At 44.4% G+C, this 121,896-nt stretch overlaps 1 protein-coding gene across 4 annotated transcripts; it reads right to left on the bottom strand.

The window, feature by feature from the left end:
* Positions 1 to 10,472: 10,472 nt before the first annotated feature.
* Positions 10,473 to 67,551, bottom strand: LOC147113998 (matrin-3-like). Of its 4 annotated transcripts, none has more exons than XM_085995473.1 (16): positions 67,462 to 67,551; positions 57,612 to 58,684; positions 46,764 to 46,825; positions 42,639 to 42,677; positions 42,026 to 42,123; positions 40,402 to 40,439; positions 38,546 to 38,683; positions 38,084 to 38,215; positions 37,285 to 37,428; positions 36,404 to 36,535; positions 35,145 to 35,197; positions 33,753 to 34,167; positions 33,580 to 33,627; positions 28,636 to 29,098; positions 25,651 to 25,772; positions 10,473 to 13,253 (listed from the first exon to the last, which is right to left on the bottom strand). In XM_085995473.1, exons 2-16 carry the CDS (start codon positions 58,509 to 58,511, stop codon positions 13,167 to 13,169), a joined length of 2,871 nt encoding a protein of 956 aa, XP_085851599.1. In that variant the 5' UTR covers positions 58,512 to 58,684; positions 67,462 to 67,551; the 3' UTR covers positions 10,473 to 13,166. The 4 variants fall into 4 exon arrangements, with proteins under 4 accessions (XP_085851599.1, XP_085851600.1, XP_085851601.1 ...); XM_085995474.1 differs by having other exon boundaries at positions 33,753 to 34,164; XM_085995475.1 differs by having other exon boundaries at positions 37,285 to 37,425.
* Positions 67,552 to 121,896: the final 54,345 nt, after the last annotated feature.

Below are 121,896 nucleotides of genomic sequence, written 5' to 3'. Positions count from 1 at the left end.
GACCATCCCTACCACCCTCAGGCGAGCCAGCCCATCTGCAGACTGGGGAGACTATTTCCCTGGAGGGGAGCGGGGGGGGGGAATGCTCTGAGGAGGAACCAGCTCCAGGAACCAGCGGCCTGCAGCAACACAAAGGGGGTAGGGAAGCTCGGGGGCTGTCTCCCCGGAGGGCGAGTCAGGCCGTGAGTGCTGCTGCACAGAGCGCAGAAGAGGTGCGTGCCCTCGCAGAAATGAGCGCTCATGGCTGCAGTGGCAAGGATGCCTGAATCCTTCGAGACACTGGCAAGGAGTGTCCAAGACTTCGGCGCAGCACAGACAAGGAGTGTGCAGGACTTCGGGACAGCACTGGCAAGGAGTGCGTAGGACTTCGGGGCAGCACTGGAAAGGATTGTCCAGGGCTTCACCGAAGCACTGGCACCTGCCACACAAGTGCTGAGTGCTGCCACGCAGTCACTCGCTGGTCTCATGCAGACACAAATTGAGGCCACGCGACCACTGACTGCTACCACCCTCACTGGATCGGGTAGGATTACCCAGGGCCCTTGCAGCACCACAGCAGGCCAGCAATCTGTGGACCAGCCAATTGCTGCGCATGCTGCGGTGCTGCCCCGTCAGAGTGCCAGTGTGTCGGCCGACCAGGGAGCTGCTGTCCGCTCTCAGGATCACAGCATTCCTGATGCCACCACTGGCACGTCTCCACTGCAGCTGCCACCACCTGTAGGACAGACTGCTTCCACCCATGCAGAGTTGGAGCAGTCAGCAGCCGGGCCCTCCAGGCCCAGAGCTCGTCCAGGCCGTCCCTCAGGGGCATCTGCGCTTTCGGACAGTCAGCAGGCCTCCCCCAGCCTTGCTGCAGCCACTGGGGTCCCATTACGGAGGAGCTGCAGGGAGGGAAGGGGCCAATCTCGCAAGCGAAGCAGATCATCATCGAGGGGAAAAAAGTAGAAGGTGCTGCTGATACCTGTTATTTGTAGAAATCAAGGCCGAGGATGCTGGTCTGAATGTTAGTGATGTTTTGGACAGTCTCCCGGGTGTGCGAGTCACTTATGTGGCAGTCTGTTAGTTTTGCTTTCTGTTGCCATTGCTTTGTGATGCTGGAAGGAAGCACATTTTGTAAAATATTTACAATGGCCATGTCTGCTATTTACATTCATTTTGCCCTTCACAGGCTTTGGGGTATCAGAAAGGTTCCATTCCTGCTCTTGGAATGGCAACAAGCATTCCCTGAGAGGGGCCTAGAAGCGACTTCTGATCAGCCTCTGACGGACGGCCCTTCCAGTTTGTGCCTCCTCCTCCTCCTCTGCTGGTGCTTCAATGTCTGGTGGCATTGGCTGGGTACGTAGGATAGCGAGGTTATGCAGCATGCAACATACAACCACGAAGTGGGAGACTCGCTCAGGTGAGTACTGCAGGGCTCCTCCGGAATAGTCCTGACAGCGGAACCGCTGCTTCAGCACGCCGATTGTGTGCTCCACAATGTTCCTCGTCGCCTGATGGCTCGTATTGTAGTGTTCTTCAACAGGGGTGCTGGGCGAACGGAGCGGGGTCATCAGCCACGGGCACAGAGGATAGCCCTTATCCCCGAGAAGCCAGCCTCCTGGGTGAGCCGGGACCTCGAAAAGGTCTGCAACAGAAGTCTGGCGCAGGATGAAGGCGTCGTGGCTGCTGCCAGGGAACTGGGCATTCACTGTGAGGATTAGCTGTCGGTGGTCACAGACCAGCTGGACATTCAAGGAATGGAACCTCTTGCGGTTGCGGAACTCCTCCGCATTCAATACAGGCGCCCGCAAAGCCACGTGCGTGCAGTCAATGGCACCCTGTAGCATGGGGAACTCCGCTATTGCTGTGAAGCCCTCTGCGTGCTCCCGCTGCTTGTCTGGGGTCATTGGGAAGGAGATGTACTGCCGCCTCCTTTTAAACAGGGCATCAGTCACTTGACGGATGCAGCAATGCACCGCGAACTGCGAGATGTTGGCTATGTCCCCAGTTGGGGCCTGAAAGGAGCCGCTTGCGTAGAAGTTTAGGGCAACAGTCATCTGCACAGCCACCGACAGAGATGTCCTGCACCTTATCGGAGGCTGCAGATCTGGCTGAAGCAGGTGGCACAGCTCAGTCACCACCTCCTTTCTAAAGTGCAGCCTTCTGGTACACTGCTCCTCCGACATGTTCATGTAGGAAAACTGCTGTCGGAAAACCCTGGCAGCGTAAGGTCTCATGTGGCGACATCTGTTGGCCCTCCTCCATTTGGCTATGCCTGCCCCTCTCTCCCGGCGTCTCTGTGCCCTCGCAAGATGATTCAGCAGCAGCACGTTCCCCTCTAATGCAGCCCCCATATTAAGTGTGCAAAGAAACTTTCCCCGTTTGAAATGCTCACCAACAGCAAGGTGATGGTCAGAAGGCTGAAGTTCTTCTGCCAGCGCTGGCTCAGTGGTGAAATGGCTCTCAGTGTGCAGCTCTGTAACTCTCGCAGAAGTTGTGATCCAAAAATGGCTGCCGCTTTTATACCACAGCAGTCCCCTTTAAAGAACGCCCCCCCAGCCCAACAGCGACTGGGGAACGTTCCAGGTAAGCTGTCCTTATTAGCGCCAGGCGGAATGGAGGGAGGCGCTACTGAATTTCCAGTCCGGGGCGCCCCAAAGGCATTGCACACTGAAATGACATCATGATCTGCTTGCGCCGGTGAGCGGGCGCAACGGTTTAGCACCGGCCCTAAATACCTGCTCAATATGGGGAGAGGCGCAGGGATCGCAGCGCCCGGGCACTCGTTGGTTATTGCCCCACTTGTCAGCCTCTTTAGGCGCTAACGGGTGGCGCAAACAACCGAATTTCTACCCCTATATCTTTTTCTTTTGGGGCACATGTTTACTCTAGTTGAGTCATTGTTAAGTGATTCCTTTGTTCGTGTGTGTGTGTGTGTGTGTGTGGTCCAGTTGAGCTGAAGACTTGTGGAGCTCCTACAACTCCTGTAAGTTCACTTATGTTACATGCTTAATAAACCATTGATATTCTAACAACTCATGGTTACAGCTATTCTTTAAAGAGGTATCGACAGACTCCCACATTGCACTGTATGACAACCTTCTCGTCAGGACTCCTTAAAGTGCATCGTATGGCAACCTTCTTGCCAGGACTCCCACACTGCATTGCACGACTGCTTCTTTACCACGTCTCTTCAGTACCTTGCACCCTTGTACCGGTCAGCTCTCCCACAAATATCAGGACTCCCATTAAATAGAACCTGATTATACATAAGAAATAGGAGCAGGAGTAGGCCATTCGGCCCCTTGAGCTTCCTCCGCCATTCAATAAGATCATGGCTGATCTGCTCTTGGCCTCAACTCCACTTTTCTGCCTGTTCCCCATAACCCTCGACTCTTCTGTAGTTCAAAAATCTGTCTATCTCAGCCTTGAACATATTCAATGACTCAGTCTCCACAGCTCTCTGGGGTGGAGAATTCCAAAGATTCACACTCCTCAGAAGAAATTCCTCCTCATCTGTTTTAAATGGGCAACCCCTTATTCTGAAACTATGCCCCCTAGTTTGAGATTCTCCCATGAGGGGAAATATCCCCTCAGCATCTACCCTGTCAAGCCTCCTGAGAATCTTATGTTTCAATAAGATCACCTCTCATTCTTCTAAACTCCAATGAGTATAGGCCCAACCTTTCCGCAAAAGGCAACTCCTTCATCCCAGGAATCAACCTTGTGAACCTTCTCTGAACTGCCTCCAATGCAAGTATATCCCTCCTTAAATAAGGAGACCAAAACTGTATGCAGTACTCTAGGTGTGGTCTCACCAATGCCCTGTACAGTTGTAGCAAGACTTCCCTACTTTTATACTCCATCCCCCTTGCAATAAAGCTCAACATTCCATTTGCCTTCCTAATTACTTACTGTACCTGCATGCTAACCTTGTGTTTCATGTACAAGGACACCCAGATCCCTCTGTACCGCAGCATTCTGTCGTCTCTCTCCATTTAAATAATATTTTGCTTTTCTATTCTTCCTACCAAAGAGGATAACCTCACATTTTCCCACATTATACTCCATCTGCCAAATGTTTGCCCACTCACTTACCCTATCTATATCTCTTTGCAGACTCTCTGTCCTCCTCACAACTTGCCTTCCCACCTATCTTTGTATCGTCAGCAAATTTGGCTACAGTACACTCGGTCCCTTCATCCAAGTCATTAATATAGATTGTAAATAGTTGAGGCCCCAGCACAGATCCCTGTGGTACCCCACTAGTTACAGTTTGCCAACCTGAAAATGACCCATTTATCCCGACTTTGTTTTCTGTTAGTTAGCCAATCCTCTATCCACACTAATATATTACACCCAACCCCATGAGCTCTTATCTTGTGCAGTAACCTTTTAGGTGGCACCTTATCAAATGCCTTTTGGAAATCCAAATACAGTACATCTACTGGTTCCCCTTTATCCACCCTGCTCATTACATCCTCAAAGAACTCTAATACATTTGTCAAACACTACTTCCCTTTCATAAAACCATGTTGACTCTGCTTGATTGTATTGTGATTTTCTAAATGTCCTTAATAATGGATTCCAGCATTTTCCCAGTGATATGTTAGGCTAACTGGCCTAGTTTCCTGCTTTCTGTCTCCCTCCTTTCTTGAATTGGGGTGTTACATTTGTGGTTTTCCAATCCACTGGGACCTTTCCAGAATCGAGGGAATTTTGGAAGATTACAATTAATGCATCCACTATCTCTGCAGCCACTTCTTTGAAGACCCCCGGATGCAGGCCATGAGGTCCAGGGGGCTTATCAGCCTTTAGTTTGCCTAGTACTTTTTCTCTAGTGATGATGATGATGATGGAGTTCCTCCCTCCCTTTTGCCCCTCGATTTTCCACTATTATTGGGATGTTTTTACCATGAAGACAGATACAAAATATTTGTTCAAAGTCTCTGCCAGTTCCTCGTTTCCCATTATTAATTCCCCAGTCTCATCCTCTAAGGGACCAATGATTACTTTAGCTACCCCCTTCCTTTTTATAGACTCGTAGAAGCTCTTACTGTCTGTTTTTATATTTTTTGCTAGTTTACTCTCAATCTATTTTTGCCCTCTATTTTTTTAGTTATTCATTGCAAGTTTCTAAAAAATTTCCCAATCTTCTGGCCTACCATTAATCTTCGCAACATTGTATGTCTTTTCTTTCAATTTGATACCCTCCTTAGTTAGCCACAGATGGTTCATCCTTCTCATAGTTTATTCAGAGTTATGAAGTATCTCCTTAAAAGTTTGCCACTGCTTATCTACCGTCTTACCTTTTAATCTATTTTCCCAGTCCACTTTAGCCAACTCTGCCTTCATACCTTGGTAAATGCCTTTATTTAAGTTTAAAACACTAGTTTCAGACCCAAGTTTCTCACCCTCAAACACAATGTGAAATTCTATCATGTTATGATTACTCTTCCCTAGAGGATCTTTTACTGTGAAATCATTAATTAATCCTGTCTCATTACCCATTACCAGATCTAAAATAGCCTGTTCTGTTTGGTTCCACAACATATTGTTCTAAGAAACTGTCCTGAATACTCTATGAACTCGTCCTCAAGACTACCTTTGCCAATTTGATTTGTCCAATCTATATGAAGATTAAAATCGCCCACGATTATTGCAGTACCTTTCTTACAAGCCCCCATTATTTCTTGATTTGTACTCTGTCCTTCAGTGTAGCTACTATTAAGGGGCCTATAGACTACTCCCACCAGTGGCTTCTTTCCCTTATTTATTATCTCCACCCAAACTGATTCTATATCCTGAACTTCTGAGCCAAGATAATTTCTCACTAGTGTACTGATCTCATCCTTTATTAACATAGCTACCCCACCTCCTTCCCCTTTCTGCCTATCCTTCCAAAATGTCAAATACCCCTGAATATTCAATTCCCAGCCTTAGTCACCTTGCAACCACGTCACTGTAATGGCTATCACATCATACCCATTTATTTCTATTTGTGCTGTCAATTCATCGATCTTTATCTGAATGCACACAGCATTCGTAACAAGAGCCTTTAATTTTGACTTTTTACCATTTTCCCCTACTCTGACCCTATTTGCTGGAGCATTCTTATGCTTGTACGCTCTGGCCCTTCCCGTCACACTCTGGTTATCATTACCCCTATCGCTACTCTACACTATTACCTTGTCCTCTCTCTTTAACTTCCTAAGTTTCCCCTCACTTGAACCCTCCCACCCCCACAATTTAGTTTAAAACCCTATCTACAGCCCTAGTTATTCAATTTGCCAGGACACTGGTCCCAGCACAGTTCAAGTGAAGCCCGTCCCATTGGAACAGCACCCACCCCCCTTTTCCCCAGTGCTGGTGTCAGTACCCCATGAATCAAAACCTATTTCTCCCACATCAATCATTGAGCCACACATTCAACTCTGATCTTATTGACCCTATTCCAATTTGCTCGTGACTCAGGTAGTAATCCAGAGATTATTACCTTTGCGGTTCTGCCTTTTAATTTAGCCCCGAGCTGCTCATACTCCCTCAGCAGAACCTCTTTCTTAGTCCTACCTATGACAATGGTACATACGTGGACCATGACAACTGGATCCTTCACCTCCCACTCCAAGCTCCTCTCCAGCCCCAAGGTGATGTCCTTAACCCTGGCAGGCAACACAGCCTTCTGGACTCTCGCTCTCAGCTTGAGAGAACAGTGTCTATCCCCCTAACTATACTGTCCCCTACCACGACGACATTCCTTTTTACTCCCCCAATCTGAATGGCACCCTGTACCACGGTGCTGTGGTCAGTTTGCTCATCCTCCCTGCAGTCCCTGCTCTCTTCCACATAGGCTGCAAGAACCTCATATCTGTTGGACAAGTATAATGGCTGAGGCTCCTCCAATGCTACCTTCTGGATCCCCATACCTGCCTCACTAGTAATCACACCCTCCTGTCCCTGACCACAGACCAAATCTGAAGTATTTAACCTAAGGGGTGTGACTGCCTCCTGGAACAAAAAGTGTCCAGGTAACTTTCTCCCTCCCTGATGTATCGCAGTGTCCGAAGCTCAGTCTTCAGCTCATCAACTCGAGCCGAAGTTCCTCAAGATGCAGATGTGGTTGCTGTGGATCACACTGGGGTCTCCCCCAATTTAATCTGATAGAAAAGACAGGGTAAGGATAATCCTTTTTACCACAGCTGCCAAGGGAGTGAATGGGACAATGACACTTTAAATTACAAATATGACCACAAATTGGATATAACAGAGGCTCTCCTGCTAACATTCATGAATTATTTGGAGCAAGGCACTTCTTGCAAGATAAAATTAGCTGATATTAAGCTACAGTGTATGCCAAAATGACAAGCATGAAAAAGGGACCTGTATAAGTTTTTTTTTTAAATGTGCATTTAAATAGCACCTTTCACGACTACCGGACATCCCAAAAGCGCTTTACAGCCAATGAAGTACTTTTGAAGTGTAGTCACTGTTGTAATGTAGGAAACGCGGCAGCCAAACACAGCAAGCTCCCACAAACTGCAATGTGATAATGACCAGATAATATGTTAGTGATGTTGATTGAGGGATAAATATTGGCCAGAACTCCCCTGCTCTTCTTCAAAATAGTGCCATGGAATCTTTTGCATCCACCCGAGAGAAAGACAGCGCCTCATTGTAAAGTCTCATCCGAAAGACGGCACCTCCAACGACGCAGCACTTCCTCAGTACTGCACTGGAGTGTCAGCCTAGATGTTTGTGCTCAAGTGGCTGGAACCCACAACCTTCTGACTCAGGCAAGGGTGCTACCAACAAACCACAACTGACACTATTAAGTGGATTGTCAAAGCAGTATTAAATGGATCAGAATAGGGATGAATATAAGATAACCCACATTGGAACAGGGGACATGAAACATTGATATAATACTGCCCTACAGGAAAGGGTGAATTCTGAGCAGTCATTGGTACAATCCAGTCAATCTGAAGCTATTACAGATGAGGCTAAGCATGTGCTAGGGTGTATTTTTGACTGTGAGGTATTATGGAGTGTCCTCCTCAAATTCAGCTGCCTTCAAGTTTGTCACTAACCTCCGCCTGCTTCACGACGACATGCAAGCCGTGATCCTGACCAATGGTTCCACCACAGACCCAATTCACGTACGAACCGGGGTCAAGCAAGGCTGTCTCATCGCACCAACGCTCTTCTCAATCTTCCTTGCTGCAATGCTCCATCTCACCCTCAGTAAGCTCCCTACTGGAGTGGAGCTAATTTACAGAACAAACGGGAAACTGTTCAACTTCCGTCGCCTCCAGTCCCGATCCAAGGTCGTCCCATCCGGTCGTCGAATTACAGTATGCAGACGATGCTTGCGTCTGCGCTCACTCGGAGGTCGAACTCCAAACTATCGTAAACACCTTCACCGAAGCATACGAGAGTATGGGCCTTACACTAAACATCCGTAAGACAAAGGTCCTCTACCAACCTGCCCCTGCCACACAGTGCTGCCCGATTATCAAAATCCACAAGGCCTTGGACAACGTGGAGCACGTTCCATACCTCGGGAGCCTACTGTCAACAAGGGTAGATGTCGACGATGAAGTCCAACGCCGCCTGCAGAGTGCTAGTGCAGCCTTTGGTCGCCTGAGGAAGAGAGTGTTTGAAGACCAGGACCTCAAACCCGGCACTAAGCTCATGGTCTACAGGGCAGCAGTGATACCTACCCTGCTGTATGCCTCAGAGACATGGACCATGTACAGCAGGCACCTCAAAGCAATGGAGAGGTACCACCAACGCTGCCTCCGCAAGATCCTGCAAGTCCATTGGCAGGATAGGCGCACCGACGTCAGTGTTCTTGCTCAGGCCAACATCCCCAGCATCGAAGCTCTGACCACACTCAATCAGCTCCGATGGACGGGTCACATTGTCCGCGTGCCCGATACGAGACTCCCAAAACAAGTGCTCTACTCGGAGCTCCGGCACGGCAAGAGAGAGCCCCAGGTGGACAGAGGAAACGCTTCAAGGACACCCTCAAAGCCTCATTGAAAAAGTGCAACATCCCCACCGACACCTGGGAATCCCTGGCCCAAAACCGCACAAAGTGGAGAAGCATCCGGGAAGGCGCCGAACACCTCGAGTCTCTTCGCCGGGAGCAAGCGGAAGCCAAGCGCAAGCAGTGCATGTCAACCCAAGCACCCCACCCACCCGCCCCTTCAACCACCGTCTGCCCCACCTGTGACAGAGACTGTAGGTCCCGCATTGGACTAATCAGCCACCTGCGAGCTCATTTTTAATGTGGAAGCAAGTCATCCTCAGTGCCGAGGGACTGCCTAAGAAGGTGTATTTTAAAGGCAATAAACTAAAAATTAAAGCAACTTAACCTTATATAGATCATTAGTGAGACCACATTTGGAATATTGTGTTAATTTTTGGGAATTCTATCTCCAAAATGGTGTCGATGCACTCAAAGGTTCAACAAAGTGACCAAAATGATCACAGGAGTTGGTACTCCTAGTTGTACAAAGGCTTGCAGAACACAACTTTTCATTAGAGAAAACAAGAAACAGATATGATGCTGAAAGAAATAAATGCAAGCAGGCTATGAGGGAATACATGGAATAAAAACCCAACTAAAAGGTAGTTACTATCTCAATTAAAATCTTCAAACGCAATCATAATTGGGAATAGACATTTGCTTTGTGTAACATGAAAATGTGAAATGACCAGCGATGAATAGGTGTATTCTGGAATTTTGTTTGATTTACCTGAATTTGGGGAGAAACTTTGTAGAACTTTTCCTCAGAAGGTACAATGGAGTTGGGTATAGTCCACAATAAGCAATTATGTAAATGGAATGGCCTTTTCTTATTTCATGCTTTATTCAGGTGATGCACATATGGCTGGGCTACTCAATAAACCTTGGCTGAATTACCCACTTTTGGCACACAAGGCTCAGGCGTGGCAACAGATCCTGTAAGGTCAGTCTGCCCTAGTATTACAAATGGCACTGAGGTGAACTGTTCAGCACCCTTCTAGCCCTTCTAACACAAATGGAATATACAAGATCCTTTTTGTCATGCACCTCTTCCATAGTGAACACAGTTTTGAAGTCAACAGATACTGTGAACATCAGGATCAGAAATGAACTTGCTGATGCTCCAATCTTGAACCTCTCACTAAATATATTTATGTAGTAGGAAAGATCTCAACAAACTTTTCAGAAATCATAATGTAGCCAATTGAAATTTGACCTGATTGCAGTGAAATTATTTGTTACTGCTACAAGCTTGACCCATCAGGAAATTCAGAGGAAAACACAATATTGACAGCCTACAGGTGGTAATTTGTGAAATAAACTCAGTCACAACACAAGGGTTAACAAATCTAACCTCAAAAGTGAGCTAGTCCTGAAAAACCTACATTACACACAATTGTTTTTACTTTGATAAAGAACTTATTTTAACTTAAAGATTCCATTAAAGGCAGAGAAATTCAAGTGATCATAGAAACCTGGAGCTTTATTTGAACATAAAAGTGTTACAAAACTACTTGTTTCTACTCAAACCAAAACATAACTGCAGCTTTCACACATTGCTGCCTCTTGATTAAAGCTGCAGTGCTTGACACAATTTTCTTTGTTAAACACACTTGGCTGCATATACTGTATTCTGTTCAGACAAGACACCTTCATTAGCAAACTTAATCCCCTGGAAGCATTTATTACTCCACACCCATGCAGGATATACTTGCCAAGAAAGCACAACTCCCAGTATGTCATATATGTGTAAGGTAACTAACCAAAACATTTGTCCACATTGCAGGTTATCCACATCTAAAATAGATACTAACATTAAAACATACCACCCAAAAAAGACTTAAAATTGGTGATAGCTGCTAAAAGCAAAAGGGACAGCAAGGTACACTCACTTCAGTGACAGGATTATCAGCACACTATGCCAATGGAATCCTGGTCCGACAGTAATCTTAAGTCAATCACAAATGATTTATTAAGAACTATTTACAGCAGAATCTGTTTATATGCAGTAAGTTGGGTCAAAGAGTTGCTCACAATCACTTGTACGTAACAAGACTATAACAGAGCAAGTCAAGGACCAACTGGGCCACAATACGGAATTTTTGGGGAACTTTTCAGATCTTGCATATACAGGAAACTTTTATCCGGAGGTTGTATGTCCGGAAACCTCGATCTAACGGCAGAAATCAGCAGCCATTTTGTTAGATTTTTTTTCTTCTAGCATTTTTTTTTTATATAAAACAGTCAAGTCTCTGGAAAGCCTCTCTGAAGCTGTTGCTAAGCTACAGAGACGCTTCCAAGGTACGGGCCGACTGTTTACAAGCTGTTGCTAAGCAACAGTGTTTGTTGTCAGATACGGAGATGAAAACCTCCGTATCCTTCAACATTAGCGCTGGTCTGTCCGGAAGTTTTCATAGATCGGCATCACACCGGTCCCGTCGGTGCCGGATATCGCGAAGTTTCTTGTAAGTGGATCATTTGGTATTTTACAAAAACATTGTATTTAGATGCTTAGTACCTATATGGTCAACTAACAAAACCAATTATGCATCATCTGCAAGCAGTTTCTGAAGATGTGTGTGGGGGTGGTTGGTAGCTAATTACTGCAGGTTGGTTTGTACAGCTGGATCAAAGAACAATGTACAAGGAAGGCAAAGGTAACTTCAGGTTACTCAAGAGAAACAGATTTAAATACACAATTCCTTTTCTGCAATATTATTCCTATTTGTGTAATATTGATATAACTACATTCTAAATAACAAGTAAAAACTTCAAACTAGTTTTTAATGAAAATAAATTGTGGTGATTCTGCAGGGATTATGATTAATGTTTAATATAAAAAACTTAGTATCACTCATATTTTCTGATCATTTCTCATCTAGCCAGCATTTGTCTTTAAAGTCACAACATTAGCAGATGTCCCCATAAGTATGAAAAGTTCAATCTATCTTGGCTACTTATAATTTAGATGGTCAGAATCTTTGTCGTAACAGAAATTGCTTTAGTTACTTTTACCAGTTTTGGTAGGCTAACTTGTATTTTGTTGGAAAAGTTGAAGAGAAAAAGCCAAGTGGTGAGCTGGTCAATATGTAATACAGCCCATCAACCGCAGCACAAGTGAGGCACTGTGGGAACAAGACATAAGCAAAACTGTTCATATGCCTTTAGTGATATTTGTTTTGTATGGCTTTTATTTTAAAAATGGGCTTTTTGTTATAAAGCAGTGGTGCTATTCATATGCAGGGCTGTGGTACACAGTAGATTTTTTAAAAATTACAATATTTGATGAACACACAAAACCTGGCTGCTCATAATGTCCCCCTCCCACAAAAGAATGACAAAATCAGTTCAATAAAAAAAAAACCTAAAATGTATTTTTGGCCTTCACTTTTACCAGCTGAGCAGCTGACACTTTCAGTATTATTTGTACAATCTGTAGTTATTTCAGCATAGCCCAGCACATTACTCCACATATTTACCAAACAGCTTTTCGACCATTTTTATGGTTCACACACATGGCCAAATCAACATTCTACATCCCTTCCTTCCACTTTTCCATCCTGCTGTGGTGCAATTTTCAATAAGGACACGAGTATACTGCAACACTGAACAAGTGAACACCGTAGACATTTCCTTCTAGAAATTTCAGTTATAATGTAGTTAGTCCTAAAAAAACTTTAGACTTTAATGAAGCAACAAAATTGAACATTTGCCAAATCTTTTCAACCTATTACCATACAAAAATAATTGACGTCCACAGCTTTTGATAAAATAGCCCTACTGCATGGTACTTTTGCAAAAAAAAAACATGTTTTGGACCAAAGATCACTCAATTTAAAAAAAAAAAGGGCCCAACAATAACTGATATTTCTGACAATAACACAGAAGGCCATCAATCCCCACTGCATCAATGTTCCTAGAAATTTAAACTACTTTTCCTCCAAGAAACATTTTTCTATTTAACGATTACAATTACTGCAAACAAAAATGTGATCACTGTTGGCCTTCCATTCATGCATGTCTGTACACTGCAATATTAAGACATCCCTAAACATTGTTGGAAGGACAAAAGAAAAATAACTAAAGATATTAGCAAACTATAAGGATGGCCAGCTAGTTGGTTAGATGAGGTTATAAACTAGCAACACTGGAATCTTCATTGGTCATTCGGTTCTTCAATCTGCACTTCAGGATTTTCTTCCGTTTTAATCTTACGGTACTCTGCTTGCTTGTCCAACATTTTCTTTAAAATAAAAGAGAATTAGTGCAGCAACACCACCATGGTTCTCAACATTTAAACAACTGGGTTTAACAAGAAGACTGTAAGGAGCTAAATTTGAGAAAATAATCAAGTTCTTTAAGCATCGGTTATTCAGGTCAAGGTACAGGAAACTCTCTTTTAACCGGCACCTAAATATCCGGAAATCTCTCAACCGGCAAAATTCAGGAGTAGGTTCAGGTAGGTTTTACTATATATTAGTGGCCGTGTAACCAGGGTTCCTGCACCTGTGGCTATGCAACAGGGACTCCTGGATCTGTGGCCGTATAACCGGGGCTCCTGCACCTGTGGCCGTGTACGGGGCTTTCGTACTTTGCTAAGTATACCTCTCTGTAATCCGGACTTTTTGATCAACCGGCACCACGCCGGTCCCGGATAAAAAAAAGTTTCCTGTATAATACTTGCTTCCCCTCTAATCTCACATCCCTCTACTCCTCAGTCAAGCGGGGATCTGTGTTCATTTTTGAATGCTTCAACTGAACTCACAATCAGTGCATTGGGTGGCACTCTCTTTTCAGAAGTTAGTTCAGAGTGAAGCCATTACTCATCAAATTAAACTTAATTTTCAGTATGCAAATTGTTAAAAAAAATATACATTCCTGTTTTCCATCAGTTATGCAAAATGTTTATATATACACACATGGATTGTAAATATATTTAATGATTGTTCATTTGTGATACTTTCACCAACCGGCATGAGTAGTATTATTCAGTCACGCATTAAATATTGCTGACTAACATTTTAAGAAACTAAACTATAAAGCATCTTGAAAATATAGATTTCTTGCCTAGTAAGATTGCTGTTCTTCGAATGGAAACACGGTCCACAAACTATGAGGACAAATCCGTATTACAAACAGGGAAAATTGCAGAAGCAAGTCCCATTCAGATGGCAAAAATCAGTCTCGTTACTACCTTTCATACCATGTAATAGGTGCCAACAAACCTTCAGAGAGGTTCTTTCATTTCCCAAAAGCAAGCAAGCAGCACACAACAAAAGCACTTCAAATCATAGGGTAAAATAATTTTGGTAATATATGGAACTTGCAATTCAGTTGTGTGGTATGCTTTCCATTTGAAGACTGGGGACAGACTGGGTGCCGATCCTACCTAAATTATGGGCAAATCTGACAGAGCAGGTCCATTTTTAGAAAACGGGTGCAACAATGCTTAATAAATTATACAAGCATATGGCACCGTTAAAAATATTTTGAATTCTAAAACCTTTGAAGCAAGCCAAAGAAATGGCGGTGGCGTGTGCAGAATAAACATGAGCAATCCTGAGTGTTCACCCCCCTCCCACTGATTTACAACAGAAATTGTACTTTAGCTATTTCGCAAGCCTCCAAAAGCTAAAATTGAACTTAAGCTCAGGCCTCAAATATTGCTCTATCCTAGTTTGTGTTGTGGTATAGTCCAGCATCAATCCCTGGAGTTTACTCATCACTCTGGGCCTTTCACGAAGATTAGTGAATGGCTATGTGTTATGAATCAACATAGTTTCATACAAACTCATTTGCCCCCTAAGTTCAGGACCTAGACTACCAACCACTTGGTGCCATGATCACACAAATTTTCCACATTTCTAAATGAATCTGGAGACAATTAAGTGTAATCTCAGAGACCCTTAAATAACAGAGGGTGGAAATCCACTGATGCCACACGGGAAAAAGCTTGTTTTATGTCTGAGGTTTAAACAAAGATAAAAGGACCTGGCAGGAACAGCATCAGTTCTGTGAATCTCACCATCAAACTTTTCTCATTTAGTCCAGCTATTGCAGGTTCTCCTTACAGCCGTTAAAAAACTTCAATATGGGTAATGGGAGACTTTTCTCTAAAGTAGTCCAGGTTCCTCGTGGCTTCATGATGAAAAGGAAAGTCTTAGTGTGGTACTTAACCATACCCACTAAAGCTGTTCCAGGTTCAATCCTTTGACTGTGTGGCGTTAACTGGTCTACACTGGGCCAGTAGTGAATGGCTCATCATCCTGGGATAAGGGGCAAAAATAATTTGCTTTCCCACTTCAGACTGCTGTCGAAAGGTCGGATAGAAATACCTGTGTGGATGTTGAGCAAGTATCCAATCTTACTCAGCTGTGATATCCTGATGATTGACTAATCTAACGACACTCACTGCTTCCAGGCCGACATGATGAATGGATCACTGGATGAGGTGCCAGAAGACAACTGAAGCCCACAAATTGTAACCCTTGGAATGGGGAGAAATCAAGTATACTCAACAATTGGACCATCAAGATGAAGCTAGCTAATTGCTGGATGTTACATCTGGCTATCCAACTGAGATCCCTTGTGAGGGAATATGATTAGAGTGGAAGGACTTCCTCAGCCAGTATGTTGCAAGATGAAATGAAGGAGGGAGAACCAAAGGGGAGCTAAAAGGAAATAGGTGTGGAGAAAAACAAACCAGAAATCAAGCCCTGCAACTCAGTCAGGAAACAGAACTGGACAATCGCATGCTTGCAAAGACACTAAGTTATAGAATCAAATTCCTTCTGTGCCATTTACAAGACTGTACCCACTTTGGTGGTGCAAATAGGATTTTTTTGAATCCCTTGTACATGTGGTTAGATAGCATTGTATATTTCAATCATAGAATCATAGAATGATAGCATAGATCTGGACATTCCTGCCATCATGCCTGTGTCGGCCCTTTGGTAGAGTTATCCAATTAGTCCCACTCCCCTGCTCGTTCCCCATAGCCCTGTAAGCTTTTCCCCCCCTTCAAGTATTTATCCAATTCCCTTTTGAAAGTTACTACTGAATCTGCTTCCACCGCCCTTTCAGCCAGTGCATTCTAGATCACAACTCACTGTGCAAAAAAATGTTCCCTCATGTCACCTCTGGTTCGTTTGCCGATCACCTTAAATCCATGACCTCTGGGTACCGACCTCTCTGCCACTGGAAACAGTTTCTCCTTATTTACTCATCAAAATCGTTCATAATTTTGAACACGTCTATTAAATCTCCTCTGCTCCAAGGAGAACAACCCCAGCTTCTCCAGTCTCTTCATATAACTGAAGTCCCTCATAAGAACATAAGTAGGAGGAGCAGGCCATACAGCCCCTCGAGCCTGCCTCATTCATTATCATGGCTTATCTCCTACTTCAACTCCACTTTCATGCCCATATCCCTTGATTTCTTTAGTGTCCAAAAATCTACCAATCTCCATCTTGAATATACTCGACAACTGAGCATCCACAGCTCTGAGGTAGAGAATTCCAAAGATTCACAATGCTCTAAGTGAAGAAATTTCTCCACATCTCAGTCCTAAATGGCTGACCCCTTATCCTGAGACCCCTAGTTCTAGACTCTCCAGCCAGGGAAAACAGCCTTTCAGCATCTACCCTGTTAATCCCTCTCAGAATTTTATACATTTCAATTAGATCACCTCTCATTCTTCTAAACTCCAGAGAATATAGTCCCATTCTACTCAATCTCTCCTCATAGGACAACCCTCTCATCCCTGGTACCATTCTAGTAAATCTCTTCTGCACCCTCTCTATGGCCTTGACATCCTTCCTAAAGTGTGGTGCCCAGAATTGAACACAATGCTCCAGCTTAGTGTTTTATAAAGGTTTAACAGAACGTCTTTGCTTCTGTACACTACGCCTCTATTAATAAAGCCAAGAATCCCATATACAGGTACCGGGTTCTCCACTTGTCCTGCCACCCTCAAAGATTTATGTCTCTCTGTTCCAGCACCCCCTTTAAAATTGTACCATTGAGTTTATATAGCCTCTCCTCATTCTTTCTACCAAAATGTATCACCTCACACTTCTCTGTTAAATTTCATCTGTCATGTGTCTGTCCATTTCACCAGTCTACGTCCTCCTGAAATCTGTTATTATTCTCCTTATTGTTTACTGTGTCAGCTGTGGCTCTGTGGGTAGCACACTCGCCTCCGAGTCAGAAGGTTGTGGGTTTAAGTCCCACTCCAGGGACTTGAGCACATAAAGCTAGGCTGACACTCCAGTGCAGTGGACTGTCGGAGGTGCCGTCTTTCGGATGAGACGTTAAACCGAGGCCCCGTCTGCTCTCTCAGGTGGACGTAAAAGATCCCACGGCACTATTTCAAGAAGAGTAGGGGAGTTATCCCTGGTGTCCTGGTCAATATTTATCCCTCAACCAACATAACAAAAACAGATTATCTGGTCATTATCACATTGTTGTTTGTGGGACCTTGCTGTGTGCAAATTGGCTGCCGCGTTTCTCACACTACAACAGTGACTCCACTACAAAAGTACTTCACTGACTGTAAAGCGCTTTGAGCCAACCGGTAGTCATGAAAGGCGCTATATAAATGCAAGTCTTTCTTCTTACAGTTCTGAGTTTTGTAACATCTGCAAACTTTGAAATTATGCCCTGTATACCAAAGTCCAGGTCATTTAATACACATCAAAGAGAGTAGTGGCCCTAATACTGACTCCTGGGAAACACCACTGTATACATCCCTCCAGTCTGAAACCTCACCACTACCTCGTTTTCTGGCCCTTAGCCAATTTTGTATCCACGCTGACACTGTCCCTTTAATCCCATTGGTTTTAATTTAGCTAACAAGTCTATTATGTGGTACTCTGTCAAAAGTAGCTTTAAAAGTTCTTTTCCATATCAACCACACTGCCCTCATCAACCCTCTCCACTACTTCGTCAAAGAACTCAAACCAAGTTAGTCAAACACAATTTGCCTTTAACAAATCCATGCTGACTTTCATTTATTAGCCTATACTTTTCCAAGTTTATCCCCCTCCCCTTTTTTTGTTTAAATGTGGTGCAAACATTTTCAATCCTCCAGCACCACCTCCATGTTTAAAGGAGGATTGGAAGATTGTGGCCAGAGCCTCCGCAATTTCCACCCTTACTTCCATCAGTAACCTAGGATGCATCCCATCCGGACCAAATGACTTTTCTACTTTGAGTACTGCAACCTTTTAAGTAACTCCTCTTGATCTTTTTATCCTATCCAATTTCTCTACTACTTCCTCCTTTACCGCTACAATTTGCATCCATCTTCACCAGAGAGGAAGATGCTGCCAAGTACTCAGTTAGTACCTCAGCCATGCCATCTGCCTCCACAAGAGCTCCTTTTTGGTCCTGAACCGGCCCCACCCTTCATTTGACTACCCTTTTACTCTGTGTTTATAAAACACTTTTGAATTCCCTTTTGTTAGCTGATTAGCTATTCTCATACTTTGCCCCTCTCATTCCCTTTTTTAGATCTCCTCTAAGTTCTGTATTCAGCTTGGTTGTCCACTATGTTATGAACCTTAGATTTGTCATGAATCTCCTTTTTTGTTTCATTTTAATCTCTATAGCCTTAGTCATCCAGGGGGCTCGAGCTTTGGATGCCCTTCCTTTCCCCCTAGTGGGAATGTGTCTACTCTATACCCAAACCATCTCCTCTTTAAAGCCTCCCATTGTTCAATTACTGTTTTACCTGTCAATTTTTGATTCAAATCACCTGGGCCAGATCATTTTCAACACACTGACTTAACTGGGGGAGGGCTAAGTAGAAACATAGAAGATAGGAGCAAGAGTAGACCATTCAAGCCTGCTCCGCCATTCAATGAGATCATGGCTGATCATCCAAATTCAGTTCCCTGTCCCTGCTTTTTCCCCATATCCCTTTAGCCTTAAGAAAGATATCTAACTCCTTCTTCAACATATTTAATGATTTGGCCTCAACTGCCTTCTGTGGTAGAGAATTCCACAGGTTCACCACTCTCTGGGTGAAGAAATTCCTCATCTCAGTCCTAAATGGCTTACCCCTTATCCGTAGACTGTGACCCCTGGTTCTGCACTCACCCGCCATCAGGAACATCCTTCCTGCATCTAGTCTGTCTAGTCCTGTTAGAATTTTGTAAGTTTCAATGAGATCCCCTCTCATTCTTCTAAACTCTAGCGAATATAAGCCTAATCAACCCAATCTCTCTTCATACGTCATCCCTGCCATCCCAGGGATCAGTCTGGTGTATCTTCGCTGCACTCCCTCCATGGCAAGAACATCCTTCCTCAGATAAGGCGACCAAAACTGCACACAATACTCAAGATGTGGTCTCACCAAGGCCCTGTACAACTGCAGCAAGACATCCTTGTTCCTGTACTCAAACCCTCTCGCTATGAAGGCCAACATACCATTTGCCTTCTTAACCGCCTGCTGCACCTGCATGCTTACCTTCAGCGACTGGTGCACAAGGACACCCAGGTCTCATTGCACCTCCCCTTTTCCCAATCTATTGCCATTCAGATAATAATCTGCCTACCTGTTTTTGCCACCAAAGTGGATAACCTCACATTTATCCACATTATACTGCATCTGCCATGCATTTCCCCACTCACCCAACCTGTCCAAATCATACTAGAGTTTCTCTGCATCTTCCTCACAGCACACTCGTCCTCCTAGCTTTGTCTCATCTGCAAACTTGGAGATATTACATCTAGTCCCCTCGTCTAAATCATTAATATATAGTGAATAGCTGGGGTCCTAGCACCAATCCCTGCGGTACCCCTCTAGTCACTGCCTGCCACTCGGGGGAAAAAAACGTTTATTCCAACTCTTCAAATCAAATCAACTTTTATTGTCATTGTTAGTGCACAAGTGCAGTACAACGAAATGTAGGCTTGCGGCTCCCGAGAGTGTACCTTCTGAAAGTCCAAATACACCACATCTACTGGTTCTCCCTCATCAATTCTACCAGTTACATCCTCAAAAAATTCCAGAAGATTTGTCAAGCATGATTTACCTTTTGTAAATCCATGTTGACTCTGTCTGATCCGGTCACTGTTTTCCAAGTGCTCTGCTTTACATCTTTTATAATAGACTCTAGCATTTTCCCCACTACCGGTGTCAGGCTAACCGGTCTATAATTCCCCGTTTTCTTTCTACCACCTTTTTTAAATAGTGTGTTTACATTAGCTACCCTCCAATCCACGGGAACTGTTCCAGAGTCTATAGAATTTTGGAAGATGACCAGCAATGCATCTACTATTTCTAGGGCCACTTCCTTAAGTACCCTGGGATGTAGATGATCAGGCCCTGGGGATTTATCGGCCTTCAATCCCGTCAATTTCCCTAACACCATTTCCTTACAAATACTGATTTCATTCAGTTCCTCCCTCTCATTAGACCCTATGTTCCCCGACCTCTCTGGGAGGTTATTTGTGTCCTCCTTTGTGAAGACAGAACCAAAGTATGTATTTAATTGGTCTGCCATTTCTTTGTTCCCCATTATAAATTCCCCTGATTCTGACTGCAAGGGACCTTCGCTTGACTTCACTAATCTTTTTCGCTTCACATATCTATAGAAGCTTTAGTCAGTTTTTATGTTCCCTGAAAGCTTACTCTCATTCTCTATTTCCCCCCTCTTAATTAATCCCTTTGTCCTCCTTTGCTGAATCCTAAACTGCTCCCAATCCTCAGGTTTGCTGCTTTTTCTGGCCAATTTACATGTCTGCTCCTTGGATCTTATGCTACTCCTAATTTCCCTTGTTAGCCACAGTTGAGCCACCTTTCCTGTTTTATTTTTATGCCAGACAGGGATGAACAAATTCTGTAGTTCATCCATGCGATCTTTAAATGTTTGCCATTGCCTATCCACCGTCAACCCTTTAAGTAACATTCCCCAATCCATCCTAGCCAACTCGTGCCTCATACCATTATAGTTTCGTTTATTTAAATTCAGGACCCGAGTCAACTATGTCACTCTCCATCTTAATGAAGAATTCTATCATATTATGATCGCTCTTCCCCAAGGGACCTCGCACAACAAGATTGCTAATTAATCCTTTTTCGCATTACATAATACCCAGTCTAAGATGGCCCGATCTCTAGTTGGTTCCTCAACATATTGGTCCAGGAAACCATCCCGCATACACTCTAGGAATTCCTCCTCCACAGTATTGTTACTAATTTGGTTAGCCCAATTTATATGCAGATTAAAGTCACCCATGATAACTGCTGTGCCCTTATTGCACGCGTCTCTAATTTCCTGTTTAATGCCATCCCCAATCGCACCACTACTGTTTGGGGGTCCGTATACAACTCCCACTAACATTTTCTGCCCCATGGTATTTCGCATCTCTACCCATACAGATTCCACAAGTATTTTTACACTTGATTGTTCCTTGCCCTTTTCCATAACTATTCTGAGCATGATATTATGATCACTGTTCCCTAAATATTGCCCCACTGAAACATGCTCTATTTGCTCCACTTCATTCCCCAGAACTAGATCCAGCACGGCTTCCTTCATCGTTGGACTGGAAACACACTGATCAAGAAATTTCTCTTGTACACATTTCAGGAATTCCTCCCCCTCTTTGCACTTTACACTGTTACTATCACAGTCTATATTAAGATAATTGAAGTCCCCCATTATCACTAACCTTTTCGTTCTTGCACCTTTCTGTAATTTGCCTGCAAATTTGCTCCTCTATCTCCTTCCCACTATTTGGTGGCCTATGGTATACATCCAGTAGCATCGATTCTCTATTGTTCCTTAATTCTAACCAAATAGATTCTGTCTTTAACCCCTCAACTATCTCCCTCCAGTGCTCGAATAGTTTTTTTGATCAATACTGCCACCCGCCCCTTCTTATTTTCCTTCCCTATCTTTCCTGAATACCTTGTAGCTAGGAATATTAAATTCCCAATCCTCCCTTCTTTGAGCCAGGTCTCTGTTATTGCCACTATATCATAGTCCCATATGGAAACTTGTGCCTGCAGCTCACCAACCTTATTTACTACGCTACATACATTTACGTACATGCACTCCAAACCCATCTTAGACTGCCTTGCATATTCCCCCTATCTGATGCCTGCTAGTTCTGAACTATTCTTTACTCTAGTGCTATTTGTCTCTGCAAGTCCTCTGTGCACTTTGTTTCTCCTCTAACGTTTCATCCTGGTGCCCACACCGCCACCTTGCCAAATTAGTTTAAACCCTCCCTCACACGTGGACCTGGAAGGAGTCGGCTTCAGAGGCGGCAGTACAAATCCAGCGAATTGCAATGAACAGCAAAAAACAAGGAGTGACGTCACAAGACAGCAGGTAGGTGACTGGTGGGTGAATATTAATGTTTTTTTCCTCTAACTTAACCAGATCAACTATTTAATATAACTATAAATAATCATTTGAATAAAGACTTTAACTAAGAGAGCAAGAGAAGCGGCTGGAGATAAAGGTAGGCCCGACTTTTAAGACTATTAATCTTAATTTTATTTCTGTAAGTTAGTTAATAGTCTATTAAATAGAGGCATGGCAGGGAACCTCAGTCCCCTGCAACTCACATCTTGTGCCACGTGGGAACTCCAGGACGCTTCCAGTGTCCTGGACAACCATGTGTGCAGGAACTGTCGTCGGCTGGAGGAGCTCAAGCTCCAGGTTTCGGAGCTTGAGCAGCAGCTGGCGACACTGTGGTGCATCAGTGAGGCGGCGAGCTGTGTAGATAGCACATTACAGGAGGTGGTCACTCTGCAGCCTAAGAGTGTGCAAGCAGAGAAGGAATGGGTGACCGCCAGACAGACAAGGATGACCAAACAGGTAGTGAGATCCTGAGTGCATCTCACTCTCCAGTGTTTGAATATTGGTGAGGGCGATGGTTCCTCTGGGGAGTACAGCCAGAGGCAAGTCCACGGCACCATGTGTGGCTCAGCTGTACCGGCAAGGAGGGGGGAAAAGAGGAGGAGGAAGATCAGGAAAGGACTAGTGGTAGGGGATTCGATAGTTCAATCCAATTCAATTCAATTTTATTTGTCATATATGCAGCAAACTTGTGTACTGCACAATGAAATGTTGATTTTTACGAGTCCTCCCAACATTGGAATAAATATGGCATAGCAATGATAAAAATACTAATAGAAATGCAGTAATAATAAATAAAAATAATAAATTATACGTTCATGAGTCTTATGGCCTGGGGATAGAAGCTGTTTCGAAACCTGCTGGTACGAGACCGTATGCTTCGGTATCTCTTACCGGACGGGAGCAGGGCGAAGAGGTTGTGGCTGGGGTGGCTCGCATCTTTGATGATTCTCAGGGCCTTCCCCCGGCACCTCTCGGGGTAGATATCCTGCACAGCAGGTAGTTTAATTCCTATGGTATGTTGTGCAGCTTTCACCACCATCTGTAGAGCCTTGCGGTCTGTGGCGGTGCAGTTGCCATACCAGGTAGTGATGCAGCCGGACAGGATACTCTCGATGGTGCACTGGTAGAAGTTGGTGAGAATCTGGGGGGCCATTCCAAATTAGGGGAACAGACAGGCATTTCTGTGGCCGCAGACGTAATCCCAGGATGGTATGTTGCCTTCCTGGTGCCAGGGTCAAGGATGTCACTGAGCAACTGCAGAACATTGAGCGGGGAGGGTGAACAGCCAGAGGTCGTGGTCCATATCGGTATCAACGATATAGGTAGAAAGAGGGATGAAGTCCTGCAGGCAGATTTTAAGGAGCTAGGAAAGAGATTAAAAAGCAGAACCTCAAAAGGTAATAATCTCTGGATTACTTCCAGTGCCACGAGCTAGTGAGTATATAGAAATAGGGGGATAGAGCAGATGAATGTGTGGCTGGAGCGATGCAGGGGGGTGGGGGGAGGGCTTTAGATTCCTGGGACATTAGGACCTGGAATCTGGGGGAGGTGGGACCCGTACAGGTCGGACGAGTTGTACCTCAACAGAGCCGAAGCCAATATCCTCACGGGAGGGTTTCATAGAATTGTAGAATGGTTACAGCACAGAAGGAGGACATTCAGCCCATCAAGCTCGTGCAGGCTCTCTGCAAGAGCACTTCAGCTAGTCCCACTCCCCCGCCCTTTCCCCGCAGCCCTGCAATTTTTTTTCCTTCAGGTACTTATCCAATTCCCTTATGAAAGCCACGATTGAGTCTGCCACGATTAAGGCAACATGAGGAAAAACTTTTACGCAGCAAGTGGTTAGGATCTGGAATGCACTGCCTGAAAGGGTGGTGGAGGCAGACTCAATTATGGCTTTCAAAAGGGAATTGGGAGTGGGACTAGCTGAAGTGCTCTTGCAGCGAGCTTGCATGGGCTCAATGGGCCAAATGCCGCCCTCTGTGCTGTAACCATTCTATGATTCTATGTTTCTCACAGCACTAGTTAACCTCCCCATGAGGACATTGGTCCCAGCTCCGTTGAGGTACAACTCATGCACACTGAACAGGTCCCACCTGCTCCAAATGCCCAAGGAATCTGAAGCCCTCCCCCATGCACCATTTCTCTGCCACGCCTTACTATTATCCTACTATTTCTATACTCACTAGCGCGTGGCACTGGGAGTAATCCAGAGATTATTACCTTTGAGGTCCTGCTCTTTAATTTCCTTCCTGGCTCCTGAAACTCTGACTACAGGACCTCAACCCTTTCCCTCCCTATGTCATTTGTTCCCACATGGACCACGACTTTTGGCTGTTCCCTTCCTCCCCAACCACCCCCAAAATGTCTGCACCCTCTCAGGGAAGTCCTTTACCCTGGCACCAGGGAGGCAACACACCATGCGGGACTCATGTCGCCGGTTGCAGAAATGCGTCTATCTCTGATTTTCGAATCCCCTATGACCACTGCATTTCTACACTTCACTGTGCCCCTTGTGCAGTCTTTTACCGCATGGTGCCGAGGATATGCTATAGACTGCAATCCCCCCCCCCACCCCAAAGTGTTGTCAGCACAGAGTATTGAGAGTGCCACACTCCTGGAGGGTTCCTGTGCTGCCAGTCACTTCCCACCCTGCAGGATGGCCGTCCACTTACTATCCTCCTGAACTCTCTCTAGCTGTGGGGTGACCACCTCCTGGAACATGCGCTCCAGGAAATTCTCAGAAAATCAGATTTTTTTTTTTTTTTTTTAAATGAGCAATGACATTCTAGTGAATTTTTGACATTTAATGTATGAACGAGTTAAGAGTGAACTTATAAATGTAAGAAATATTAAGAAATGAAGCTGACAGAAGTTTATCTCAAAGGTTTTAATAGTTGTGTCTTGAGCACAGAGAGTATGCATGTGGACAGTATTAAAGAGAAGTTCATATATACATGGCTAGAGCAAGGGTTCTTACTTCCGATCATTATCTACTAACTCATGATTCAAACTACGCATGTGTGGATATCCAGTAAAGACACGATTGGGCTCAGCCGTTTTCCATGGGACAGTCTGCCGACAACTCACTTGGCCACTAAGATTCTGGACCATCGGATGGTGAATACATTGTGAATGAGTGCCAATTTCCATTGGAGAAACAGACCGAAACATTACAAACCAAGTACAAATAAGCCACAAAGCATCATTTTAAATTTAAGTATAAACTTCGGGACTCAAGAGACACCAGGAGCTTACCTTCAGTTTCTGATAATGAGGCAGGCTGCTACAATGGGTTTTCTTCGCCACTTCCTCCTTTGTGTAGAAGAGACAGCAGAGTGTGCAGTAATAGCCAGTCTTTGGAACCACGTAATCTAGTCCTACAATAAATAAAAGAGTCAACCAATAGCAGTATGCGCCAATACCACTTACTGCAACTGCAGTGCCAGTAATAAATAATCGAAGAACAACCTATAACGCCTACTTACAGGCTCTGAAATATTATGCAATTTCAAATTCCGCTAACAACTATGTTTCTAAAAAAGTTAGTAATCCTCAAATATAGCATTCCTTATTTTCCAAATGAAGCACCAGACTTCACACTCACCCACTCTCCGGACCACTGGGGGTGCAAAGACATCACAACACACTCGTACAGTTCATATAAAACATTAAAGTCTTTGGATTCCTTTTACTGCTGGTAACAATGCACTTTTGCAACTGCCTAATATTAGTTTTAATTATCAACCAGATTTTGGAGAATTCTCAGATTATTCTTTGAAACCTTTTATTTTAAAATGTTGTTTCAATATTACTGTAGCCTCCATAATCAACTGCTGCAATATATTTGTCATTTTTCCCTCTCACAAGGATATATATTTCAGCTTTAGTGCTCCCAGAATTTGCTAGGAGCTTGGGTCAGTAAATATTTGGTTCATTCTCAGGATATGGGCGTCGCTAGCAAGGCCAGCATTTATCACCCATCCCTAATTTCCTTTGAGAAGGTGGTGGTGAGTCGTCTTCTCACTGGAGTGGAGCTAATTTACAGAACGGGAAACTGTTCAACCTCCGTCGCCTCCAGTCCAGATCCAAAGTCGTTCCATCCTCTGTCATCGAATTACAGTATGCAGACGATGCTTGCGTCCGCGCTCACTCGGAAGTCGAACTCCAAACCATCGTAAACACCTTCACCGAAGCATACGAGAGCATGGGCCTTACACTAAACATCCGTAAGACAAAGGTCCTCTACCAACCTGCCCCTGCCACACAGTGCTGCCCCCCGATTATCAAAATCCACGACAAGGCCTTGGACAACGTGGACCACTTTCCATACCTTGGGAGCCTACTGTCAACAAGGGCAGACGTCGACAACGAAGTCCAACACCGCCTCCAGTGTGCCAGTGCAGCCTTCGGTCGCCTGAGGGAGAGAGTGTTTGAAGACCAGGACCTCAAACCCGGCACTAAGCTCATGGTCTACAGGGCAGCAGTGATACCTGCACTGCTGTATGCCTCAGAGACATGGACCATGTACAGCAGGCACCTCAAAGCACTGGAGAGGTACCACCAATGCTGCCTCCGCAAGATCCTGCAAATCCATTGGCAGGATAGGCGCACCGACGTCAGTGTTCTTGCTCAGGCCAACATCCCCAGCATCGAAGCTCTGACCACGCTCAATCAGCTCCGACGGACGGGTCACATTGTCCACATGCCCAATACGAGCGCTCTACTCGGAGCTCCGGCACGGCAAGAGAGCCCCAGGTGGGCAGAGGAAACGCTTCAGGGACACCCTCGAAGCCTCCTTGAAAAAGTGGAACATCCCCACCGACACCTGGGAATCCCTGGCCCAAGACCGCACAAAGTGGAGGAGAAGCATCCGGGAAGGCGCCGAACACCTCAAGTCTCTTCGCCGGGAGCAGGCAGCGCACGTTAACCCAAGCACCCCACCCACCCGCCCCTTCAACCACCGTCTGCCCCACCTGTGACAGAGACTGTAGGTCCCGCATTGGACTAATCAGTCACCTGCGAACTCATTTTTAATGTGGAAGCAAGTCATCCTCGGTTCCAAGGGACTGCCTAAAAGAGAGAGTCTTCTTCTTGAACCACTGTCGTCCATGTGGTGAAGGCACTCCCACAATTCTGTTGGGGAGCTCCAGGATTTTGACCCAATGACGATAAAGGAATGATGATATATGCCTATGTCAGGACGTGTGACATGGAGGTAATGGTGGTCCCATGCACCTGCTACCCTTCTAGGTGGTAGAGGTTGCGGGTTTGGGAGGTGTTGTCGAAGAAGCCTTGGCAAATTTATGTAGTGCATCCTGTGGATAGTACACACTGCAGCCACGGTGCGCTGGGGGGAGGGAGTAGAAGTTTAAGGTGCTGGAAGGGCTGCTGATCAAGCGGACTGCTTTCTCCTGGATGGTGTTGAGCTCCTGGAGTGTTGTTGCAGCTGCACGCATCCAGGCAAGTGGAGAGTATTCCATCACACTCTGGATTTGTACCTTGTAGGTGGTGGAGAGGCTTGGGCGAGTCAGGTGCTGAGTCACTCACTGCAGAATACCCAGCCTCTGACCTGCATTAGCAGCCACGACATTTATGTAGCTGGTCCAGTTGAGTTTCTGGTCTATCCCACCACCCCCCCCGACACCAGCCCCCGGTGTCCTGGCCAATGTTTATCCCTTAGTCAACATCACTAAAAAAACACAGATTTTCTGGTCGTTATCACATTGGTGTTTGTGGGAACCTGCTGTACGCAAACTGGCTGCCACATTTCCTACATTACAAGTGACTACACTTCAAAAGTACTGCATTGGCTGTAAAGCACTTTGGGACATCCAATGGTCGTGAAAGGCGCTATATAAATGCAGGCCTTTCTTTTCTTATAGCTACTAAATGCCAATATAGTACCTTCACCTGCAGCATTAGTTACATATACTACACTGAGACCATCAGATCAACACTTGCAAGTGGCTTCAAAATAGCTAGCACTAATTCCCAAATGAACCATCATTGATGAATGTGCTAATATATTGCAAGAGCAATGTTAGGATACATGAAGTAACTCCAGTACAATTGCATACTCAAACTGGTCTCTCATGAATTTGTTGCATGAATTACGCTTACAAAAAGTCCGTACAATGAATATGAAAATTACATATTATACATAAGCATTAAGTGTTAGAAGTCGTACTCTAACAATTCTACATTTTATAAAGAAATAACTGAAGTGTACACTTTTCCTACCTACAGGATTGTTGGGCTGATATGGTCCAAGTCGGTACTCATCTGGAGTAGGAGATCGCGAACGAGCACGCTTGCTTTCTGGTTCTACACAGGTTGAGGTAGTCTCTTCCTGCACATCACTCTTTTCATCACCATCCAGCTTATTTTCCATCATTTCATCTCCATCATTTTCTTCACCACTATCTTTTCTGTCACCTTGTTCTACTTTTTTAATTTTGATGTTCTTTCCCCTCTTTCGACCACGTTTTCTTTTAGGTTTGTCCACATCCTCATCTTTTTGTTCACTTGCGTCCTCTGATTTCTCTGTTTGAATGCTTGTATCAGCATCATTCTCCAATTTACTATTGTTTTCTGCACAAGACATCAGATCTTCTAGATCTAAGTTCCCAGCTTCTACATCACCAATCTCATCCACAGTAACAAATTCATCAATGTTTTCGGGAAAGCACTCTTCCTTCAGCTCCTATAGGAAACCAAACAATTTTATAATTAAAAGCCCAGATCTTTTTTTCAGTATGATACTGAACAAAAATATGAGTACAATTGTCAAAACCCAACCAACATACTGAAGACAGGGCTCCCATGATTTTTGCAAGCAGTTGCCTTTTGCATGACCTCTTTTTTCCAATAAAGCATAAAATTCTCACCTATGGGACACTGCATTTTTTCCCCAAACAAGGAACAAGTTTATAGAATAGTTATGGAAAAGGACACAGTACAATCAAGTGTAAAAATACTTAACTGGAGGAGGACTAACTTCAGTGAGTTGAAAAGGGATCTGGCCCAGGGGGATGGAAATCAAAAATTGGTAGGCAAAACATTAATTGAACAATGGGAGGCCTTAAAGAGGAGATGGTTTGGGTACAGAGTACACATTCCCATGAGGGAGAAAGCAATGGTATCCAAAGCTAGAGCTCCCTGGATGACTAACGATATAGAGGTTAAAATGAGGCAGAAAAAGGAGGCTTATGGCAATTGTAAGGCTCATAATATTGTACCAAGCTGAAGATAGAATGTACAGAGGAGGGAATAAGAGGGACAGAGAGAGAGTATGAGAATAGATTAGCAGCTAACATATAAGGGGATTCAAAAGTCTTTTATAAACACAAATAGTAAAAGGGTAGTCAAATGAAGATGGGGTCAATTAGGGACCAAAAAGGAACTCTTGTGGAGCCAGAGGGCATGGCTGAGGTACTAAATGAGTACTTTGCATCTGTCTTCACTGGAGAGGAAGATGCTGCCAATGTAGCAATAAAGAAGGAGGCAGTAGAGATATTAGATAGGATAAAAATAGACAAAGAGGAGGTACTTAAAAGGTTGGCAGTCCTCAAAGTAGAAAAGTCACCCAGTCCAGTTGGGATGCATCCTAGGTTACTGAGAGAAGGATGGAAATTGTATAGGCTCTGGCCACAATTTTCCAATACTCCTTGGATATGGGGTTGGTGCCAGAGCACTGGAGGATTGCAAATGTTACACATCTGTTTAAAAAAGGGGAGGGATAAACCCTGCAACTACAGGCCAGTCAGCCCAACATCTGTGCTGGGGAAATATTTAGGGACAATAATCCGGGGACAAAATCTAATTGCCATTTGGAAAAGTATGGGCTAATAAATGGAAGTCAGCACAGATTTGTTAAAGGCAAATTGTGTTTGACTAACTTGATCGAGTTCTTTGATGAAGTAACAAAGAGGGTTGATGCTGTGTATACAGGTTTTCAAAAGGCATTTGACAAAGTACCACATAATAGACTTGTTTATTATTTTTATTGCCCATCCCTAGTTGCCCTCAAGAAGGTGGTGGTGAGCCGCCTTCTTGAATCGCTGCAGTCCACATTGTGAAGGTACTCCCAACACTGCTGTTAGGTGGGGAGTTCCAGGATTTTAAGTCAGTGACAATGAAGGAACAGCGATATATTTCCAAGTCAGGATGGTGGGGAACTTGGAGGTGGTGGTGTTCCCATGCACCTGCTGCCCTTGTCCTTCTAGGTGGTAGAGGTCGCAGCGTTGGCTGTTGAAAAAGCCATGGCAAGTTTCTGCAGTGCATCTTGTAGAAAATACACACTGCAGCCATGGTGCGCCAGTGGTGGAGGGAATGAATGTTTCAGGTGGTGGATGGATGCCAATCAAGTGGGCTGCTTTATCTTGGATGGTGTTGAGCTTCTTGAGTGTTGTTGGAGCTGCACTCATCCAGGCAAGTGGAGAGTATTCAATCACGATCCTGACTTATGCCTTGTAGATGGTTGAAAGGCTTTGGGGAGTCAGGAGTTGAGTCACCCGCCACAGAATACATAGCCTCTGACCTGCTCTTGAAGCCACTGTATTTATGTGGCTGATCCAGTTAAGTTTCTGGTCAATGGTGACAGAGTCGATGATGGTAATGCCATTGAATGTCAAGGGGAGGTAGTTAGACTCTCTCTTGTTGGAAATGGTTATCCAAAATATAATGAATAGTCAGCATGGATTTCAAAAGGGAAAGTCTTGCTTGACCAACCTCATTGAATTTTTGAAAGAGGTAACAGAGGGAGTAGACAAGGGTAATGCCGTAGATGTAATTTATATAGATTTTCAAAAGGCCTTCGATAAGGTACCACATAATAGACGAATGAATAAAATCAGACCATGCGGAGTCAGGGGACAAGTAGCAGAATGGATAACTAGCTGGCTTCCAAGACAGAAAGCAGAGAGATGGGGTAAAGGGTAGCTATTCAGAGTGGCTGAAGGTGGGAAGTCGTGTTCCACAAGGATCAGTGCTGGGACCACTGTTGTTCACAATTTAGACTTTGGAATCAAAAACACCATTTCTAAATTTGCAGATGACACCAAATTTGGAGGGGGGGTGGGGGGGAAGATAGTCAATACCGAGGAGGACTGCAACAAATTACAAGACATCAATAAACTTGAAGAATGGGCATATAATTAGCAAATGAAAGTCAACACAGATAAATGTGAGGCATTACATTTCAGTAAGAAAAATAGGGAGGTCACATATTACTTGGAAAATACGAATCTAAGTGGGGTAGAAGATCAAAGGGATCTCAGAGAACAAATACACAAATCACTGGAAGTAGCGACACAGGTTAACAAGGCCATAAAAAAAGCAAACCAAGCACTAGGGTTTATTTCTAGAGGGAATGAATTGAAAAGTAGAGAAGATATGCTAAACTTGTATCGAACCTCGGTTAGACCACATTTGGAGTACTGCGTACAATTCTGGTTGTCTTATAAAAACGATATGGAGGAACTGGAAGAGGGTGCAAATAAGATTTACAAGGACGATACTAGAAATGCGAGGGTATATCGGTCAGGAAAGGATGAACAGGCTGGGTCTCAGGTTGAGGAGTGACCTAATAGAGGTCTTTAAAATTATGAAAAGTTTTGATAAGAGTTGATACTGAGAAAATGTTTCCACTTGTGGGGAAGAGCAAAACTAGAGGACATCAATACAAGATAGTCACCAAGAAATCAATTAGGGAATTCAGAAGGAACTTCTTTACCCAGAGAGTGGTGAGAATTTGGAACTCGCTACCACAGGGAGTGTTTGAAGCGAGTAGTGTAGATGTATTTAAGGGGAGGCTAGATGAGCATATGAGAGAAGGGAACAGAAGATTATGCTGACAGAGTTAGATGAGGAAAGACAGGCGGAGGCTCGAGTGGAGCATAAACACCGGCATGGACTGGTTGGGTCGAATGGCCTGTTTCTGTGCTGCATATCCTATGTAATCATTGCCTGGCACTTGTGTTAGCAAAATTAAAGCCCTTGCGATTAAAAGAACAGTGGCAGCATGGATACAAAATTGGCTAAGAGACATAAACCAGAGAGAAGTGGTGAACAGTTGTTTTTCAGACTGGAGTGAAATATATAGTGGTGTTCCCCAGGGGCCTGTATTAGGACCACTATTCTTTTTGATATGTATTAAGTGACCTGGACTTGGGTATACAGAGCATTTCAAAGTTTGCAGATGATACAAAACTCAGAAATGTAGTAAACAATGAGGAGGATAGCGAGACTTCAGGAGGATAGTGACAGACTTCAGGAGGACATCGACAGACTAGTAAAATGGATAGACACATGGCAGATGAAATTTAACCCAGAAAAGTGTGAAGTGATACTTTTTGGTAGGAAGAATGAGGAGGGGCGATATAAACTAAATGGTACAATTTTAAAGGGGTTGCAAGAACAGAGAAACCTGGGGGTGTAGGTTCACAAATCTTTGAAAGTGGCAGGACAAGTTGTGAAGGCTGTTAAAAAAGCAAATGGGATCCATGGCTTTATTAATAGAGGCATACAGGATAAAAGCAAGTTATGCGAAACCTTTATAAAACACTGGTTAGGCCTCAGCTTGAGTATTGTGTTCAATTCTGGGCACCACATTTCAGGAAGGATGTGAAGGCCTTGGGGTGGGTGCAGAGGAGATTTACTAGAATGGTACCAGGGATGAGGGACTTTCGTTGGACTGGAGAAACTGGGATCGTTCTTCTTAGAGCAGAGAAGGTTAAGAGGAGATTTGATACAGGTGTTCAAAACGTTTTGATAGAGTAAATAAGCAGAATGGCCAGTAACCAGAGGACACAGATTTAAGGTGATTGGCAAAAGAACCAGAGGTGACATGAGCAAATAAAAAACAGCCAGTTACATTTTAACATAAAAATAAGTTTGGAACACTTAATGTGCCACAGAAACCTGACAGACTTGTAGAATCCACATTTGCTGGTCACAAAAAATGATATAGTGCCAAAGCATTCTATGGAGTTATTTACAACAGCCATCTATACCGCTTTCATCATTGTAGTAAGGCACATACAGCGGGATGCAACAGAGCACTAAATTTTTCCTTCCATTCAAAACAGGGCCTCGCTAGTCACCTGATACATAGGTAAAAGGATATCACTTTTTTAAAAAAGCTTAAAACACACAGCCGCAGGACTCAAAGTTGGGAAAAAATACCTGTGATGCTGCTTGTTGGTGTCTTTTACTCCTTTGAATAATTGGTACCTGCTTAAAAAAAGCAGAATGTTTTAATTTAGGAAACACTATTCTTATTTTATTACTGCAGATCATATTTATTGCCAAACAGACAGAAATATAAGAAGGACTAAGAATCAAATCTGTGCTTTTACCGCTTCAGTTGTTTCTGATGTGTTTTGCACACTAGTTTCCATATCTGTTTTGGAATCTGGTTCTATGGAGTCAGTTCCTTCCATCTCATGCTCCGTTTCCTTCTGTAAACCTTCTTGGTCAACTTCTTCATTCTCTGATTCACCACTTCCCAGCTCTTCAACCATACCTTCTTCAGTAAGTTCTGCATCACTCTCAATGACTACAATAGCTTCTTCTTCTTCTAAAACTTCCTCTTTTTCTTCAGATTTCATTTCTGGTTCATTTTCTCCCTCGGAATTCTCTTTCCTGACTTCTTTTGAAGACGAGCTTTCAGAGGCTCTCTGCTCTCCTTTTTCTCCATCAGCTTTTGGAAGGTTCTTTGATTTGCTAGGCAGCTTTTTCTTAAAGGAAGGACTGCGGGAACGTCGCCGTCTTCTTCGAAAAGAGAAACAAAATATAAAAACAAATCTACATAATGGAATTAGAAGATCTAGTTTTGGTCAACACAGATTACAGCTTTGCTGCTGGCAACCACTGCTGACAATGTACATGCGGATATTGGACGAGTACAGAATTGGTCTTGGCTGTTATGTTCCCTGCAATTGTATACTCTGCCAAAGGTGTCACAGCACTTGTGGAACCATTAGCAGCTCCAGAAAAAAAGGAACAGGAGAAAATTGTTGAGAAAAAATTTCCAACCAGAAACCCAACAACATGACTGGCATGTCATCTACAGTTGGGACCATAACTATAACCTCAGCTTCTATATTGTTTCTCTGCCCTCCTTCTCACCGTTACAGAATCTCGATCATCAACCCAATCTGCAATCAGGTGTAAAAGACTAATCTAAAGACCAACTCAGTATTAAGAGTTTCTGCATTTCTCTGGCTCCACCCAACTCCGCCCACACAGATCAGAAATCAGGTATTCATATAAATAGGCCCAACCGTTAAATAATTTGCCTTAAGGACCTTTCAAGTAAGTTTTTATTTCTAATTTAAAATACCCATGTTTTAATATTTTATATATAAAAGTCGGTTTTCATTTTTAGCATCAGAAATGAAGGCCCAAAACAGAAGGTAAATTTGGAGAGTTTTTATTTTGAACATTAAACCTCAAGTAAGCAAGCAAGAGATTAACAAGGCACAGTTAAGCTAAATGACAACCCATAACTTTTACACAGTTCCCAAATACCATTTCTACAGGCCTGTGACATTAAGTTTGCTTGTCAAGCCATTTCTGCATGAAAATAAATCATGAATGGACTGTATTTGCAAAGTGCTTTAAGACTTGGGAACACGAGGAAAGTCCTTTCCAATCCTGGTTATTAACCCATTAAAGAAAATTGTTTTAGAAATAGTTGGCTTTAAACACAGGTCTGCAAGCTAGGCAACTATAAAAACATAATTTACCTGTCTGCTTCATCCTGTTCTTTCAACAGCTCTTGAACTTTTATGCTTGGTTTCTGAAATAATAAATCAAAGATTATATAGGGATTGTTACAAATTCTGGTCTGCCGTAGAAAACTTCGGGTTCAATGATGTTGGTCATGGCTATAAATGGATCCGATGCCCCTTATGTCCAGAGTCACATGGCCCAATATTATATGATAGCACAAGTCAGGGATGCAACAATAAGATTCTCATGTACACCTCTCCAACTTTGTCAAAGGTGGACTGAGAGAATACCAGGTAAAATGAGGCCAGATACAATTTGTTGAGCTGCTTTATTTCACATCAAGCGAATGCACAGAACTGTTATGATTGGATTAAGTTAATCCAATCAGGACCGCTTGGCTTTGTGGAATAATACAAAAATAATGAACATACAACGCCTTACTCGACTTGAAAATTAACCTTTAATTCCCTACCTGCGCTTTCCTTCTGGGCCAGGCTAAAAGCTTGCTCTCAGATTCCTGTTTGAATGTTGACTAACTTACTACATCTCTCTATATTTATCTTTTATGTTCACAGCTAGAAAGGAAGGTCTGCCAAACAACACCTGCCGACAGCTCGGGACTAAAGACTTCCAACACAATGGTTGGGAGTCTTATTGATTACCAAGATGAGCTAGCAAATTTGATTATTCAGTCTTTTGGGGAAAATTTCTTCTCGTTCTCTTTAAGGGGGGATTTAGTAGAGGCGTTCAAAAGTATGAAGAGTTTTGATAGAGAAAATAAGGAGAAACTGTGTCCACCAGCAGGGGAATCGGTAATTTAAGTAATTGGCAAACGAACCAGAGGGCAGAAAACGAGACATTTGTTTACGCAGCAAGTTATGATGATCTGGAATGCACTGTCTGAAAGGCTGGTGAAGCACATTCAATAGTAACTATCAAAAAGGTAATTGGCTATATACTTGAAAAGGAAAAAAAAAATGCAGGGAAAGAAATGGGAAATAGGACTAATTGAATAGCTCTTTTAGAGAGCCAGCACAGGCACAGTGGGTCGAATGGCCTCCTTCTGTGCTGCATGATGTTATGATATACAGTACGCAAACGACTGCATTTGTAAAGGAGACCTACTACTGAATTCTATTAAGACGTTATTCTGCACTACAAAAGTGGCCATACTGGACAGGTAATCACTTTACAGAAAAGGTCATCTGTATAAGCTGCACTGTACTATTAAAACATTAAGACAATGCTTAAAATTTAGCATGGCATTACTTACCTTCAATATAAGTGTCTTGTATTTCTGAGAAGCATCCACAGTTACTTTTCTACCACGGAATATTAAAGGTGTTTTCTTGTAGTGTTTAACCATGTCTGTCATACATTTCTTTGACTCCATTTCCAGAAATGCCTGTGGTTACAACAGTGATATAGTCATCAGGAGAAAATCCACACAAGGTTAGTCACAACCATTCACATTTTTAATATTTAAAATATGCAAATGCCAAAAAATGTTTGAAAACATTCTCTCACCCATGCCATGTTTTCCCTTCCAGATGAGCAATTACCTTCTGCACAGCATTGTTCCTACCCACCCCATGACTAACATAAGACTGGGGAACTCCTGAGGAATAGTGGTTACAAAAAAGGCTTTACTGAGAAGCAGATCTCAGTACATAAGCAAAATATTCCTTTACTGGTAATATCTTGCATAATTTGTACTATCAGGAGGTTTTTTTTGTAAAGGGAATACTACCATTTATATAGACATTAGAGTACCATAGGCAAATTTAAAATGGAATTGAACTTAAATCCACCATTAACACTTGCGGCACCCCAGAGGTGTGATGGGGAAAGACGAATGAGAAAAGAACTTAGTGCTCCGAAAGTAGGGGATCAGCAGGTGGGCAAGAGGAAAGTCCACGACAGAATAATCATATATGACTCTGGATAGAGTGGGCTTAATGGGCCAACTGCCATTTTCTCACTCTTATGCTCTTGCCTTCTTCTTTGCCGTAGTACTTTTTGCGTGTTGCACACTGCACTTAATTTAAATCCTTGAGACAAGTTACAAGTGGTATAGTAAATTTTCAAACCAGGAATTCCCAGCATACATTTGCACCCCTCACCTCCCTTAAACAAAAATACTTTTGACGGTACCTGGTGCCGGAGTCTCATCACAATGTAATTGAGCACTTTCCCAAAGTTAGTGCCAATTTTCACAATATCAGCATCTGAGTAACCAGAGGGAGGGAGGTTCTGGAGGAGTGCCACCCTACCACCAGTCCGTTCTTGTTTTTGCTTCTGGAAAGATAAAAGCCATATTAGAGACGACATACATTATAGTTTAACTGCTGAATCTTAATTAAAAAAAACATTTTTCTGGTAAGGTAATGCAAGGTAAAGTGCTCTCCAAAGTATCTTCCTTAAGATGGGTTTTTACAAAAGCTCTTATCCATTGTGGATTCTTCTAAAGAAGAAACATTTGGGCTCAGATGCAGGCCCACATACCCACTCAGTTGATATGATCGACAAGTCAGGCCTATACTAAAAGAACAGAGACTGGCATCCTTTCCCTTTGTGGTGTTTGGCTGAAAAGAACATTAATTTTCTAGGCAAGTACAGGTTAAGTTTTTTTTATTCGTTCATGGGATGTGGACGTCGCTGGCAAGGCCAGCATTTGTTGCCCATTCCTAATTACCCTCAAGGTGGTGGTGGTGAGCTGCCTTCTTAAAACACTGCAGTCCATAAGGTGAATATACTCCCATAGGACTGTTAGGGAGGGAGTTCCAGAATTTTGTCCCTGCGACGATGAGACTGGGAAAAATCAGCATAAATACACAGAAAACATTTTAAGGGCAGAACTGAATATATACCTTTTCTGTACTGATTTAAGGGTGGAGAAATTTTAGAAAAAATTCTCTGAAACATACACCAACAGATGTTCTACTTTAATTACCTTCAAATCTATCTCCTTGTATTTGTGAGACATATCCACTCGGACCCTCTTGCCATAAAGGATTGCTGGTTTCATACTGTAAAAGGCGACTGCTGTTTGTGCTTGCCCATTCGTGGCCATTTCCACAAATCCCTAAATTTTGTTTTTTTTTAAAAAAAGTCCATGACTATTACAAATAGTGTGCTACAAGTTTCAGTATCAAAATAGTCATCTGCTAAAAGTACAACCAGAAATTAAGCAATCCAAAAAAGAGAATAGCGAAACATATTGCACAAAATCAAAACTATTTAATTAATGATGAGCAAGTCAAACCTATTTGCATCTTTAAAGGTTCAGGTTTAACACATCTTTGGAAACAGTTTGGCAAGAGTCAGGTTGTTGTCACCCTCAGTTACAGCATCATTGGACTGAATCTGCTTCACTAAGTTCTCCTTACAGAAGAGCCAAATTTATTTTACTCACCTCACTCTTGGTATTTAAAAGTAAGTATTTTGTAATGATTCCAAAAGGTTGAGCAAGTTTGAGGATATCTTTCACTTTGCATTTTTCTTTAGGTAATTCTGTCATATGAAGCACTCGACCAGGTTCATCCATTGGCTTCTGAAAGGAAGGACAACATAACTGCTTATTTCAGTATACAAAATATTTCAGTGGAAAGAAAAAGGCAAAACCATTTTCCCCCTCAATTCTTAAGCTGACTAGACATGAGCAATGAAAAATATCACTGCTTTAAATTCAGTCAGCTGCAGTAGCATTTCTTTTGAAGAATTAAATGATTACAAATATAAATGAATTTAAAAATCTATTTTTTATATTAACTTTTCTTTTAAACCTTTCCATTCAAATATTGACTATTGGTGATATCAGTAGGACAAATTGGGAGAAATGACTTACACCCACAGTATGGATGAGTTAATTCAATGCATGAGAGACCAGGGCACTGCTTCCAACTCTCAAAACAGTTACCTCACACCAAGAACTCCTCCCCCCAAGCCAATTTCTTCAATGTGGCCATCATTAGCTTCCTCCATGGAGCATAGTTACCCTCAAGAAGAAAGTTTTAAGACAATAATGCCGTGAAAATGTGAATAGCCTCAAGTAGTTACCTTGCCAATAACCCATTATGAGTATTGACTTTTCCAGTCAATGAAGACCAAAATAAGAAACACTGAACGACTGTGCTTAGGGGTGGGCTTATCTAAAATGTCATCAAATGAAACATAACCAGTTTGGGCATCATCCTTGGTTCTACCGACATAAAAATCTACGGCTTAGTTAAAAGGATACTTCTTTTTCCCCTGCCAATATGCAAAGTTAATAAGGCCATAAAAAAAAACAGCAAACAAAGGGTTCATTTCTAATGGGATAGAATTGAAAAGCAGAGAAGTTATGTTAAACTTGTATAGAACCTTGGTTAGACCACACTTGGGAGTACTATATAGAGGCATTGGAGAAGGTGCCAAAAAGGTTTACTAGAATGATACCGGAACAGAGAGGTTACACCTATCAGGAAATATTAAACAGGTTGGGTCTCTCTTCTGTTTGATAGGGTTGATGTAGAGAAGATGTTTCCACTTGTGGGGGAAACCAGAACTAGGGGCCATAAATATAAGACAGTCACTAATAAATCCAATAGGCAATTCAGCAGAATTTTTTTTTAACCTAGGAGTGATTAGAATGTGGAACTCACTACCACAAGGAGTAGTTGAGGCAACTAGCATAGACGCATTTAAGGGGAAGCTAGATAAACACACGAGGGAGAAAGGAATAGAAGGATATGTTAATAGTGTTAGAAGAAGAAGATTGGGAGGAGGCTCGTGTGGCACATAAACACCAGCATGGGCTGGTTGGGCCGAATGGCCTGTTTCTGTGCAGTAAATAGCATGTAATACTACGTAACCATAGGACATGCAACTCTTTCCTTGGATTCTGGCCTCAAGTATGGCAGAAAATAGTGTGAAGGAATAAAGGAACCTCCTTACCCAGCAGATTCCCAGACTGTCTAGCAAAAGTGAAAAAACGGTTTGTATTAGTAGTCCAAGACCAGTATATGTATAATATTTTTAGCCATGCTCTGTATTGCATTGGATTCTCTCCCCACCTGTGTCTTTTTATATTAATCTTTTTCATTTTTTTAATACTTTGTTTCATTTACTTTCCTATTCTGATTTAAATTCCATTTTATGCATCATTTGATCTCTTGAATTAGAGAAACAGTTTCTCCCAACCCAGGATTAAAATAGCGGATTGAAGACCTAGAACCAGTGGAATTTTTTGACCTCTGACATTATTCATACTGTAATGAAATGAAAACTGACCATGTTTCGTTTGTTCTGCATTTGACCTTTTCTGTTGCCTGAAAAACACAAAACCCATCATGAGCTCTTAAGTTACAATTACCTCTAGATGCCGAGGCAAAAATTGTAATTTATACTTTAATGTTTTATATTTATATCCATTTCCCATCAAAAAAAATAATTTGTCTATTAACAGCTAGCACCTCCCAATTTCAAACAATTTATACAGCTCTAAATGTTCAGACATTAAAACCAGGGATTCTAATCTCAATAATTCAGCTACAAAACAGCAATGTAACATACAAGTATGCATTTATAGTTAGCAGCATTATACTAATGCACTGAGAATGAATGCCTCAAGTAGCTACCTCGCCAATAACGTTTTAAATCATGTCCTCAAGAAGTCATTATGATATACTGTCCCTATGCAAGGGATGCATAACATATGCAGGGGATTGCCGTAAATTGATAATGATCACATTTTGGTAAAGTTCAAATTTGTGTAGTGATTTTGGGAAGTGAAATGTTATCAACTAGTTCCTTTACATTTATATCCTGCATACGTGTAAATGAACATGACAAATTGAAAGCAGCAGCTTCAAGTCTTTTTAGGCAGAGCTTTATGTATCAAGACTACAAGCAACCAGGGAATCAACAATATTCCCCACCCCTGGCCAGGTCCAATGGTTCAGCTGGAGTTTTCCACAGTAACATTAGCACTTGACTCAGAATACTTGGCTGTAGAGGTTTCTGAATATATAATCTATAAACATCCAATGTTTTTTTTAAAAAGATGGCCAAACTTCTTGTACTACTTGGGGCAAAATAAGGTCCGATAAAATTATCATACTGCCTGCAAACTGCATAGGCACAGAAAATGCAAGTACCTCAATTATCCACTGTAATAAAAAAAAAGCTGCAACTGCAGTGGATAACTAAAGTTTGGCAGATAACCGAGTCTACTAGCAATTCCAACTCCTGCTGGTCTCATGGCTGCAGCCTGCCCAAAGCTAAAGTCCAGTAGTTAAGATGTGACCCAAGTTGAAGCCCAAATTCTACTGATACAGTTCTGGATGATGGCATCTTTACTGTATATTCTCATTTAATAGTGAGACGAGAAAAAAAAAATCATGTTACACAGAGTAAACTTGACAATTTCATCTAAATTAGTAAGCAGATTCTTCCAACTCTCATCCTAAAAATTGGCTGAAATATTGGATGAGCACATTACTAGACTGCCCTGATGACATTTAATGTCTACTCTATCGCATGAACAATGGTTATTTGGATAAGGAACTGGGGGCTATCAGCACCTGTGAAACTATAATGCAGCATGCCACCATCTGGAGGTAGGAGACAAGGAAAAAAGTAAAATACATGCTAACATTAATAGAAATTAAATCAGTGTTTCCCCCTCCCCAGCCATGTCTATTCATTCTGTAGTCTGGTCAGTCCAACAGAACTTATTGCCAAACTACTGTTCAGTTGCGGAAAATGGTTAATACCATGGAGGAACAAAGAAAATGTAAAAACTTCAGAATTCTGTTTTCTTCTGTAATTCCCCACTGCAAACAGTAGGATGGGCACACACACAACAATTCTGATTTGCCAATGTAATCAGCATACAAGACAATTTTATCCTGACCTCCATGAGGGTCCAGTGCATCCAGCTGTCTGATGGCTGCAAGGAGTGCAGATGCAGCATCCGGACCAAGGTTGGACTGCCGTGCAGGTGGATTGGTCCTACATGTAGCCCAAAGGAAAAGCAAACTTAGTATGCAAGTAGGTTCAATTTACTAATTACTAGTTGCAGCATATCCTTTCCTAACCAATGTGCAAGCAATGCAAATCCAACTAAAAAAGGGTAATAAAGCCCTGTGTTTATGCTGCTGAGTTTATCAAAAGCAGCAAGATCAGGGACAAAGTCGCCTGGCAGAAGCAGAACCTACATCACCCATCTAGGCCATTCTTCTGATTACCACTTCTGTTCAGTTCACACTTAAGCTTTGTTTTCATATGCTTTCAACAACTAATATATAAGCTCCATACTAACCAGCTAGTTTTGTGACACCAGACAGAATAGTGTACAAAAGCTTCTGGATTTTATTGCTGTGTTGCCTTTGGAATGAAACATACTTTAGTGGGGCAGGGAAAAAAAATTGTGGCCACTACTGCATTCTAGTACTAGTACATGGAATGAGCCCCACATAGACTTGGCCATCATTACCCACATGTCACTGAAAGCAGTTTGGATTTACCTTGTGGATGGTACATCTTCTGGAACCCATTGTGGGTAACTAGAAATAAAGATACAAGAATCTGTAAGTACATATTACGAAACAATAATTTCCCCCACCCCCCATTCATCAGCAATGATTACTGAATAAAATTCATACAAATATGAAGAGCATCCTCAATTTGTTTGGCGTTAAGAGGTTGAATTATTTGACTGTAAATTTCTGCTGTATTGGGAACAAATTCCTGTAACATTACCATTGTTGAATACCTCACCATCAACATCCTGAGAGTCACCATTGACTAGAAACTTAACTAAACCAGCTAATTACTGCAGCTACAAGAGCAGGTCAGAGGCTGGGTATTCTGCGGTGAGTGACTCACCTCCCAACTCCTCAAAGCCTTGCCACCGCATACAAGGCAAAAGTCAGGAGTGTGATGGAATACTCTCCACTTGCCTGACCAGGTGCACCTCCAACAACTCAAGAAGCTCGACACCAGCCAGAACAAAGCAGCCCACTTAATCGGCACCCCATCCACCACCTTAAACATTCACTCCCTTCACCACCGGCGCACCGTGGCTGCAGTATCTACTATCCACAGGATGTTCCGCGGCAACTTGCCAAAGTTTCTTCAACAGCACCTCCCAAAGCACCTAGAAGGACAAGGGCAGCAGGTGCATGGGAACACCAACACTTCCAAGTTCCCCTCCAAGTCACACACCATTCTGATTTGGCTACATATCACCGTTCCTCATCGGGGATAAGAAATAATAAAGGAAAGTCACTGGTGGGAGTAGTCTATAGGCCCCTTAATAGTAGCTACACTGAAGGACAGAGTGTAAATCAAGAAATAATGGGGGCTTGTAAGAAAGGTACTGCAATAATCGTAGGCGATTTTAATCTTCATATAGATTGGACAAATCAAATTGGCAAAGGTAGCCTTGAGGATGAGTTCATAGAGTGTATTCAGGACAGTTTCTTAAAAAAATACGTTGTGGAACCAAACAGGAAACAGTCTATTTTAGATCTGGTAATGGGTAATGAGACAGGATTAATTAATGATCTCATAGTAAAGGATCCTCTTGGGAAGAGTGATCATAACATGATAGAATTTCACATTGTGTTTGAGGGCAAGAAACTTGGGTCTGAAACTAGTGTTTTAAACTTAAATAAAGGCAAATACAAGGGTATGAAGACAGAGTTGGCTAAAGTGGACTGGGAAAATAGATTAAAAGGTAAGACGGTAGCAGTGGCAGACTTTTTAAGGAGAGATTTCATAACTCTCAACAAAGATATATTCCAGTGAGAAAGAAAGACTCTACGAGAAGGATGAACCATTTTTGGCTAACTAAGGAAGTTAAGGAGGGTATCAAATTAAAAGAAAAGGCATACAATGTTGCAAAAATTAGTGGTAGACCAAAAGATTGGGACATTTTTAGAAACTTGCAAAGATGACAAAAAGAGGGAGAAAATAGATTATGAGAGTAAACTAGCAAGAAATATAAAGACAGTAAAAGCTTCTACAAGTATATAAAAGGAACAGAGTAGCTAAAGTAAACATTGGTCTGGGAAATTAATAAAATGGGAAACAAGGAAATGGCAGAGACTTTGAACAAATATTTTGTCTCTGTTTTTAAGGTAGAAGACACTAAAAGCATCCCAATAATAGTGGACAATCAAGGGGCAGAAGGGAGGGAGGAACTTAAAACAATCACTATCACTAGAGAAAAAGTACTAGGCAAACTAATGGGACTAAAAGCTGACAAGTCCCCTGGACCTGATGGCCTGCATCCTAGGGTCTTAAAAGTGGCTGCAGAGATAGTGGATGCATTGGTTGTAATCTTACAAAATTCCCTAGATTCTGAAAAGGTCCCAGCGGATTGGAAAGCCGCAAATGTAACGTCCATATTCAAGAAAGGAGGGAGACAGAAAGCAGGAAACTATAGGCCAGTTAGCCGAACATCTGTCATTGGGAAAATGCTGGAATCCATTATTAAAGTAGTAGCAGGACATTTAGAAAATCATAATACAATCAAGCAGAGTCAACATGGTTTTATGAAAGGGAAATCGTGTTTGACAAATTTATTAGAGTTCTTTAGGGGATGTAAGGAGCAGGGTGAATAAAGGGGAACCAGTAGGTGCAGTGTATTTGGATTTCCAAAAGGCATTCGATAAGGTGCCACATAAAAGGTTGTTGCACAAGATAAGAGCTCATGGGGTTTGGTGTAATATATTAGCATGGATAGAGTATTGGCTAACAGAGGCTCAGGATAAATGGGTCATTTTCAGGTTGGCAAACTGTAACTAGTGGGGTGCCACAGGGATCAGTGCTGGGGCCTCAGCAAGTTACAATCTATATTAATGACTTGGATGAAGGGACCGAGTGCACTGTAGCCAAATTTGCTGACGATACAAAGATAGGTGGGAAAGCAAGTTGTGAGGAGGACACAAAGAGTCTGCAAAGGGCTATAGACAGGTTAAGTGAGTGGGCAAAAATTTGGCAGAGTATAATGTGGGAAAATGTGAGGTTATCCACTTTGGTAGGAATAGAAAAGCGAAATATTATTTAAATGGAGAGAGACTACAGAATGCTGCGGTACAGAGGGATCTGGGTGCCCTTGTACATGAAACACAAAAAGTTAGCATGCAGGTACAGCAAGTAATTAGGAAGGCAAATTGAATATTGGCCTTTATTGCAAGGGGGATGGAGTATAAAAGTAGGGAAGTCTTGCTACAACTGTACAGGGCGTTGGTGAGACCACACCTAGAGTACTGCATACAGTTTTGGTCTCCTTATTTGAGGGATATGCTCGCATTGGAGACAGTTCAGAGAAGGTTCACGAGGTTGATTCCTGGGATGAAGGGGTTGTCTTATGAGGAAAGATTGAGCAGGTTGGGCCTATACTCATTGGAGCTTAGAAGAATGAGAGGTGATCTTATTGAAACATATAAAATTCTGAGGGGGGCTTGACAGGGTAGATGCTGAGAGGATGTCTCCCCTCGTGGGGGAATCTAGAACTAGGGGGCATAGTTTCAGAATAAGGGGTGGACCATTTAAGATGGAGAGGAGGAATTTCTTCTCTCAGAGGGTTATGAATCTTTGGAATTCTCTACCCCAGAGAGCTGTGGAGGCTGAGTCATTGAATGTATGCAAGGCTGAGATAGACAGATGTTTGAACTACAGGGGAGTCAGGGTTATGGGGAACAGGCAGAAAAGTGGAGTTGAGGCCTAGATCAGATCGGCCATGACCTTATTGAATGGCGGAGCAGGCTCGAGGGGCCGAATGGCCTACCCCTATTTCTTATGTTCAAAATCCTGGAACTCCCTACTGAACAGCACTGAGAGAGTACCTTCACCACACAGACTGCAGCAGTTCAAGAAGAGAGCTCACCACCAGCACCTTCTCCAGGGCAATTAGGGATGGGCAATAAATGCTGGCCTTGCTAACGAAGGAGGGAAGATAATTTACTTCCGGACTACCCTCCTACAATAAATACTCCCCTTAAGGATAACAAGAAGGAACAGACTTGGTAAATGGCCATGTGGCGTACACTGCAAATTTTGATTTTTAAAAAGCATAAGAAAAACCAAGCACAAGGATAAAGTAAAAGATTTTAGGAAAAGAATGTAATAAATTGGTTTACTGGCTAAATGATTTGAAACAGAGGATAGTGATCAGTGGTAAATGCAGTCAGGATTTAACTGTTTTTAAGCCATCCGGTAGGCTGAGTAAACAAGAGAGCTGAAGGATAGGAACTGGTTGTCTCCCTTACAAAAAAAAAAGGACATTATTGTTTCACCTCTTGGCATCTGGGTACTTTGTAGAAAATTGTACTGCAAGCATATTCCTGTCCTCTTCAGCTTCCTATTACCAACAACTCAGTCTGGCAAGTTCTATCTCAATCTATTCAATTCATCAAATAGCAGCATTTTCAATCTCTTCTTGCATAATTAATGTATTTAAAATAGACTGAGAATAGGCTTTTCATACAAAATCAAAATGGAAAATGTCAAATATTCTTACATGACAACAGTATCAGACCAATATTACATGTACAACTCCAAGCATCCCACATAAACTTGGGATCCAACTTAAAAGCAGTGGAAGTTATTATTCTTTTGATAGTAAATTAAGAACTGCATACATTTCCAAAAGCAGCAAGCAACGCCGTTTGTGTGCTGGTTCGTTCTTATGTTGGTTCCAATCCTGCATAATAGGGAAAAAAATCACAATGGTTTTAACATAAATGTCAAATTTAAACTGTGCCGCTATTTCTGTAGTAACAGGTGCAAACCTTTTTCCAGAGCCAGTACTGTAAGAAGCAAAAAAGGTTGATTCAATACAGTAGCATTTAGAGAAGTACTGAATGGCTGCACAGCAACAATGCTGGAGGAAATCTTAACAGTTTATAAATGCCATTTAAACCTCAGAATTATGTCATAGCCAGTTATTTTATAATATACACTGTGTATGACTGTAATTTGAATATTTACCTACTGCAGGCTGCATTTCCTCATTCTGTGCCTATAGTTCAACCTCCATATACAAGTGAATTTGCCATAATCAAAATAAAGAAGGAACCACTGGGACACTGTCCTTTTAACAGTTTGGTATTACACTAGTCAGCTGTTCTTCCCTCACTTGTTTACAGGCTCACGTCCTACATACATACCCCCAAGAGTTTTGAAAGGGGAATACTAGTAGTGATGAATTTAAATAGATACTGCTCCTTGAACAGCAAACCTAGCTACATTACTCAGTGACCCAATTTATGTATCATGATGACACATGCCTGGTCCACAAACTTTGGTTTATAATCCCTAAAATTAGATACTCATGCACTAAACAAAACATATGTCACCAGGACACAGCATGGGAGGTAGAGTTTGTAACTGAAATCTACTAAATACATTTGCTGCTTTCTGGCTGATCTCTGGCAACAAATGCACCTGGAGGCCTAATTAGCAAGGTATGTGGCCAGGAAGTACCAGGTTCAAACAGAGTTTGTTGAACTTAATCAAGAGGACAGTAGGTGCATTATAATCAGTCTCTACATTCCTGACCAGACAAGGGATAAATCAGCCATTATTACTACACTCCCAATTACTATCCAGTCATCCCTGCTGGAAGTGAGCACGTGAATGTTGGGTGTGGGCATTATCAGGATCTATCTTAATAGCCTCACAGTCAAATAGCCAATTGACACTCACCATCTAGGTTCACATACCAAGAGTGGACAAAAATATCAATAGGCTGCCCAGAGTCTGTGAAGCTGTACCCAAGTCAGAAGTCAAGGCCTTCAGGAGGGATGAGACAAAAATAGCAGGGAAACAAGGGTAAAGAAAGGAGTATCTTATGAGCCTTGCATCCAACATTTTGCCTATAATGTTGACATTGCCCAGGATCAATAATGTAGTATTAACCCCAAATCTTGTCTGAAGGAATTAACATTCAAGCTGTTTGATCCAGAAACAGTCCAGCAGTAGCAAGACAATGTCCAGAAATATCTGGTATAAAATAGCAGTGAAAGGATTTATATGAATCTATACAAGGAAGTATGCTATTCCTAATAACTTCAGCACCAGCTAGACTGTCATGAATGCAACATCTCGCTTGAGAGGTGGTTTGGACGAGCTAAAAATGTAAATATGGATAGATACGAATGTGGACAAAGAGGGTTGCCACAACGGGCTAATACTTCACAAACATTCTGGGTACCACATAGGCCAAACAGAGAAGTTTGTACTTCCTCAACAATGAGTTTCGGGAATTTTCTGTAGAATGCTCATTCTGATCTGAAACATCGCATCCTTAACAACTATTGTTGTAAGGCTGGATATGCTATTTGAATCCTCATTTTTTTCCCACAATGAACTTTTTCTTCAGGATGAAGGAATATAAAACTCATATGACCATTAACGGTCAAAAACATTCTATTCTTAAAAGAAAAGTTGTAAGAGTAGAACCTTGAGTTTTCCTAGCCCAAGGGAAAATTTTCTACGGGACTTTGAGGCCAAACTTCTTTGGCTGAACTGCTCCTACAGCCCCAGGAACCATGGAGCAACCCGATTGAATACAGCAATGAACTTCCCTCATCCAACATGACTAGTTTCCTATTTTAAACAATATAAATTGCCCGTCCAGTGATTTCAGCATCAGAGATAAAATAACTGAGTTGAAGTGCCAAAGAAGCTTTCTTCCTGTGCCATTGCGGACCTCCTTGTCTAGTTCTTTTTGATCCAGTTATGAAGCCAACTGCCTTAATCTAGTTATTGGCATACCAGAGAGACAATCCAAGCCCCCTTAGAAACAATGGCACAGATTGATTTCAAGCTTTGCTACTGTTTGTTTTAAAGTCTCCTGTATCATCTGCTCCTAATAGCATCAGAAGCTTTAGCTGCGACAATAATTCGCACCACTTGTTTGTGGACAAAAGTGCCGTGGGCAAAAACACATCACCTTTTTCCAATTCTTTTACTGGGATAGCAATCCTACCCTGGACATCATATTTTCAATTTGCAGGCAGAATTTCACTGACAAATTCTCCTTCTTGAACAGAGAGACTTTATATAATTTGTCAGAACTTACTGTAAACAGATCTACATACTCTCAAGCTTTGTTTGCCTGGTAGGCAGATAGGGCCCACGGTGCATGCAAGTTGCACTATGACAGTAAGGGACAGACTCCATGCATAAGCTGGTCTTTTCCTGTCCTTCGTTTTTGAATGTTCATAATGTTTACATTGGAGATGGAGGAGCTGGAAAATTGGAGAAAGTTGCAAACCCATTTAGGAACAGGTTATTCAGCCCCTCGAGCCTATTCCATCATTCTATTTGATCATAACTGATCCATACCACCACTCCATTTACCCACCTTTGATCCATATCCCTCGATACCTTTACCTAAAAGATACCTATCAATCACAATCTTAAAAATTTGAATTGACCCAGCATCCACAGCCTTTTGGGGGACAGTGTTTCAGATCTCCACCACCCATTGTGCGAAAACATGCTTCCTCTCACTCCTGAATGGCTTGGCACAAATGTTAAGATTGTGGCCCCTTGTTCTGGATTTTCCCCACCAGAGGAAATAGTTTATCTATATCTACCCTCAAATCCTTTTATCAAAAGCTCGACAGATGAAATGTCAATCTGTGACATCACCTGTTGCCGGGTGGCCCTTAATTGGCCTGCTGAGCCCGCTTTCCTAATTTCCTTTTTAATATCACCCCTGCACTTTTTAATACTCCTCTAGGCTTTCTGCGGTATTTAGCTCTCGGTATCTGACATAAGCTTCCCTTTTTTGCCTTATCCTACTCTGTATACCCCTGGGAATGCTAAGTGAAACTTGCTAATCATAAGACTATTACGATTAACATACAAGCTGGATAAAACCATGAACATTTAATTTTTCCAAAAGAGGGGGGAAAACAGAAGTACACTTCCAAAGGAAATAGAATGGGGGTGAAGCAAGGAAGGAACAAACACACACCAAACTCTTAAAGGGGACAGTATATGAGCAATTTATTCTGTTTTTGGTGACTCACTGTTCATTTGTATGTGGAGGCTGGACAATTAATTTTACCATTTTGTGCAGTTGCATGATTTTTCTGTTATTTTCAGCATGATCAAGCATGTCATTGTGCAACGACATTTACAAAACACAATGTACTCCTTTCTGGCATCACCGAAGGTTTTCCTTGAAGCCAACTTGCAGGGTTGGTAAAGTCAACTTGACAACTAGCTGGGGCAAGGCACCCAACAGCTTTCACATGCATTTAAAAAAAAACTAAGGCCACTCATCATATTGTACCTGGCAGTGATTTGCCTTCCACTGTTTCTTTCTTAGCATTTCTGTTTGGGATTCTTTCCAATCTGTTAGAGCTTTCATTCCCCTCCCCTGCTCAATTCCTCACCAACACCAAACTGAACTTGCCCTTTTTCAAATTAATATTCATCTTTTAACATCCTAGTTGCATTTGATGAAAAGTTTAATTTTTTTCCAATAAAGCCCCAACACTTTTTAAATCCTTGCACCATGAAAGGAAAATGACATACACAGTATATATTATGTGAATAACCAGATTTCCTGCAAGCAGTGAAATAGTAACAAAAGAAATAATCACTATGCTGCACATTTGGGACATGCAACACCCTGTGTGGTGTGTTCCGGGACGAGTCTGTGGGGCAAATATTTAATGTCAAAATTAACCAAGTAGAAACGGTGAGATTTTAAAAAGCTTAGAATTAAGCCAGCTCATGAAAAAGTATTACTCACCCCAAATGCAGTGAACTTCATTCTTCAATTTAAATTTCCCCTCCATGTACGAGTATTTATCCATCTCATAGCCCACAAGGCAAATTTATTTTGCCAACCACATCATCTCATTGAGGGACTTTCCATGTTTTACAAACCATCCCAATTAAAAGTCTTCCATTGTTCTTCCAGATGATGACTGAAGATATTTCAAGCACACAGAACAGGGCTCTTAAACTAAACCACTCTCTTTGGGGAAGGGAATGGGGCAGACCCAAAACTACTACGATGTCAATTTCATGTTGAGTAAAGAACTATGCACAGGTTGTGAAAAATATATTTTCTTCCACATTTTTCCTCTCCATATATCCCATGATGATGGGTCAAATAGTGAAAATCAAAAGGGAGGGAAGAGAGAGAGGGCTTGCTTGATTAACCACAGCAGGGATTCAAATAAGCCCTGCCAAACCATATATCCTTAGTAGCTGTCAAAGTCAAACAGGAGTGGTTGAAGACAGTAGGTGGGCTACTGCACTTGATGCATTACTAATATTCTCAAATTATATTTGCTTAAAATTAAGATCAGCTCAGCTGGAATCTTTGAATCAATGTTGGTAGAAACTTGGGATGTTTGATCACTGAATTTCAGGGTTCTCTCATACATATAAAGTAGTGTGGCACACATCTATATCCTTGTACTGGGAGATTCTTGTCAATTTCTAAGGGAGTGCCACATTTTCCTTACACAGAACCATCAAGTTCTTTGTCAGTCATTTTAAAATTGTAGTACTTCAGTGATAGAGAATCCACTAGGTCTATGAAGACCACATTGATAAGCAGGAATGTGATGAAGGATAGAGAGCTGGAAGGCAATAAATGATAGAAATAAATTTAAAGCGTACATACTAGCTCCTCTTTCCAAGGAATGGGTGATTTGTGATAAAAATGGAACCTGCCGGCAAAGTATTAGGGGTGAAAAAATCTGCTTTATTGCTCCAGCCAGAGATCAAAAGGAGGCCAATTCTAGAGCATCAGGCTCGTGGCTTAAACTGATTCTGCTCAGGAAGTCCAGCAGGTTTTTCCCTCAAGTTGGAAGCATTAGCTTCAAAGCTACCAGATTTTAAAATGGCTATATAGGCTGCTTTTGCACTCAGTCACCAGCTTTAAAGTTTTTGTAGCCTGTCTTGCAAATCAACACTCGCTGATCAAGTATCATAGTTCTTTTCAAGAACAAAATGGTGATCACTTAAAAAAAATTCCTTGGCTTTTGTTTTCATTTTCCTCATCTTTTTCTCTCATGTGTTAGTTAGTGATAGCCATTCTTCTTCTGGTAATCTTTCCCCTCTTACTTTTAGTTACTCATTTTAATTGACTCCCTGTTGCTTTTACTTCATCACCTTCCCATCTTTCATACTTTCCATGTCTTTATGCTAAATGCCAAAATTCACAAACTTTACAGAAATCAGTCATGTTTAACAAAATTTATGTTCATTATACAAAACTAATTTTAGAATTAACATGGACATGCAAATCTTTACTGCACAGCTAATCTGTGTACCAGTATATATTACTGGGAAAATAGTTGCAAATAATTTTGATCACATCTGCCAACAGTTTCATTTACAGTAGGGATCAATCGTACTGCAGTGGTGCTACTCTCCAGATTGGGACTGTTTTAAAAGCAGACACCCTGAACTGGTCAGATGGCTTTAATTTCTTCACTGCTACATACCAATAGCCTCTCAGATGAGCACAACATCTGGGCATGGAAACATCAACAGAAAAACAGGCAGCTATTGCTACTGAATAGCTTGCAGCATATAGGCTGCATTCTACTAGTGGGAAGTTTGGACACCTGCTGTCTATCCCATGCAGAATTGAGTGCGTCTTTATCTTGGGGCAGTGACTTTAAGGCTTAGAAATCCAAGTATACTTTATTTTACTATGTTCTACAACTAGCTTAACTGGAAAAAATAATATTTTGCACTAAACTATTGTAAGACCAGTACAGTTTTATGTAGCATACCTGGTCGGCATCTAGTCATTAATTACTACTCTACGCATAAAAGAAAATTACATTTCTATGTCTTATCAAATCTTCCAAACATTGCAAAGCACTTCACAACCAATGAATTACTTTTCAAGTGTTGTATATAGGTAACTGCAGCAGCCATTTTGTACACAGCAAGGTCTCAAAACAAGTATGGCAAATGACCGGTTAATTTGTTTTAGTGTCTTTGGCTGAGGGAAGAAAGCTCGTCAGATCACCAGTAGAACTCTTCAAATAGTGCCATGGGAAAGTTTTACATCCACCAGAACAGAGATATGACTTTGATTTAACATTTCACCCAAAAGATGGCACCTTATGACAATGCAGCATTCCTCAATACTGCAGCGACATGAGAAACTAGATTATGTGCTCCAGTTTTGAACTGGGGCTTGAACCAACAACCTTCTGGTTTAAAGGCTAAAGTGCTACCAATGAAGCCAATCAGTATTTGTAGGGAAATGGTGTTAGGGAAATTGATGGGATTGAGGGCCGATAAATCCCCAGGGCCTGATAATCTACATCCTAGGGTACTTAAGGAAGTGGCCCTAGAAACAGTAGATGCACTGCTGTTCATCTTCCAAAACTCGATAGACTCTGGAACAGTACCCATGGATTGGCGGGTAGCTAATGTTACCCCACTGTTTAAAAATGGTGGTAGAGAGAAATTGGGGAATTACAGACATCGATAGTGGGGAAAATGCTACAGTCCATTATAAAAAGGATGTAATAGCAGAGCACTTGGAAAAAAGTGACCGGATCGGACAAAGTCAACATGGATTTACAAAAGGTAAATCGTGCTCAACTAATCTACTGGAATTTTTTGAGGATGTAACTGGTAAAATACAATAAGAGAGAACCAGTGGATGTGGTGTATTTGGACTTTCAGAAGGCTTTCGATAAGGTCCCGCATAAGAGACTAGCGTGCAAAGTTAAAGCACATGGGATTGGGGGCAAGGTATTGACTTGGATAGAGAACTGGTTGGCAGACAGAAAGCAAAGAGTTGGAATAAACAGCTCTTTTTCCGAGTGGCAGGCAGGGACTAGTGGGGTACCACAGGGATCGGTCCTCGGACCCCAGCTATTCACAATATATATTAATGATCTGGACGAGGGAACTAGATGTAATATCTCCAAGTTTGCAGATGACACAAAGCTGGGTGGGCGTGTGTGCTGTGAGGAGGATGCCGAGAAACTCCAGGATGATTTGGACAGGTTGGGAGATTGGGCAGAAGCATGGCAGATGCAATATAACGTGGATAAATGTGAGGTTATCCACTTTGGTGTCAAAAACAGGAAGGCAGATTATCTGAATGGCAATAGATTGGGAGATGGGGGAAATGCAACGAGACCTAGGTGTCCTTGTGCACCAGTCACTGAAGGTAAGCATGCAGGTGCAGCAGGCGGTTAAGAAGGCAAATGGTATGTTGGCCTTCGTAGCGAGGGTTTGAGTACAGGAACAAGGATGTCTTGTTCCAGTTGTACAGGGCCTTGGTGAGACCACACCTTGAGTATTGTGTGCAGTTTTGGTCACCTTATCTGAGGAAGGATGTTCTTGCCATGGAAGGAGTGCAGCAAAGATTCACCAGGCTGATACCTGGGATGGCAGGAATGACGTATGAGGAGAGATTGGGTCAATTGGGCTTGTACTCGCTGGAGTTTAGAAGAATGAGAGGGGATCTCATCGAAACTTATAAAATTCTAACAGGACTAGACAGACTAGATGCTGAAAGGATGTTCCCGATGGTCGGGGAGTCCAGAACCAGGGGTCACAGTCTAAGGATAAGGGGTAAGCCATTTAGGACAGAGATGAGGAAGAATTTCTTCACCCAGAGAGTGGTGAACCTGTGGAATTCTCTACCAAAGAAGGCAGTAGAGGCCAATTCATTAAATATATTCAAGAAGGAGTTGGATATATTTCTTAAGGCTAAAGGGATCAAGGGGTATGGGGAGAAGGCAGGTACTGAATTTGGATGATCAGCCATGATCTCATTGAATGGCGGAGCAGGCTCGAGGGGCCGAATGGCCTACTCCTGCTCCTATCTTCTATGTTTCTAATACAATGACCATGGCCAAACTTATCAAGGTATTCACAATCCTTAGCTAATTCAGGGACTTTTATGGGAATTTGTGATTCATATTCAAATTAAAGGTTAGTATTCAGCAGCCAACTGTTCTGCAGGTAAAGTGGAAACCCCTGCTACTAATAGGCAATGAAGGGAATAATGCCGTTAAGAATAATACTGGGAATTGGATTTAGATGGCTTCTTGCTACTTGACAAGACATATTCCTATCCAGATTTAATCCATGATCTGTATGTGTAGGCACATTCCTGAGTGCATATAGTGGAATTAGGAGGATTGGGAGGGGGGGGGGGGGGGGGAGGAAGAGTGAAAGGGGAGAAAGAGAGAAAAAGCGCAAAAGAGCAATCTCAGAATGAGCACTAGTGAAGGTATCCTCAGGTAATATCTTCCATGTGGGTCTACCAGTGGTGTGAACCTGGCTGTATGATGTTTGAATTAATTATTCCTCAAGCACAGAAGGTGAATACATCTGGATCATGCCACTTACAGGGCCGGAATGCAGCAGATCTTGAGATGAGCCTCACTGCTTCATTGTGACTAAATAGGTTTTTTGGGGGGAAAAGAGGTAGGGAAAAATTATATTCAAAACAGCTGTCTGATGGATTTAATTAATCTTGCACCTGTCTAATTCAGACCCTGAAACTTGACAGTTTTCTGTTAAGTCAATGGTTTGGTACCAGAGCCTTCTGAATACAATATTGGTATTATCTAGAGTCCAGTACCAGTATCAAGGCAGTAATGCCTATGGCGACTCCAAACCCTTTCTTGGAACTGGCAATTAAGTAGAGCTTGATCAAAAAGGTCAACCACTATGTGAGAGTAAAGATTTAGACTAGTGTATTGTCTTGTGTTTCTTGAAGGATTACTTCCCATCCCAGTGAGAATGGGGAAATAAAGCAAATTTATGCAATGACAATTTAGCATTTTCCAAATGTGGGTATAAACCATTCAATCCAAAACCAGCTTTTTTCAAACTAAGATGTGCTTTGAATTTATGGAAAATACCGATTAAGATCGATAGCAATAGGAAATACCTTCCGGTAACACATGGCGATCTGGAACCTAAGAATTGATACAAGTTTGACTTTTCATTGAGAAATTCCAAAAAAATTTAAAATACCTGAACTTCTGAACCAAACCTTCTGGTCAGTCTGAAAATGGTCACAGTGCTGATAAACTTCATTGTGGACTAGCCAGCAGGTGGTAAATTGAAAAACAACAGCATTGGCATGGGTGATACAAATGTCACAGAAAGGGAAAGTCACTTAATGGGATGATGCCATGGTCTATCAGAGGGAAAGGCCCCAAATTATCACAAGAGCTAGTAGACATATTTTGGTGAACATTTATGTAGCTATACATCAAGAATGTTTTGTATGAGCATCTGTAATATGTCCACGGGAATTTACCTGGATCAAGTGATTATTTCTAATGTTACTTTTAAGTGAAGCAGCACTTTTCAAAAACATTTCTACAGCACCCTTGGATAGCAAAAGTGCATTGGATAACAAAGCTGAAAAATTATAGGAATGTACACCTAATTAATTCTGTACTGCATATTTTTTCTTATAAATATCTATGTACTCAATAATCTATAACAGAAATGGTAAAACTTCCTGATTAAATGGGAGTCCAGTCCCTTCCAAAGGAATGTAAACCATGATTAAAATTTTCAGCTAACAAAAACACTTTTTACAACAACAAAATCAAATGTGTGCACAGTACTGTACCACTCACGTCGATAAAACTTTTCATGTACGCTAATCTTCACTGTAGAAGTTTTTTTTTTAAAGATCCCCTAATAGTATCACAGAGCCACAGCAGACTCCAGTCACCTGGTTAAGTAAGAATCCCAAACTTATGTTGGAAATAATCTTCTCTTACTGTAGCTAAGCAACTGGGTGTTGGACTGCAGAACATCAGTGCCAACATAAGCTTTTTTTATGTAATTATCTTCACTGGTAACATTTCAGAAATCTCCATTTTTAGTTAATAAGGGGAAGAGAGGACATTAGCTTAGGTTTTCCAGTTTGCTTTGTGAGAAAGTGCTGAGTGTCGAAAGGAAACCAGTCTTGTATTCACCCTCTTTTGAACATGGTCCTTTGGAGCAAGGCATTTTGCAGGTAATGAGTTGCATCATATACTGATGTTTCAGAACATTAACATGGAAAAAATTGAGACCCAAGGCCTGGTAGCTTCATGACGTATGCTCTAATTGCCAAGGTGGGATGCATAATTTCTGATGGCGAACAGTCATTTCCCCTCTTCTTTTAACTGATAAGCAATGCCAATGGGTTACAAGTACTGCACACCCCTTTGATTTCACCAAGTCCAAAATATTTTAATTTCCACCAGCAATCTGTTTATGAATTTGAGATGCATACTATAAATGACAACTGCTTTTCAATGAACTTAAATGGTTGTCAGTTGTCAATATACTGACAATAATGAGAAGATCCCGTGCAGTATTTCACGGTGCTAAGACGTTCCAAAGAGTATCTGGAACAAATTAAGACCCAAATGAGGTTTCCACAAGTCCAACAAGAGCTGTTGTTTGTCAGAATTATACTTTATAAAGCAATTTTTAAATTAGAGATCACTCACCTTCATAGAATGAACAGTTACATCACACAGCGAACACAAATGAGGGAACATTGTTGGCAAGAAACCATGGTAATCGCTTATGTTGCTCAGTGAAGGAGATCCTCGCTTTCTCTCAAAAAGGGACCTTTCTTGCCCACGGGAAGGAGAGGGCCCCATTTTTCCATAATCAGAATCATCATATTTATACATTGACTCAGACATACGCATGTCATCTCTATGAAAGTCATCACCTCTTAATTGTTCAGACTCATAGTCCTTCCTGTCATAATATCTAGAACTCGACTCTCGAGAAGAACCATGGTCATAATTGACCACTTGGTCAGCGGCAGGATCACGACCTTCAAAATTACTCCGAAAGCGCCTTTCTTCCTCCCATTCACTACGGGAGGTTCTGAAGGAACGATCTTCCCGAGGAGAACTGTCACCTCTGCTGTAATTCAAAGATGCTCCTTCGTCATTTCTTTTTCTTTTAAGTTGCATAAGAATATCTGGCAAGGATTCAGGAGTAAGTTTGTCCTCAGGATAGCGGCTCAGTTCATCCAAGTCCCTGGATGAAAGGCCAAAGGTGGCTAAAATATTACCGGCCCTGTCCGCATCAATACGTTTCTGAAGTGAAGGTTGATTACGACTACCTACATCAAACAAGGAAGGCAAACCACTGCTGGATCGAGAGGGCCCACCACCTGAAGACATTAAATGTTGATGTCCTTGTCCCACACCTTGTAGGCCCACTGCCTGACCCCGTCCAAAATTCATATAGCCACCCATTCGTGCACCCTGGTTCATTCTCCCAAGACTTGCATGGACACTTGCAGACTGGGCTGCAGGAAAGAATCCAACATTATGACTGTCTTTCTTCATACCACGGCTGTAATCCTGCTGGGCTCTACCCAATGACATTCTGGCACAAGAGAGAGTCTAGTTCAAAACTGGCAAGAGCAGGATAAAATAATTCTTCAGTGGTTAGCAGATAGCCTTTGTTGGCTCTGTAGAAAGCTGTTTCACTATCTAACTTCGTCTAACAGATGGCTGATGCGAAAAATGGCACAGATTCCTCAGAGAACTTTGCCAGGCTGAAAAGTTAAAACAAAAATGTTAGATCAAGGATCGCAAGGCCGCTAAAGGACCATGCGTCTGGATCCATCTTCAGAGTCAGAAGTCCAAAACTGGTCTGTAGAAAGACAGTTTAAACAACAAGATCGAATGCAACATTTCACAGTTGCATGCAAAATCCAATGCAGTGGGATAATTTCTTTGTACTCTATACAACCTCTTAACGAGAAACGATAAGAATCTCAAAAGGCATGTCAGTAGGAAAACATGGCCAGTGCCAACATCAAAAATGGTAACTGGCCACCAAACTGTTTCAAGTAAACAAGATCGTTCCAACCCAAGTTTATAGGATATCTAAGCCATTTTGAAGATCGCTTATAAATTTATTGTAACATTTTAGAAAAACACTTTTGTAAAATATTAAGATATTGTAACCATCCCCAGAAAGGGAAGTAATGCATGGATTGGATGCGTTGCAAGCCACTGAAAAAGAAAGAGGTTGTGTGTGTTAGAGCACTCATTTCAGACTTCAATAAAGTGAGTAATTTTTACGAAAGGACCTATAAATGATTTAATGACTCATCCTGCAAGGACATGTCTCTTGAACATATTGTTCAGTAAGTAGTCAGCAATCTAAATTAACTGGTAACAAAAAAAGTGTGCACAGAATTCAAGGTATACACAGTAGGGGAATAAAGCCAACAAGTCTTAAAACAGCAACTGGCTAGCAAGGAATAGCTGCAAGTGCTGAAATGTAACTACTGTGCATCCAACCCAAATCAGAACTGTTTGTTGGATAACTGCATTTGTGACACTGTTGATGGTCAGCACATTTTGTCTTTGTGACCAATTGCTCACCATACAAGTGAGTGTTTGCCCCATGAATTTCTTGTACCAGCTGAAAGTTTTATATGGAAATGTAACAAAAACATTACCCATCCTACAAGTTGTCTGAAATGAAAACCTTACCTCTGCAGGGGTTTTGAAGACCAAACAACACATCCTACCTTGCTGATCCATGCTCTTAAGCACCAAGTGCATATGTACCAAAAAGATGGTTGAGAAAGCAATGAGACACAACCAGCAGTGTCTATTTTTCTGGACCATTGCCAAAACATCAAAAGATCTGAATCCAGACATCAAAACTGTAAGTAACAGAGTAGTCTTTGGAACTATTCTTCAGAGCAAGGCACCTTGGTGTGATGTGGGAAATATTTGTATTAAAGTGTACATTCTTGGATGCTTTGGCACACTCTATGGTGCTAGAAAGGTTATTTAAAAAAAATTCAGGGATTAAAGTCATGGAATGTTGAAGTTCCCACAAAAATAAATTGGCTGTACTGCAAACAATAGGATCGGAATCTGCTGAACGACCTTTTCTACCAGCTGGGACAGTAGGGAACATTGGTTCCATTTGGCCTTTTAAACATGATATCACAACATGGTGGATCCCTGTTATACGCAATGTTACAATAGTCAAAAAAGCTTTATACAAGACTTACCTGCTAACAGGACCAGTTGTACCACTAGATTATCAATGAAGGAAAGTGAAATTTGATAATTTGCCTACCAAGACTGCATGTGTGACTGAAAATAGCTTTAGAACGCTTATCAAGTGCCAGTCAAGTGATTGCAATTCAGATTTATTTTTAAGTCAAGAGAAAAGCACAATCAATGGGATGGCTCTTTTCAAGTGCTCCTGGAAGTTTGATCAAGCATGTTTGGGGAAGTATAGAGCAAGATCCTCACACTGCACATCTTTTCAAGTTAAAAAGGTTATTTAATCAAAATTATATAATTTTGATTTTAAACATTAAGTTTACATAAATTATATTTCATTTTTCTAAGCAAAATTATACTCAGATGGGTTAGAAGCAAACTATTAAGAATTGAGCATCAATTTTCAGGACAAGTATTTCTATTTTATTAAAAATCTGTGAAATCCTCAGCTACAAGTAAAATGCTCTTTTGGAAAAGCTACATCATCAAAATTCCAAGAAACAGATTTCCTGAAAAGTGCAATAAAATTGCTCATGTTCCCCAATTGTAATTAAATTTAGTTCATAATTGTTTGCCTGGTAAGCACTGTACTTGTTACTTGGATGTATGCGATGAATGAGAACATTCCAGTTGTTGTGGGCACGAATGTCTCAAATAAGAGGGGATAATCCCCTTTTCATCATTAAGAACACTTTTGGGAGGGAAATGAAAGTACTTTCAATATAATTTTTTGTCACCCACAGAGTTTGTTAAAAACAAATTCTCATTTTGTTTACTGCACCTCAGGAAATGCAACTATGTTTATCGATTGCTCAGACCCTTCTGGAGACCTGTCATCACATTATTTCAGATCTCGAATCTACAAGAACGCCATTGATGTGGGGGTGAATCTATCATGTGTCTCTCCCTATGGGTAGTTACTGGTATCTAGGAGAAAGTATCGGTATCCAACACCAAATGGAATGTAAACTTCCTTTTCCACAGGAAAATATCCATTGTCCATGTTAGCAGAGCTGCTCCCCTCCAGACAGAATAAAAAAGGCAGATTTCCAGCAAGCTCCCAAAATTGTTAAAAATGGATATATTTCTTAGGTTTAAACTTATGGGCTGTTCTACACAAAAAAGCCTGCTCCCACATTACCTAGAACTAAGTAGTTGATTGGTGATTAGAACCTGGTTTTGTTCAATGCAGTACTTTTCCAATAGCTACATCTTCCAACTTGACAAGTTTACCAGAATTCTTTTGGGATACATACACATGGGTATGTAAAATGTTTATATTATATTATATCTAATAAATGTTTTGTATATGCATGAGCGAAGGGTTCCTTATGTGCTGATTGGACCAGCAATGACCAATCAGAATGCAAAACCAGCCATGACAGTTCCTACTATGTGCACCTGCAAGACACCATGTACAAAACTGGGACTGGCAACAGCCCCAGAGAAATATTCCAACCTGACTTCAGAACAGCAATGGATAACATTTGTATTCTAATCTCCAATGCAACCAAGACAAACAAAAAACTAGCAATAATTCTTCAATCCTGTCTACCACTGATCAGTCTTCACATTCCAGAACCTACAGTGCCCATGCAATATCAAGGAAGATCAACTAGGCAAGATAAACAATATATGCTCAAACAGCTGTAAAGAAAGAAAACTTACATTTATACAGGACCTATCATGGCAGACATCTTGGACACAGCAAAACCCCAATTACCAGTATCTATTTTTGGTGGTGCTGGTTGAAGAAAAAACATTTGCCAGGACACCGGAAGTCCTTGCTCTTCTTCAAATAGATGCAGGGGACCTTTAACATCCACCTGAACCACTGGAACAGGCAGATGGAGCCTCGGTTCAGTGTCTCCTCTGGAAAAACTCCCCATGCCCTGCACTGAACCATTCGCCTAGATTACATATCTAAGTCATGAGGAGGACTTGAACCCACAACTTCATTAGAGGCGAGAGTGCTACCACTGAGCCAAATTGAAACTTTCCAAAAGACCTTGTAACTCAAATGTTTTGATGCCATTTTCTCTTATCCAACTATTTCTTACTCTTTTTCCTCAACCATAGACTACCCTAACCAGCTTTAAGATCATAATCTCTCATTTTTGTTTTCTCTACATCAACATTTGTCCAGAATGCACATCACTACTCTCTATCACTAAGAAAACTGAAGTAGAGAGTTTGAAAAATCCAATGTGAACTATAACTACCAACACTTGTATCTTCTTATAACATCTCATTAGGGCTGTTGAAACAACTACTACTTAAACACACATAACCAGGGCCTAAATTGTAACTTTATTGGCCGACCTTTCGTTTGCCTCCCCCTACACCACAGGTAGGTTTTTCTTTTCAAAGGAAAACTTTAGCATCCAACTTTTGTTTTAACCCACTGCGAGTCATCATAGAGTTAGGTCACAAGAAGGATGACCATAAAATGTAAACTCAGACTGCTTGCAGAATTGCAAAGAAACCCAGAAAGTTCCCGGACCCCTTTCCAGCATACAGCCACCCACATATATTCCTGTAAGAGCAATTTCAAAAACATTGCGTCAACATTTCTCTATTTTTAGCAAACAAGCAATAAAATAACGATCTCTAAAAACTAAATGCAAACATAAAATGTAGATGAAATTATAAAATGAATCAGTGCCTAGAACTAGATTCTGCACTGTAGTTGCATCAAAAGTTGAAGCATGGAATTTCTTTAATTACAAATTTAACCTAGAATATTGTGCCATCGTAATCCATGCTCAGGTACATCACTGTCTGTGGATTATCAAGGAAACTATGGGTAAATGGATCAATGTACCAGTTACAATGCAACACACAATTCCCCAGGCTTTAGACAGACTTGTTTTCATGCCTGCTAATTTAATGTATAAAACACATGGCTTGGCCTCCGATTTTCCTTTCTAGTCAAAGGAAAGCAGATTTTTCCCACTTGGCAGTACCATTGAAGGTGGAAGGCACCAAAATCAGGAATTCCTTGTCTGGGTGGTGACGAGGTACGGAAACCCAAGTTTTTTAAGACTATTCCAAAATAAAATTGTGCTGTTTGGAGTACACATTTTAGTGTCAAGTATCATAGCAGGCTTTAACAAAAATATATAATTTTCCATAATGATGTTGGAAGTGTGAAGTGATGCATTTTGGAAAAAAGGATGGAGTGGCAATATAAACCAAATGATATAATTTTAAAGAGGGTGCAGTAACAGAGACCTGCAGGTTTTACATACACATATTTGAAGGTGACAGGACAAGTTAATAAGGCTATCAAAAAAAGCATACCATGGCTTTATAAACAGAGACAGAGTACAAAAGCAAGGAAGTTATGCTGAATGTTTATAAATCACTGGTTCAGCATCAGCTGAAGTATTGTGTCCAGTTCTGGGCACCATATTTTTGGAAGGGTGCAGAGCAGATTCACTAGAATGATACCAGGGCTAAAAGGGTAAAATTATGAAGACAGATTGCATAGACTAGGCTTGTATTCCCTTGAATATAGAAGATTAATGGGGCGCTCTAATTGAGGTAGTTAAGATGATCAAAGGAGTTGATTGCGAAACTTTTTCTACTGGGGGGGGGGGGGGGGGGCCGGGGGGGAGTCCAGAAGGGAGCATAACCTTCAAATTAGAGCTAGGCCATTCAGGGGTGATGTCAAAAAGCACTTCTTCACATCAAGGATAGCAGAAAACTGGGACCTTCTCCCCAAAATATTGTTGAGGCTAGGTCAATTGAAAATTTAGAAACTGGTAAGATTTTTGTTAGACAAGGGTATTAAGGATTACAGAACCAAGGCAGGTAGATGGGAGTTTAAATAAAGATCAGCCATGATCTAACTGAATGGAACAGGCTCAAGAAGGGCCTACTCATGTTCCTATGTTCCTTGGAGAGGGCGCAGAGGAGTATATACCAGAATGGTACCAGGGATGAGGAACTTCAGTTATGCAGAGAGACTAGAGCAGCTGGGATAGTTCTCCCTAGAGCAAAGAAGGTTAAGGGGAGATTTAAAAGAGGTGTTCAAAATTATACAGTCTTTTAATAGAGTAGATGGGGAGAATCTGTTTCCACTGGCAGGAGGGTCAGTAACCAGAGGGTACAGATTTAAGGTAATTGGGTACAGTATAACCATTACTTAAGAAAAGCTAAACTGTACTAAATGCGTCACGTGTTATTACACTACGTCACTGATCAGAATTTATATGCTGGATGCTCGACCGTGCCCAGAGGCATCACAGGTCTTTGCTGTACTCGAAACTCTGCATTCAAACTCAAAGAACAAAAAATGTGAAACCAGAAAGTAAATTTATGAATCTATTAACAAATGTCTATCCCCACCATTACAATGTAGTATAATTCTCAAGCATGAGAGAAAATGGCGGAATGAATAGAAGTGAGCAAATTTGCACTTCATGCAAGAAACCTTATGTGGAGAACTCCAAAACTTCTGAATCTCCTTCCCCATGGGCTTGGCCTATTTCTCGCTCACCCACATTAATCTCTCAGCCTCTCTTCTCTCAATAAATTTTAGTCACTTCTACACTTTGAAGTCCCGTTATAGTGCCAATGGGAGTTAAAATCAATCCTTCATTGCTAAGGTTCTCTCCAGATCTTTGTCAGCATCCCCAAAATTTCATCACTGTCCAAAATCTTCTCCTTGTATCAACCATGACCTGTTGCTCTACATGACTGTACAGTTCCTCAAATCTCTTACTCCACCTTTCCTTTCAATAAATTTCTCTACAGTTGCGCATTACCCCTGCCGTTTCAGTTCTTTATTTACCCACCTCCTCTTGATTTTAGTACTGACCAGTTCACCTTCCACTTCTGTGTACAGTGCTTATTTTTCCTGCCCCGGCAGTTCCTTTTTCTCCCCTCTCCTTTTGCCAATTTCCTCTCATCTCCGGACGATGCCGACTTGCTGGGGTGCTCTTAAGTACCTCACCCAAGTGGCAAATTATTCTTGAGAGCGCCTGGATAATAAGTTTCAACAGGTAATTTGGCTGTGGAGAGCATCACAGACAAGTTTTTTCCTCACCTAGCATTTATCTACGGTCACTCTGCAACAGGGGTTACTGAATAGCAATTAAGAGTTGAAACTTTGGCTGGTGTGCCAACTCCTTTGTCCGGGGTGATGAGGCCAATTGTGGCGTTCCAACTGATATAGGAATCATCTCACCATAGGCCAGGAATTCAAACCTAGGACCTTCTGGTCTGTCTGGCCAAATACTACACCTTCACCATTACATTATCAAGGGAAGCAACACTTTGGTTTCTTAATGCCTCATTTCTCTTTTTTAAAATCTCCTCCTGTCCCCACTCTGCTGTAGTTTTATTATCTCAACGCTCTTCCCTCATCTCATCCATCTGCTGGTTTTTACATAGAATACACAGCAAAAGCCATTCGACCCAACTAGTCTGTACTGATGTTTATACTCCCTACGACCATTTTCTATTGCCTTTTGCTTTGCTGCCTCTTTCCTATCCCGCTCCCTATCTTGTCTCTTATCCACCTCTTATCTTCATTTGCCTTGCCGCATCCTTTTTCTCACTCCCCTTCACAAAGTCAAATTATTGGCCTGGTTCGGCGGTAGAAGACAGAGTACACTATATGATAATACATATGTCCTCAAATTGGAAGGAAGTGACTATTGGTGTCCCACAAGGATCTGTGCTGGGGCCTCAACTATTTACTACATTTATTCATGGCTTAGACAACACAACAGAGTCATATATCTAAGTTTGCCGATGACACAATGATTGGTGGTACAGTAAGTAGTGTGGGCAGGAGCATAATATTACAAAGAGACATTGATAGATTAAGTGATTGGGCAAAACTGTGGCAGCTGGATTTTAACACAGGCAAGTGTGAGGTCATCCATTTTGGATCAAAAAAAGGATAGATCAAGAGTATTATTTAAATGGTGAAAAGCTAGGAACCGTGGAGGTCAGACGAGATTGTGGGGTCCATGTAAACAATCACTAAAATGTAGGAGTCAGGTACAATTTTTTTTTAAAAAGGCAAATGGAATGGTAGCCTTGATAACTAGAGTGCTAGAATATAAAAGGGGACTAAGTTTTGCTACAGTTATACAAAGCCCAGGTTAGACCACATCTGAAGTATCGTGTACAGTTCTGGGCATCACACCTTAGAAAGAATATATTGGCCTTGGAAGGAGTGCAGTGCAGATTCACCAGAATGTTACCAGGGCTCTAAAGGGTTAGATTATGAGGAGAGATTACATAAAGAAGGCTTGTGTTCCCTGGAATACAGAATGTTAAAAGGTGAATTGATGAAGGTTTTTAGGATTTTGAAAGGAATAGATAGGGTAGAGAAACTTTCTCCACTGGTGGGAAAGTCTAAGACAAGGGGACATAATAATCAAAGTCCGGCCATTCAGGAGAGAAGTTAGGAAACACTTCACACAAGGTGTGGAACTCTCTCCCACAAATGGTAGATGCAAGCTCAATTAATAATTTTAGATCTGAAATTGATAGATATTTGCTAGCCAAGGGTATAAAAAGGAGATGGAAACAAGGCAGTGGGATGGAGTTAAATACAGATCAGCCATAATCTCATGCAGTGGCAGACAGGCTCGAAGAGCTGAATGGCCTACTCGTGTTTCTATCTTCCCTCCCTCTCCAACACATCTTATTATCTCTCTACACCCTTATTTCTTAACCTCTATCCCTTCCTCATATATCCCTTATTCCTACACTAATTGCCACCTCATAACATTCCCTCCCCATCAATATGGATTACTTTCCCCTCCACTATCTTCTCTCATTGTATTTTCCCCGCTGTTGTGTCTCTCCCGTGCTGTACCCGCACTCGCACTTTCCGCTGTCGTTACTCCTCTAGTACTGCTGCAACCCCCAACCATCAGTTTCTTATTAACCCGTTCGTCTTTTTTTCAAAATTTTTTTTGGGGTACTTAAAAAAAAATATATCTGATATTCGTTATTTTCTCAGGTCCCCTAACCCCCAAAGATCCCAGTGTTATATTTTCTGCTGCGATGTATTATTTTCTCTGCGGTTTTCTGCATTTTTTTTCCGTTCACTACAAAATGGCGCCGACTCCGGCCGCGAAGATAACCAACTCCCCGTCCAGTATCAGCCATTACATGGCGGCTCCGTATTGTTTTTATATAAACATGAACCTGGCCGAAAGCGTTTCTCCCTCCCACATTTAACCCCGATGCCCGCTAGAGTCGTTCAAACTGTCCTTTCCCTTCAGTTTCTGCTCCATTTCATTTCGCCATTCTCCTCCCGCTCTCTTACCTCGAGCAGCACGTCTTTCCGAATAACGGTGTGCGCACGCGCAGCTCGCTTCGGCCTCCGCGACAAACCGTTTCGACTGAGGCGCCTGCGCTCCTCAGTCAACTCTGGGAAAACCTGCTCCAGCGCAGCACTGTGCGCATGCATTTTTCACTCACGCTGATGATGTACGACTTTGATTAAAAACAAAATACGCATGCGCCGCTCCGGTGAGCATCTCCCAGATTGCATCGCTGGCTGTGCGGCAGTTTTTCGGCCCAGATAGCTTTAATGACGTTCGCAGTTGTTGCTAGGTGTTTGTGTTGCTTTCGGAAATTGCAGGTTTCAAATTGTGAATCTTACAATTTTTAATCAAAAAGAGTTGCTGTGATTCATCTGAGAATTACATTGCCAATTCAGTATTTTTCTTTCACTTTATTTAATATGCACAGGATTTGAAAATGTAAGTGTTTTATTACCCCAACAATCAATTTATGCATAATTGGATTGGATAACCAAATTTTAATTTGATTTGCTAAGGATTATTTAAAGTTTTATTAGTTACAGTCTATTTGTTTATTTTTGACTGGTCCTATCAAAAGAGGAACAATCAATTTATTGCTGCTTTTATAGTATACTAGCTGAAGTGCCCGGCGGTGCCGAGGCTTTTTCGAGGGCATGTTGTTGTTGGAAGAGAGAGAGAGCGCGACTGTGGGGGGGGGGGGGAGAGAGAGAGAGCGCGACTGTGGGGGGGGGGGAGAGAGAGAGAGCGACTGGGGGGGGGGAGAGAGAGAGAGCGACTGGGGGGGGGGAGAGAGAGAGAGCGACTGGGGGGGGAGAGAGAGAGAGCGACTGGGGGGGGGAGAGAGAGAGAGCGACTGGGGGGGGGAGAGAGAGAGCGCGACTGGGGGGGGGGGGAGAGAGAGAGAGCGACTGGGGGGGGAGAGAGAGAGAGCGACTGGGGGGGGAGAGAGAGAGAGCGACTGGGGGGGGAGAGAGAGAGAGCGACTGGGGGGGGAGAGAGAGCGACTGGGGGGGGAGAGAGAGCGACTGGGGGGGGAGAGAGAGCGACTGGGGGGGGAGAGAGAGCGACTGGGGGGGGGAGAGAGAGCGACTGGGGGGGGGGAGAGAGAGCGACTGGGGGGGGGGAGAGAGCGACTGGGGGGGAGAGAGAGCGACTGGGGGGGGGAGAGAGAGCGACTTGGGGGGGGAGAGAGAGCGACGGGGGGGGAGAGAGAGCGACGGGGGGGGGGGAGAGAGAGCGACGGGGGGGGGAGAGAGAGCGACGGGGGGGAGAGAGAGCGACGGGGGGGGAGAGAGAGCGACGGGGGGGGGAGAGAGAGCGACGGGGGGGGGAGAGAGAGCGACGTGGGGGGGGGAGAGAGAGCGACCGGGGGGGGAGAGAGCGACTGGGGGGGGGGGAGAGAGCGACTGGGGGGGGGGGAGAGAGCGACTGGGGGGGGGGGAGAGAGCGACTGGGGGGGGAGAGAGAGCGACTGGGGGGGGAGAGAGAGCGACTTGGGGGGGGAGAGAGAGCGACGGGGGGGGGAGAGAGAGCGACGGGGGGGGGAGAGAGCGACGGGGGGGGGAGAGAGAGCGACGGGGGGGGAGAGAGCGACGGGGGGGGGAGAGAGAGCGACGGGGGGAGGGGAGAGCGAGCGACGGGGGGGGGAGAGAGAGCGACTTGGGGGGGAGAGAGAGCGACGGGGGGGGAGAGAGAGCGACGGGGGGGGGGAGAGAGAGCGACGGGGGGGGGAGAGAGAGCGACGGGGGGGAGAGAGAGCGACGGGGGGGGAGAGAGAGCGACGGGGGGGGGAGAGAGAGCGACGGGGGGGGGAGAGAGAGCGACGTGGGGGGGGGAGAGAGAGCGACCGGGGGGGGAGAGAGCGACTGGGGGGGGGGGGAGAGAGCGACTGGGGGGGGGGAGAGAGCGACTGGGGGGGGAGAGAGAGCGACTGGGGGGGGAGAGAGAGCGACTTGGGGGGGGAGAGAGAGCGACGGGGGGGGGGGAGAGAGAGCGACGGGGGGGGGAGAGAGAGCGACGGGGGGGGAGAGAGCGACGGGGGGGGAGAGAGCGACGGGGGGGGGAGAGAGAGCGACGGGGGGAGGGGAGAGCGAGCGACGGGGGGGGGGGAGAGAGAGCGACGGGGGGGGGAGAGAGAGCGACGGGGGGGAGAGAGAGCGACGGGGGGGGAGAGAGAGCGACGGGGGGGGGAGAGAGAGCGACGGGGGGGAGAGAGAGCGACGGGGGGGAGAGAGAGCGACGGGGGGGAGAGAGAGCGACGGGGGGGAGAGAGAGCGACTGGGGGGGGAGAGAGAGCGACTGGGGGGGGAGAGAGAGCGACGGGGGGGGGAGAGAGAGCGACTGGGGGGGGAGAGAGAGCGACTGGGGGGGGGAGAGAGAGCGACTGGGGGGGGGGAGAGAGTGCGACTGGGGGGGGGGAAGAGAGAGAGAGCGACTGGGGGGGAAGAGAGAGAGACTGGAGGGAAGAGAGGGCGGGTGGAGGGAAGAGAGGACGGGGGGAAGGGAGGGCGAGGGGGGGAGAGAAGGGAGGGCTTGAGGCTGAGAGACGGCCACGCCCGGTTGCCGGGGTAAACCTGCCGCCCCGCCCCGCACTCCCGAGAGCCCCGCTCTCGAAGCCGCAGCCGCCCCGCCCCGCACTCCCGAGAGCCCCGCTCTTCGAGCCCGCCCCGCACTCCCGAGAGCCCCGCTCTCCAAGCCCCAGCCGGCCCGCACTCCCGTTGCCGGGGTAACCCTTCCCGCTCACCAAGGCCGAGATCCGCACTCTCGAGAGCCCCGCCCCCCCCCCCCCCCCGCCCAAGCCGAGCGCGGAACAGAGTCTCACCTGCTCCTGCTGCGCGTGCACCCTGACCCTCGTGGCTGACGCCGTTGCCCCGGGTAGTGTAACGTGACACCGGGGGGGGGGGGGGGTGTGAGGAGCTTAGCAGCAGCCCAGTTACCTAGCTCGGGCCTGGCTGGGCAAGAAAGGCCCAGGCTTTCAGGCCTAAGAAAAAAATGGGCAAAGGTAGGAAAAAGAATGTTCAGGTTAGATAAAATATTTACAAATGAGTGATTTATTTAAAAAGAATTTAATAAATTGAATTTTATTTTGCTGGAAATACGGTGGCATAGTGGTTAGCACTGTTGCCTCACAGCGCCAGGGACCCGGGTTCGAATCCGGCCTCGGGCGACTGTCTGTGTGGAGTTTGCACATTCTCCCCGTGTTTGCGTGGGTTTCCTCCGGGTGCTCCGGTTTCCTCCCACAGTCCAAAGATGTGCGGGTTAGGTTGATTGGCTGTGATAAAAATTGACCCTTAGTGTTAGGGGGATTAAATACGTGGGGTTACGGGGATCGGGTGGGATATGTGTCGGTGCAGGCTCGATGGGCCGAAATGGCCTCTATCTGCACTGTGGGGTTTCTGTGATTCTGTGAAAAGAAAGACGCAGAAAGCAGGAAAAAGAATGGAAGCAAGATGGCGGCTACTCACCTCGGTTCAGAACGATAAGGCCCGCCCACACACGCACCGATTGGTCGACTGTCAGGTCACCAAAGCGTAGGATTGGTCAATCGTCCCGTCACTCGACCATAGGAGGGCCCGGCCGCACGCGGCAGCAAGCCGCCGTACGATTGGTCGACCTCGAGGTCACTCTATTGCTAATGAGCGGATAATGAGATGTTAATGAGCGGAATGTTAAGGTTTTTCGGATACCGCGGGCGCGATTTTAGCCCGGCCGAAACGTAAATACGCTTAAAACCGTTTTGGAAAGGTAAGCTTTCTTTCGACGTAACGCACGCGTAGGTACGCCCTGTAACTTTCGAGCGCATAGCCCGACAGACGCACACGCGATGACAGACAGACAGACAGAATGCCAGACAGAAGGACCGATTTATATATATAGATTTTTTGTTGCCATTGACCCATATGCTTTCCCCTAAAGTCAGAAGATTGTGCATTTCAGTTTCACTAAAGGACTTGAGCCCATTAACCATGCAGTGCTGAGGAACACAAAAAAACGCCAGTAGGTAAAGTAACATTACAAATGTCATGTTTGACTCAGTCACGTTAAAACGGTGAATATAACTTAAGAAATAATATTCATCAAAGAAAGACTTTGTATGTAGTGCCTTATCTGAGCAATATCTTAGACATCAATACACATACAATGAATTCATTTGAAACATAAAGAAATAAGTTGTGTAGAGAAATGTGACAGCTGTTTTGTAGAGAGCAAAACCCCACAACCAGCAAAGAGATGAATTATCAGTTGATGTGTTTTTGGTCATGTTGGTTGAAGGAGGAATGTTGGCCAGGACAATTCCCTGGTGTTTTTTTATTTATTCATTCACGGGGTGTGCTTGTGCTCATAGACCATAATGTAAGACCAGCAAATCAAGGCTTCATACCTGAACTTCACCCCAATCAGAAAATATGCCCCACTGTCCAAGTTGTGGAGCCCCTTAGCCTGTTTTGGTGCAGAAAGTTTATTGCATAGGCCAGTTCCACTGGACGTACCAAATGACAATGGCCCAGCTTGTGCGGGAACGAAAGTAACAGTCTCGGGTCAGGGGCCTTTTATAATACGAGGTTAGGACACCATATGCAGTGCTGGTTACGTATGTGTGTCATGATGACATTTTTCATACATATGCTATGCTTGCGGTTTCCTCAAAACCAATAAACCTGGGACAGGGTCACTGGCAAGGCTTGGAAGCTAAGCAGAGCCAGGCCTGGTTAGTACCTGGAGGGGTGACCATCAGGGAAGACCAGGTGCAGAAGGTCACGGAAGGAGCCCCGAGGAGGGGCGGCTGGTGAGCAAGCCCGGGCGTTGGGCTGAAGATTGTCGGACAGGAGGAATGGTGGAAATGGAATGGCGGCGCGCACAGACTTTGCTTCTCCCAGGATGGTGCTATTTACGTTTAATGTTAATGTTATTTGTACTGGACTCATGGGAGCTTGCAAGATCACATTTCGTTGTGCATTGTACAATGACAATAAAGTTGAATTATTATTATTATTATTAAATGAAGAAGAATCTTGCTCGATAGCAAAATACTGCAGATGCTGGAAATCCGAAATAACAACAGAAAATGCTGGAAAAACTCAGCAGGCCAGGCAACATCCTTGGAGAGAAAATAGAGTCAACGTTTCGGGTCAAACCCTTTGTCAAGACTGGAAAAGCACAGGAAATGAAATAGATTAAAAGGCCAGGCTGGGAGAGAACAAAAGAGAAGTGAAGAGACACCAAGAGGTATTCAAAACGAGACAAGATGGTGATGGGACTAGTGGAGACAAAAGACGGCTTTAGATTACATGGCAGCTGTCTCCCATTCTGCCAGCGCATTTCACACCTAATCTAGAGCTGTATTTTGTCTCCACCAGTAGTTAATCCGAGGCTTCAGCCTGCCTATCTGGGGGTTGGGAGGATGTAAAAAATCTCATGCCAGAATACGAGAAAGAGCAGGGATTTATCCTGGAATTCTGCCAACATTCCTTTCTCAACCAACACCACCAAAAACAGGATAACTGGTCATTCATTGAATTTGCAGTTGTGGGCTCTTGCTGTGTGAAGATCAGCTGCCATGTTTGCCAACAAATCAGAAAATATGCTCCACTGCCGAAATTGTGGAGTCCCTCAGCCTGTTTACAACAAACTACACTTGGAAAAGGAACTCCCTGTCTGAATGCGGTGCAACATCCTGAAGATGTGAAAGGTGCTCTACAAATGCAGGTTCCTTCTTATTCTCCCTCTTGTCTCTTGTTTGAACCAATTTCTGAAAAAAATTGTTCCAGTTAGAAGAGTTCAAGCCCATGTCAACTCCATGAAACATGCAGCATTTAAGTGGAAATAATTGTCATTATGCTGACATTGCAGGACTACAGGCCAGGTTACCTGCTTAAAGCACAGAATCGGAACCCACCAAGTTTTTTCAGCTCCATTCATTAGAAGGAATCGGCAGCTCTAAGTGAAATTAGCACTTCTACAAAAAAAAAATATAAAGCACTCCTGTGCAGTTGACCAGAACAATTTGAGGTTGTAATCAGAATGAGTGGGAAATTGAGCGAGAGCTTGTAGCAGGATGAAATAATAATGAGGCTGGAGCAGTGGGGGTAAGGTACAGGTAAATATTTAATTTACATAGGAAATACAGCACAGAAACAGGCCATTTGGCCCAACCAGTCCATGCCTCCTCCAGTCTTCCGTCATCCAACTATCAGCATAACCTTCTATTCCCTTCTCCCTCATATGTTTATCTAACCTCCCCTTTATCTATCTATAACTTACTTAAACTAGATCAAGTAATTCGTTAAAAACTAAAAAAAATAAGCTATGTTGAGTAAATACATAAACTTTAATTAATTAAATAAATAAAACAAAGTTATATAGGGATGGCAGTGCAGGAGGTGTGCCGCAACTGCAGCATGCGGGAGTTTGTGGAGAGCATCGCAATCCCGGATAACCACATCTGCAGTAAGTGACTTCAACTCAGAGTTGTTGAGCTGAAGTCCGAAGTGCAGACATTGTGGGACATCAGGGAGGGGGGAAAAGAGTTATCTGGACACTTTGATCGAAGAGGCAGTCACAACCCTTAGGTTAGGTAGTGGTACAGGTCTGATTAGCGGTCATGGACAGGAGGGGGTGACTGTGAGTCAGGCAGGTAAGGGGAACCCAGGTGCAATGCTGGAGGAGCCTCAGCCATTGCCCTTATCCAACAGGTACGAAGTTCTTGCAGCCGGTATGGATGAGGGCAAAGTCAGCAGGGTGGATGAGCAAACTTACCATGGCACTATGGTACAGGAGGCCATTCAAGTGGGGGGAGTGAAAAGGAACGTAATTGTGGTAGGGGACGGGGAGATAGATACTGTTCTCTGCAGCCGCGACCGGGAGTTCCGATGGTTGTGTTGCTAGGGTTAAAGACATCGCCTCGCAGTTGGAGAAGAACTTGAGTGGGAGTGGGAGGGGGAGGATCCAGTTGTCATGGTTCATGTAGGAACCAACGACATTGATAGAACTAGGAATGAGGTTCTGCTGAGAGAGTTTGAGGAGCTAGGGTCAAAATTAAAATGCAGAGCCTCACAGGTAATAATCTCTGGATTGTTACCTGAGCCATGTGCAAATTGGCATAGGGATAATCAGATTAGAAGGTTAAATGCGTGGTTGAAAGAGTGGTGTGGGAAGCAGGGGTTTAGATTCATGGGGCACTGGCACTAGTACTGGGGAAAGAGGGAACTGTTCTGTTGGGACGGGCTCCACTTAAACCGGGCTGGGCCCAGTGTCCTGCTGAATCGAATAACTGGGGCTTTTAACTAATTAAGTGGGGATGGGAGGATTCAGGAAAAGGTAAATTCAAAAGCAGCAAGAGAAATGTCAAGTCTGTAGAGCAGGGTAGTGATTTGGGTAAAAATAAGCAGAGCGGGTCAGGAAGGGACAGCTTAACAAAGATAATAGGGCATTGGTGACTAAGGTGACATCAGGGAAAAATAGAAAAAAGTTAAAGTTAAAGGCACTATATCTGAATATGCAAAGCAGTTGCAACAAAATAGATGAATTAATAGCAAAGAGAGAAATAAATAGGTTTGATCTAATAGCCGTTACGGAAAATTGGTTGCAGATTGACCAAAGTTCAGAACTAAATATTCCAGGATACTTGACTTTTAGAAGAAATAGGCAGAATGGAAAAGGGTAGCCCTGATAATAAAGGATGGGATAAAGACAATAGAGAGAAAGGATCTTAGCTCAGAAAAACAAGATGTAGAATCAGTTTGGGTGGAGCTTAGAAACAACAAGGGGCAGAAAACACTGATGAGCGTAGTTTATAGGCCCCCTAACAGTAGTTGTAGTGTTGGGCAGAGTATAAATCAGGAAATTAGACGTGCATGTAACATGGGTAATACAGTAATGGGGGACTTTAATCTTCATATAGACTGGGCAAACCAAATTTGCAGTAATAGTGCAGAGGATGAGTTCATGGAATGCATTCAATATAGTTTTCTAGATCAGTATGTCGAGGAACCAACTAGGGAACAAGTTATTTTAGATATAATATTGTGCAATGAGGCAGGGTTAATTATTAACCTTGCAGTAAAGGAGCTTCTGGGGAATAGTGATTATCATACGATAGAATTTTATATTGAGTTTGAGAGTGATTTAATCAAGTACAAAACTAGGGTCTTAAATCTGAACAAAGCAAACTAAGTAGGTTTGAGGGGTAAGTTGGCCAAGATAGATTAGAAAGCTATATTAAAAGATAGGATAGTAGATAAGCAATGACAAACATTTAAAGAAATAATTCATAATTTGCAACGAATTTACATTCCCTTAAGGAATAAAACCCCCATGGGAAAAGTGGCTAACAAGAGAAGTTAAAGATAGTATATTAGATAAAAGGAATACAAAAGCAAAATATTGCAGATGCTGGAAATCTGAAATAAAAACTGAGAATGCTGGAAATACTCAGCAGGTCAGGCAGCATCTGTGGAGAGAGAAACAGCTAATATTTCAGGTCGATGACCCTTCGTCAGAACTGGAAAAAGTTGGAGATAGAACAGGTTTTTAAGCAAGGGCAGGGAAAGGGGGGAGGGGAGGAAAGAACAAAAGGGAAGGTCTGTGATAGGATGGAAGGCAGGAGAGATTGAGACATTAAGAGATGATGCAAGGCAAATAAGGCAAGGTTAGATAAAAGGAACAGGCTCATAATGTTGCCAAAAAGAGTAATAAGCTTGAAGATTGGGAGGATTTTAGAATTCAGCAAAGGACAAAAAATTGATAGAGAGAAAATAGTATATAAGAATGAACTAGCAATTGACATAAAACAGATTGTAAAAAGCTTCTTTAGGTATGGAAAAAGGAAGAGATTAGCAAAAGTAAATGTGGGTCCCTTACAGGCAGAGACAAGAGAAAATATAATGGGAAATAAGGAAATGGCAGAGGCATTAAACAAATACTTTGCATCTGTCTTCACAGTAGAAGACACAAAAAAAATTCCAGAAATAGTGGGAAACCAAGGGTCTAGTGAGAATGAGGAACTTAAAGAAATTAGTATTAGTAAAGAAATTAGTATTAGTAAAGAAATAGTACTGGAGAAATTAATGGAACTAAAAGCTGACAAATCCACTAGACCTGATGGCCTACATCCTGGGGTTTTAAAAGAGGTGGCTACAGAGGTAGTGGATGCATTGGTTTTGATCTTCCAAATTCCCTAGATTCTAGAATGGTCCCCGTGGATTGGAAGGTAGCAAATGTAACCCTGCTGTTCAAGAAAGGGGAGAGAGAAAACAGGGAACTTTTGATCATTTAGTCTGACATCAGTGGTAGGGAAAATGTTAGAATCTATTATTAATGACGTGGTAACAGGACACTTAGAAAATCATAATATGATTGAACAGAGTCAACCTGAATTTATGAAAGGGAAATCATATTTGACAAATCTGTTAGAAATTTTTGAGGTTGTAACTAGCAGGGTAGATAAGGGGGAACCAGTGAATGTAGTGTATTTGGATTTTCAGAAAGTATTTGATAAGGTGACACACGAGCTTATTACACAAAAATAGGGCTCATGGGATTAGGAGTCATTTATTAGCATAGATTGAGGATTGGTTAATGCACAGAAAACAGAGAGTAGGAATAAACAGATCATTTTCGGGTTGGCATGCTGCAACGAATGAGGTACCGCAAGGATCAGTGCTTGAACCTCAGCTATTTACAATCTATATCAATGACTTAGATGAGGGGACCAAGTGTACTGTATCTAAGTTTGCTAACAATACAAAGCTAGGTGGGAAATTAAGTTGTGAAGACGCAAAGCGGCTGCAAAGGAATATAGCCACGTTAAGTGATTGGGCAAGAACTATAATGTGGAGAAATGTGAAATTATCCACTTTGGTCGGAAAATAGAAAAGCAGAATATTTTTTAAATGGTGAGAGACTGGGAAATGTTGGTTTTCAGAGGGACCTGGGTGTCCTTGTACATGAATCACAAAGTTATCACGCAGATACAGTAAGCAATTAGGAAAGGATTATAAAAGGATTGGAGTATAAGAGTAAAGAACTCTTACTGCAATTATATAGGGCCTTGGTGAGACCACACCTAGAGTATTGTGTTTTGGTCTCCTTACCTAAGGAAGGATATACTTGCCATAGAGGGAGTGCAATGAAGGTTCACTAGACTAATTCTTGGGATGGAGTGGGGGGGGGGGCAGGTGGCAGAATTGTCCTATGAGGAGAGATTGAGTAGACTAGGCCTATATTCTCTAGAGTTTAGAAGAATGAGGGGTGATAAAAGTCTTAAGGGGCTTGACAGGGTTAATGCGGTAGCACGGTGGCATAGTGGTTAGCACTGTTGCCTCACAGCGCCAGGGACCCGGGTTCAAATCCGGCCTCGGGTGACTGTGTGGAGTTTGCACATTCTCCCCGTGTTTGCGTGGGTTTCCTCCGGGTGCTCCGGTTTCCTCCCACAGTCCAAAGATGTGTGGGTTAGGTTGATTGGCCATGATAAAAATTGGCCCTTAGTGTTAGGGGGGATTAAATACGTGGGGTTACGGGGATAGGGCTTGGGTGGGATGGCTGTCGGTGTAGGGACCGGGTGTTAGGGTTTGGATGATCAGTCATGATTTCGTTGAATGGCGGAGCAGGCTCGAAGGGCCGAATGGCCTACTCCTGCTCCTATCTTCTATGTTTCTATGTAATGCTGAGAAAATGTTTCATCTGGCTGGGGAATCTAGAACATGGGGTCAGTCTCAGAAGAAGGGGTTGACCATTTAGGACTGGGACAAGGAGAAATTTCTTCACTCAAAGGGTTGTGAATCTTTGGAATTCTCTACCCCAGAGGGCTGCGAGTATATTGAAGACAGATATCAATAGATTTTTGGATGTGAAGGGAATCAAGGGATATGGGGAGAGTGGGGTTGAGGTAGAAAATCAGCCATGATCTTATTGAATGGCGGCAGACTCGAAGGGCCAAATGGCCTTCTGCTCCTATTTCTGAAATAAAGAATAGATTTGCCTTCCAAAGCTAGGCTTTATTAACTTTAAAATCAGCAGCATATCTTTCCACATCCAGTCCCAACTAAGCTAGAAAAGGACTGAATTTAAGGTAGCCACAACACATCATGTGATCATCAACTACCAATGAGATTACAACACATATCCCAAGGCAGTTAACAAACAACGAATCACAGTACTTTTACTAATCAAGGAATAATCACCACATTCACCCCTCCTTTTAAAATATACTCCAACCTAATAACTTTTACAATTTACAATTAATTATTTACAACTAAACTATGCACGAGAATAAAACTATTTACATAACACAATACTAAATGAACAACAACAAATAATAACATTACGCATAAGTATTAAGTATCTCTCAACTAAAACAATATACTATAATATTTCAACAATTTTTAAAACATTACTATCAATTTAAAAGTCCATTTTCAATCGGTCGACCGGATATCTTGTTTGTGTCGACCTTCTTAACCTTGGTGAAATTCCTTGCCCTCCCACGCCAGAAGGCACAGAAGTATCTTCAACAGGAAGGCTATCCATATCCCGATTCTCAACGGTTTCCGGATTAGAAATCCCATCAGAAGATGAACTAGGACGGTCATAAACATCTATCAAAGGCTGACTAATAGAAGTATGATTATCTGCAATCGGATTGGAAATATTCGTAGTATCTGTAACAGCATCCACATTATCCGAATCATGACCATTATTAATATTCTCAGAAGAGGGCTGGCCCCAACAAGGAGCCAAGTCTTTAATTGAAACAGTACTTTCTTTCCCATCTTGGAATCGAATATGAGCATATTGGGAATTTGCCTCCAACAGCTCCACCTCCTCCACCAAGGGGTCATATTTTGACAATCTAACATGACGTCGAAGCAACACAGGTCCCTGCATAGTAAGCCATGAAGGTACCGAATATCCCGTAGTAGATCTCCGCGGATAGTTAAAGAGCCTTTCATGGGGGGTCACATTAGTAGCCATTGAAAGCAATGATATAATGGAATGCAGGGCATCAGGCAGCACCATTTCCCACTGTGTATTCTTAAGGTTCCGAGATGTCAACGCCAACATAACTGCCTTCCAGATCACCTCATTGTATCGTTCACACTGTCCATTACCCTGGGGATTATACGGGGTAGTTCTACTAGTAGAAATTCCCCGACTCTGAAGGTATTCCTTCAACTGGGAAGACATAAAAGAACTTCCCTGATCCGAATGGATATACGCAGGCATCCCAAAGATGACAAAAAGTTGAGTCAAACATTTAATAACTGTAGCAGCTGATACATCTGCACAAGGAAAAGCAAAAGGGAACCTTGAAAACTCGTCCACAACAGTAAATATATATCGGTTTTGAGTAGTTGAAGGAAGAGGTCCCTTAAAATCAACACTCAAACGTTCAAAAGGAGAAGTAGCCTTTATAAGATGAGCTCGTTGAGGCTTAAAGAAATTCGGTTTACACCGAGCACAGATAGAACATGATGAAGTCATCCGCTTGACGCCTTCAACTGAAAAAGGCAAGTTCTTACTGCGTACAAAGTGTATCATCCTCGTAACCCCAGGATGACATAAAGCATTGTGAAGATTAATAAGCGTATCTCCGTGAATCACAGAACAATAAGCCCTCGACAGTGCATCAGCAGCAACATTATCCTTCCCCGGACGATAAACTATGTCAAAATGGTAACATGCCAACTCAATCCTCCATCTCATTATTTTATCATTTTTAATCTTTCCAAAATGTTTAACATCAAACATAAAGGACACAGATTTTTGATCAGTTACCAACGTAAAATGTCGCCCCGATAAATAATGTCTCCATTTACGCAATGCTTCTACTATTGCGTATGCCTCTTTTTCTATTGAGGAATGCCTTTTTTCACTATTATTCAAAGTACGTGAGAAAAAGGCCACAGGTCTTCCATTTTGGTTCAAAGTAGCCCCAATTGCAAAATCCGAAGCATCCGTCTCAATCACAAAGGGAACCTGTTCATCAATGGAATGCACAACTGCTCCTAAAATATCCTTTTTAAAATTCTCAAAACATGTCCTGGCCTCCCATGATAGAGGATATGTCGTAACCCGAATAAGAGGCCGGATCTTCTGTGAAAAATTTGCAATCCAATTAGAATAATAAGAAAACAGTCCAACAACTCGTTGCAAAGCCTTAGAATTAGTAGGACAAGGTAAATCGATCAATGGTCGCAGACGTTCTGGATCTGGTTTAATCTTATTTCCCGAAATAATATACCCCAATAGATTTACCTCAGTAGTCGAAAAGATACATTTCTCTTTGTTAAAAGTTAAACCAACTTTTTCCGCAGCTTGAAGGAATCGTTTCAAATTAGAATCATGCTCCACCCTTGATTTGCCACACACTGTGATGTCATCTAAGTATGAAAAGGTGTCAGAGAGGGAGTTATCACTTATAAAAGCATCCATTGCCCGTTGAAAACAAGCAACACCATTAGTAACACCAAATGGTATTCGGCAAAACTGATACAGCTTTCCACCAGCCTCAAAGGCCGTATATGGTTGATCCTTCTTAACAATAGGAATCTGATGATAAGCACTCTTTAAATCAATAGTGCTAAAAACTTTATACTGAGATACTTTATTGATAAGCTCATCAATCTTAGGCAAAGGGTACGCGTCTAATTGAGTATACCTATTAATAGTTTGGGAATAGTCTATCACCATTCGTTTCTTGTGTCTCTCATTAGTCGTGACAACTACCTGTGCTCGCCAAGGCGAACAACTAGGTTCAATGATTCCTTCCAATAAGAGACGTTGAACTACAGAATTAATAAATTCTCTATCCTGACTACTATATCTTCTTGACTTGGTAGCAATTGGCTTACAATCCGACATCAAATTGGAAAAAAGTGATAATGGAGGAATAGATAAAGAGGTTAATCCACAAATAGATAAAGGTGGCTTAGTCCCTCCAAATGAAAGACTAAGAGACTCGTGTAACTGAAGCATATCATGTCCAATCAAAATATCCGCACAGAGATTAGGCAAAACAGATAGGCATATATCAGTATACGTATTACCTAGAAGAACCATTTTCACAAAGCAACAACCAGCTATTTCTGAAGTAAGGGTCGTCTGAGCCATACACACCTGATACGTAACAGGCGAAATTTTCAAATGCTTCTCCTTCGCAAACTGAAGACTTATAAAACTCTCAGTACTGCCCGTATCTATAAGGGCCTTCACTTCCAACCCATTAACTTGAGCCGTAACTATAGCTTTGTTTAGGCCATGAGCAAATGCAGCAGAAATTGATGCAATAAACGCCCTATCTAAAGGCTGAATAGTCACAGAAGAGGTAGTGGAGGAAGACCCTCCCACACCAGGAGAAGGGAAGGTAATTGAACCTGATGATTTGCACACACGTGCATAATGACCTCTCTTGCTGCATTTACTACACACAGCCTCCCGAGCAGGACACTTCAGATGAGGGTGCCGGATATTCCCACAAAAATAACACTTCTGAATCCTAGAGGCAACGGCCGCCGAAGTAGAAACTGTTTCAAAATCTAGTAAACCACTCCCATTAAGTCCACATAATTCCTTTTCATCCGAAACTGCCGAAACCATAGTCGCAGGCCGATTAAAAAGAGCATAAGAATCCGAACTTCTCTGAGCCACATCCAATGTAGAAGCTTGCTCAAAAGCACTTTTAAGATCCAGAGTCTTATTTTCTAACAACCGCTGACGAATTGATCTAGACAGTAATCCATTAATAAAAGCATTCCGTACCGATTCGTCCTTATGTTCTTCAGCCGTCACAGCCTTATAATTACAGTCAACACTAAGGCACCGAAGTGCTTGTAAATAAGTATCCAAAGATTCTCCCACCTGCTGCCTACGGGCAGATAGAAGATGACGTGCAAATACCTCATTCTTTGGTTTAACAAAAATCTTTTCCAATGTAGAAATAGCCTCTTCATAAGTTTTACAGTGCAAAATATATTTATATACATCCGGGTCAATGTAGTTGATCAGCATATTCAGCTTATTTAGAGCCTCTTGATCCAACACGCCCAAAAAGTTTTTAAATGTACAATACCAATGTTTCCATTTATCATCCACTCCAGCAGAATTGGGGTCAGCCTTGAATCGTTCTGGTTGAAGATATCGCTCCATTCTAACAAAAAGTTAATAAATTGAAATAAAGAATAGATTTGCCTTCCAAAGCTAGGCTTTATTAACTTTAAAATCAGCAGCATATCTTTCCACATCCAGTCCCAACTAAGCTAGAAAAGGACTGAATTTAAGGTAGCCACAACACATCATGTGATCATCAACTACCAATGAGATTACAACACATATCCCAAGGCAGTTAACAAACAACGAATCACAGTACTTTTACTAATCAAGGAATAATCACCACATTTTCTTATGTTCTTATGATTCAGCAACAAAGCACCACAGGGACTTTCGTGCAAAGGACCTCCTCAGGCAGTGCAATCTTCAAGTATCCTTCAACACAGAATGAGAGTAGCTATTGAAAGAAGGGAAACAACACGTCACAACTAACAGCCAAAAAAGGCAGCCAGGCTGAAGAGTGACATGAATAAACTGATTTGATTTTCCTCTCCCCACCTAAAAGGTGCTAAAGATGCTGGCTCATGGTGGGGGAGGGTCCCTTAACACTGCCAGCACTCCAATGCTTCACCCAAATGGCTACTTTTCAAATGTGAGCCTGGATAGTGAATATTCTATGCCACAACTTTAAGCTTAGGAACAGGAGTATGCCATTTAGCCCCTCAAGCCTGTTCCACCATTCATTGAGATCATGGCTGATCTGCGACCTAACTCCATATACCTGCCTTTGCCCCAAATCCCTTAATACCTTTGATTAACAAAAATTTATCAATCTCAGATTTAAAATTAACAATTGATCTAGCATCAATTGCCGTTTGCGGAAGAGAGTTCCAAACCTCTACCACCCTTTGCGTGTAGAAGTGTTTCCTGATTTCACTCCTGTAAGACCTGGCTCTAATTTTTAGTCTATGCCATCTAGTCCTGGAATCCCCAACCAGCGGAAATAGTTTCTCTATCTACCCTATCTGTTCCCCTTAATATCTTGAAAACTTCGATCAAGTCACCCCTTAACCTTCTAATTCCAGGGAATACAACCCTAGTTTGTGTAATCTCTCATCGTAATTTAGCCCTTGGAGTCCAGGTATCATTCTGGTAAATCTACACTGCACTCCTTCCAAGGCCAAAATATCCTTCCTAAGGTGTGGTGGCCAGAATTGCTCATAGTAATCCAGGTGTTGTCTAACCAGGACTTTGTACAGCTGTAGCATAACTTCTGCCCCCTTGTATTCCAGTTCTCCAGATATAAAGGCGAGCATTCCATTATCCTTTTTTAAATTATTCTCTGTACCAGCTCATGATATTTTAATGATCTATGTACCTGGACCCCCCAAGTCTCTTTGGACCTCCACTGTTTATAGCTTTTCATCATTTAGAAAGTACTCTGTTCTATCCTTTTTAGATCCAAAGTGGATGACTTCACATTTGCCTACATTGGGTAAAACTGTAGCAAATGGATTTCATTCACTTAATCTATTAATATCTCTGTAATTTTATGCTTCCATCTACACTGCTGACAATGCCGCCTATCTTTGTGTCATCAGCAAACTTGGATATGTGGCTCTCTATCCCATCATCTAAGTCGTTAATAAAAACGGTGAATAGTTGAGGCCCCAACACAGATCCTTGCAGGACACCACTAGTCACATCCTGCTAAGAGTACCTGCCCATTATCCCTACTCTCTGTCTCCTGCACTCAGCCAATTTCCTAACCAGGTCAATAGTTTGCCTTCAATTCCATGAGCTCCAACTTTAGCTAACAGTCTCTTATGAGGGACTTTATCAAATGCCTTCTGGAAATCCATATAAATAACATCCATAGATATTCCCCTGTCCACTACCTTAGTTACCTCTTCAAAAAAATTCAATCAGGTTCAACGGAGGATGCAATCACAACTGCTCTACATTCTGCATTGAATCACTTAGACGGTAAAGAGACCTACATCGGAATGCTGTTCATAGACTACAGCTCAGCATTCAACACTATCATCCCCAACAAGCTGGCCACCAAACACCACACTCTTGGCCTGAACACTTCCCTTTGCAACTGGACCCTGGACTTCCTAACTAATAGGCCCCAGTCTGTCAAATTAGGTAACCACACCTCCCCCGCCCGCCCTGACCCTGAACACAGGGGCCCCACAAGGTTGTGTGCTGAGCCCCCTCCTCTACTCCCTCTTCACCCACGACTCTGTGGCTGTTCATGGTTCCAACACCATCATCAAGTTTGCGGATGATACCACGGCGGTAGGCCAGATCACCAACAACGATGAGTCAGCCTACAGGGAGGAGGTCCAGCATCTCGTGAAGTGGTGCGCCAATAACAACCTGGCCCTTAACATCAAGAAAACCAAGGAAATCATTGTGGACTTCAGGAAGTCTAAAGGCGGAAGTCACACCCCCATCCACATCCATGGGGCTGTGGTGGAAAGGGTGGACAGCTTTAAGTTCCTCAGAGTCCACATCACGGAAGACCTCTCCTGGTCCCTCAATACCTCCTCTTTGGTGAAGAAGGCCCAGCAGCGCCTATATTTCCTAAGGAGACTGAAGGGATGTAACCTGTCACCCCTGATCCTCTCTAACTTTTACCGCTGCACAATAGAGAGCATCCTGATGAACTGTATCACAGTATGGTATGGCAGCTGTAGCTCCTATGACCGGAAAGCCCTGCAGCGGGTAGTCAAAACTGCCCAACGCATTACCGGCACCCGGCTACCGACCATAGAGAACATCTACCAGAAACGTTGTTTACGGAGGTCACTGACCATCATCAAAGACCCTACCCACCCCAGCCACAGTCTGTTCGCCCCCCTGCCATCTGGGAGACGCTACAGATGCATTCGCACCCGAACGACCAGATTTGGGAACAGCTTCTTTCCCAGGGCTGTCATCCTACTGAACTCTACAAATAAACTCTAAAGCCTGCACATCTGCCAATGCACTTTATTATGTTTATGTTCATGTATTACAAGCCAAATGAAAGTTGAATGTTAAATGTCTTAATCAAAATGTACACTCTCGGGAGCCGCAAGCCTACATTTAGTTGTACTGCACTTGTGCACTAACAATGACAATAAAGTTGACTATTATTATTATTATTTAAAAAATTCAATCAGGTTCATCAGGCATGACCTACCCTTTACAAATCCATGCTGGCTCTCTCTGATCAGCTGAAAGTTTTCAAGGTGTTCAGTCACTCCATCCTTAATTATAGACTCTAGTAATTTCCCAACAGAGGTTAGGCTACAGTACAATTTTTTCTTTAAGCAAAAAAGACTTTCTTTTATATAGCGCCTTTCACGACCACTGGACATCTCAAAGCGCTTTACAGCCAATGAAGTACTTTTGGAGTGTAGTCACTGTTGTAATGTGGGAAACACGGCAGCCAATTTGCACACAGCAAACTCCCACAAACAGCAATGTGATAATGACCAGATAATCTGTTTTTGTTATGTTGGTTGAGGTATAAATATTGGCCAGGAGACCGGGGATAACTCCCCTGCTCTTCTTCGAAATAGTGCCATGGGATCTTTTTCATCTACCTGAGAGAGCAGACAGGGCCTCGGTTTAATGTCTCATCCACTGGAGCTGCGGATGGATGGGCTTTGGAGCATTCACGATGCTGAGAGGGTCGTGGATAACACGTTTAGTGAGTTGGTCACACCGCAGGTAAGGGCTGCACAGGCAGAAAGGAAATGGGTGACCATCAGGCAGAGCAGTAGAGGCAGGCAGGTAGTGCAGGAGACCCCTGTGGCCATTCCCCTCTCAAACAGGTATACCGATTTGGATACTTTTGAGGGGGATGACTTACCAGAGGAAGGCAGCAGCAGCCAACTTCCTGGCACGAGGGGTGCTTCTGCTGCTCAGGAAGGGAGGAAAAAGAGTGGGAGAGCAATAGTGGTAGGGGATTCTATCGTAAGGGGTACAGATAGGCGTTTCTGTGGCCGTAGACGTGACTCCAGGATGGTTTGTTGCCTCCCTGGTGCCAGGGTCAAGGATGTCACTGAACGGCTTCAGGGCATTCTGAAGGGGGAGGGTGAACAGTCAGAGGTCGTGGTTCACATTGGGACCAATGACATGGGTAGGAAGAGGGATGAGGTCCTGCAGCAAGAATTTAGGGAGCTAGGTAGCAGATTAAAGAGCAGGACCTCAGTTGTAATCTCTGGATTAATCCCGGTGCCACGTGCTAGTGTCTTTATGCATTTCTCCACTTCACCTGAAGAAGGAGCAGCGCTCCGAAAGCTTGTGATTTCAAATAAAGCTGTTGGACTATAACCTGGTGTTGTGTGACTTCTTACATTTGTCCACCCCAGTCCAACTCCGGCATCTCCACACCACGTGCTAGTGAGTATAGGAATAGGAGGATAGAGCAGGTGAATGCGTGGCTAAAGAGTTGGTGCAGGAGGGAGGACTTTAGTTTCCTGGATCACTGGGCCTGCTTCTGGGAAAGGTAGGACTTGTACAAGTTGGATGGGTTGCACCTGAACCAGAGCGGGACAAATATCCTTGCGGGGAGGTTTGCTAGCACTGTTCGGGGGGGTTTAAACTAAAATGGCAGGGGGTTGGGTACCTGAGCAGGGAGACAGAGGAAAGGGAAACAGGGATAAAAGCAAAAGATAGGAAGGAGAAAAACAAAAGTGGCAGTCAGAGAAATCAACGGTTTAAATCAAACGTGGCCACAGTAAATAATAATTCTAATAGGTCTAAGTGCGTTAAAAAAACAAGCCTGAAGGCTTTGTGTCTTAATGCGAGGAGCATTTGTAATAAGATGGACGAATTGGCTGCGCAAATAGAGGTAAACGAATATGATTTGGTTGGGATTACAGAAACGTGGCTCAAGGATGGCCAAGACTGGGAGCTCAACATCCAGGGGTATTCGATATTCAGGAAAGATAGGCAAAAAGGAAAGGGAGGTGGGGTAGCATTACTGGTTAAAGAAGGGATTAATACAATTGTAATGAAGGATATTAGCTCTGATGATGTGGAATCTGTATGGGTAGAATTGAGAAATACTAAGGGGAAAAAAACATTAGTGGGAGTGGTATATAGACCTCCCAACAGTAAGGCGGAGGTTGGGGATGGCATTAAAAGGGAAATTAAAGAAGCGTGCAATAAGGGCACAGCAGTCATCATGGGTGACTTTAATTTACATATAGATTGGGCCAACCAAATTAGTAACAATACTGTGGAGGAGGAATTCCTGGAGTGCTTAAGGGATGGTTTCCTGGACCAATATGTCGAGGAACCAACCAGAGATCAGGCCATCTTAGACTGGGTATTATGTAACGACAAAGGATTAATTAGCAATCTTGTTGTACGAGGCCCCTTGGGTCTGAGCGATCATAATATGATCGAATTCTTCATTAAGATGGAGAATGAATTAGTTGGCTCAGAGACTAGGGTCCTCAATTTAAATAAAGGAAACTACGATGGTCTGAGGAGCGAGTTGGGTAGGATTGATTGGGGAATGGCACTCAAAGGGTTGACGGTGGATAGGCAATGGCAAACATTCAAAGACCGAATGGATGAGCTACAGAATTTGTTCATCCCAGTTTGGCATAAAAATAAAACAAAAAAGGTGACTCAACCGTGGCTAACAAGGGAAATTAGGGATAGCATAAGATCCAAGGAGACGACATATAAATTGGCCAGAAAAAGCAATAATCCTGAGGATTGGGAGCAGTTTAGGATTCAACAAAGGAGGACAAAGGGATTAATTAAGAAAGGGAAAATAGAATATGAGAGTAAGCTTGCAGGGAACATAAAAACTGACTGTAAAAGCTTTTATAGATATGTGAAGAGAAAAAGATTGGTGAAGTCAAGCGTAGGTCCCTTACAGTCAGAATCAGGGGAATTTATAATGGGAAACAAAGAAATGGCAGACCAACTAAATTCATACTTTGGTTCTGTCTTCACAAAGGAGGACACAAATAACCTCCCAGAGATGCCGGGGAACATAGGGCCTGATGAAAGGGTGGAACTGAAAGAAATCAGTATTTGTAGGGAAATGGTGTTAGGAAAATTGATGGGACTAAAGGCCGATACATCCCCAGGGCCTGATAATCTACATCCCAGGGTACTTAAGGAAGTGGCCCTGGAAATAGTAGATGCATTACTGGTCATCTTCCAGAACTCGATAGACTCTGGAACAGTACCCATGGATTGGAGGGTAGCTAATGTTACCCCACTATTCAAAAAAGGTGGTCGAGAAAAAGCGGGGAATTATAGACCGGTAAGCCTGACATCGGTAGTGGGGAAAATGCTAGAATCTATTATAAAAGATGTAATAGCAGAGCACTTGGTAAGCAGTGATAGGATCGGACAAAGTCAACATGGATTTACAAAAGGTAAATCATGCTTGACTAATCTACTGGAATTTTTTGAGGATGTAACTGGTAAAATAGATAAGGGAGAACCAGTGGATGTGGTGTATTTGGACTTTCAGAAGGCTTTCGATAAGGTCCCACATAAGAGATTAGCGTGCAAAATTAAGGCACATGGGATTGGGGGCAAGGTATTGACTTGGATAGAGAACTGGTTGGCGGACAGAAAGCAAAGAGTTGGAATAAACGGATCATTTTCCGAGTGGCAGGCAGTGACTAGTGGGGTACCGCAAGGATCGGTCCTAGGACCCCAGCTGTTCACAATATATATTAATGATCTGGACGAGGGAATTGGATGTAATATCTCCAAATTTGCAGATGACACAAAGCTGGGTGGAAGGGTAAGCTGTGAGGAGGATGTCGTGAAACTCCAGTACGATCTGGACAGATTGGGTGATTGGGCAGAAACATGGCAAATGCACTATAATGTGGATAAATGTGAGGTTATCCACTTTGGTGGCAAAAACAGGAAGGCAGATTATTATTTGAATGGCAATAGATTGGGAGAAGGGGAAGTGCAAAGAGACCTGGGTGTTCTTGTGCACCCGTCGCTGAAGGTAAGCATGCAGGTGCAGCAGGCGGTTAAGAAGGCAAATGGTATGTTGGCCTTCGTAGCAAGAGGGTTCGAGTACAGGAACAGGGATGTCTTGCTACAGTTGTACAGGGCCTTGGTGAGACCGCACCTCGAGTACTGTGTGCAGTTTTGGTCGCCTTACCTGAGGAAGGACGTTCTTGCCATGGAAGGAGTGCAGCGAAGATTCACCAGGCTGATACCTGGGATGGCAAGAATGACGTATGAGGAGAGATTGTGTCGATTCGGCTTATACTCACTGGAGTTCAGAAGATTGAGAGGGGATCTCATCGAAACCTATAAAATTCTGTCAGGCCTGGACAGACTAGATGCAGGAAGGATGTTTATGATGGTCGGGGAGTCCAGAACCAGGGGTCATAGTCTAAGGATAAGGGGTAAGCCATTTAGGACTGAAATGAGGAGGAATTTCTTCACCCAGAGAGTGGTGAACCTGTGGAATTCTCTGCCACAGAGGGCGGTGGAGGCCAGTTCATTAAATATATTCAAAAAAGAGTTGGATATATTTCTTAAGGCTAAAGGGATCAAGGGATATGGGGAGAAGGCAGGGACAGGGTACTGAATTTGGATGATCAGCCATGATCTCATTGAATGGCGGAGCAGGCTCGAAGGGCTGAATGGCCTACTCCTGCTCCTATCTTCTATGTTTCTATGTTTCTATGACAGCACCTCCGACAGTACAGCACTCCCTCAGCACTGTACTGGAGTGTCAGCCTAGCTTTATGTGCTCAAGTTCCTGGAGTGGGACTTGAACCCACAACCTTCTGATTCAGAGGTGAGGGTGCTACCAACTGAGCCACAGCTGGCACATTCATTTTTCTCACTTCTGTGGAAAAAATTGTGCAGACTCTTTAGCATTATCTTTTCCAAGTACAGTAACACAGCTTGTAAAGGAATTGAGTTGTTTCTCTCCAACATGACCACTGTCTCAGTGGGATGGCTTTCAATATCTGGTGAAAACAATTTTAAAGTCTTAGGGCTAGATTTTCAGTCGCTTGCGCCAGCAGTTAGCGCCTTAAGAGAAGTGATTTTCGGGCGCTATGCGTGTAGCGCCCGGGCGCAGCGCAGTTTGCGCCCCGCCCCAAATTAAGTTGCCCGTTAGCGCCGGCGCAAAGTTTAGCGCCCGCCCGGATGCGCGCGCAGAAAATGACGTCACATCCTCGTGCAACGCCCTTTGTGCGCCCCGATTCCAAACTTCAGTCGGACCGCCCCATTGTGCGGCTGGCGGCCGGAGCGTTTGGAAAAAGGAACGCAACACAACCAGCGCGGGCCCCGGGGGGCGCAAATTAAAGGGGACGTACTCTCCAGTATAAAGGCCAGCCTTTTTTCAGAAAACACTCTTGTGCAACGCATTTCTGGAGACACAACAAGGAGGATAGCTAACTGGTTTCAAGCAGCAAGAGCCAGGTATTTTTGGACTCAGGCCAGAGCGCTGCAAGTGGCCTTTTGGAAATTAGAGTGTTTGCCAGGATTTGATGGGGGTTGCATGGGGTGCCAACGCGGAGCTGCAGCTCCATGTCCGTAGGGCTCGCAGACGCATTGTGAGAGGGGCAGCCCTGGCTAGAGGCAGAGGGGGCTACAGGCGTCGGCCACGTAGGCCTTACCCAGTCAGGCTATACCGCCAGCAGCGCTCCTACCTAAACATGAGTGCCGCGCGATGTGTTAAAAGGCTCCGATTCCGAAAGGAGGTGATTGCAGAGATCTGCCACCTGCTTCGCCGAGATCTGCGGCCAAAGCTCAGGTGCAGGACGTCTCTGTCGGTGGAAGTGAAGGTGACGGTGGCATTGAACTTCTATGCCACCGGCTCCTTCCAATACGCTGCTGGGGACATAGCAAACATCTCCCAGTACGGCGCGCATCGCTGCATCCGCCAGGTGACCGAAGCACTGTTCAGAAGGAGAAGCCAATTCATCTCCTTCCCCATGGCCCTGGAGAGCCAGCATCAGCGCGCATTGGGATTTTCCAGACTCGGGGAATTCCCCTTGGTGCAGGGCGCCATTGACTGTACGCATGTGGCTTTGCGGGCCCCTCTGGAGCATGGCGAGCAGTATCGCAACAGGAAGGGCTACCATTCTCTGAATGTGCAGCTGGTCTGTGACCACAAGCAGCGCATCATGGCAGTCAATGCCAGCTTCCCAGGCAGCAGCCACGATGCCCTTATCCTGCGGCAGAGTACTGTGCATGACATGTTCCAGGCACAGCCTCCCCCAAGAGGATGGCTACTCGGGGACAAAGGCTATCCTTTGTGCACCTGGCTCATGACCCCGCTCCGCGCGCCCAGGACCGCTGCTGAAGAGGCCTACAACGAGAGCCATCAAACCACCCGCAACATCATCGAGCTAACTATTGGGGTCCTCAAGCAGCGGTTCCGCTGCCTTGATCGCTCCGGAGGAGCTCTCCAGTATTCGCCGGACCGGGTCTCCCAATTTGTGGTGGTTTGCTGCATGCTACACAACCTGGCTATCCGCAGGACTCAGGCACTGCCACCTGACGTTGGACCAGCACCTCAGGAGGAGGAGCAGGAGGAGGAGGAGGAGGAGGAGCAGGAGTACGTTCCCAGGAGGGAGCGACCAGGGCCAAGGGCCGCACGACGCCACCTTATTACACGGTACTTCTAAGCCCCCTGTCAGGGAATGGCCAGGGGCCATGAGGGAAGATGAATGCAGCCGCTCCGCAAGCCCTCAGCCGGCGAAGCCAACAAACACTAAGAAGAACAACCATGGAGACTGCATGAATAAAGATAATTTTTTATTACACAAAAATGAAAAGCCCTTCCCACATGAATCCCCAAAAACAATAAACGGGCCCCACAAAAAGCCCAACAAACGACTCACTCCCACAAACTGGGGAGGAGTCACTCCACCTTTCTTCAAACCGGGCCTCAACGTCGGCCTAACGCAAAAAATAAGCCCTCCAACAACACAACCATGGGCAAAATAAAGATGGCCACCGCCATATAAAAGGAAAGCTGCCCACACCCTCTACTGAGTGGCCCGCGAGGGCGAGACCTTGCCCAGCCTTTTGCCTCCCCTGCCCGGCCTGCTGCTCCTTCGCAAGCTCTGCCCAGTGGCTGCTGCGAGGCTGGAGGAAGGCGCCTGAGGCTCAGATACCCTTCCGCCAGATGCCGCTGGGGGGCGGCCTACACGGCGTTTGGGCCTCGAGGGGCCGTCTGCTGAGTGGCGCACCTGAGCCTGGCCACCATCAGCTGCAGCCGCTTGCCCTTGACGCCCCAGTGGGGGAATGGCGGCGACGGATGGCGCAATGTGGGCCAGCTGGCGTCTGGGATGCGCTGGCTGGTGCTGTGGCGCGGTGGCACTCGGCCGGGCCCGCACTGCAGGATCCGCAACAATCAGCCGAGGGGCGGCTTGCTGGGATGGTCCAGCGCGGCGGCTGCCCTGGCGATGCCTGCCTGAGACAGCGCGTGTGGCAGCAGTGAGTGCCCCTGTGGTCCTGGTGTGCGCGCGCATCACAGCCGCCAGGGTCTTGGCGGCATCAGTCAGCATGCGGCCACTCGCGGCAGTTGCTGCCCCGAACTCGCGCACACTGGTCGCCAGCGACTCGATGGCCTCAGGCATGCGCCCCACCATGCTCATGAGCTCCGTGTGGCGCCGGTCCGAATCCTCGGCCATCTTATCCAGCTTCCGCACCTCCTCCGAGGTGAAGGTGTCCGGACTGGAGTCGCGACTCTCCCGCTGGGGAGGAGGGGGCCGAACTAGGGGACCCTTGCCGCGTTGGTGGCGGCAAGTGTGCCGATCAGCAGCACTCCCCTCTGATCCTTCCCCCCTTTGGGGGGAAGGCCGCGGGCCACGCGCACGGCTCCTGGGTGGCTGGACGCCACTGGTCCCAGAAGCTGCATTGCCCTGCGACAGTTCCTCCAGGCACTCGTCCAGTGAGGAGGTGTCAAGCATTTCCTCCTCTCCTGCGGGACGTGACTGTTCCCCCGAAGGTCCGGCTTGCTCCTCCTCCTCCTCCTGGTCGGAGGTGCTGTCACTGGCAGCTTCAGGGTCCTGGTCGTCACCAGCTGAAAGCAGGAATGCACAAGAGTAGCTTCAGAGTGAGGAGACGGCGTCAGCGAGGGAGTTAGGACTGGTGGCATTCAGCGCATTGGTGGGACAGTGGCAAAGGAGGTAGCTCGGATGGGCCAGTGCGACGCGAGAGGGCCAAAAGGCGAGGTCCTTACCATTGCCGGGCAGTGGAGGGTCGGATACTCCGCACGCTGTGGGGACAATCACACGGGCTCCCATGAGCACACACACGCGCTCCTCCAGCCGAGTGAGCTTCTGCAGCTTGGCGTGGCCACCCCTGGCACGCGCCTGGCGATTAAACGCTACTTTAGCCTGCAAGAGAAAGGACGGGCTGTAAGTGCGCAGTGAAGCCCTGATGTAGTGTGCACTGCCTCCCATGGTGGAATAGCTTGGACAGAGTGAAGCCCTGATGTAGTGTGCACTGCCTCCCATGGTGGAATAGCGTGGACAGAGTGAAGCCCTGATGTAGTGTGCACTGCCTCCCATGGTGGAATAGCTTGGACAGAGTGAAGCCCTGATGTAGTGTGCACTGCCTCCCATGGTGGAATAGCTTGGACAGAGTGAAGCCCTGATGTAGTGTGCACTGCCTCCCATGGTGGAATAGCGTGGACAGAGTGAAGCCCTGATGTAGTGTGCACTGCCTCCCATGGTGGAATAGCGTGGACAGAGTGAAGCCCTGATGTAGTGTGCACTGCCTCCCATGGTGGAATAGCGTGGACAGAGTGAAGCCCTGATGTAGTGTGCACTGCCTCCCATGGTGGAATAGCGTGGACAGAGTGAAGCCCTGATGTAGTGTGCACTGCCTCCCATGGTGGAATAGCTTGGACAGAGTGAAGCCCTGATGTAGTGTGCACTGCCTCCCATGGTGGAATAGCGTGGACAGAGTGAAGCCCTGATGTAGTGTGCACTGCCTCCCATGGTGGAATAGCATGGACAGAGTGAAGCCCTGATGTAGTGTGCACTGCCTCCCATGGTGGAATAGCGTGGACAGAGTGAAGCCCTGATGTAGTGTGCACTACCTCCCATGGTGGAATAGCTTGGACAAAGTGTAGAGTGCCGAATGGCCATGTGATGCTCATGACTGTCCCAATGCTGCTGGCTGAGGGCTGGCCAATAGGACTTTCAGCTCCCTTTGCCCATCATGTCAGGTGTACATGCAAGAATGAGGAGGAGACTGGAAAGGCTACTCACCTTCACAATCCTGGTCAGATCGTTGTATTTTTTACGACATTGTTTGTGGGTCCTGGGGGCATCACCGGTGAACGTCACCCTCTGGGCGATCTGCTTCCAGGCTTTGGTGTAGTCGTGGTGGGTTGGATTCCTCCCACTCTCTGGGAACAAGATCTTGCGCCTCACCTCCAGAGCTGTGACCATTATGTCCAGATCACCCTCTGAGAAGCGCAGGGCACGCTGACGGGCCTTCTCTGGCGTTGCCATGACTCCCTGGGGCTGAGCAGCAGTGTTGAGGCCTCTTTGCAAGGCTGCAGTGTGCAGGGCGTGGCAGCAGACCAATTCGTCCCTTCCCCCTTTAAGAGCTGGTCGGCGCCACGGGGTCTGCTGTCAGTCCAAAAATGACCGCACCCGCGCTGCGCCCCGCCTGGGCGCTATCCCTCTGGACCGCCGGCTTAGCGCCTAAAGATAGGAGTGGAACGCCTCTTTTAGCGCTCCACCAATCTCTTAGGGCGAAGCCACTGAATTTCCAGCAACGGGGCGCTACTTTGGGGCGGGCGCTAACTTCGGGCGGGCGCTAAGGTTAGCGCCCCAAAACTGTCTATACTGAAAATCTAGCCCTGAGTATCAGTATGTCAAATACCTTTTGATCAGGATCTTAATTTAAATAGCTTTTCACCAAACCTATATTTATGTTGACTGATGTTATCAATTTTTACTTCAAAAAGCAGATACATTTTTTGAAAAAACACCTTTTTTGGCTGGGTTGTATGATTACCAAAAAAGGAAAGACTGCATATAGTGACACCACAAGTCCTGGCCAAAATGGAGATGATTGGGTAATTCCCTCATCAATCACACCTGGAGAGCACTGCTGTAAGTAACTGGGATTGATTTTACATGCATAATTTGTATTATGTAACTATCCTCCACTCACTGCATTTTGTTGGAGAAATAATCCTGCTGTACTTGGGAGACTCTGTTTGCTGTAGTTTTGGTCATGAGTTTGGAGACTCTCTAAATTAAAACCACAAGGCCTGCCCCGCCTCCAACTCATTGGCTGACATGGTGATGTCAATTATCACTCTGATAAGAAAAATAATTTGAGGCCTTTGCACACACAGCCCTGTCTTTCAAACAGTCAAGAGTAGAAAAAAGAAAGCTAAATTTAAGACAATCTGATTTTAAGGGTATGAAACGGTGCATGGAAATGGTAAAATGGGAAGAAATACCGGAAGGGAAAGACATGGGAGGAAAGCGGAATAGTTTCTAAAATGCAAAAATAAATGTACCCCTAAAATAGGCTAGAGACAAAAGAAAATAAGACCAGTTTGACTTAGTAACCAAGTTGTGAAAGGCATGTGGGAGAAAGAGAAAGCATACAGCAATGTTTAAATGTTCAGGGAAGGAACAGGACAGGGAAGTCTATATAGGCTGAGAAATTCAAAAAGACCTTGACAAGCTCAATCAGTGGGAGGAGAAATGGCAAATGTAATTTAATACAGGAAAATGTAAGGTAATGAGATTTGACAGAAGCAAGGTTGATATGGATTATGTCCTAAATTGGAATGTACAGCAATCGGATCAGGAGAGAGATCTTGGGGTTTTAGTGGACAGGTCACTAAAACCATGTACCTAGGCTATTGAAAAAAGCAAACAAAATGTTGGGATGCATAGCAATGGGAATAACATAAATCCAGAGAGGTCACGTGAGACCATGTGCAGTTTTGGTTTCCTATTTCAAAAAGGACATTCAGTTATTGGAGGGGATACAGAGAAGGGCTATGCGGTTAATCCCAGAGCAAGAGAATGACGCATGAGGAAACATTAACTTTCCTGGGTCGTTTCTGTCCTGAAAAGAAAAGATGTAGAGGGGATATGATAGAAATGTTTAAAATTATGAAAGGTTTGGACAAATTGGATCAAAGTAAGCTTTTCTGCCATGTACAGAATATAAGCACAAGGGGTCTCATATTTACAAATTAAGGATGACAAAAGAAAATAGGAAATGTAGGAGGAGCTTCTTTAAAACTAAAAGGGTGGTGGAACAATAAACCTTCATGGGTTTCATGAAGGAACTAGGCAGGTTCTTGTCCAGAAACGTGATTCAGGGTTATTAGAAATGTACCAATGGAATACTGTGGATTGGCGGGGGTGGGATGGAGGCTGGATGGACAACATGACATCTCCTGTCTGAAATGGTTACTATGGTTTTGAAAATCCATGATTACAAAGCAATGTTTACATTTTCTCTGCCATCTTTTGAAAAAAACTGTAAATGGACCTTTTCTTGCCATCAAGACTTCCTATTCCATGGAAGTGTTACCTAGCCCAAGTGAGAGCTGTACTGCAGGAATGAGTTTCTCTGCTTCCACTAGTGTCCCTATATTTGACAAGGCAGCTGGTTCAAACCTTGTAGTGTTTAAACTGGATGGGGCAGACAAAGATAATGGCGTGTATTTTAAAATTGGACCCAGGAAGAAAGCACAACAGAAAATTTGCAACAGCAACATTTATTTCTAACAATTCTGAAGAATGCAGAAATAGGGAAAGCACCTCAAGTGGGAGTGAATATTTCCTTTCCTCAGCCAGCTGCCCAACTCACTTGGCATTCAGGGAGAGCCTGTCATTTTGGGTTATTTTGTTTGCTAACCTACAGGGGACCCTTCATGTCTAAGCTGTGATAAGAAGAGCGGTGAAGTGGGCAAGCTGTGAAACAGTCTCAATCTAGAAAACTGTACTCTTCGCACATATCCTAATCTTTGCTTGTATGGAGTAGGGAGGGTCTGAGTTTGGGCTCAGCCAAACACTGTTCCTTACAATTGGCTAATGGGATGTTTGTCAATAAAAATGGAGTGTCACTTCACCTTTAGTAAAACATTAAACTTGCAGGTGTAATTTCATTTTTAGTTTTGAATAGTGGACTTGTACTGAACCCTCCACATTCCATTACTGAAACAAGCCAGCTTATCAATAGTCAGTGCCCAATTAATCCTCAGAGAAGCCAAAAATACTAATCAGAGCAATGATGTTCAGTGGGGAAATGTAATTTTAGAACTGAAAACAAAGCTAATTGCAGTAAGGCCCCCTTTAAACAATGAGGCAAAGGTAGAAACGAATACAAAGGAGGTAAAAACATAATATAAAGCATTTATTACAGAAGGCAGGAAGTACTTCATACACAAAATAAAGATCAATACCTGGGGCAGACATCTGGGTGGGGTCACAGAAGCAAAAACCCTACAATCACTCAAGGGACACTTAGAGACTAGGCTGGAGAGTTTTGTATTTAGGTTTCTATAAACGGATGAGTCAGCTGTGTTAAAAGCACTCCCTCATATGTACTTATTTCAAGTACACTTAACATATTTACACTGAGTTTGTTACTTCTAATTTGAAAGCAATGAAGTTTCTAATCTAATCTGCTATATAAATGCAAGTTGCAGCTCTTTTTGGTGCACACAAACAAACAAATCAACTATAACTTAGCAAAAAACATTGAAGAAAACTTAAATTAAAATTTTGTTCTGGGGGCGATAGAGTCATAGCGTTATACAGCACAGAAAGAGGCCCTTCGGCTCATCGTGTCCGCGCCGGCCATCAAGCCCTGTCTATTCTAATCCCATTTTCCAGCACTTGGTCCATAGCCTTGTATGCTACGGCGTTTCAAGTGCTCATCTAAATGCTTCTTGAATGTTGTGAGGGTTCCTGCCTTTACCACCCTTTCAGGCAGTGAGTTCCAGATTCCAACCACCCTCTGGGTGAAAAAGTTTTTCCTCAAATCCCCTCTAAACCTGCTGCCCTTTACCTTGAAACTATGCCCCCTCGTTATTGACCCCTCTACTAAGGGGAAAAGTTCCTTTCTATCTACCCTATCTATGCCCCTCATAATTTTGTACACCTCAATCAGGTCCCCCCTCAGCCTTCTCTGCTCTAAGGAAAACAACCCCAGCCTGTCCAGTCTCTCTTCATAGCTGAAGCGCTCCAGCCCAGGTAACATCCTGGTGAATCTCCTCTGCACCCTCTCCAATGCAATCACATCCTTTAGTGTGGCGACCAGAACTGCACATAGTATTCCAGCTGTGGCCTAACTAGCGTTTTGTACAGCTCCATCATAACCTCCCTGCTCTTATATTCTATGCCTCGGCTAATGAAGGCAATTATCCCATATGCCTTTTTAACCACCTTATCTACCTGTCCTGCTGCCTTCAGGGATCTATGTACATGCACACCAAGGTTCCTCTGTCTTTCCTAGGGTCCTACCATTCATTGTGTGTTCCCTTGCCTTGTTAGTCCTCCCAAAATGCATCACCTCACACTTTTCAGGGTTAAATTCCATTTGCCACTGTTCTGCCCATCTGACCAACCCGTCTATATCGTCCTATAGCTTGAGGCTTCCCTCCTCGCTATTTACCACTCCACCAATTTTCGTGTGATCTGCGAACTTACTGATCATACCTCCTACGAAGCGCTCCAGTCCCTCCGGTGCCCACTGGTCACGGAAGGCCTCGAGCATGCCGGCGGACACCGCGTGCTCCATCTCCAGGGCCACCCGGGTGTGAACGTGGCCGCGGAAAAGAGGCAGGCATTCAGGCCGAACAACCAAGTTGTTGTTGCAAGTTAATTTGTCTTCAACAAGGATAGCCTAATTCATCTAAACAGCTGCTACTCTGGTCTATGCTCACAGCTGCCAATAGGTGGCCAATGATGGTACAGCATTTTGATTCATATCTCAATTGTACCGATACTGAAGTGACGCCAGCAAGAATCAATCTTTCCAAACATTGAATATTGCATATTCTAATCAAATTCCCAGCCAACCTGCACACTGTTAGCAGTCTATTCAACCACAGGGGCATTGTGGTTAAGCCTAATTCTCTTCAAACAATAGCCACTTCTAAAGGGCCAATAAAAAGCCTCAAGATATCTGAAACCAGAATAATTTGTCCTTCCATTACCTCCATGCTTAGGTCAGTTATAGTGCCACAACTACTACCTAGCTGGCAATCAACTAATTTAGCATTCACCACATTATAGAACCTTATTGGTCTATACATCTCAGGTAACTTGCTGAGCCTCTTGGTCAGTTTATACATCTACTGTGTCTGTTTGCAGTACCATTAAAAGTTAACATTGAAGTGTATTGCAGATCAACAGTTTTAACATTGGGTACTTGTTTTATAGCAACTGCATCGTGGCAATTTAGGAGACAAATAGCTTGTTTCCCTTGTTCTACAATCCTCCCTGCATGCAAGTGTATTTTCCTAAGAGTAACTGCATCATGTCTATTTTCCAGTCACTCCTTCTTAGAGGGTGGAATATGAACAAGCTGCTTCAACAAAAAAAGGAGTGTTCCATCAAAAATTAATTATTTCACAAGGGATTTCAACTCGCACCTCAATTGGATTGATACTGAGTGGAAAGAAAAAGCAAGCAACATGGAACGGATTTACAAGGAATGTTAAAGAATGGCTCATTTCAAACAGTCATTGTATGAATCACAATGTTCCAATCACCGTGTCTGCAGGAATTCCTCAGGTGGATGTGGGCAGATGTTGCGTTAGTTTGCAACTTATTCCATTTTAAAGCCAGTTATTATGCATTTGTCCTAATTTCTTGAAACATAGGAACTTTAGAACAGGAGGAAGCCATTCAGCCCCTCAAGCTTGTTCTGCCATTCTATTAGATCACGGCTGATCTGTACTTCACCTCCATTTTTTTTATTCGGTTATGGAACGTGGGTGTCGCTGGCAAGGCCAACATTTATTGCCCATCCCTATTTGCCCTTGAGAAGGTGGTGGTGAGCTGCCTTCTTGAACTGCTGTAGTCTGTGTGGTGAAGGTACTCCCACAGGTAGGGAGTTCCAGGATTTTGACCCAGCGACTGTAGTGTATGTACCTTTTAAGAGAGAACTACTTTTACAGCTCCGGTATACTGTAGTACCGGCAGTGACCACACCTGTATATAAGCTTTGCGCATGCCTCTGTACCCCCAGTCTTGAGACTACCCTACTCCAGTAAATACCTGTTGATTGTTAAGTTACAGCATCCGTGTGGTTATTGAAAAACATCATACTCTCAGAATCACGGATCTAACAGTGGCGACGAGTGTCGATTCGAATCTACCTGCAACTCTGCATTTCCCTTCGCGGATTCGCTCCGGGAGGGCGGTGGAAGAAAGTCGAGGCCAGAAACACGGGCGTCGACCACGAGCAACCGCCCAGTCGTCCGGCAGAGAGTGAACATCGCAGGGGAGGCTGTGGAGAGCCGGGCTTGGTTCCCCAGCCACGACGATCAGCAATAGACTGACGACAGGTACAGCGCAGACCCTTCCCGGACAGTGGCGGCTGGAGCCGACCGACAGCGGAGAGAAAGCCGAGCAGCGTCGACGGGGTAAGACAGAGGGTGAAGCACACAGGGCACAGCCGGGGGTTGAAAACCGAGCGGCGTCGAGGAAAAACAAAACGGAGAGAGAGAGGGTAAAGCAACAGCCGGGTTCAGGACCGAGCGGCGGAAACGGGAAAGGCGCACAAAAAAAAAAGAACGCGCAGAGCACGGCCAGGGCTCAAGGGCTGAACAGTGTCTGCGGGGAGAAGAAGGGAGAGCGCGGGAGACGCCACTGAGCCGCGGAGAAGAAGGAAGAGCGCGGGAGACGCCATTTTTAGAAGCCGCAGCGGAGAAAAAGGGCGAGCGCGGGAAGGAAGGAAAGCGCGGGAGACGCCATTTTGTGCCAGCGGAGAAGAAGGGGAAGCGCGGGAGACGCCATTTTTGACAGTTAAATCACACCCAGGGATGCCGAAGAGTGGCAGTATCTCTGCGTTCGACAATGAAGTCGAAGATTGGGCGACATATGTGGAACGTATTGAGGTGTACTGCAGGACGAATGAAGTGCCAGATGCTAGGAAAGCACTGGTTTTGTTAAATTCCATGGGTGCAAAAACTTATGGGTTACTGCGAAACCTAATAACCCCAGAGAAGCCTGTGAACAAGAATTTCGAAAGCATAGTAGAAATCCTACAGGACCACTTAAACCCCACACCGCTGCTGATAGCAGAACGATTTAAGTTCCAAAAAAGGAACCAACACAAAGACGAAAGCAATGCTGAGTACCTAACGGAACTGCGCAAGCTATCGGAACACTGCCAGTTTGGAGCGGGACTAGCAGATACGTTAAGGGACAAGTTTGTGTGTGGGCTGCAAAGTGAAGGAACCCAGAAACGGCTTCTATCAGAAAAGGATCTTACGCTGGACAAGGCTTCCAGTATGCCAGTATCACACGAAGCAGCCGCAAGGAGTGCTGCAGAGGTACAACGGAGACCGCAAGAATACGGCACCAATGAAATGTCCTATGGAACAGGGGAGTGCTATCGCTGCGGCAGAACAACACATGACCAGAAAGATTGTTGGTTCAAGGACCAAGTGTGCAGACAGTGTGGAAAAGCAGGACACATAGCAAGAGTCTGCAGGTCTGGGAAGAAAACCAACAGTAAGAAATCTCCACAGGAGAAGTACAAAAAGGTACACAAGGTGATGGACAGTAGTTCAGATGAACAGAAAAGTGACACAGACTCCGGAAGCAAGGAGCTGGGTTGTCTGAAACTACATAAGGTAACCAAAATGGAGGATCACCAGACTATCTGGGTTACACTCAAGATAGACGGAGTCCAAGTGAAAATGGAATTGGACACAGGATCAGCCCTAACAGTCATAAACCAAAGGGACTACAAGCGGCTATTTTCACATATACCCTTGAAAGCTACAGAGATTGTCTTGAAGACGTACACGGGGCAAAAAGTCTACCCCAAAGGAAAAATAAGGGTGAAAGTGATATATAAAGGCCAGGAAATACCTAAAATGGACATATATGTATTGCCAGATGGAGGACCACCACTGCTAGGACGTGAATGGATCCGGAAGATACAATTAGATTGGCATTCCATACAGGCACTGAAGGTTGAGGCCAAAAAGGATGATGACGTCACACCTGGACGACTGTCAAAAATGCTAACTGATGCAAAAGAAGTGTTCCAGGAGGGACTCGGAACACTAAAAGGCATAACAGCAATGATTAAAATAGAGGATAATGCAAGCCCAATGTTTCTTAAGGCCAGACCAGTGCCTTATGCGATCAGACCAGCTGTTGAAGCAGAGCTGGAAGGGTTGGAACGTTCAGGAGTACTGTCCAAAGTCGACTGGAGCGAGTGGGCTACACCCATCGTTCCTGTAATGAAGAGGTCGTTGAGTAATACGCCTGGGGAACCAAAGAAGGTCCGCATCTGTGGGGATTTTAAGGTGACAGTGAACCCAGTCCTTCACACGGTACAATATCTGCTTCCACGAATTGAGGATATTTTCGCCTCGCTATCTGGAGGTAAACGCTTCACCAAAATTGATCTAGCCCAGGCGTACTTGCAAATGGAGGTAGAAGAAGCCTCGAAACAATACCTTACGATTAACACTCATAAAGGTCTCTATCAATACAACTGCCTGGTGTTCGGGGTAGCATCGGCTCCGGCTATTTGGCAAAGGGCAATGGATCAAGTCCTGCAAGGGATTCCAGGGACCCAGTGTTATTTGGACGACATCCTGGTCACGGGCAAAAATGACAGTGATCACCTCGCCAACTTGGAGAAGGTGCTCACCAGATTAAAGGAGTCATAGAGTCATAGAGTCATAGAGTAATACAGCACGGATAGAGGCCCTTCGGCCCATCGTGTCCGTGCCGGCCATCAAGCCCTGTCTAATCTAATCCCATATTCCAGCATTTGGCCCGTAGCCTTGTATGCTATGGCATTTCAAGTGCACATCCAAATGCTTCTTAAATGTTGTGAGGGTTTCTGCCTCCACAACCCTTTCAGGCAGTGAGTTCCAGACTCCAACCACCCTCTGGGTGAAAAAGTTCTTTCTCAAATCCCCTCTAAACCTCCCGCCCTTTACCTTTAATCTATGCCCCCTAGTTATTGACCCCTCTACTAAGGGAAAAAGCTCCTCAGCATCCATCCTATCTATGCCCCTCATAATTTTGTACACCTCAATCATGTCCCCCCTCAGCCTCCTCAGCTCCAAGGAAAACAAACCCAACCTGCCCAGTCTCTCTTCATAGCTGAAGCGCTCCAGCCCTGGTAACATCCTGGTGAACCTCCTCTGCACCCTCTCTAACGCGATCACATCCTTCCTGTAGTGTGGCGACCAGAACTGCACACAATATTCCAGCTGTGGCCTAACCAGTGTTTTATACAGCTCCATCATAACCTCCTTGCTCTTATATTCAATGCCTCGGCTAATGAAGGCAAGTATCCCATATGCCTTTTTTACCACCTTATCCACCTGTTCCGCCGCCTTCAGGGATCTGTGTACTTGCACACCCAGATCCCTCTGACCCTCCGTCTTGCCTAGGGTCTTTCCATTCATTGTGTATTCCTTTGCCTTGTTAGTCCCCCCAAAGTGCATCACCTCGCACTTTTCCGGGTTAAATTCCATTTGCCACTGTTCCGCCCATCTGACCAACCCATCTATATCGTCCTGCAGACTGAGGCTACCCTCCTCGCTATTTACCACCCTACCAATTTTTGTATCATCCGCGAACTTACTGATCATACCCTTTACATTCATATCCAAGTCATTAATGTAGACCACAAACAGCAAGGGACCCAGCACCGATCCCTGTGGTACCCCACTGGCCACAGGCTTCCAGTCACAAAAACAACCTTCGACCATCACCCTCTGCCTTCTGCCACTAAGCCAGTTTTGTATCCAATGTGCCAAGGCACCCTGGATTCCATGGGCTCTTACCTTCTTGACCAGTCTCCTGTGCGGGACTTTATCGAAGGCCTTACTGAAATCCATGTATACCACATCCACTGCGTTACCCTCATCCACACACCTAGTCACCCCCTCAAAAAATTCAATCAAATTAGTCAGACATGATCTTCCCTTGACAAAGCCATGTTGACTATCCCTGATTAATCCTTGCCTCTCCAAGTGGAGACAAATTTTGTCCCTCAGGCTTTTTTCCAATAATTTTCCTACCACTGATGTTAGGCTCACTGGCCTGTAGTTCCCCGGTTTTTCCCTACTACCCTTCTTGAATAATGGTACTACATTAGCGGTTCTCCAGTCCTCTGGCACATCCCCTGTGGCCAGAGAGGTCCTGAATATATGTGTTAGAGCCCCCGCAATCTCCTCCTTTGCCTCACACAGCAGCCTGGGATACATTTCATCCGGGCCTGGGGATTTATCCATTTTTAGGCCAGCTAAAACCGCCAATACCTCCTCCCTCTCGATGTTAATATGTTCGAGCATATCACAGTCCCCCCGCCCTATTTCTATGTCTACATCGTCCTTCTCCATAGTGAAAACAGATGCAAAAAATTCATTTAGAACCCCTCCTACATCTTCCGGCTCCACACACAGATTGCCACTTTTGTCCCTAATGGGCCCTATTTTTTCCCTAGTTATCCTCTTACCCTTAATATACTTATAAAACATCTTCGGATTTTCCTTTATTTTGCTTGCCAGTGTTATTTCATGGCCCCTCCTTGATCTCCTAATTTCTTTTTTAAGTATCCCCCTGCACTTTTTGTACTCCTCTAGGGCTTCCTCCGTCTTTAGCCTTTTGTATCTACCAAAAGCCCTCCTTTTTTTCCTAATCCATTCTCGTATATCCCCTGACATCCAAGGTTCCCTGTGGTTTTTGGAACCACCCTTGACCTTTACGGGAACATGTTGCCATTGTATGATCTCAATCTCCCTTCTGAAAGCCTCCCATTGCTCCGATGCGGATTTTCCTACAAGTAGCTGATCCCAGTCCATTTTGGCCAGATCCTGCCTTATCCTATTAAAATCGGCCTTCCCCCAATTTAGAACCTTTATTTCCGGCCCATCCCTGTCCTTTTTCATGGCCACCTTAAATCTTACCATATTATGGTCACTATCACCAAAGTGCTCACCTACTAGCACTTTTTCCACTTGGCCGGCCACATTCCCTAGAATTAGGTCCAGTACCGCCCCCTCTCTTGTAGGACTTTCTACATGCTGGCTCAAAAAGCTCTCCTGGATGCACTTTAAGAATTCTACACCCTCTGAGCCTTTCACACTCTGACTATCCCAGTTAATATTGGGGAAGTTGAAATCCCCCATTATTATTACCCTATTATTTGCACATTTCTCTGAGATTTGCCTACATATCTGTTCCTCTATCTCCCCCTGACTGTTTGGAGGCCTATAGTACACTCCCAGCAAAGTGCTTGCCCCCTTTTTGTTTTTAAGCTCCACCCATATGGCCTCATTAGAGGACCCTGCTAATATATCATCCCTCCTTACTGCAGTAATTGACTCCTTAATTAATATTGCGACACCCCCTCCTCTTATACCTCCCCCTCTGTCTCGCCTGAAGATTCTGTACCCCGGAATATTGAGCTGCCAGTCTTGCCCTTCCCTCAACCATGTCTCCGTGATAGCAACAATATCATACTCCCATGTGTTTATCAACACCTTCAGTTCATCCACCTTATTTGCAAGACTCCTTGCATTAAAATAGATGCCATCCAGCCTTGCCCTTATATATTTGCCCTGTCTACCAAGCTGACTTGTTTTTTTCTCTATAATTGGCAGCACATCCCCCCCTATTTCAGCTCCCCTCTGTATCCCATCCCCCTGCCAAGTTAGTTTAAACCCCCCCCAACAGTGCTAGCAAACCTCCCCGCAAGGATATTTGTCCCGCTCTGGTTCAGGTGCAACCCGTCCGACTTGTACAAGTCCCACCTTTCCCAGAAGCAGGCCCAGTGATCCAGGAAAGTAAAACCCTCCCCCCTACACCAACTCTTTAGCCACGCATTCATCTGCTCTATCCTCCCATTCCTATACTTACCAGCACGTGGCACTGGGAGTAATCCAGAGATTACAACCTTTGAGGTCCTGCTCTTTAATCTGTTACCTAGCTCCCTAAATTCTTGATGCAGGACCTCATCCCTCTTTTTACCTATGTCGTTGGTACCAATGTGGACCACGACCATTGGCTGTTCACCCTCCCCCTCCAGAATGCCCTGCAGCCGCTCAGTGACATCCTTGACCCTGGCACCAGGGAGGCAACAAACCATCCTGGATTCACGTCTACGGCCACAGAAACGCCTATCTGTTCCCCTTACTATAGAATCTCCTACCACTATTGCTCTCCCACTCTTTTTCCCCCCTTCCTGGGCAGCAGGAGCACCCCCAGTGCCAGGAAGTTGGCTGCCGCTGCCTTCCCCTGGTGAGTCATCCCCCTCAACAGTATCCAAAGCGGTATACTTGTTTGAAAGGGGGATGCCCGCAGGGGTTCCCTGCACTACCTGCCTGCCTTTGTATGGGCTACGAGCTAATCGCCACAAGTGCGAGTTTTTCCAGAAACAGATCTCGTATTGTGGCCACGTCATCGATGAAGAGGGGTTACATAAGTCCCCTGAAAAGATTGAGGCAGTAGTCAAGGCTCCAGCACTGGAAAATGTGTCACAACTGAGGTCGTTCCTCGGGCTGGTAAACTACTACCATAAGTGTGGTGTATGTAACCTGTTCCACCTTAAGAGAACTTAAGCCTGTTCCACCTTAAGAGATGTACTACTTTCTCTGGCTGCTGTATACGTAGTACCGGTGGTGACCACCGGTATATAAGTACTGTGTAGTGATATTGTATTTAGTATAGTCCTGACCTCCAACTAGTAAAGACCTGTTGAACTTTATTCTTGTAGTCTGTGTCAGTAATTAATCTTACTACAACTGGAACACACAGACTTAACAGTGGCGACGAGTCCGATTCTTACCCTGCGGCAGTTTATATCCACGGCGGCTTCGTCCACAGAACGGGCGTCGAAGAGAGGCATCCACCCTCATCACCCTGCTGGAAGACACGTCGCGCGGCAGGCATCGAGAACCCGGAGTGCAGAAGACATCCTGAACTCGAAGCCTCCATCAGCGGCAGTCAGCTATCTTCTTTCTACCTCGGTGGTGGGTAAGCCGGTCAGCGACGCGAGCAGAAAGTCGGCCGCGTTGGCTGTACAGACGGGGGGAGGAAGACGGAGGAATAAGGGCGGTGAGATCGATCGCGACCGGAGATAAGGGCCGGGCCGAAAGGCGCAGCGCGGGGACATCGATCGCGGCTGGTGATAAGGGCCGGGCCGCTTTCGGGCCAAAAAGGCGCAGCGTCTGGGGCGACTGAAGGCGCGAGAGCCGCGGTGAAGGCGAACGCAGCCAGTGCTAATAACCGGGCTGCAAGAAGGGCTGCGAGGCGCGACATCGGGGAAGCGCGAATGCCCGAGGGAGCCGCGGTGAAGCAGAGACAGTGTCAGGGGAGTTACTAACCGCTGGGAAAGGGGAGCAGCAACGGCACGCCAAACGCCATTGCAGCCAGTGGGTGAAGACCGCCAAGCGCGGGAAAACCACCATTTTGTAGGCGGAGGACAAAGACAAGAGCGGGAAGCCGCCATCTTGGGATAAAATAAATTGCAACAATGCCTAAACATGGGAACATTGATACCTTTGATGGCGACATCGAAGATTGGGCTATGTATGTAGAACGCATACAAAATTATTGTAAAGCAAATAAAATCCCAGATGCAGAGAAAGCACTAACGTTATTGAACTTAATGGGTGCGAAGACATACGGGCAATTGAAACACCTTTTATCACCAGATGAACCGGCGGATAAGACGTTTGAGGAGATTGTTACTGTCCTGAAAAATCATCTAAACCCCACGCTGCTGATGCTAGCGGAACGATTTAAATTTTACAGCAGAAGGCAGCTGAAGGATGAAAGCAATGCTGAATATTTAATGGAATTGCGTAAGCTAGCAAAGTTCTGTCAGTTTGGAACGGGACTAACAGAAGCGCTAAGAGATAAATTTGTGTGTGGATTATTAAAAGAAGATACACAAAAGCGACTGCTCGAGGAGAATGAGCTGACGCTTGAGAAAGCGGTCACTATGGCAGCAGCACACGAAGCCGCAGCGAGAGGCACGGCAGTAATGCAGCTACGGTCACCGGAACACAGTACAAATAAATTGGGTTTGAGTACTGTAAAATGTTATCGTTGTGGAAAGACAACACACGATCAAAACCAGTGTTGGTTTAAAAACCAAGAATGCAGAACGTGTGGCAGGCTTGGCCACATAGCTAAAGTATGCCGGTCAGGAAAGAAGACCAGCAACAAAAAGTCACCGCAAGGAAAATACATAAAGGTGCACAAGGTGACAAAGACCAGTTCGAACGAACAGAAGTCAGATTCAGACGCTAGCAGTAATGAACTGGGTAGCTTAAGAGTACACAACGTTGGTAAGGATGCAGATCTCCAGACAATTTGGGTCACTCTTCAGATAGCAGGAGTCCAAGTAAAGATGGAATTGGACACTGGATCGGCATTGACGGTCATGAATAAGAAAGATTACAAAAGGTTATTCCAACATATTCCCCTACGGGATACGGAGATTATATTGAAAACATACACGGGGCAAAGAGTGTACCCCATCGGAAAGATAGAGGTAAAAGTGGTCCACAAGGGCGAAGAAAGCCAAGTAATGGACTTATATGTGCTACCTGAAGGAGGTCCACCACTACTGGGACGGGAGTGGATTAGGAAAATGAATATGGACTGGCACTCCTTAAAATCACTAACGGTAGATTCCGGGGAAACAGATGTCAAACCTAAACGATTGTCCAAAATATTGGATGATGCTAAAGAGGTGTTCCAGCAAGGACTGGGAACACTGAAAGGAATTACGGCAAACATCAAGATTGATGAACATGCACAACCAAAATTTTTCAAGACCGGTACCCTATGCAATACGACCTACTGTAGAAGCGGAACTGGAAGCGCTAGAACGTTCAGGTGTACTGTCTAAGGTAGATTGGAGTGAGTGGGCTACGCCCATTGTTCCCGTTATGAAACGTCCTTCGAGCAACAAGCCAGGAGAACCAGGGAAGGTTCGCATTTGTGGAGATTTCAAGATCACCGTTAATCCGGTGCTTCACACGGTGCAATATCCGCTTCCGCGGATTGAGGATATTTTTGCTTCGTTGTCTGGCGGGAAACACTTCACCAAGATAGACCTGGCGCAGGCGTACTTGCAGATGGAGGTTGATGAAGAGTCACGCCAGTACCTCACGATCAACACGCATAGAGGTTTGTACCGGTATAATAGGCTGGTTTTTGGAGTGGCATCGGCTCCGGCAATTTGGCAGAGGGCCATGGAGCAGGTATTACAGGGAATTCCAGGCACACAATGTTACCTGGATGATATTCTGATTACAGGTGATGGTGATGAAGAACACCTCGCAAACTTGGAACTGGTGCTCAACAGACTGAAAGAGTATGGACTTAGAATTAATCGGCAGAAATGTGAGTTCTTTCAGAAGCGGATCTCGTACTGTGGTCATGTCATTGACCGGGAGGGGCTTCATAAGTCTCCTGACAAGATAGAGGCAGTTGTAAAGGCTCCCGCTCCGGATAATGTCTCTCAGTTGAGGTCGTTTCTGGGATTGATTAACTATTACCATAAGTTTCTACCGAATCTATCCACGGTACTGCACCCGCTGAACGCTCTTTTACAGAAGGGGGTACCATGGGAATGGAGCAAAACTGCAAGAAGGCATTTCGCAAAAGCAAAGAATTGATCACCTCAGAGGAAGTGTTGGCTCACTTCAACCCGACACTGACTATTCGGTTGGCTTGTGATGCTTCTCCATATGGTATTGGGGCAGTACTCTCACACAAGTTGCCAAATGGCACGGAAAGGCCAGTCGCGTTTGCATCCAGATCATTGACCTCCGCTGAGCGCAACTATGCGCAGATCGATAGGGAGGCTCTCAGCCTTGTATGGGGAGTGAAGACGTTTAATCATTACCTGCAGGGCCAAAAATTCACACTTCTGACAGACCATCAGCCGTTGGTATCCATTTTTAACCCTAAGAAGGGTGTTTCGGTGATGACAGCACAGCGACTCCAGAGATGGTCCCTTTTCCTAGGGGCACATCAATATCAAATAGAATTCAAAGGTACAAAGCAGCATGGCAATGCTGATGGGCTGTCGCGCCTGCCACTACCTGAAGCAGAAGAGACGACGAAAGTTGACCCTGTTGAGTTATTTCATTCGACCATCATCGAGTGTTTACCAGTCACCAATGCAAGTATTGAAAGAGAAACCAGGAACAACCCGACACCGTCCCGAGTTTACGAGGTGACAGTGAAGGGATGGCCAACACATGGTGATCCTCTGTTACCGGCATTCTCGGCAAGGCGAGACCAGCTGTCCGTCTGCCATGGTACTTTGATGTACGGGACAAGAGTGATTATTCCTCCCAAGTTACGGGAAAGAGTTCTAAAGGAACTGCATGAAGGTCATCTGGGGGGAGTTAAGATGAAAAGTCTTGCTAGGGCTTATGTATGGTGGCCGGGCATTGACCAACAGATAGAGGAGTTGACAAAAAGCTGCGTGGGGTGCCAAAAAGTGCAAAATGCACCTCCGATCGCACCGCTACACCCATGGGAATGGCCTTCAGCCCCATGGCAACGCGTACATATTGACTTTGCTGGTCCATTCATGGACTCCATGTTCCTAATCGCGGTGGACGCACATTCCAAATGGCCAGAAGTGATCAAGATGAATACCATTACTTCAGAAAAGACAATTGCAGTGTTAAGAACAATATTCGCAAGGAACGGATTGCCAGAACAGATCTGTTCGGACAACGGACCACAGTTCGTGTCGGAAGAATTCCAAAAATTCTTAAAGAAGAATGGGGTGAAACATTATACCTCTGCCCCATATCATCCGGCGACAAACGGGTTGGCCGAGAGATTTGTCCAAACATTCAAAAAGGCAATAAAGGCCATGAACGATGATCAGATTCCGTTACAACACAAGGTGGACAATTTCCTAATGGCATATCGAAACGCCGCTCATGCAGTGACTAACCAAAGTCCTGCCATGATGTTTTATAACAGGAGGTTGCAGTCCAGGTTGGACTTGTTAAAACCAAATGTGCGGAGGGAAGTGGAAAACAAACAGTTCCGGCATATTAATAACAAGTCCACTCGAAGTTTCGACGTAGGACAACCAGTGTTGGCAAGGGGCTATGGAAACGAAAAATGGCAGTCCGGAACAATTCGGGCCAAACAAGGGCCTCTGATGTACACAGTAGATATTGGTAACAATGTGATAAGGCGTCATGCGGATCAACTGGTAGAATCAAGAGCAAGGGTCGAACCCATGGTTGCGACAGAGACAACTGTGGAAGACGTTAATGAACCTGAAGCATCTACCTCGGCAGGGACTGTACCTGATGATGACGTCCAATACATAGGAAACCAACAAGAAGAGTCACCTCAGCAACAAGAATCAGAGACCACTGAAAGGCGTTATCCAAACCGAATCAGAAGGCCTCCTGAGAGACTGAACCTTTGAACTGTTTATACCTGAAGTTATATATGTATATATGTTATGATGTTATGTTAAATGGGGATATGACTGTTAAGCTAAAAAGGGAGGATTGTGGTGTATGTAACCTGTTCCACCTTAAGAGAACTTAAGCCTGTTCCACCTTAAGAGATGTACTACTTTCTCTGGCTGCTGTATACGTAATACCGGTGGTGACCACCGGTATATAAGTACTGTGTAGTGATATTGTATTTAGTATAGTCCTGACCTCCAACTAGTAAAGACCTGTTGAACTTTATTCTTGTAGTCTGTGTCAGTAATTAATCTTACTACAACTGGAACACACAGACTTAACAAGAAGTTCTTACCAAATTTGTCCACGGTATTACATCCACTGAACACCCTACTGCAAACAGGGCTACCATGGAAGTGGAATGACGAACGTAGATGAGCTTTCCAGAAGTGTAAAGAATTGATCACATCTAAGGAGGTGTTGGCCCATTTCAACCCAGCACTACCAATTCGTTTGGCATGTGATGCATCACCCTATGGTATTGGAGCGGTGCTGTCGCACAAATTCCCAGACGGGTTGGAGAGGCCAGTAGCCTTTGCGTCTCGGTCACTAACCTCAGCCGAGCGCAACTATGCCCAGATTGACAGGGAGGCCCTCAGCCTAGTATGGGGAGTAAAAAAATTCAACCACTATCTGCATGGGCAGAAGTTCACCTTGCTGACTGACCACCAACCACTTGTCTCCATCTTTCATCCTAAGAAGGGCGTTCCAGTGATGACTGCACAACGGTTACAAAGATGGTCCCTGTTTCTAGGGGCGAATCAATATGAAATAGAATATAAAGGCACGAAACAGCATGGAAACGCTGATGGGCTATCGCGCCTGCCACTGCCTACTGTGGAGGAAGCACCAGCAGTGGACCCTATCGAGATATTTTATTTGTCAATAATTGAACGATTGCCAGTAACGAACGCGGATATAGAGAAGGAGACCAGCAATGATCCGACGCTGTCTCGGGTATATGATTTGACGGTGATGGGATGGCCAACACATGGCGACTCACTGTTGCCAGCATTCTCATCCAGAAGAGAACAGCTGTCAGTATGCCAGGGGACAGTGATGTGTGGATCCAGAGTGGTGATTCCACCCAAGTTAAGGGAGAGAGTGCTAAATGAGCTACATGAAGGTCATTTGGGGGGAGTGAAAATGAAAAGCCTTGCTAGGGCTTATGTGTGGTGGCCGGGAATCGATCAACAAATCGAAGACCTAACCAAGAGCTGCTCAGGATGCCAGAAGGTCCAAAATGCACCACCACATGCCCCTCTACACCCATGGGCGTGGCCCTCCTCTCCATGGCAATGGGTGCATATTGATTTCGCTGGTCCATTCATGGACTCAATGTTCTTAATAGCAGTGGATGCTCATTCGAAGTGGCCTGAGGTGATAAAAATGTCCTCAACCACTACAGAGAAAACGATTGCAGTCCTACGGACCATATTTGCCAGAAACGGCTTGCCAGAGCAGATTTGCTCTGATAATGGACCACAGTTTGTGTCCGAAGAGTTTTGGAAATTTATGAGAAGGAATGGGGTAAGGCATTACACATCCGCCCCGTATCATCCAGCCACAAATGGATTGGCTGAGAGGTTCGTACAAACTTTTAAGAAGGCGATAAAGGCCATGTGCGACGATGAAATTCCACTACAGCATAAGGTGGACAATTTCTTATTAGCCTACCGGAACGCGACACATGCAGTTACCAACCAGACCCCGGCCATGATGTTCTTTAACCGAAGGTTGAGATCTCGTCTGGACTTGCTCAGACCAAATGTGTGAAGAAATGTTGAGGATAAACAATTCCAGCACATCAATGAGAAGCCGACAAGGAGCTTAAATGTAGGACAACCAGTCTTGGCCCGTGACTACCGAACAGAGAATTGGCAACCCGGAACGATATGCACAAGGCAGGGGCCATTAATGTACACAGTGGATGTCGGGGAGAACATTGTGAGACGCCACGTCGATCAGATCTTAGCGTCACAGGAACGAGTCAACCCCATGTCTCGAGTACCTGGGGATGAACCCGACATACCGGTAGCATCTACCTCAGAACCAGTAGCAGTGGAAACCGATGAACTAACCGATGAAAAGGGGCCAGAATCGCCTCCGCACCAAGAACAAGAACCTCAGGAAAGGCGCTATCCCGAAAGGATCAGGAAGCCGCCCCAAAGACTGAATCTATAAATGGACTATTGTTGTTTAATGTACATGTTAAAGTGTTAATTGTTATTTGAATATTATGGGTACTACTAATCTAAAAGGGGAGGAATTGTAGTGTATGTACATTTACGAGAGAACTACTTTTACAGCTCCGGTATACTGTAGTACCGGCAGTGACCACACCTGTATATAAGCTTTGCGCATGCCTCTGTACCCCCAGTCTTGAGACTACCCTACTCCAGTAAATACCTGTTGATTGTTAAGTTACAGCATCCGTGTGGTTATTGAAAAACATCATACTCTCAGAATCACGGATCTAACAGCGACGATGAAGGATCGGCAATATACTTCTAAGTCAGGATAGCGTGTGACTTGGAGGGGAACTTGGAGGTGGTGGTGTTCCCATGCGCTTGTTGCCCTCGTCCTTCTTGGTGGAAGAGGTCGCGGTTTGTGAGGTGCTGCCGAAGATGCCTTGGCGAGTTGCTGCAGTGCATCTTGTACACACTGCAGCCACAGTACGCCAGTGATGGAGAGAGTGAATATTTAAGGTGGTGGATGGGGTGCCAATCAAGCGGGCTGCTTTGTCCTGGATGGTGTCAAACTTCTTGAGTGTTGTTGGAGCTGCACTCATCCAGGCAAGTGGAGAATATTCCATCACACTCCTTACTTGTGCCTTGTAGATGGTGGAAAGGCTTTGGGGAGTCAGGAGGTGAGACACCACAGAATACCTAGCCTCTGACCTGCTCTTGTTGCCACAGTATTTATGTGGCTGGTCCAGTTAAGTTTCTGGTTAATGGTGACCCCCAGGATGTTGATGGTGGGGGATTCGGCGATGGTAATGCCGTTGAATGTCAAGGTGGGTGGTTAGACTCTCGCTTGTTGAAGATAGTCATTGCCTGGCACTTCTGTGGCGCGAATGTTACCTGCCACTTATCAGCCCAAGCCTGAACATCGTCCAGGTCTTGTTGCATGCGGTCATGGACTGCTTCATTATCTGAGGAGTTGTGAATGGCACTGAACACTGTGTAGTCATCAGCAAACATCCCCGTTTCTGACCTTATGTTGGAGGGAAGGTCATTGATGAAGCTGGTTGGGCCTAGGACACTGCCCTGAAGACCTCCTGCAGCGATGTCCTGGGGCTGTGATGATTGACCATCAACCACCTTCCTTTGTGCCAGGTATGACTCCAGCCAGTGGAGTGTTTTCCCCCTGATTTCCATTGACTTTAGTTTTACTAGGGCTCCTTGATGCCACACTCAGTCAAATGCTGTCTTGATGTCAAGGGCAGTCACTCTCACCTCCGCTCTGGAATTCAGCTCCATGTTTAGACCAAGGCTGTAATGAGGTCGGGAGCCGAGTGGTCTTGGCGGAACCCAAACTGGGCATCAGTGAGCAGGTTATTGGTGAGTAAGTGCCACTTGATAGCACTGTCGATGACACCTTCCATCACTTTGCTGATGATTGAGAGTAGACTGATGGAGCGGTAATTGGCCGGTTTGAATTTGTCCTGCTTTTTGTGGACACAACATACCTGGGCAGTTTTCCACATTGTTGGATAGATGCCAGTGTTGTAACTGTACTGGAACAGCTTGGCTAATTCTGGAGCACAAGTCTTTGGGCCCATAGCCTTTGCTGTATCCAGTGTGCTCAGCCGTTTTTTGATATCACGTGGAGTGAATCAAATTGGTTGAAGACTGGCTTCTGTGATGGTGGGGACCGCAGGAGGAGGCCAATATGGATCATTCAGTCGGCACTTCTGGCTGAAGATGGTTGCAAACGCTTCAGCCTTGTCTTTTGCACTCACATGCTGGGCTCCACCATCATTGAGGATGGGGATATTCATGGAGCCTCCTCCTCCTGTTAGTTGTTTAATGGTCCACCACCATTCACGACTGGATAGCTTTGATCTGATCCGTTGATTGTGGGATCGCTTAGCCCTGTCTTTCGCATTCTGCTTCTGCTTTTTAGCATGCATGTAGTCCTGTGTTGCAGCTTCCCCAAGTTGGCACCTCATTTTTGGGTATGCCTGGTGCTGCTCCTGGCATGTTCTTCAATTCTCCTTATTGAACCAACGCTGGTCCCCCCTGGCTTGATGTTAATGTGAGCGGGCCATGAGGTTACAGATTGTGGTGGAATACAATTCTGCTGCAGCCCCACAGCGCCTCATGCATGCCCAGTTTTGAGCTGCTAGATCTGTTCTGAATCTATCCCATTTAGCACAGTGGTAGTGCCACACAACATGATGGAGTGTGACCTCAGTGTGAAGACAGGACTTCGCCTCTACAATGGTCACTGCTACTAATACTGTCATGGACAGATGCATCTGTGATGGGTAGATTGGTGAGGACGAGGTCAAGTAGGTTTTTCCCTCATGTTGGTTCTCTCACCACCTGTCGCAGGCCCAGACTGGCAGTTATGTCCTTCAGGCCTTGGCCAGCAGTAGTGCTACTTTGAAGTCCCCCACTCAGAGTACATTCTGTACCTTTGCTACTCTCCATGCTTCTTCCAAGTGCTGTTCAACATGGAGGAGTACCGATTCATCACAGGGTCCGGAGTCAATGCTGAGGAAAGATATGAGTCTGGAAGTGTGAGTATGTCAGGCTATTGCTCTTCCAATTTTGGCACAAGTCCCCAGATGTTGGTGAGGAGGACTTTGCAGGGTCGACTGGGCTGGGTGTGCCGTTGCCGTGTCCGTCCAGTTTCATTCTTATTAATGGGCCAGAAATTCCAGGCCAGAAGCGTGAGTGCGGTCGGCTTACTCACGCTTCTGGCCGTTGGAAATGCCGGCGTTCAGCATGAACAGCGCATGCGGGGAACGCCGGCATTTCCAGACCTCGAGCGCGTGCGACTGCACAGGCAGCGCTTGCGCAGTGAACTTCATGGATTTCATTCATGAAATCCGTGAGGTTAAGTCCTTAGAAGTTACACTGAAAAAAAGCAAGTGTAAAGTGGTTCATTGGCTGCGGAGGAAGATATATTTTATCGTGGAGCTTTTGAAATGCAATATTTTTGTTTGGGAAAGGGAGGGAAGTTATTTTAAGAAATTTTAAGTAAGTTTTAAAGTTAAAATTTTTTTTTTTTTAAAGGGTTTTCAGAACGGTAGGTAGAAGGAGCAATTGTGGCTGTGTGAATGGAATGTGAGAATGAGTTATGTATGTATGTCCACATATATTCCTTTACGTATATGTATGTATGTTTTATATTCCTTTACTATGAATGTATGTTTTTAATTATGATTTTCCAATAAGTTACTTTCTCTGAAAGTCATAATTAAATAATACATTCATACACATAAGTAAAGGAATATATACATAACACGCAAAGGAATATATACAGACATACATACTTTCAGAAGCTCCACGATAAGAAATATCTTCCTCCGCAGCCTCTGTAGCAACTGTACCCATGCTTTTTTCATGTGTAAGTTGTAATGACTGGACCTCACTGAAAGCATTAATGAAAGCGGCGAATTATACTGCGCACGCGCTGCCTGTGCAGTCGCACGCGTTCTGCCTCTGAACCCCTTCGTTCAGAGGACAGGAAATGCCGGTTTTCCCCACATGCACTGTGCATGCTGAAAACCGGCATTTCATCCGGCCAGATGCGTAAGTACCCCGACCGTACTAGCGCATTTGGAAGGGAATTATTGGGCCAACATTTTACATGTCAATAAAATAAAAAATTTAACACTTGCACGACTTGCCCCCTCGCATCTGCGACTGAGGGTCCAAGGAGGTGCATTGCGCAAGAGGTCATCATCGCACGTATCCTCACACTGTTCCCTTTGGGGAACTGTATGAAGTGGTGGAAGGATTTATGGCCGTGATTAACGCTCATTCCGTGACCGTAACCATCTTTGAACCAGCCATTAGGGTGGTTAGTCCTATGGCGGGAGGGTTTTACGGGCTCCCACAACCCATCTGAGGGGGGGGGGGTGCCACCAACACCCACGGACGCAAGTATCCCGCTGGATGTCCACCCAGAATTTAAAGTTGGAGCTCCGACTCCACTTGCCGGGAATGTTTGGAGTGGGGTTCAAAACCCTACTCCTTCTGGCCCAGCGGCGGGGATGCTTACTGCTACGCAAAAGGCCCACTCCGCACAAAAGGTGACACCCATACGTTTCCTGCGCCTTTTCCCTCCCCGTGACTGGAGCCCTATGCTGCCATTTCACGTTGCTAATCGGATTGGGCGTTTGTCATAGCGGTAGGATCCCCGCCGCTGGGCCAGATCAGGGTAGGGTTTCGAACCCCGCTCCAGACAGTCCCGGCAAGTGGAGTCGGAGCTCCGGCTCTAAATTCTGGGTTGACATCCAGTGGGACATTTGCGTCCGTGGGTGTGGGTGGCCCCCCCTCCTTGTATAGCTTGTGGGAGCCCGTAAAACCCTCCCGCCATAGGACTAACCGCCCTAATGGCTGGTTCAAAGATGGTTACGGTCACGGAATGAGCATTAATCACGGCCATAAATCCTTCCACCACTTCATACAGTTCCCCAAAGGGAACAGTGTGAAGACACGTATGACGACGACATTGCTAAATAAATAAATGGAATTAAAAAAATTCTTTTAGGGCTTTTAAAAGTCTTTAAATTGCTTTAATTCTCTTTAAAACTACTTCAGATTACTCAAAATAATGTAAACATTTAAAAAAGTTTATAAAAGTTACCAAAATCTTCAAAAAACTTCCAAAAACCTATTTAAACTGCTGCTTTGCATGTAAAAAAGCAAAGCAGCTTGACAGAAACATTGGGGGCGTGTCCAGTGAAACTGAGACCTCAAGGGGCGTGTCTCACTTACACTGCACGCTCCTGGGTCCGCGCTGGCTGCACTCCTGGGTGGCGTGACGTCATACGCTGCCCGGGAATGTGCTTTCTATTTCTCCAAGTTCAGGCGTCCCAGAAGCTGATCGGCAGGAGTGCGGGGTAAGTGCAAATACGGGGCTTGCACGCGCTGCAAGCCCCGTTCTGGAATTTCTGGCCCATTGTGTTTCGTAGCGGTTTGTTACAACTGAGTGGCTTGCTAGGCCATTTCAGAGGGCAGTTAAGAATCAACCACAATGCTGAAGTCACATATGTGGTGTATGTAACCTGTTCCACCTTAAGAGAACTACCTTAAGAGATGTACTACTTTCTCTTGGCTGCTGTATACTGTAATACCGGTGGTGACCACACCGGTATATAAGTGTTGTGTAGGGATTTGCTGGGCAGTTCAGCCCTGACCTCCGAATAGTAAAGACCTGTTAAAAGTTATTCTTGTTCTCTGTGTCCAGTGATTGATCCTAAGCATAACTGGGACACACAGACTCAACAGTGGCGACGAGTCCGATCTTACCCTACGGCAGTTTTACATCCAAGGCAGCTTCGTCCTCAGAATGGGCGTCGAGAAGAGGCATCCGCCCTCATCATCCTGCTGAGCACCATTGCACGGGAGGCATCGAGAACCCGGGTTAAAAAGAAAAATTCTGACCACGAAGCCCTCCATCAGCGACAGGCAGTGATCATCCCTTCTACCACGGTGGTGGGTAAGCCGATCAGCGACACGAGCAGAAAGTCGGCCGCGTTGGCTGTGGAGTAGGGGAGGGAAAACGGAGGAATAAGGGCGGAGAACTCGACCACGGCCAGTAAAAAGGGCCGGCTGCAATTGAGGCCGAGAGGCGCAGCGACTGGGGCAGCTTAAGGCACGAGAGCCGCGGAGAACTCAAACGCAGCCGGTGTAAAGGACCGGGCTGCAAGCGGGGCTGCGAGGCAAAGCAGCGTCGGGGAATTGAGAACCGCTGGGGAGGCGAGAACGGCAGCAGCACGGCAATCGCCATTGCAGCCAGCAGGGGAAGAAGGCAAACGCGGGAATCCGCCATTGTAGTCGGCGGGGGAAGAAGACGAGCGCGGGAAAGACCGCCAAGCGCGGGAAGCCGCCATTTTAGTAGGCGGGGGAAGAAGACAAGCGCGAGAAGCCGCCATTTTGAGAAAAAGAAAAATTTAAAAACTTGCAAGGATGCCTAAACATGGGAACATTAATACCTTTGATAGCGATATCGAAGATTGGACCACGTATGTAGAATGCATGGAAGTTTATTGTAAAGCAAATAAGGTACCAGATGATGAGAAAGCACTAACCTTATTAAGCTCAATGGGTGCGAAGACATACAGGCTATTGAAGAACCTTCTATCACCAAATAAACCGGCGGATCAGACTTTCGCGAATATTGTTACTGTCCTGAAAAATCATTTAAACCCCACGCCGCTGATGATAGCGGAACGATTTAAATTTTACAGAAGAACGCAGCTGAAAGACGAAAGCAACGCTGAATTTTTAATTGAACTGCGTAAGCTATCGAAGTAGTCAGTTTGGAACAGGACTAGCAGATGCGCTGAGAGATAAATTTGTGTGTGGATTGTTAAAAGAAGGAACACAAAAGCGACTGCTTGAGGAGAATGATCTTACGCTTGATAAAGCTGTCACTATTGCAGCATCGCAAGAAGCCGCAGCGAGAGGCACGGCGGAAATGCAGCTACGGTCACCGGAACTCAGCACCAATCAAATGGTCTTGGGTACAGTAAAATGTTATCGTTGTGGAAAGACAACGCACGATCAGAACCAGTGCTGGTTCAAAAATCAGGAATGCAGAAAATGTGGCAGGCTTGGTCACAAAGCTAAAGTATGCCGGTCAGGAAAGAAGACCAGCAACAAAAAGTCACCGCAGGAAAAGTACAGAAAGGTACACAAGGTGACAGAGAACAGTTCGAACGAACAGAAGTCAGATTCAGACTCCAGCAGTAATGAACTGGGTAGTCTAAGAGTACACAATGTTGGTAAGGAAGCAGACCTCCAAACAATTTGGGTCACATTTCAGGTAGCAGGAGTCCAAGTGAAGATGGAATTGGACACTGGATCGGCATTGACGGTCATGAATAAGCAAGATTACAAAAGGTTATTCCCACATATTCCCCTACGGGATACGGAGATTGTATTGAAAACATACACAGGGCAAAGTGTATGCCCCATCGGGAAGATAGAGGTAAAGGTGGTCCACAAGGGCAAAGAAAGCTGAGGAATGGACTTATATGTGCTACCTGAGGGAGGTCCACCACTACTGGGACGGGAGTGGATTAGGAAAATAAATATGGACTGGCATTCCTTAAAAGCACTAACGGTAGATTCCGGTAAAAAAGATGTCAAACCTAAACGATTGTCCAGAATATTGGACGATGCTAAAGAGGTGTTCCAACAGGGACTGGGAACACTGAGAGGAATTACGGCAAACATCAAGGTTGAAGAACATGCAAACCCGAAATTTTTCAAAGCCAGACCGGTACCTTATGCGATACGACCTGCTGTGGAAGCTGAGCTGGAAGGGCTAGAACGTTCAGGAGTACTGTCTAAGGTAGACTGGAGTGAGTGGGCTACGCCCATTGTTCCTGTCATGAAGCGCTCATCGAGCAACAAGCCGGGGGAACCGGGGAAGGTTCGCATCTGTGGAGAGTTCAAGATCACTGTTAATCCGGTGCTTCACACGGTGCAGTATCCGCTTC

The sequence above is a fragment of the Somniosus microcephalus genome, chromosome 8, assembly GCF_052327205.1.
Source record: "Somniosus microcephalus isolate GS21.2 chromosome 8, FLI_Smic_1.0, whole genome shotgun sequence".
Classification (NCBI taxonomy): Eukaryota; Metazoa; Chordata; class Chondrichthyes; order Squaliformes; family Somniosidae; genus Somniosus; species Somniosus microcephalus.
This window is presented reverse-complemented; position numbering and strand designations above follow the sequence as displayed.

Coding starts and splice junctions, on each gene's coding strand:
- LOC147113998 (XM_085995473.1), bottom strand. CDS start 58,511: ATGTCATTGGGTAGAGCCCAGCAGGATTACAGCCGTGGTATGAAGAAA. Junction 33,628..33,752: donor CATCAGAAACAACTGAAGCG/GTAAAAGCACAG, acceptor TTTTTTAAGCAG/GTACCAATTATTCAAAGGAG. Junction 29,099..33,579: donor ACCAACAAGCAGCATCACAG/GTATTTTTTCCC, acceptor GGTTTCCTATAG/GAGCTGAAGGAAGAGTGCTT.